Source organism: Cetorhinus maximus, chromosome 5 (genome assembly GCF_964194155.1).
Source record: "Cetorhinus maximus chromosome 5, sCetMax3.hap1.1, whole genome shotgun sequence".
Lineage (NCBI taxonomy): Eukaryota > Metazoa > Chordata > Chondrichthyes > Lamniformes > Cetorhinidae > Cetorhinus > Cetorhinus maximus.
The window spans coordinates 127,247,759-127,391,937 of NC_135883.1; the positions used below are offsets into that span (position 1 = coordinate 127,247,759).

Here is a 144,179-nt window from a genome sequence, read left to right on the forward strand (position 1 = left end):
GCTCGCTTGCGCTCTGTGATCAGGGTCACATCATAGAGAGTCAGCCATAAAACTTCACAAGCATCTTATCCTTTGACCGCCTCCAGTACCTGACCCCTTCAGGAGCACAGCGTCACTGGTCACAGATGCTGAAGGGATGGAGGCCAGCACCACCTTAAAGGTGCTGAGAGCACATAGAGAGAATGATGGAACTCTGTGACACCTGCCCACGACTTTCTGTCAGTAATGACAAGCACCATCGAGGTGCAGGCATCAGTAATGTATCCAGGGAGTGTGAGGCCGGACCATCACTTTGGTCTGAAGGCTGCACAAAGCACAGGGAAGAGGCCCTGGACTGAGTCAACTGCCTTTATCTTGTGCAGGAAGGTTTCACATCTGAGTGACAAGAACACTGCCCATCAGAACAAGGAGCCACAGGCAGGGAGACATTCTTGGGAGTTTATCTACAATAGTGAACAATATGTACAAGTGATTAACATCCATAGCCAGGCTGTGTAACAACATCTTCTTAACTTTCATAACCCTGCCGCTACGTCTTGGTGCTCCCCGGACATTCACAGCAGAGGTGGAGGCAGCCTGTTGACTGCTACATCCTGTCTGTGATGACCTTGGTGGGCATCCTCTGGAGGGCTGAGACCTGGAGGGCCCCAGTCTGCTCTCAGGGTCCTGCCAAGTGGCAGCGGCACCCTCCTTAGCCTTTGGAGCTGGAGCTGCTGAGGTCACAGGAAAAGGGAATTTGGATGGGCCGGACACTCCTGGAGTCACCTGGGTGGATGGCCCCGGGTTGTGCACCTGCTGATCCTCCTCCCTATGGGTGCTTGAGGGCCCCTGGCTGACCCCTTGAGGAGAAAGGGTAGCTGGAATGAGATCGGGCTGCCCTATACCCCTTTCGCGTACACAGTGTTGGAGGCCAACTATGGCATCAGCGATGGAGTTGAGCCCGCGCAGCAGTGCAGGAGCAACGTCCTGGATCAAGGTCTCCGTGGCGGCCGCCATCCTACCAGTGTTGACCTCAGTGCATTGGCATGCCGGCGCTATCACCTCAGAGTGAAGGTGGACGGGCTCCACCACCGTGCCTTGCAATTTGAGGAGTGCAGTGAACATCCCTTCCTGATGTTCCCGAGCTGCCTTTGCAGCTCCAGCAACTGTGACGTGACCGAGCCCAGAGGCTCGTCACCTGACTCGGACTCAGCAAATTTCTGGCCTCCAGCAGTCCTCTGCGTTCCGGGGATGTGGGAAGTCCCTGCCACCACCTGCTGTGGATCAGAAAGTACAATATTCTCACCAGATTGTGATCCTGAGGCTACTCTAAAGCTAGATCCCACTGAGTTGTGTGTCTCTGTGCTGGTGGAGGGTGTGACAGGTCTTCAGGGAGGGTTTGAGCAGATTCCTCTTTTGAGTTTCCCCCGGGGCTTGATTGGAGGCCCTGGGTCATGGACTCTGTCGGCAGTTTCCCAGATGTGCCTGTGGAAGCAAGGAGAGATAATTAGTGCGTGGCAGTGGCCTGTGAAACAGGACACATCACTCATAGCATGGTTGTCTGATGGATGCTGCACTGCTGGATCCTCACTTGCTAGAGCAGCACCAACCTCACCGTCAGCACAGGAATGGTCCAGATCCTCACCGGCCAGCTGGATGGCTCTGTTTTCAAAGTCCATGAGGACCTTGATTTCAGGCATTCCTCCAACAGTCTGTGACCTCTCCCTGTTGTGTGCCAGCATGTTCTGCATGAATAGAGATGGAGAAGGTGTAAGCAGCATGCCTTCCAGGCCAGATGAATTTAACATTACGTTTGGAAATAATGTAGTTCAATCTGAAACTAAAGTTTTAAATGTAAACAAAGAAACTACAAAGGCATGAGGGGCAAGTTGGCTGTGGTAGATTGGGAAATGACATTAAAAGGTATGAGGGTAGACAGGTAATGACTAGCATTTAAGGAATTAATACATGATTTACAACAAATATACATTCCTGTAAGGAACAAAAACCTAACAAGAAAAGAGATGAAACTGTGGCTAACGTAAAAGGTTAAAGATTGCATTAGATCAAAGGAAGGAGCTTACAAAGTGGCCAAAAAATTGGTAAGCCTGAGGATTGGAAATTTTTCAGAATTCAGCAAAGGAGGACCAAGAAACTGATGAAGAAAGAGAAATAGAATATGAGAGTAAACCGGCGAGAAACATAAAAACCGACTGTAAAAGCTTCCATAGGTATGTAAAAAGGAAAAGATTAACAAAGATAAATGTGGATCCATTACAGGCAGAGACAGGAGAATTTATAATGGGGAATAAGGACATGGCAGAGAAACTAAACAAGTACTTTGTGTCTGTTTTCACTGAGGAAGATACAGAAATTGTCCCAAAAACACTAGGTAATCAAGGGCATAAGTGAGCATGAGGAACTGAACGAGATTAATATTAATAAAAAACTAGAACTGGATAAATTAATGAGGTTGAAAGTTCAGATATCCCCTGGATCTGATGATCTACATCCCAGAGGGTTGGAAGATGTGGCTGTAGAGATATTGGATACATTGGCGGTCATCTTCCAAAATTCTATAGAGTCTAGAATTGTTCCTGCAGATTAGAAGGTGGCAAATGTAACCCCACTATTTAAGAAAGGAGGGAGAGAGAAAGCAGGGAACTACAGACCTGTTAGCCTGACATCAATAGTAGGGAAAATGCTAGAATCTATTGTCAGGGATGTGATAACTGAACACTTAGAAAATAATGGTAGGATTGGGCAGAGTCAACATGGATTTATGAAAAGGAAATCATGTTTGACAAACCTGTTGGAGTTCTTTGAGGATGTAACTACCAGAATAGATAAGGGGGAACCAGTGGAAGTGATGTATTTGGATTTTCAGAAGGCTTTTGATAAGGTCCCACACAGGAGGTTAGTAAGCAAAATTAAAACTCATGAGATTAGGGGTAATATACTGGCATGGTTTGAGAATTGGTGAGTGGACAGAAAACAGAGATTAGGAATAAACTAGTCATTCTCATGTTGGCAGACTGTGACTAATGGGGTACTGCAAGGATCTGTGCTTGGGCCCCACTATTCACAATCTATGTCAATGATTCGGATGTGGGGATCAGGGGATCAACTGTAATATTTTCAAGTTTGCTGATGACACAAAACTAGGTAGGAGTGTGAGTTGTGAGGAGGATGCAAAGAGGCTTCAAGGAAATTTAAACAGGCTTAGTGAGTGAGCAAGAACATCCAAACTGGGCAAGAATGTCAAAAGGGACCAGTGTCATTGTTCACAAGTCATTGAAAGCTAACATGAAGTTGAAATAAGCAGTTAGGAAGGCAAATGGTATGTTGGCCTTTATTGCAAGAGGATTGCAGCACAGGAATAGAGAGGCCTTGCTGCAATTGTATAGAGTCTTTGTGAGACCGCACCTAGAGTATTGTGTATAGCTTTGGTCCCCTTACTTAAGGAAGGATATATTTGTCATAGAGGGAATGCAGCGAAGGTTCACCAGACTGATTCCTGGGATGGCAGGATTGTCCTCTGAGGAGAGGTTGAGGAGACAGCACCTGTATCATCTAGAGTTCCAAAGAATGACAGGTGATCTCATTGAAGCATACAAAATTCTTACAGGGCTCAACAGGGTAGATGCAGGAAGGATGTTTCCCTTGGCTGGGGGGTTCTAGAATGAGGAGTTATAGTCTCAGAATAAGGGGTAAGCCATTTAGGACTGAGGTGAGGAGGAATTTCTTCACTCAGAGGGTGGTGAATCTTTGGAATTCTCTACCCCTGAGGGCGGTGGAGGCTCAGTCATCAACAATGTTCAAGACAGAGATTGACAGATTTTTAGATATTAAAGAGATCAAGGGATATGGGGATTGTGCGGGAATATGGCATTGAGGTAGATCAGCCATGATCTAGTTGAGTAGCAGAGCAGGCTCGAGGGGCCGAATGGCCTACTTCTGCTCCTATTTCCTATGTTTCTATGTTGTAGAGATCCTCAGTAACCGCCTGAAATGACCCTGTGTAGCAAACACAGAAGGTGGTGGTCACTCTCGTAGCCATTGAGAAGGCAGGACAGACAGATGTGCATTGCTGCTTCCTGTAAGAGCCATTGCCTATTACACCTTTGGTGAAGCGTACTCTTCGCTTGCAGAACTCCTCTGGGGGATCTTCAGATTACCTGCGCCACCTGCATATTCTTTGGGGGAGGCGAAGGATTAATATCTTCGGGGCTGCATCCTCTTTGCCTTTCCTCCATTCTATGCTGCTCCTCTCCTCCTCCTCCAGGATGGCAACAAAGAGTGGTACCATAGGTAAAGCGTGGGACAGCTGAAGGGAGGATAGAAAATTCTTCTGGTGAGCTCATCCTGTGAGAGGTAGAGTCAAAGCTAAGCCTTGGCAGGGGGGAAAAAAACATGCAACAGGAAAGGGTTAAAAACCATTTCCAAACTGCAGAAATCATTTTTACAAAATTTCCAAATTTGTCTAGCTCACAAACTCATCACTTTGCCTTGTTCAGGTGACCTTGGCAACTGCTGGGCTCATCTCAGTCTATCCAGAGTACAGAAGCACCCCTGAAACTCAGAGGTGTTACACCATGGTTACAGTCTAACATTTACAAATAAGGCCAATGGGGACTCAGCATGCAGTTGGCAGAATGGCTCAAAAAGGGATGTGGAAACCTCAGTGGACGAGTTTTAAATGCTCGGAAGCATTCTAAACAGTCCACCCGAATTTCATATTCTAAAGTCAAATCCCTGCACTGTTCTTGCACAATAAACATGCTGACGAGGTCGAGGAAATTCACCCCCTCGTGTAACTGTCTATCAATTGCGATGTCTTACGTTCACACTTCAGTTAATTTCAGCCTTGATTTTAATTTGAATCAAACGTGCTGGTTGCTCTGGAAAGCTTTTAAGCGGATTTGCTTAAACTTTCCACTCACCCACAGTAAAATGTACAGATGTGAGGTGAGGAAGGAAATGATTATCATATGATTCTGGAAAAACCTGTTTTGCAGGTAAGGCAAGTTTCTTAACCCAACAGCAGAGAGTAGATATTTAGAAGATGAAATTTGGGTGGACTGTTTAGAATGCTTCTGAGCATTTAAAACTCGGCCACTGAGGTTTCCACACCCCTTCTTTTTGAGATTCTGCCAACTGCATGCTGAGTCCCCACTGGCCTTATTTGTAAATGTTAGACTGTAACCATGGTGTACCTCTGAGGGCACCTCTGAGGGCACAGTCCAGATCCATAAACTGAGAATATGCTGCTGCAGCTGTCTATGTTACTTGAAGATATTATTGGTGAATTTACGCCATCAAGACTGAGTTAAGCGGGTTCTGCAGATGTGTGCCATTTGTGCTGAAGATTGTGTTTATGAAACAAAGTTGGTTTATGCTGGTTGTCTGGGAGTCGAACTAGATCCTAGAAGGAGAAAAGCTGAAATTCTTTGTGAGGAAGTCAAAGGTTTGAAGGGCTTTGTGACTAACTGTGATCACCAAAATCTGAGTGGATTACCAAAACAATTCATAAGACCTGTCTTTGTTGTGTCAGCCATTTAATGTACAATTTATAGTTCATAATCGACCACAATTTGTCTGTTAATTCATGTTTAACTTATGTTGATTCTGGATGCTAGAGTACAGATGTTAGAGTATGGATGCTTTGTTTGACTCTTGTATAGTAAAAATTCTTCTGTTTTAAACCATGGAATCTTGTGGTTTCATGGTTTTAGTAAATAAGTATGATTTTGGATTTGTTCTATTTTAAAAAGAAATAGTTACTAGTCTCTACTGAGATCATATCACTGTAAACGGAAAAGTCAAATTATTTTTGTGGGCTGCAAAGTAGGAGCCCTCCTGCTTCTCTAAGGGCCTACAAAATAAAATCTGAGCTGCTGCTCCCCTGGAACCCTCCACAATATCTTCTGCGACTTTCCTCACAGGCGGCCGACTGCCCTGGCCCCATCTTTGAGTTCTTTGAGGAAGTAATAAGCATTGTGGAAAAGGGGAACCTGTGAATTTGCCATACTTAGATTTCCAGAAGGCATTTGACAAGCTGCCACATCAAAGGTTACTACACAAAATAGCAGATTATGGTGTAGAGGGTAGCAGATTAACACGAAGCAGGGAGTACGCATAAATGGGTAATTTTTGAGTTGGCAAGATGTAACGAGTGGATTGCCGCAGGGATCAGTGCCAGGGGCCTCAACTATTTACAATCTATGTTAATGACTTGGATGATGGGAACAAATGTATAGTTGTTAAATTTGTTGATGACACAAAGATAGGTAGGAAAGTAAGTTGTGAAGAGGACATAAGGAGGCTGCAAAGGGATAAAGATAGGTTAAATGAGTGGGCAAAAATTTGGCAGATGGAGTATAATGTGGAAAAATGTGAATTTGGCCACTTTAGCAGGGAGAATAAAAAAGCAGCATATTTTTAAGGGGAGAGATTGCAAAATTCTGAACTATAGAGGGATCTGAGTGTCCTGGTATATAACCAGAATTTTGTGTTCCTCCCCCACCCTGGTGGGTTATTAGGTGGGGGTGTGGAGTGTGAACTTGAAGGGGCGGGATTACCTCTGGGTTCCCGCCCGCCCAGGCCTCGCAGCAATTTTATGCTGGAGCACCCAATTGAGGCCTTTAAGTAGACAATTAATGGCCACTTAAGGGCCGTTACATGCCTAGCCTCAATTTTTAGGCTGGCGGGTGGGCTGAAGCTCCATTGAGGAGCTTTAATTAAGAAAGTTAGATCTCGGGCAGAAAGGTGAGGGGAGTGGGATGGGCATCTCCATCAGAAGCCCCCTTCTGACAGGGGCCAGGATGGAGAGGATCCCCTTAAGGCCCGATGAAGCCTGGACTTCTCCCTACCAGCCTATGCCCTGAGACTCCAATCGGTCCCTCGCAACCCTCCCAGGCCTTCCCTACCCTCCCCAACCTGGGAACCTTTACATACGTGGGCCTCCGGTTCCCAGGATTTAATCTCAGGCAGCTCCGTGCAATTTCTTTACCAGCAGTGGTGTTACTGCAGGGGCTGGAGAGCGCTGGCTAATCAGATTGGCCAGCAGCTCTCCAAGACGGAACTTCCTTCTGAGTGAGAGGTGGAAGTCCCGAACAATACCAATAAACGCTTATTAGAGAGTAAATTTGCAGTGGGGCAGCTGGAGTCAGGTGTTCCACCGCCATCCTAAAAATTCAGCCCCATAAATCACAAAAAGTTACTATGCGGGTACAGCAAGTGATTAGGAAGGAAAATGGAATGTTGTTGTTTATTGCAAGAGAAATGGAATGTAAAAGTAGCGATGTTTTGCTACAGTTGTATAGGGTAATGGTGAGACCACATCTAGAGTACTGTTTACAATCTTAGTCTCCTTATTTAAGAAAGGCCATAATTATATTCAAAGCAGTTCAGAGTAGGTTCACTTGACTGATTCCTGGGACGAAAGGATTGTCTTATGAGGAAAGGTTGGACAGGTTGGGCCTGTATCAACTGGAGTTTAGAAGAATGAGAGGTGATCTTATTGAAACATGTAAGATCCTGAGGGGACTTGACAGGGTGGGTGCTGAAGGGTATTTCCCCTTGTGGGAGAGACTAGAACTAGGGGACACAGTTTAAAAATAAAGGGTCTCCCATGTAAGACAGAGATGAGGAGAATTTTTTTTTCACAGAGGGTCCTGAGTGTGTGGAACTCTCTTCCACAGTGAGTGTTGGAGGCAGGATCATTGAATATTTTTAAGTCTGAGCTGGATAGTTTCTTGATTGACAAGGGTGCAAGGGTGTCAAAGGGTATAGGGAGTAGGAAGGAAAGTGGAGTTGAGGCCACAATCAGATCAGTCATGATTTTATTGAATGGCAGAGCAGGCTCAAGGAGCCGAATGGCCTACTCCTGCTCCTAATTCATATGTTCGTATCTTTAGGCCTCAATCCAATTTGTGGCCTCGCAATTCACCTGCCAAACCTATATGAGACTTAGACCTTAAAATTGTGGAAATCACTTCAGTGTTGGTCGGTTGCAAGAAGTCAAAATCAATCCTTTTATGTGCAAATTAAAATCTAGGACTGAAATTACTAAAGATATCATTGTGGCCATAAATCAAACATATCAATAATGTTCACATTATACAAGAATCACTTGTGTCTTATCGGTTATATTTCTTCAATTTTGAAGGAAGCTTAGTGTCATGCATCACAGCCCAAATTACTTATGGGCACATTGAACTTGTTAAGGCAGACAGTGTTTTTTAAAAAGACATACAAGCAAAAGCTGGCTGAGAATGTAAAGTAACCACTTTCTGGAAAATTCCTATGTGGATTATACTTGGTTGACTAGCCCGGAGAGAACATGGAATGTCACACCTAAAAAGATGTCAGGGCCTACTTGAGATAGAGACACTTGAAAGGAAGAGATGAAGTGCAAAAGACTGAACTTTAATCTCCTGTGGTTGAGGAGACAACGGGCAGAATCTTCTGGTCGGTGAGCGGGGGCAGGCCCTGCACACCGACACGTAAAATGACGTGCGGTGACGTCGGGCGTGCCAACATTGCAGCCAACGTTGATGGCTGCAACGTTTCACCATCTACTCCTCATGGACAAGCCAAAGACTGATTTGTGTATCTTATTTTTGGACTCAACTTCTCATTTTTAAGCTGTGTGTATGCGTGTTGCATTTTTATTAGTTTTTCTTGGGTTTTTAATAACTAGTAAACTTACTCTTTCTTTGACTCAAGAAAGCCTGGTTAAATTTGGCTCCTTCTAGAGCATAAATACATTTGGACTGGGAAAAAGGGCATCCAAGAGGAAAGGGATCTCTTTTAAATTAACCTTGTTGCGACCAACCAAAGGTGTTGAATAAAAAAGGGGAGCCAGTTCATTCCTCCTCACCCAGGAGCATAACAAAATTGGGGTCTGTTTGGGAAGTTAACTTTAGCTGTTAGGTTTTTTTAAAAAATAGTAAACTTACCCTATCTACCTCTTACTTACACCTTTTTACAACCTGTATATGTTCCCCTTTTGAACTAAAACAACTCAATTCAAAACTACTCCTGTTATTGTTTTATATAAAACTCTGAAGTTCCTCTTGGTTCATTAACATATCAAAACCACTTCTTACTGTTAACTTTAGACTCTTGCATTCACTCTGGCTCTTACTCCAATTACCATATTTACACCCTCAACAGCCTATCTTCCAGTACATAAGAAATATGACAGGGTTATTAACAGAAGAAAAATATTACAATTTCTTGTTTTCCACAGCCCTTTGGGGTAGAGAATTCCAAAGACTCACCACCCTCTGTGTGAAGAAATTCCTCCTCATCTCAGTCCTAAATTGGTTACCTCTTCTTCAGAGATTATGTCCCCTGGGTTCTAGACCCCCAACCCATGGAAGACCCCAGCTAGGGGGAAATGCTTGGTACACTAAGCAGCCTGCCAGAGAGTTTGTCCACAATGTTACAAAGCATGGGGAGTCCAGCTACAGCTTCTCTCGAAGTTTTACCCTGAGGACGGGACCACACTGTCCAAAGTGAAACCGCGCTGTCAATTCCATCAGCACCACAGTGCAGCAGACCAGAATGGATCTTCGTGACAGCTTTAACAGCTTCCATGTTTGCCATGCAAATCCAGACAGCTGCCACCTTGGCTTTGGGGGCCACTTTTGAAAGGTTGTTGCATCACTCCTGTACCATGTCCTTGAACAGAACCAGAAGAATGCTGAAGTAACGCCAATGGGAGAGGCACATGCAGTTCTCTCTCGGAAGGACTGCGCGCCTGCTCCCCCATCAGTCACTCTTGCCCTTGCTGGTGCCATTCAGCCAGCTGGGCCAGACTGCCCACCTTTGCATCTGGACACAAATTATTGATAATGTTCGAATGTCAGCTGGGATGTGCGCAGCACGGCATTATCATCATTAAATAATGCATCACAGTATTCCCAGTGCAGCCAGAGTTCTGGCTTGAGTTGATCGGGATTTCTCTTCTCACCCTCTGGACCAAAAGCCACGATGAATACTCAACACGCGAATGCTCCCCTGAACTGGAATTATGCAGTGGTGTGAAAATAACACACAAGTGACTATGGGCTGAATCGTCCCAGATTTGCACAAAGTGCAGTAGTGGGCGGGGAAAAAGTCAATTTACCCGCTGGCTGCAATGACGGGTTTTTGCGCTGTATCATCCCAGTCCCACCTCATTAATTATGCAGCCACAGGAGACATGCTGTCTCGCAGGTGGGATGCCTCTGATTTGCCCACCCCTTGTTGCTCCCTCACGCAGGGCACCATATTTAAACTGCAGCCGCATGCACACCTCTCAACGCTTGCAGCCCAGGGCTGTTCCAGTGATGCCATGGCCCCAAAAACCAAGAAGAGTGCACCCCCCGATTCAGTGACACGGCCCTGGGATGCCTTCTGGATGCTATGGAGGCCACCATGACGTCCTCTATCCCCACTCTGACCACAGGAGGCCCATCAGTCTCACCACTCCAGCTTGGGAGGTGTGGCAGTGGTGGTCAGTGCCAACGCTGCACACAAGAGGTCGGCCATCCAGTGCAGAAAATGAAAGAATGATCTCATACGTGCCGTCAGGGTAAGGCAACCATTTCATCACTCTAAATTCACAGACTCAAGCCCATCACACATTCACTGGCATCTCACTCACTGCCAGATCAAGCGGCATCACCACTCATTCTCTCACCCACACCCTCACATTGCCATCTGGTCTCATCTCCTCCAGAGACTGCCTTCTCAGGCATCACCATCTTCAGGCCACTTGCGCAGATCAATATGTGCCCCCATAAACGCACTGGGATACTCTCCTTCCCCAGTATAGCCCTTGCCCTGCAGCCTCTTCCCTTGCCTGAGGCCACTTCTCCCCCTTCCCCAAGCAAGCCCTAGTCCTGCAGTCGTTGAAAAGCCACCCCTGCCTTACGGCTGGTCTGGTAGGTAGAGACCTGCCTGTGAGCCCCTCTAAAAGTGATGTGGTGCTGCCTGTGAAGCCTGGCGCTGATGACCGCGAGTGCTGTCTGAAGAAAGGTAGGCAAACAAACTTTGAAGTCCTGAGTGAAGTGCAGCTCGCTGGGTGCGCGTTGCTTCTGTACAGTTGTGAAACACGTCGACGTGCAATCACGCCTACGTGCCTGGATGATCCAGCGTGAGAGAAAGATTCCGGTGAGCAGGGCTTATAATAAGATGTTAAAGTATTGAAATTAGGTTCCCGACCTGCAGCAGCGGGAAACGCGGCCCACTATTGATGGGTGGAGCGGACGATCGCAAACTGGTTTCACGACGGCATGAAACTGATTTTTGGCCATCTTGCCATATTCTCTCCTCCCTCACTTGCCATGATGCCCAATGCCAACGGGCTGGCAAATTTTCGGCCTAATCACAGTCAGTCAGGTGATAAATGCCCTTCTAATGAGTAAAGCGCGTACGTCATTATTACCCACTATCTAGTTCAGACAAGAGCCAACCTAATCTATTAGTAAATTAGTTTAACCCTGCTCTTACTGTGCATAGGATCACATATTTCAACATCTAATTTAAAACCTCACTCAGTTATTGCAAAGACTTGGTTTAGAAAGTGGAATTCTTTGCATTCCAACATAGCTGCTGGTCTTCTGAGATTTGGGCGAGGCTGTTTCCTTCCAGCTTAATAGAGGGAGTGTTACATGCCATATCTGAGCACCCATTCTTGACTTCTAAATCCAAAAGTGAAAATTTTTCCATATCCCAACACTGAAAGTCATATTCAACTTGAAACGTTAACTCTGTTTTTCCCTCTCCACAGATGCTACCAGACCTGCTGAGTATTTCCACCATTATCTGTTTTTTTGTTACTGATTATCTGCAGCTTGACGATTTCCCACTCCTACCTCCACCCAAACATCTGACTGATTTAGGAGTAATACCACATAAGCATTTAGTATTGTACAGAGCAATACATGTTTATTTTAACAGTACACTACAGAACAAGGACTATGGCAATAATTTCATAATCATATGACAACACTGTGCAGTGTTATTGTAATGTGAAGACAATGGAAAGATCACATGTAATTCAAACTCTTGAATTTAACAGCTGTAACAAGGAACTATATAGAGACATCAGTAGGACACTTGAACACACAAACAAAAAATGATTTGAACTTTACTTAACATATGAATAATATGTTCCCAGTATCCTAATCTAAGCAGGATTGTGATTACTTTACCAGAGCTTCGGTGACAAAGGATGTGAAATAATGAAACATAATTTATAGCACCAAAATTTTTAGTTTCACCAAGATAAATTTCGCTTGAATAAATTAATCTTTTTCAGCTTTTTTCCTCGTTTTTTTCTTTTTGATTTAGAACACAGCCCTGAAACCAAAGGTTAAACTCTAAATTTAGTTTTAAAATAGTACGTGGATTTTCACAGGTTAGCTTATAAATTCCTGAGTGGACACATCCAAAGTTCTGTCCATTCACATGCCCATTCTGTCAATGCCAAGTTACACTCAAATTTCCTGCCAATCTCATTAGCATAAGCCCAAGCGTAAAAATGGGTAAAAGTAGGTATAAATCAACAGAAATCAGCATTAACAGTATAGCCTAAGGAAAGTTCTGTATATTCCTTCATTATGTATGAGAAACAAAGTTTATGTAGCCATCATCCATGTTCATGAGACACAGCACGTTTAAGAAACTGCAATCAGGCAGGCTTTTCAAATTCTAATTTGACTGATATTGGCGCCATAAAAATGCATTTGAAGGCAGAGAAAATACAGCGCAGGTCACAGTGAAGACTTTTGTTTTAAAAAAAAACACTCAAAAAGTTACAATAAAACACCAAAAAAATGATTTGATTCCTCCTGCACCCGAAAATCTGGTCATAATTTGAAGAGCACCTCTGAGCAGTAGCGATTGCAGGAAACTCGCGTATAAGGCTCTATAGACCTCAGAAAAGGTATACTAGCCTTGGAGAGGGCACAGTGTCGATTCATTAGAATGTACCAGAGTTTAAAGGGTTAAATTATTAGGGTAAGTTGCATGAGCTTGATTTGTATTCCCTCAAGAGTTTCCAAAGTGTCACAAAACACATTAGTTACATTTTAAAATTATTTTATTGGCATTAATGTTGTAATGGAGGAAATGTGCCAGTCAATTAGTGCACAGCGAGGTCCAACAAACTATACAATAAGAAACAGATAATCTGGCTTCATATGTAGTTTGAGGAATCTTTTATAGCTTCCTATTGTTAGACAGAACCTGGGTTTGATATCTCATTTGAAGGTTGGCACCTTTAACAGTGCAATGCTCCCTTGGTACCACACAGAAGTGTCAGTCTAGACGCGGAGGTGACACCTGGGATAACGACTTGCACTGGACTAAACACTAAAACTCAAATCAAACCCACGGGTTCTGAGATTCTGTGATTTGCGCAAACTCCATCCTGAACTGTGGTGACAGGGTCACTTAATTACTCGGGTTTGACGGGCCTAGCTTGTAAGGTCTTTACTTTTCTCCAGGATTGATCACTTTTATCCTAGGCAGCCTTGGGGTCTGAGTGGGGCTCTCAATGGAACCCATGCAAGCAATCAGCTAGACAGAGTTCCACTGGGTTGTACAATGGTGGATGGGTCAAGTTTCCAGGGTAGCCTAGGAACACCTCCACCTACACCACCCTGAGGTGAAGGGGTGATGGGTGACAAAAGTCCTCACCTCCTTTGTTCCCACTTTAATTTCCAGTGCTCTTTGCATGTGGCAGAATCCCAGTAGAAACAGATTTCACCCCAAATGACAAACTGCTGAGAGACAAAGCGCCTGCTCCCTGCCATTTGGTGTAGAATTTAATAGGAACCCGATTGTTTACAACAAGTGCTAATATTCACTTTAGTCGGATAATTAGTGTCTGTAACATGGACTGCAGCGGTTCAAGAAGGCAGCTCACCATCACCTTCTCAAGGGCAATTAGGGATGGGTAATAAATGCTGGCCTAGCCAGCGAATTCCATAAAATGAATTTTTAAAAATTGACTTTTCAGGCCATTGGATCAAGAATTAGTGTACTTGATCCACCAAAGGGTAACTGCTTCAGCAAGTGGGCAAAAACATCAAGCTGAGAGGGAACTGTAACAAATGATTCATCTGGATCAATTCAACAGATTCTAAAACCACTTAAAGCCTCTCTATTGCTGATCCACCTGACTTGCAACTCAGTACCAGCACTGCAGAATCTGGTTTCATTGTGACCTAGAGGTGCAGCCATTTCTTCAGCAGGAAAGCATTGTTACTTTCAATTTGTCACCTTTAAAAATAACTGGATAAATGCGAATCATTGTACACATGAATATATAATGTTTCAAAATATCTAAGTGAAGTATAATGTGAATGTGCACTAAAATGTATAAAAACTTCAAATAACGTGAAATGTTTATTCTTAAAAGGACCCACTGAGGTGAAAAAAGTTCTAAATACAAATTGAAGGTTGTAAACATTAACAGCACAGGTGATCAAATACTCTGTGGAATAACATCATTTCTGAAGCAAGATCCTGCACTTCAGAGTTATAAGAACAAGCTGCAAATTCTGGATATCAACCCTCACTTACTAGTTGCATTCCATAGGTGATTCATCCATGACTTTAGCAGTACATGAACCATCTTGTTCCATAGAGATTTTGTTCACCTGTGGTTGTTATTATCCTTATAATCTTGATTCGAATGCTGAAACAAATACTTATCTAGTACAACAGTCATGCAAGAGAACCCACTATGGAAAATCACCCCTCAGGTTTCTTCAATATTCAAGCATCCATGTTCGTGCACAGACAAGTATGTGATACATCAGCAAACACTCAAAGCACATATGGCAAAGGTATAATGTGCCTCACACCTTCCTAAGATGTGGTGGGCAGAACTGGATGCAATACTCTAGTTATGGTCTAAATAGAGCTTTCTAAAAGTTCAGCATACCTTTCCTCCTTATGTAAGGTCTTATATGTTTTTTTAATTATGGGGCACTTCACTAAAGTGCGCCACAGAGGTCCTGATCCACCATAGTTATAGCCATGGAGTGTGACTGCAGTCTTCCATGCCCACTGTGCCTTCAGGGATACAACTTTTCTAAGCATTCTTCACGCAGTTTCTGCACAATGTAAATTAAGGAGACCACCGCATAGAAGTTTGAACTAGCCTCAAGTTTGAAAGGAATGGGTAGGGGAGACAGTGATCAGCAGATGTTAAAAATTACACTCGATATAATTTAAAATTAATATTTAATGAGACATTAGTTAGATTACATACAAAGCATCATTCTTTGCAGTTGGTACTGGAATGCAAAAGCAGTTTTCACAAGGAAATAATGTGCCATCTATCCCATACTGAGATAAGAGTCAGTGGTGCATTGAGACACAATGCACACAATGGTCCCGAAATTGCCAAAGGAGTGCAATCTGTGTTCCACCATAACTTTGGTGAGAAACCTGTGGAACACCTATTTTCAGCCATTTACCCCACTACTCCAGGGAACCTGCTCATCTCCCGAGCTAACAGGCCTTAGGGTTTTGCAAATAAATTACACTAGTTTTCAGCTGCAGGATGCAATGAGATTTTCTTATTGTGGAACAAGTTACAACTCAAATTGGGGCATAAAAGCAATCTCCGTTCAAAACTTCAACTGCATCGCATTCTTGCAATGCAAGATAAATTATGATAGCTTGGCTACCAACAGGTATAGAAACACGTGGTAGTAAGTCTGGTTCGTGCTCAATGATGCCAAGAAAAGTGGGAGAGAAAGGCAGATTACAGATAACATTAATGAGGTGGAGTGGATTCCAAATAGGCTTCAAAATAGGTATGCAGGAATTATACATTCTTAATGAAAAAATTGTTTAGCAAATTTCTTTTGTGTATCAGGAGAGAAAATTATGCCTCATTTCATCAAATAATATTGAGTGCTAATGTGACAATGAAAGTTTGATAAGATCAAATATATTACATCATGGGTTCCTAAATTTAAAAAGTGCTTGTACAGTTATTGTTTCACTGGGGAAGGTGGTGGCGTAATGGTTTTGTCATTGGATTAGTAATCCAGATACCCAGTATAATGCTCTGGGGAAACTGGGTTCAAAATCCTGCCATGGCATTCAATAAAAATCTGGAATTAAAAGCCTAATGATGACCATGAAACCATTGTTATAAAAACCCCAGGAAATCTGCTGTCCTTACCTGGTCTGGCCAACATGTGACTCCAGACCCACTGAAATGGCCTCGCAAGCTACTCAGCTCACCACCACCTTCTCAAGGGCAATAAATGCCAGTGATGCCCACATCCTGTGAATGAATAAAACTCTGGCCAATTCTTTCCTGGGCCAGTGTGAAAAGGTTTAACAGCAAACAAGCTTAGCTGTACTTACTAAGCCATTACACTCTGCTAACAAATATAGGATTTGTTACATGTTGACAAGATAACTAATGGAAGGCATAGATTATTCACATTTTACAATGGGAAGTGTTTACCTTGAGTGCACTAGATGAACACATTTCGCATTTGACGCTCAAACAGGTATTATTGCCTATGTGCTCAGAATATGGGCATTGTGACAGAATAGAATAATTCTAGCCAATTCTTGATTTTGTTCATTGTAAACATAGTCATTGTGCTGTTATCAACTTATTTCTCCTAAACACATGACTAGAGTTGTCTTGAATGGTCCAAGCCATATGTTTCTGTGAAAATGTTTCAAGGAGAGTAGAGAGTTTACTAATGAGGTCTATTAAAAAAAATCACCAGGATTAAGTGCGCCCTATAAATTAAGCTCCCCACCAGCGAGAATTTTGAACATTCAGTTTTACGACTGTTTATAAGTGGCGTGCACCTGGTGAGCTTCACCGCTTCCATGACGTTGAGGTCAGTAGATGTTACTTTCGCCTTCTTGGGGATGTCGCATAACTTAATTCGAGTACCGTTAGTAAATGCTGCGCCAAGCGTGGGGGTTAGGGCGGAAGGGTGGAGTGAAAGCCGGTCAGGGAAGGCAAGCTTACAGGGGAAGGTTGGGGGGAAGAGTCTTAGAGGCCAGGGTCGGTGGGGTTAAAGGTGGGGTCCTGGAGGAGAACTCAGGCTATTGGAGGGAACAGTCACAGTCAGAGGTGTGGTTGGGATGCCGTAGGGTGACAGGCCCAGGATGAGAGTCTGGTAGAGGAAGGTCTCATCTGATGGGTCACAGAGAGGGACAAGACAGGTGGCTCGGGTAACTGGAAGGCGTGGGTGTGGGGACGGTAACGGGTGTCGGCTCTGAGGGGAGGAAAGACATGTAGATCGTGATAATGTCCAGAGTAACGGGGAGAGGTTCAAGGGTGACAGAGAGAGAAATGGTGATGTTAGATGGGTCTATGGTGATGGGTCTCAGGGAGAGGGTAGAAGGTGGTAGAAAGAAATTGAAAGGTGACATGCCAATTTTTCCAAACTGACCTTGACCACACAATTCGTCAGTCAGTGAGAACCCTCGAGGTGGGGGGAGGGTCTTATCGGGTGGGTGGAGTTCATAGTCAGCACAAGTGGCCGACTAAAGGGACTCCCTAATAGTTATGAGGCAACTGGATGTTCTCCTCTTTATGGTGATGCCACATTGCAGCAGGTTTGTTCCCGACTCATGGGTCTCATAACATCGAGACCCCAGCAAGCTATGGAGCTGCTGTTCATTCTGTGCCATTTGCCATCGGCTGCAGTCAGAGGCAGGGATGAAGGGAGGGAGGGAGGTGGATGCCTCCAAGCGGCATGGCTGGTGGAGGGCAGCCAACTCCAAGCCTCCATCCTCCCAGGTGAATGGTCATGCCTGACAAGAGATCATGCAGTTGGGTCTTTCTATTCTGCCAAGGCAACAGTCTCTCCACAGAGTTTCGAGGGTAGTGGAGACAAGCAGAAAAATGACTTCATGAGGTTTCTTGCTCATAGTTCTCATCACCCTAGTCAAAGAGCAATGTCTCCATATGCATTCATGTATGAACTGGAGAACAACCATCTCTGGTCCTCCAGGATGTCCTTAGCCTGGAAAGAGTGGGGTGGGGACGCCATGTCTAGACAGAAGCCAGGTGAAGGGCTTAGCACTTGCCTGTTGGTTCTGAGATGGGGGGAACCTGTAAAGGACATGCTCACTTAATGTATCACATCAATTCATTCACACATCCACTGAGGCGTCAATGATGCAGGCTGCAGGCAACTCTGCCTTGGTTGAGATGAGGAAAAGGAGAGCCTGTTTCTGGTTGGCACAGGGCCCTGAGGAGCAAGGCCCTGAGCAGCAAGAGGGTCAAGGGGCCAGTGAACATGGACCACTGCAACAGCAAGCATTGGCCCGAGCATGGGTGTATCGCCAACAGTGTTCTTATCTAGAAATGAGCAAAAGGCAAAGTAGGTGCCCTCTTATGTCCTGGCGTATGATTGCTCACATCTGCGGGCTCCTCACTGATGCATAATTAATTAACTGAAAAGTGGAAGATTGCATGTGTTCACCCGCCCTGCCGCCCAGCAGGAATCAGGCTGACTTTCTTACCCACCACCAGGCTTAGTCTCCAGAATGGAGAATTCCACCCTCAGTGTGCTTTCCTGCCCTTTATATCGATAATATTTGTGATTTCAGATCTTAACATACATGAATAGTGCAAGCAAAAAAAAAAACCTGTAACTAACAAGCTTATGGGTTTACCATGGCTTGTGAAAAATAATTGCATCTCCAGATGTACCACCCTTCCTGTCTGCAATAAACATCTGTGTACTGCGATCAACAACATTCTGGCCAGCACAATTAATTGTAAACGATATGAACCTTTAAAAAATAATAAGGACAAGGATTGAAAATGATTGGAAAATCAATATCTTAATTAAGAGAAAAGTTCCAAATAAGCCTTGTAATACCTTTGTACTAGTCATGTGCTTTTGTATCATGCCTTTGCAGCAGACATTAACTGACATCACTCCACAATATTCTCTGCATGTTTTCTAGTGTGGAAAAGGAAATAATACAGGCAAATTCTCAAAACCTTACTGCCTACAAATATAGTAGCCTGCTTGTGTTTTTTTAATACTACACCTTTTCAATCAGGTTATGACCGCCCAATCTTACCTACCTATCTGTTACTCCCTGCCCACAGGACACAAGTGTATACTTAGGAAATTTCCTCATATCATAGCATTGCACCACTGATATTAACCCAGGGAATGTCTCTTTAATTAGCGTAGCATTTCCAATGTCAGCAAAGGTGGCACACAGGCAAAACACCGCTCAAGTGAACTAAGATACAATAAGGCAAGATGGCAAGCAGCAAACAAGGACCGTCCCAGTGATCAAAAAACTTGATTATTCCAAGTCTAGTTGCTATGACCAATATTACTTTCCTTTCAATACATCCCAGCAAAAATGATCTATTGTGGTAAACCAGGATATAAAGCAATGTTTGGCGACATAACGAGAGGCTTTTTTTGTGCTGAATCTATGAAGTTTTTCAATAATGAACAGCCAAGCTTAGAGCCAGCTCCGCACGAGGCAAATGTTTGAGGTTACGGATGGGTCTTCACGGGTCTATGGTTCAGAGTCCTATGATAAAGAAAACAGAACAAAAGATTAAGAGCAGTTTTTTTTTCAACAAATTTCTTTACCTTTAAAAAGGTAATTACCTTTTCCACCCTCCTGGAATTCAATATCCCAATTATCACATGGCAAAGCCTTCCACAAGACATCGCTTGATAGTACAGTTTCATATATTTTCATCTTTTCTTTTTGAACAAAACTATATAATGCTGACAATTATCATCAGTTACTCGCAGCAGAGTCAGTAATTTGGCAAAGAAAAATTCCCCAGTTTGAATTTCATTTGCATTCCAGGTTCTGAAAAAACAATCTTTAAGAGCCTTGAGCAGGTCAAGTCATGGCATGCCCACGTACCAATGTTTTACAAGCAGGATGCTGCTGTGGACAGAGTCTTGCCTAAATTATAAGATTCGGCATGCAACTAATTTTAAATATTTTAATCAGGCCAGTGGCAAAGTCTGAATTTTCTCCTTCAAATTGGCGCTGTGAAAAAAATATAGTGCTTATGTTCCCAAAGCTTCTCTTCAACTACTGTAGTTGCAATTTCTACTGAATGGTTTTACTGAAACAATTTTATTAGTGCCTGGATCTCTACATATAATATTAAACAATACTACCGACCTGGTTTTAATTTGGAATGAGAGGTCAGCATGGGATGGCGAAGCCAACTATTCTTGACTCACCAACACGAGCTATTTTAACTCCTGGATTGCAAAGCCGTACTCCAGATGCTATTCCCTATCTAACCCAGCAGGAATGACATGAAGGCCAGCAGGTGGGAATGGAGTGAGTGCAGCTGTAGGCTGCAGCCAGTGACACATAGGAACAATGCTCAGCAGGTAGGTAAGTGAATCAGTGAGGGGGCAGGTGCCCAATGCAATTGCCTTTGGGGAAGGCCCAGGTTTTGCTGCGGGGCTCAGAGAAGCACTCATTCTCCTTCTGGCCCACAAGAAAACCTTAAAAGAAACTCATTTACAGTAGATTTAGCTTGGCCCTCTCTGGATCTGCAAGGCACCAGCTTTCCCTGGCAACGCCGACAACAGGAACCGAAAGTGCAGTTGTGCAATAAAATCTCATCAGGGGCTGAATGATATCATTGGGCCCCAACTTTTGTAATTCGATGATGTCTTCACTTGTCCGGAGTAAGGGCCTCTGATGCTGCCCCCAACCTGCACCTCACACCATTCTAACAGGTAGACATGGCATGGATATAGTGAAACCCATGTTGTGGATATTTGAATCCATATTTGTATACTCATATTCACTGGAGCACTGAACAAACTTGTGGAAGATCAGGAAACAAGCTCATTCTAGAAAAGCTAATTGTCTCTCATTTCCTACTTTCCTGTAACCACTATCTGAATGACCACTGACACTTCTAAACACATTGAAATGAGAGTTCACATAAGCCATTTACCTAATTCTCCTAATTCAGAAAAGATTTGGTAAAACTCAGGATATTTCAACTCGATATCAGCCTTTGCCAATTAGGTGGAGGAGCATATGAGTAAGAGGAGATCAGTAAAGGAAAGTGGAAAAAAAAATCTCTGGGGGCAGACATCAGTTTACGAGCGAGGTTCTGAATATCCCGACACTCAACCCCCTAACTGAAGGCTGCTGAATTTGAGGTAATGCTGCACGAGGTGATTCAGAGAAAGTCTCCCTCTGCCATTCACAGGTATTGCTCCGGGAGGCCAATGTTGTAAGTCACCCTTAAGGATTTGCAGGCAGGTTTCAAGCCAAAGCTGCCCATTATTGTCCCTGCAAAAGCCAGCCTCATGCTTCACAATAGCTCCAGCTGTTGACTCTGCATTTGCCTATCTATTGACCCCAGAGAAGACAGGCCCCATGGCCACTGACTAGACCTGGAAAAATGGATTAGTGGCATCTCAAGTGTAGCCAGCAAGGTAATACTGGCTTTCACTCACAGTCACGCATTTTGTAATGCAGCGCCACTAAAACAACCAAACACTAAAGTTGAGGTGCTTCTGAAATCCCAATACTACAGTTAGTCAGGCACTCAGATAGCTTAGTGATGTTTTTGGGTGTAATTGGTACAAGACTCCACCAGCACCCTTTCTGCCAAAGTGAAGTATGTTCAACTACATCTGTTGTGCAGCTACTAGCAAGTGAGCACATTGTGTCTCACGTGTAGCCTGATCTGCCTGCTGCCCTTGGTAGGTTGCCTTCTTCCAAATATGTTGGTATCAGGGTTGTTTGGGGGGGAGGGGGAGGGGTTGGTGGGGAAGCGTAGAACATTCTTTGAAACTGGTTGCAGCCAGTAGTGGAAAAAAATATAATTTACACTCAATGGACATTGAAGCCCTTATGAATTTAAGTCACAAACAGTGAAACACAAATGTGAAAAATGATTCAAGAGATGCAAAAATACACTCAATTTTATACTGCCGGGTCCTCTGAATTCCAACCCCAACATGACCAAACTAAAAATTTGTCAATGTTCCTTTAAAGCTGGAAGAAAGGATTAACAACCCAATTTTTGTACAGTATGTCCATTACAGAATCTTGACTAAAATCTGAGCCACAGTAGAATCCAAGGAACTATTGTGTACAAACTAGCTGCAACCTCACTTAGCTGAATAAAAAATCCCTTGTTTCTGTAAAATTTGGTGCTTTCTCATTGGTCACACACCAAGTAATTCACTTTCAGAACCTGTATCCAATAGAAGAACTTAGGTTGATAAATATAACCACTTAAAAGATAAATCTCCTTCATGATTAAAAAATGGAGGACCATCTTATAATTGCATACATGACATTCTCTCGGTTTTTGAATGATTGGTCTCCAAATCATAATGGTCGAAAGCTACAATTCGCAACTAGAAGTAACCATTTTTGGGGTGCTACAAGGGCCCCTGAAGCTCCTTTGGCAACTTACATCCATGGTGCGCACGCATACTTGAGGTGAAAGGTCCCAGGTAGCATTCTGGTGAGGGCATTAGTATCTGCGAAGTGAATGGCCACAAGAAGTATGCAGAGCAGGCAGATCATTACGTAATTCAGTGTGCAATTTGACCCGTGCTGCCATTTAGACACTCAGTACTCCAGCTGTGGCTCAGTTAGTAGCACACTTGCTTCTAAGTCAAAAGATTCCAGGTTCAAGTCCCACTACAGGGCTTGGGCAAAACAATCTAGGCTGACATTCTAACACAGTCCTGAGGGAGTACTGCACTGTCTGAATTACTGTATTTTGGATGAAACATTAAATGACATTATTTCAAAGAAAAGATTATTCGGAGATTGACTAGAGGTATTCAAAATTCTGAGGGGTTTGGACAGAGTAGATATGGAGAAACTGTTCTTGTTGGCAGAATGATTGAGAACTGGAGGTCACTGATTTAATGTTACAAATACTGGAAAGGAGGTGCAAAATGTTCATAATTAGTTCTGGGTAGGCAAGTTTCAAAGGGAGGTATTAGGAATGCCAGATTTTGTAGATGGTTATAATTTGAACAGTTCAATTAACTTCAAGATAGAATAGATTTGGGGGGGGGGGGGGGGGCAGGTGGGGGGGTGACTACATGATAGCTAAGTAGCATTTCTACCTGGATTCAAGGCCCATGTGATTCACGTTGCCCTGGAGATGGGCTTTGGGGCTGAGTTCTGAGAGAGCCATTTTAGTGTCAGTTTACAGGTTTCTTAAGGTGTCCCTGAACCTTACAGAGAGGTCAGTCCACAATAATCTGAGAGAGAGAGAGCAGAGATGGAGACAGCCAGTCTCTATTGTTCCTTGCGGAATGCGAGTGGGAGCTCATCCACGAATTGAAGGGACAAGCTCATGAGGAGTTACATGAGGCTAGAACATTCACCTTGCTTTGGCGAGAGAGAGGGATCTCCAGAGTAAACCTCACCATGGAAATCAGTTTGGGCATTAGAAATTACCTGGCTAGAAAAGGGGAAAAGGAAGGAAGCCTTTGGAAGCTGAGGATAGCTTTGGACTAGTTCCTAAAGAATGAAGTGTCCACTTAAGGGCAGAGAAAAGTATAATTATGGAGGGGGGATTTTCAGTCATTTTAAAAATGAAATGGGGAAGCCTTTCTCGAGTTTAGAGTATAAATTGCCTACTGAACTAGTGTTTAGTCAATGTTGCTTTTAGTTTGTTACAGCAAAAGCTTTAAAACTTGAAATCTTGTTGTGTGATCCTTTCAGTCAGTCACTGGAAGTTCAAATTTCTTTTGAAAAGTTATCAGTCTCTATGGGATCGTAATATAAAAGAAGCAATGGCGTGAGGAAAAACTTTTTATGCAGCGAGTGGTTAGGATCTTGAATGCACTGCCCAAGAGTGGAGGCAGATTCAATTGAAGCTTTCAAAAGAGAATTTGTTGATTATCTGATGAGAAAAAAATTACAACACCACAGGGTAAAGGCAGTGTGGGACCAGCTGAGTTGCTCTTGCAGACAGCTGGCATAGAGATGATGGGCTGAATGGCCTCCTTCTGTGCTGCAACTATTCTATCATTCCGTTCCATTATAAGAGCAGGGGAGTTACCCCCTATGTCCTGGTCAATATTAATCCCTCAATCAACAGATTATCTGGTCAGTATCGCAACGCTGTTTGTGGGAGTTTGCTGTGCACAAATTGGCAGCCGTGTTTCTAGCATTACAAGAATGATTACACTACAAAGAACTTCACTGGCTATAAAATGCTTTGAGACATCCGTTGGTTCTGAAAAGCTCTATAAGAATACATGTATTTCTTTTCTTCCTAACTTTCACTCTTAACCTTGCACAACTGAGTATGAGTTTAGCAGCAGAAAGGAGCCTCCATTAACACTACTTAAACAGTCAGGAAAGTCTCTTTTGCAAACTGTGCCATGTATGGGTGCAGAAAAGTGTAAAACAGTCCTGGAAAAGCACTGTCCCTCTGTTGTTTAATATATTCTTCCGCAGTTAAACGTGTAGCTGGGTCACGCTGAATCCCAGGTTAGATGCGCTTACTGCACAGTTCGCAGCACCTGCTAAAGCCACAGTGCCCTTCCCCTTTAAGAGATGCAGGCTAACTTTAAGCAGCGCAGGTTAGCTTTAAGTGATACGAGCAAGTTACAATTTTGAGGCTTCCTGCTGCTGCGTGCAGCCAACAAACAGCACTGTTAGTGAAGTTGATATGCTACCTGCATTACATTGAACAGGTACAACTAATCACCCATCATCGTTACATCCAGTTTTGAATGAGCTTTCCAGATACACGGTGAAGGACCCTTCACATCTGCGAAGACTGTACAGCATCGATAGCAATGCTGTGTTCATGTGCTTATTTGACATTGCTGGCCTATTCACCAATGTTCCACAATGTTCAAACTCTGCTAATACCGCTTCCCATTTGATTTGGGATGAAGGCACACCAAAATTGAAACCCTGAGCAAGCACAAACTCCTCATTTTCTGAGAGGACATGGTCAGAGAGATTTGTTACGTGTTTAGGTCATTAATTGTGTTGTCTAACTGATTCCAGTTCAATGCGTTTATGGTGCGGGCGAGTTTCAAACGGGTACTGTTTACCGTGAGGATGTTGTTCAGGACTTGCATATCGATGACAATGCCCTGTCCTCGTGCTCGTTTTACATTGCCAGCCTATTCACCAATGTTCCACTTAAGGAAACCTTAGATATTTGTGCTGCAGCACTATATCATGGCGATCTAGACCCACCACCACTGTGTGAATCAGTATTCATTGAACTTATGAACTCGGCAACTCACACAGTTGAGTTCAGTTTTATGCCAAATAGATGGTGTTGCCATGGGAACCCCTCTAGGCCCAGCTCTTGCAAACATCTTTGTTGGGTTCCATGAGAAACATGTCTGCGATGGAAAAGAAAAAGAAAGCGTACGATAGGCACAAAGAACTAAGCACTGCAGATAGCCTAGACGAATATAGGAAGTGCAGGGATGAAGTAAAAAAGGAAATAAGGAAATCAAAGAGAGAGCATGAAAAAAGATTAGCAAGTAAAGTTAAAGATAAGCCAAAGATGTTTTACCAATACATTAATGCTGAAAGGTTAGTTAAGGAAAAAGTGGGACCTATCAGAGATGAAGATGGAAACTTGTGTGTAGATGCAGAGACTGTGGGAAGGGTTTTGAATGAATATTTTGTCTCTGTGTTTACAAAAGGAGGATGTAGATATAGTAGTCCAGGAGGAACACTGTGAGATATTGGATGGGATAGTCGTAAAGAGAGAGGAAGTACTCGAAGGGTTGAAATCCTTGAAAGTTGATAAGTCACCAGGGCCAGGTGGATTGTTACCGAGGCTGCTGAAGGAAGTCAGGGAGGAGATAGCAGATGCTCTGAGGATGATTTTCCAATCTTCACTAGATACAGGGGAGGTACCGGAGGACTGGAGAAATGCAAACATAGTTCCATTGTTTAAAAAGGGATCAAAGGAAATGCCAAATAATTATAGGCCAGTTAGTCCTACATCGGTGGTGAGCAAATTAGTAGAATCAATCCTGAGAGATCGGATTAACTGTCATGTGGGAAGGCATGGACTAGTCAGGGATGGCCAGCATGGATTTGTTAAAGGAAGGTCTTGCCTCACAAATTTGATTGAATTCTTTGAGGAAGTGACAAGAAGGGTTGATGAAGGTAGTGCAGTGGATGTTATGTACATGGATTTTAGCAAGGCATTTGACAAGGTCCCACATGGCAGATTGGTCAGGAAAGTAAAAGCCCATGGGATTCAGGGTAATGTGGCAAACTGGATAAAAGGTTGGCTTTGTAACAGGAAACAAAGGGTAATGGTTGATGGATGCCCTTGTGAATGGAAAGCTGTCTCAAGTGGTGTTCCGCAGAGCTCGGTATTGGGACCCTTGCTGTTTGTGTTATATATTAACGATTTGGATGTGAACGTGGGGGTCACGATTGGGAAATTTGCAGATGACACAAAGATTGGCCGAGTAGTGGATAGTGTAGAGGATAGCCATAATCTCCAAAACGATATAGATGAGTTGGTGGAGTGGGCGGTAAAGTGGCAGATGGATTTTAACATAGAGAAGTGTGAGGTCATACATTTAGGGAGGTCAAACAGTTACAGGGATTACACAATAAATGGGAATATACTAAGAGGGGTAGATGAAGTGAGAGATCTTGGCGTACAAGTACACAGGTCCCAGAAGGCAACAGTTCAAGTAGACAAGGTTGTAAAGAAGGCATATGGAATGCTCTCCTTCATTGGCAGAGGTATAGAATATAAAAGTAAGGATATAATGTTGGAATTGTATAAAACACTGGTGAGGCCACAACTGGAGTATTGTGTGCAGTTCTGGTCACCACATTACAGGAAGGACGTAATAGCTCTGGAGAGAGTGCAGAGGGGGTTTACAAGAATGTTGCCAGGGTTAGAAAAGTGTAGCTACGAGGAGAGCTTGGATAGGTTGGGGTTATTTTCCTTAGAACAAAGAAGGCTGAGAGGTGACTTGATTGAGGTGTACAAAATTGAGGGGAATAGATAGAGTGGACAGGATAAAATTGCTTCCCTTGGTGGAGAATTCTAGAACCAGGGGACATAGATTCAAGATAAGTGGCAGAAGGTGTAGGGGGGACATGAGGAAGAACTTTTTTACGCAGAGAGTAGTAGGTGTCTGGAATTTGCTGCCCAAGTTGGTGGTAGAGGCAGAAACTCTAAACTCTTTTAAAAAGTACCTGGATCGGTACCTTAAGTGCTGTAAGTTGCAGAGCTATGGGCTGGGTGCAGGAAGGTGGGATTAGAAAGGGCACCTGGGTGTCCTCGGGCTAGCATGGACAAGATGGGCCGAATGGCCTCCTTCTGTGCTGTAGCTTTTCTATGGTTTTATGATCCCTGTACCCATTTTCAGTGTTTAGCCAATCTCGTATCCACTCATTTCTTATGCAATTTCATAAGCAGCCAGCAGGTGGTATGTTTGCCCAGCAGCAAAGGGCTGAACTGAATGCTTATTTAATACCAGATCAGCCATGATCTTATCGAATGACAGAGCAGGCTTATGGGGAGAATGGCCTATTACTGCTCTTAAGTCCTACGTTTGTAAGCCTATACCTGATGGGCTTTAAATATTGCCTAAGTGAGCCAAGAGCTGATGAACTCTTCCGAATATTTCCTTCTGTGCAAAATTACATTTGTTTTTAATCCAGACACAATAGCCCTGACTTTCTGAAGCCTTGCCAGCGGCCTGGGGTTTCTCTGGCAGTGTGCGTCATTTAATAATATCTAGCAAGCACCCTTGCTTACCACTTCAGCATGACATGATCCAATGGTTGAATTAGAGAGTCATTTGCACAGTTTTTGACCAAAAGTCAAACTAGGTTGGCTAGTCCGCCACATTGTTTTGCACTGTTATGAAATTCTGCCAGGTGCAAAAATATGTCATTAGCATGAGTAGTATCAGATTGGTAAATGGGCGCAGTTTCAACATCTTTCGAGAATATTCACTGAAGATAGCTGTGGTATTCTAACCCACAACAACACAACAGTGGTTTCCTTCAACATGCTCAGAAAATTCAGACAATGATGTGTAAAGATTTGGAAATCTCGGTGCAGTAATAGTGTTTCAGCAAATCAGTGGCCAGTGTAAGGGTTCAGCTTCAATCGTGGGACAGGAAATGACAGATTGCTGCCATCAAATACTGTTACCACCCACTGCCAGGTGAGGTTCCCCAAAGTTGCTGTTGCAGGCGAGACCCCTCAAGTTGTCATCATTTGGCTGGGACACCTCCAAATTGTTACGCCCCGGGTGAGGAGGGATGAACTGGCTCCCGGTCTTTATTCAGCTCCCCCACTTCTGCTGCTCACAACAAGATTTCATCTAAAAAGGATCCCTTGCGTAGACACCTTTTTCCCAGACCCAATTGTTTTGGTTTTGAAGGAGCCAATTTTATCAGACTTCCTTGAGTTAGAGCTAAGTGTAAGTTTATTAACTACTAAAGGCAAGAACGGATAAAACACATGCATATACGGTCATACAGGTTAAAAGTAAGAATTTAGCTTAAAGTAAATGAATATTATTTTTTATTCATTAATGGGATGTGGGCTCCACTGGCTGGGCCAGCATTTATTGCCCATCCCTAGTTGCCCTTGAGAAGGTGGTGGTGAGCTGTCTTCCTGAACCGCTGCAGTCTGTGTGGTGTAGGTACACCCACAATGCTGTTAGGAAGGGAGTTCCAGGATTTTGTCCCAGCGATAGTGAAGGAACGATGATATATTTCCAAGTCAGGCTGTTGAGTGGCTTAGGAGGGGAAGTTCAAGGTGGTGGTGTTCCCATCTATCTGCTGCCCTTGTCCTTCTAGATGGTACTGGCCGTGGGTTTGCAAGGGGCCGTGGTGCAGCAGTGCATCTCGCAGATGGTACACACTGCTGCAACTGTGCATCGGTGGTGGAGGGAGTGAATGTTTGTGGATGTGGTGCCAATCAAGCGGACTGCTTTGTCCTGGACCGTGTCAAGCTTCCTGAGTGTTGTGGGAACTGCACACATCGAGGCAAGTGGGGAGTATTCCATCACACTCCTGACCTGCGCCTTGTAGATATTGGACAGGCTTTGGGGAGTCAAGAGGTGAATTACTTGTCACAGGATTGCTAGCCTCTGACCTGCTCTTGTAGCCACAGTATTAATATAGCTAGTCCAGTTCAGTTTCTGGTCAATGGTAAGCCCCAGGATGTTGATAGTGGGGGAATTCAGTGATGGTAATGCCATTGAATGTCAAGGGGTGATGGTTAGACTCTTTCTTGTTGGAGATGGTCATTGCCTGGCACTTGTGTGGTGCGAATGTTACTTGCCACTTGTCAGCCCAAGCCTGGGTATTGTCCAGGTCTTGCTGCATTTGGACATGGACAGCTTCAGTATCTGAGGAGCTGCAAATGGTGCTGAACATTGTGCAATCATCAGCAAACATCCCCACTTCTAACCTTATGATGGAAGGAAGATCACTGATGAAGCAGCTGAGGATGGTTGGGTTGAGGACGAGGACACTGCCCTGAGGAACTCCTGCGATTATGTCCTGGAGCTGAGATGACTGACCTCCAACAACCACAACCATCTTCCTTTGTGCTAGGTATGACTCCAACAAGGGCAAAGTTTTCCCCTTGATTCCCATTGACTCCAGTTTTGCTAGGGCTCCTTGGTGCCACACTCAGTCAAATGCGGCCTTTATTTCAAGGGCAGTCACTCTTGTAAGTGAATATATATATATATATATATTTTAAAAAGTATACGGAATAGCCCTTGACTCATGGGGAGTAGGTGATTGAGCGTTGTGGCCATTGCGATTTGAGGTTCCAGTAGAATTGACTCCAGTAGAGGAATAGTCGATTTCGAGGTTCCAGTAGAGTTGCTTCCAGTAGATGAATAGTCAGTTTTGAGTTACCAGTAGTGGTGAATTTGGTAGAGAGGGAGAGGGATCTGGATGCCTGAAAACTGGTGATTTGCAGGGGTACCGTGTGTGGCTGTTACTTCTGAGTCAAACTTCCAGCACTTGCTCTCTCTCAGAACACCCACTAACAGTCAGACCCTAGGGCAGCTTTTCATCTCACTTTTAACCCCTCCTCTGTATATTCCAAGCGGGAAGTGAATTCACAAATGTGTCTGGACATTGCTCACAGGATTTCTTGATGAGATGATACTCATCCCCCATTATGTCCCATTGTCTCTACCAGAGGGAGCAATTAGTTTCTGGATGTCTTTAGAAGTACCATGTCTGACAACAGGCTGGGAATCCCTTCCCTCTTAGGGAGTCACCCTGCAGCATTCCAGCCTGTGGCTTGTGCATTTTTAAAAACCCAGATCTTATTATTAAAGTCCAACGCAATTTGGTGTTTTTTTCCTTACCATGCCAGTACCAACGTCTAGCTGTCTCTGGACAAGTAACTGAGGCATCACTGCAAAGTCCCTGCAGGTTACTCTTGGCACAAATGTAGGAATGTCTTAGTCTCCAACAAGATAAGGTAAGCTTAAATCAGAAGCAGGTTTCAACAACCCTCTATTCCTACTAGTAATGCACTAGAAAAGTAGCACATCACCACATTTTTCTTTTATTCATTTACAGGATATGGACATCGCTGGCTAGGGCAGCATTTATTGCCCATCCCTAGTTGCCCTTGAGAAGTTGGTGGTGAGCTGCCTTCTTGAACCGCTGCAGTCCCTGTGGTGTAGGTACACCCACTGTGCTGTTAGGGAGGGAGTTCCAGGATCTTAACCCAGCGACTATAAAGGAATTGCAATATATTTCCAAGTCAGGATGATGAGTGGCTTGGTGTTGGTGTTCTCATGTATCTGCTGCCCTTGTCCTTCTAGATGGTAGTGGTCGTGGGTTTGGAAGATGCTGTCTAAGGAGCCTTGGTGAGTTTCTGCAGTGCATCTTGTAGATGGTATACACTGCTGCCACTGTGCGTCGGTGGTAGAGGGAGTGAATGTTTGTGGGTGGGGTGCTAATCAAGTGGGCTGCTTTGCCCTGGATGGTGTCGAGCTTATTGAGTGTGGTTGGAGCTACACTCATCCAGCCAAGTGGAAAGTATTTCATTGCACTCCTGACTTGTGCCTTGTAGATGATGGGAAGGCTTTGTGGAGTCAGGAGGTGAGTTACTCGCTGCAGGATTCCTAGTATCTGACCTGCTCATGTAGCCACAATAGTTATATGGCTAGTCCAGTTTAGTTTCTGCTCAATAGTAACCCCCAGGATGTTAATAGAGGGGGATTCAGCAATGGTAGTGCCATTGAATGTCAAGGGGTAATGGTTAGATTCTCTCTTGTTGGAGATGGTCATTGCCTGGCACTTGTGTGGCGTGAATGTTACTTGCCACTTGCTAGCCTAAGCCCGGGTATTGTCCAGTCTTGCTGCATTTGGACATGGGCTGCTTCAATAACTGAGGGGTCATGAATGTTGTTGAACATTGTGCAATCACCAGCTAACATCCCCACTTCTGACCTTATGATGGAAGGAAGGTCATTGATGAAGCAACTGAAGATGACTGGATCCTGTTTTGCTAGGACTCCTTGATACCACATTTGGTCAAAATCAAGGAAAATAAGAATAGTGCAGGAAGGTGAAGTTGAGATGGAAGATCAACCATGATCTTATTGAATGACAGAGCAGGCTCAAAGGCCAGATGGCATACTCTTGCTCTTAGTCACATTATGTTCTGAATGACTTCCTTCTGTACTGTAAATTTCTTTGATTCTATGATCTGTTACATGAAGGTTACACATTATACAAAGGTCTTCATGAAAAATCAATGTTAAATCTCAGACTCTATATCCATAACTCTAGTGTCATTGTCAGACTAACAGAGAGACAGCCCTCACAGTAAGCAAGCAATGCCAATTCACATAATGGGTAACCTTTACCTTCAGAAGGTCCCCCTTTACCAACTCTAATGTTAACTAGAAAGTAGCAAGAATATTTGAACCAATTCACCTTGAACTGAAGTCCCAGCACTCTCTCTGCAACCTCTTCAGTGACATGAGCACATTGCACCAACAATGTGTTAATACTGCAATTCCTTGAGTGCCCAATCTGACAACTTAATTGTCCCAACACAAACACAGGAATTAATTTTGACTTTGGCCGAAAATGTAAAACAACCGATATTGAATCAGCCGCCAGATATATACATCTTCATTTCCATTGACGCTAAAATTCCACTTAGCGCATTCGTGTTCACATTTTAAATTCTCCATTCGGCAATTCTGTTACTGTTAGGGAATGGCAGGGGGGGATGTGATATACTACACTCTAAACATTTCTGGGCACTATTGTGCAATTGCCAGTTTTGACAAAAGGTCACTGATCTGAAAAGTCGATCCTATCTTCCTCTTTCCACAAAGACTTCTTGGTCTGGGGAATGTTACTCGCATTTTCTGCTTTTATTGCACAACTGTCACCTGTGAATTATGCTGACAGCAAGTTCTAGGCATATACATATTATACATGTGGGCTGAAAAATGATGGGTTTTAGCAACTGAAACTGTTCTATTAAAATAATTAGTTCCAATACACCCAATGCAAACAGGCACATCACTTTTAACATGCCTGACATTTCTACCCTGTAAGCAGAAAAATTCTGACAATTGGATTATGAGTTTATCTGGCACTGCAGAATTTGAAATTGCATCCTCTTAAAATCACAGTTATTACAAAAAGACAGTGGGGCCAAAAGTTCACCATTCTGCCCCACATCTGTAATTATGGTGGAGCAGGATACTCTGGTAACCTGCGTGGATATCGGCACAGTATCCAAGATCAGCACTGGGGGAAGTCACCAACTTTAAATAATTGTGGTGATACCCACAATATCTGGGTGCTAGTTAGGAGGTGTTGGCATAGTGCTATTGTTGCTGACTAGTATTCCAGAGACCCAGGGCAATGCTCTGGAAACCCAGGTTCAAATCCCATGATGGTAGATGGTGAAATTTGAATTCAAATTGGAATTTAAAAGTTTGATGGTGACCACAAAACCATTGCTGATTGTTGTAAAAACCCATCTGGTTCACTAATGCCCTTTAGGGAAGGAAATCTACTATCCTTACCTGGTCCAACCTACATGTGACTCCAGACCTACAACAATGTGTTGACTCTTAAGTGCCCTCTTAACAAGGGCAATTAGGGATGTGGCCTAGTCAGTGACACCCACACCCCATGAATGAATAAAAAAAAACAAACCAATATTGAGATATGGGTTGCCTCACGGACGCTTTGTGCTCCTTCAATGACATGATTTTTAAGTGATAGCACTCAAAGTAGAGACCATGTCAAAATCAGGTTGGTAATTTACCAATTCAGGCCATCATCCTCCTGTTGTTTTTCTCATATTAGTAACACTGCCTGAAGTTTGACATACTCAAGGTATTTAACTCTCAGGAAAACAAGGAAAAAAGTATTCCGTGCAACTGAGGGAGCCAAAAAGAACCGTGAGATTAGCTAAGAGATCTTTGGAAGAGAGGATGATTTGTAATTGTGGTAGTAATAGCAGAAGCTTTATCAGATATATCAGAAGTCTGAAGGACCCTGTAGGGCCACTAAAAGGAAACTGTTAGTAGATTTAATGGCAAGTTGCTAAATGGCTATTTTAATGTAATATGATGTTTTTTTTTTAATTCATTCATGGGATGTGGGCATCACTGGCCAGCACTTATTGCCCATCCCTAATCACCCTTGTTCAGAGGGCAGTTAAGAGTCAACCACATTGCTGTGGATCTGGAGTCACATGTAGGTAAGGACGACAGATTTTCTTCCTAAAGGAAATTAGTGGATCAGATGGCTTTTTACAATAATCAGCAATGGTTTCATGGCCATCATCAGGCTTTTTAATTCCAAGTTTTTTATTGAATTCAAATTTCATCATCTGCCATCATGGGATTGGAACCTGGGTCCCCAGAGAATTACCCTGGGTTTCTGGAATACTAGTCCTGTGACAATACCACTAGGCCACCACCTCCCCATGATCCAGATGAGGAGTGCTCTGTATTGAATAGCATCATTAATATGAAGAGATATAGAACATAAGAAATAGGAGCAGGAGTAGGTTTTTGGCCCCTCAAGCTGGCCCCATTCAATAAGATCATGGTCAATCTGCCCCAGGCCGCTTTCGCGTCAGCTCCTCATAGCCCTCAACTCCCCGTCATCTTAGATAGATTAGGAGAGCTTAAATTTAAAAGGGCTGCCAAGTTGAGAAAATATCCACCCAAGGATGATTAAAGAGGTAGGATAAGTGCTCTGTGAACCCCCTGACTGTATCTTCAATAGTTCAATAGAGTTAGGGATAGTTCTCTTAGATTAGAGGCTAGTTAATTCACTTCCTATTTTCAAAAAAATCAGAATCAGGTAATGACCAATCTGTCAGCCTGACATCATTGGCACAATGCTGGAAGGGATCAAAAGAGATCTTTTAAGATCCCTTAAGATCACTAGTAATGAAAAAGGATCATGAAAAATTCACAATATGGCTCTGAACAAATAGTTTGTGCCTAACATATTTGATAGACTTGTTTGATGAAGTCACTTAGGGTAGTGGATGAGGGAAATCTTATAGACAATTATTAACCTGGACTTTCAGAAAATCTTTGGTAAGATACCTCATGATAAAATGTTGTGGCCTCAGTACAATTTGAAACATTGGAGTAGGATTTTTCTCCACTCCCACAGTCAAAAAGTTTAGTTAAGGAATGTGGTTCAGCTTATTAATGTTGTCTTCACAGTCTTTATTAATCACCTGAGCTGTGGTGTTGAGAGTTTGGCAAGTTTATAGATGATACCAAAATCCATGCAAGAGTTAAGATGGTAGAGGAGTGCAGTCAAATCTAAAATGATTTAAATGCATTAGGAGAATAAGCCACACAATGAGAAATGGAGTTTAATTTAGATAAAAATAGTGTCATGCACGTTGATAGGGCTAACTCAGAATGCATGTATCATTTGCAGGTAACAATACTAGAAGAGGTTGAAAGAGGAAAAGATCATGCTGTTACTGTATACAGATCACTGAAATTTCATGACCAATGTACAGAAATCGTAACCAATGCGAAAGATATTGGGCTGTATTAATAGAACCGTTCAGTATCAAGGGACATCATTTTGACACTGCACAGGTCACTGGTCCGGCTGCATCTTGAGGACTGCACTGTTTTGGTTTCTCCACACGGTGGTGATACAGCAGCCCCAGAAAGGATAGGTTAAAGCTACGAGAATGATTCCTAAACAAAAACAAAAATACCTGGAAAAACTCAGCAGGTCTGACAGCATCTGCGGAGAGGAACACAGTTAACGTTTCGAGTCCATATGACTCTTCAACAGAACTAAGGAAAAATTGAAAAGACGTGAAATATAAGCTGGTTTAAGGGGGGGTGGAACAAGTAGAGCTGGATAGAGGGCCAGTGATAGGTGGAGATTGCCAAAAGATGTCATAGACAAAAGGTCAAAGAGGTGTTGAAGGTGGTAATATTATCTAAGAAATGTGCTAATGGGGACATTAAGGGTAGAAAGCAGGACGAGCAAGGTACAGATAGCCCTAGTGGGGGTGGGGTGGTGGGAAGGGATCGAAATAGGCTAAAAGACAAAGATAAAACAATGGATGGAAATACATTTAAAAATAATGGAAATAGGTGGGAAAAGAAAAATCTATATAAATTATTGGAAAAAAAGGGAATCGAAAAGGGGGTGGGGATGGAGGAGAGACGTCATGATCTAAAATTGTTGAACTCAATATTCAGTCCGGAAGGCTGTAAAGTGCCTAGTCGGAAGATGAGGTACTGTTCCTCCAGTTTGCGTTGAGCTTCACTGGAACAATGCAGTAGGCCAAGGACGGACATGTGGGCATGAGAGCAGGGTGGAGTGTTGAAATGGCAAGCGACAGGGAGGTCTGGGGCATGCTTGAGGACAGAGCAAAGGTGTTCCGCAAAGCGGTCACCCAGTCTGCGTTTGGTCTCTCCAATGTAGAGGAAACCGCATTGGGAGCAGCGAATACAGTAGACTAAATTGAGGGAAGTGCAAGTGAAATGCTGCTTCACTTGAAAGGAACGTTTGGGCCCTTGGACGGTGAGGAGAGGGGAAGTAAAGGGGCAGGCGTTGCAATTTCTGCGGTTGCATGGGAGGGTGCTGTGGGAGGGGGTTGAGGTGTAGGGGGTGATGGAGGAGTGGACCAGGGTGTCCCGGAGGGAACGATCCCTGCGGAATGCCGCCAGGGGTGGTGAAGGGAAAATGTGTTTGGTGGTGGCATCATGCTGGAGTTGGCGGAAATGGCGGAGGATGATCCTTTGAATGCGGAAGCTGGTGGGGTGATAAGTGAGGACAAGGGGGACCCTATCATGGTTCTGGGAGGGAGAGGAAGGTGATTCCTAACTTAGGCTCAAGAACCTTGGTCTATTTACTTTAAAGTAGCATATTGGTGATCTGATACAGGTCTGTAAAATAATTAAAGGGCTGGATAGCATCCCTATTGATAGACAGATCCATTTTGACTACCTGGGCAGACCCAGAGGACATGAATTTAAACTAAAGCTAGGTATAGAATCATGGGCCTGAATTTTTAGTCTGGCACAGGAGTGCGATCGGCGGGCCCGAAAGCAGACGTGCAATCCGCTGCTGCCCACATCCGGCTCCCGACCTCAATTTCATGCTGGATGGCCAATTAACTGCCAGCCAGTGTGAAACATGTGTGGTGACACACTCAGCGTTGGCAGCAGGGGTGGGAAGAGGGCAGGCGCCGGGACCAGTGAGGCTGAGTTTCTAGCGGGTTCCCGTATAGATATTCAGGAGCCTTCAGGAGCTGCATTGACATCCTGTGGGTTTCGCTGTATCAGGAAGGCATTGTGGTGTCACTGTCAGCTTTATGGCATCTGGATCTGCAGCCCATGCCAGGCAGGATGGAAATGCCTGTAACTAATCTGCCCCTTGGTTTCCAGAAGTGAAGAAGCAAATAAGAGAAGTAAAGGAGGTGTATGAAAAGAGACTGAAAGCTAACAAAAGGTAATCCTAAAGTCTTCTCTAGGCATATAAATAGGTGGCAGATAAAGTTCAACGCAGAGAAATGTGACGTGATTCATTTTGGTAGGAAGAACATGGAAACAATATATAAAATAAAGGGTATAACTCTAAAGGGGGTGCAGGAGCATTAACCCATTAATGCCCTTTATGGAAGGAAATCTGCCATCCTTACCTGGTCTGGCCTACATGTGACTCCAGACACACAACAATGCCATTAAGTCTTTACTGCTCTCAAGGACAATTAAGGAAGGGCAACAAATGCTGGCCTTGTCAGCAATGCTCACATCCCATGAACGAATTTAAAAATGCCCATTTGGCCCAACATCCGTGTGGTAAATCTATTGACTTAATCCCATTTCTCTGCTCTTTCCCAATACTGTAAATTCCCAGCATTTTCCTGCCAAGTATTTATCCAATGCCCTTTATAATATTATTATTCCATCTGATTCCTCCATTCTTTCAAACAGTACATTCCAGAATTTAACATTCACAGAATCGTTACAGCGCAGAAGGCCATTTGGCCCACTGTGTTTGCACTGACTCTCCGAATGAGCAACTCACCTAGTGCCATTCTCCCACCTTCTCCTTGTAACCCTGCACTTTCTTCCTTTACCAACTACTTTGAATCTGTGCCCTCTCATTCTCAATCCTTTCACGAGTGGGAACGGTTTCTCTCTATCTACTCTGTCCAGACCCCTCATGATCTTGAATACCTCTAGGAAATCTCCTCTCAACCTTCTTTTCTCGAAGGAAAACAGTCCTAACTTTCCAATCTATCTTCAGTTGTGAAGTTCTTCATCCTTGGAACCATTCTTGTGAATCTTTTCTGCACTCTCTCTAATGCCTTCAGATCCTTCCTGAAGTGCGGCGCTCAGAACTGGATGCAGTACTCCAGCTGAGGCCGAACTAGGGACTTATACAAATTTAACATAACCTCCTTGCTCTTGTACTCAATGCCCCTATTAATAATGCCCAAGATACTGTGTGTTTTATTAACTGCTTTCTCAACCTGTCCTGCCACCTTCAACGATTTATGTACATATGCAACCAGGTCCCTCTGCTCCTGCACACCCTTTAGAGTTATACCTTTTATTTTATACTGTCTCTCCATGTTCTTCCTACCAAAATTAATCATGTCACATTTCTCTGCATTGAACTTTATCTGACACCTATTTATATGCCTATAGAAGACATTAGGATTACCTTTTGTTAGCTGCCAGTCTCTTTTCATACACCCACTTTGCTTCTCTTATTTGCTTCTTCACTTTTCCTCTGAACCTTTTATAGTCAGCTTGGTTCTTAATTGTATTTTCTACCTGACACATCATAAGCACACTTTTTCTTCTTTATCTTAATTTCTATCTCCTTTGTCATCCAGGGAGCTCTTGATTTTGTTTGCCCTACTTTCCCTTTCAAGGGAATATACCTTGAATGTGCACAAATCATGTCTTCTTTGAAGGTAGTCCATTGATCAGCTACCATTTTCCTGCCAACCTTTGACTTTAATTGATTCGGCCCAGATGTATTCTTGCCCCATTGAAGTTGGCTTTTCGCCAGATAATTTTTCTTACTCAGGACTGTTCTTTGTCCTTTTCCATGGTTAGTCTAAAACATATGGTACAATAATCACTGTCCCTAAATGTTCTCCTACTGACACTTAATCCACTTGGTCCACCTCATTCCCAAGAACCAGGTCTAGCAGTGCCTCCTTCCTTGTTGGACTGGGAACATACTGCCAAGTAAAATTTTCCTCAACATACTCTAGGAACTCTTGCCCTGCTTTGCCATTTACACCACTACTATCCCAGTCTATATCTGGATAATTCAAGTCCCCCATTATAAGTACTCTATAATTTTTGCACCATCTCTGTAATTTCTTTACAAATTTCCTTCTCATTAGTCGGTGGCCTATGTTACATCGAGCAATGTAATTGTACTTTTTTTGTCTCTGAGTTCTAGCCAAATAGATTCTGTCCTTGATCCCTCTGGGACATCCTCTTGCTCCAGCACCATAATGTTTTCCTTTATCAATACCACCACCCCTCCCCCTTTTCTTCCTTTCCTATATTTCCTGAACACCTTATATCCAGGGACATTTAACGCCAGTCCTGCCCTTCTTTGAAACGGGTCTCTATTATAGCCTCTACATTATATTCCCACATGGCAATCTGCGTCCTGTAACTCACCAATCTCATTTACCACACTTTGTGTATTCACATACATGCCTAGTAACCCTGATTTAGACTATTATTTCTCCTTTATTCTGACCCCACATATTAACTTACTATTCCCTACCATCTTGCTATCTATCTCTCCAAGTATACTGTGCACCTTGGTAATTTTCTCTAATCTTATCTACTGGTTCTCATACCCCTGCTGAGTTAGTTTAAAGCCTCCCCAACAGCACTGGCAAATGTCCCGCAAGGAACTCTGTCCCAGCTCTGGTCAGATACAACCTGTTCGGCCTGTACAGGTCCCATTTCCCCCAGAGCTGATCCCAATGTCCCAAGAATATAAAGTCCTCCCTCCTGCACTATCTTTCCAGCCACATATTCATTTGTCTTATCCTCCTATTACTGTCCTCATTTGCATAAAGCACTGGGATAAACTGGAGATTACTACTTTTGAGGTACTGCTTGCTAATTTTCTACCTAGGTCCCTAAATTCAGACCGCGGAGCCACATCCCTCTTTTTACCTATGTCATTGGTATTGATGTGGATCATGTCTGCTGGCTGCTCACCCTCCCCTCTCTTGGTGCTTGGCAACCACTCAGTCACTTTGATCTTGATCTTGGCACCAGGGAGGCAACACACCATCCTGGGTTCACGTCTGCAGCCATAGAAACACCAATCTATTCCCTTAACAACTTGCTGTGTTAAAAAAAAGGCTCATGTCGCTTCTGGCAAAAAAAATAATCTCCTTACTTGTGTCTCCTCTGGTACCGATGCTTCTGCCACTTTAAACAGTTTGTCTTTCTTTAGTCTATCAAAACCATTCATGATTTTGAACACCTCTATCAAATCTCTCTTTAACCTTCTCTGCTGCAAGGACAACTCCAGTTTCTCCAGTCTCTTCACATTACTGAAGTCCCTCATCTCTGGTGCCACTCTTCGCAAGAAGGTAGCTCGCCACCACCTTCTTAAGGGCAATTAGGGATGGGCAATAAATGCTGGCCTAGACAGCAATGCCCACATCCCATGAACAAATAAAAAAAAATTCTAGTAAATTCTGCACCCATTCCCAAGGACTTGGCGTCCTTCCTAAAGTGTGGTGGACAGAATTGAACACCACACTTCGGCTCAGGCCCAACAAGTGTTTTATAAAAGTTTAGTCCAACTTCCTTGCCTTTGTGCTCTATTCCTCTACTAATAAAGGTAAGGATGCAACACGAGTATTTTTTTTAAATCCCAACTTGCCATGCCACCATTTGTTACATGCAACCCCAGGTGTCTTCTTTGCTGCACCCCCTTTAAAATTATATCATTTTGTTCATTTTACCTCTGCTCATTCTTCCTACTTAAATGCGACATTTCACACATCTCTATGTTAAATTTCATCTACCAGTCATTTCACCAGTTTGTCTATGGCCTCCCGAAGTCTGTTGCTATCTTCCCCAGTATTTACTACATTCAGCTTCATATCACCTGCAAATTTTGCAATTATGTTCGGTGTACTCAAGCCCAGGTTTTGAAAATATATCAAAACATCCTGTGGCCCTAATAAACGAGCCGTGTGGAATACCACTGTATACTTCCCTCCATTCTGAAAAGTAACTGTTCATCACTACTCTCTGCTTTCTGTTCTTTAGCCAATTTTGTATCCATGCTGCAACTGTCCCTTTAATCACTTGGGCTTTAACTTACTTTGTCAAATGCCTTTCAGATGTCCATATACCCAACAACTGCACTACCCTCACCAACCCTCTTCATTACTTTATCAAAATCTCGATCAAGTTAGTCAAGCACAGTTTGCCTTTAACAAATCTGGGCCTACTTTCATTTATTAGCCCTTGATTTTCCAAATGCCAATTAATTGTCTAGTAATGATGTTCTGGCCTGTATGCAGATTGGTACACTGCTATGATAACCTATGCTCACAACCCTACTTCACTTCATCAGTTGCTTGGATGTATAATAAATACTAACACCAAATAAAACACCAAACCCTCATTAAAAGGCAAGAATGAAAGCAAAGCAAACTGACTGTAAAACAAAAGATTGTATTTACCCGTGATGTTGATTTTGGTTTTAAACCAAAAAATGTGGAGACTGTGTTGTTTTCCTTGGATTCAAAGAAAGCATCATAATCCTGGAACCAAAAGAGAAAGGCATTAGTACAATAGTGTGGTATTTTTAAAGGCTAGAGCATATGGAGGTGAGAGGCGGAAAAGAAGGCAGGAATAGGCAGGTGGTGTAATTTTCACTGACTAAATTTATGCTTGTTGAAGATGCATTGCCTTCATGAAAAAGTGCTTACAAAATAGTTTTTAATTGAACAAAACACACTGAAACATTGTACCTCAAATTGATTTGGGATAATATGCTTGAGGACATACAGCTATATGATAAAACTAAATGCAAATATCATGTAACTAATTACTAGAAGGATTTCACACAATCAACTGGTTATATACTGTGGCCCTGAACAGGCAATGTAGATGCATTATTGGATTTCAACCTTAATATAATTTTAGGCCTTTAACAAGCCTTGTGCATAATTTATGCGCAGAGCACAGAGCCCTGGTATTGCTCTGAGCCTGCATTGTGCATACATAGCACATCAGACACATGGGCTGGAATTTTACTGGCAGGCTCTGGGTCCTGCTACTGGGACCAAATGCAGGCCCCTGAGCCCGTGCTGGCGAACGGCAGGCTCACAGTGGGGTTTTACCCAGTAGTGGCCAGTTAAGAAACTGCCACCTGGACTACTGTCCAATTAAGGATGGCGACCTGCCTCTCCTGTGCATCACCGCCGATAAGAGGTGGCTACTGCGGAGGCTGCAGGGAGGAGGAGGAGCGTGCCTCAATGTTGAGTTGCCCTTGAAGGGCTACTGAGAATTTTTTTTCCACTTGCCTGGGCAGGCCCCAGCAACTGGAGGCCACAGAGGTGGCCATTGCCACTAAGAGCTCCTGTCTGGGACATGGAGCCTCGGGGAAGGAAGGTTCCCCCCACCCAACCCCGGGAAATAGTTGATCTTGCAGATGACAGAAAGATGTTCCGATGCCAGTAAAATGGGTGTTATAGGCCAGTCAATTGGATTAATTGGCTGCCCACCTCCGGTCAGTGGGTGGCTGAGCTGTTGCTATTCCTGCCTTTTGAAATACCCAGTGGCAGCAGAAAGATGTTATAAGGTTGTATGTTGTCTCATGAAGAGGTCTAGAGGCTTGTATGATTGAACAATAACTGTTTATTAATAACATATAACTATATACATATAAACAGGATAGCACCTAGTCAGGATTGTATCTTCATGCCGACTTCTCCCAGACTCACTACTGCACTCTACTACTCCCATGTGACACTCTACATCATACTATGGGTGATACTGTTTCCCCAGTCCCACATTAACTCCTACAGTCCTGAACACCCTAACACTACAGCTTCCCATCTCTAGAGGGTTGGTAAAATCCCAGCCACGGCAGACTACAACTAACAACACAGGCAGCCAGTCGAAGCGCAATTGTTCCAATAAATTTTAGAACCTGAAAGTTACATATAATGAATCTGCAGTAGCCTGAAAAGTGAACGGGTTCATGAGGATCTTTGCCCAAACTTGTCCAATGGAATATCAGTGTGTGTTTGCTCAGAAAGTTGGGCACACAAGGAAATAATTAGGAATTATGATTCATTATTAAATCCTGGTCATCAGATTGAATGACTTATGAAATTAGAACTATTTAGTGCTTTATGAATAATCATTATTTTCATTTGTTATTTATAGACTTAAAAGCTGAATTATCACAAACTATACTCTCGAAAAAGGATTCTCCCCAATTTAAAAGTGAAAGCTTGATGTAACAATATTTATAATAAAGATGGTTACCAACTATTTACATTGAATTTAGAAGAACTAACACATACACACACACATACACAAGGCAGAATCTTGTTGAGGCATCGAGGGTCTTGCTGCTGGTTGGAGAGCTGGCGAGAGACCCGCACTGCCTCTTTTCGGGAAGGCCCGCCAAACCACAAGCCTATCAGGCAGCGGCGAGGCCACCAGGGGGCCCTTCCCTGGAACCAGGACCCAGGTGGCAGAAGTCTCGCCTACCGACAGCTGCTAGCCAATCAGAGGCTGGCAGCTCTTGTGCTCAGCAGTACCACTGGAGAGAAGGTGGCTGAGCCGAAGGATAGGCAGCGGGCACCTCCCCACCCTTCCCAAAGTTCAGTCCCCAGCTCACTGACTGCTTTTGCTCGAGGAAAGTCCCCCCTCTCCACACCAGCCCACCCCCACGTACTCCTCCTTCCCCAACAACCCCAGGAGGTGACAAGTTGGCCGCATGATTTTAATTGCGATAGCTTGATTTCCCATCCTGGCTCCTGTCTGCAATGGTCCCAAGGGAAGCTTCGCACTTGACAGAGTTCCTGTCAGCCATCTTGTTTCAAGTTACAGGTTTTAATAGTGTTTTAATGTGTATTTCTGACATTTTTGTCCACTACTTTGCAGTATTGTACTTCTGTGATAGGTTAGGAGTGTTTATATGCAAACTAAAGAGCCACACCTTATTTGCTAATTTATCAAAATTAATTGGAATTTTTACAAGCAAAACAGCATATAAAAAAAAAGGAGCTTTTACAATACAAACTTTCACAGGATAGAGCTCAGGAACAAGAAAACATCAGGGTAAGCTGTGGAAATCTGTGGAGGTTGGCAAGTTAGATTAAAACCTACCTGGCAATGAAAGATCAATGACAAAAGCCTCCACAGATTCTTGAGCAGCAGGGAACCAGTTACAGAGTTTTGCCATCTGCTTAAAAGACACCGGTGGCCAACTGCATTATAAGGACAGTAGCAGTCAAGGTCACCTCCTTCCTCAGCTTTTTCATCTTGGTCCCCCTGCAAGCCTACATAGGCAGTCTCTGCAGTATCAGCTAAATGTTCTGCTAGATGTGTTCAAACCCTGGACCGTAAAAGTACCACCATTGTCAAGTTCCTCACCATCACCATCTTCGGGGTTACCAATGATCAGAAACTTAACTGGATGAGCCAGAACAATACCACTGCTGCAAATGAGCCCGGCAGCTAACTCTCGAAGAGCTTGCTGACTGGCTTGTGGGTAAGGTGACCTTAAGTGCCAAGCAGCGCTCATGACTTTCGGTTTAGATATGAAAAACTATTCAAGTCTTGTGATGGCTCATTACTTTCCAACAGACTCAGCTTCGTGCCTTAATATTTTAGCATCATGGGCGGAATTGTCCGTGCCCACGAGCGTCAGGTGTGCTTGGCACTGAGCGCGGACAATGAGGCCAAAAATCGGTTTCACAATGTTGTGAAGCCAGTTTGCGATCATCCACTCAGCCTGTCAGCGTTTGCCGCCATTGGACGTCGGAACCGCATTGTAAGATATCTGCATTTTTAAAAAAATTATCAATACATGGGATGTGGGCTTTGCTGGCTGGGCCCAGCGTTTATTACCCATCCCTATTTGCCCTTGAGAAGGTGGTGGTGAGTTGCCTTCTTGAACCGCTGCAATCCATGTGGTATAGGTACACTCACAGTGCTATTAGAAAGGGAGTTCCAGGGTTTTGACAGTGAAGGAATGGTGATATATTTTCAAGTCAAGATGGTGAGTGACTTGGAGGGGAACTTCCAGGTGGTGGTGTTCCCATCTATCTGCTGCCCTTGTCCTTCTAGGTGTTAGTGGTTGTGGGTTTGGAAGGTGCTGTCGAAGGAGCATTGGTGAATTCTGCTGCTACAGTGTGTCGGTGGTGGAGGGAGTGAATGTTTGTGGATGTGGTGCCAATCAAGTAGGCTGCTTTGTCATGGATGGTGTCAAGCTTCTTGAGTGCTGGGCTGCCCTCATCCAGGCAAGTGGAGAGTATTCCATCACACTCCTGACTTGTGCCTTGTAGATGGTGGGCAGGCTTTGGGGAGTCAGGAGGTGAGTTACTTGTCACAAGATTCTTAGCCACTGATTTGCACTTGTAGCCACAGTATTTATATGGCTAGTCCAGTTCATTTTCTGCACAATAATAACTCCCAGGATGTTGATAGTGGAGGATTCAGTGATGGTAATGCCATTGAACATCAAGGGGCGATGATTAGATTCTCACCTGTTGGAGATGGTCATTGCCTGGCACTTGTGTGGCGTGAATGTTACTTGCCACTTAGCCCAAGCCTGGATATTGTCCAGGTCTGCTGCATTTGGACATGGACTGCTTCAGTATCTGAGCAGTCGTGAATGGTGCTGAACATCATGCAATCATCAACGAACATCCCACCTCTGACCTTATGATGGAAGGAAGGTCATTGATGAAGCAGCTGAAGATGGTTGGGCCGAGGACACTACCCTGAGGAACTCCTGCAGTGATGTCCTGGAGCTGAGATAACTGACCTCCAACAACCACAACCATCTTCCTTTGTGCTAGGTATGGCTCCAACCAGTGGAGAGTTTTCTTCCTGATTCCCATTGACTCCAGTTTTGCTAGGGCTCCTTGATGCCATACTTGGTCTAATGCGGACTTGATGTCAAGGGCAGTCACTCTCACCTCACCTCTGGAGTTCAGCTCTTTTGTCCATGTTTGAATCAAGGCTGTAATGAGGTCAGGAGCTGAGTGGCCCTGGCGGAACCCAAACTGGGCATCAGTGAGCAGGTTATTGCTAAGCAAGTGCCACTTGATAGCACTGTTGATGACCCCTTCCATTATTTTACTGATGATCAAGAGTAGACTAATGGGGCAATAATTAGCTGGGTTGGATTTGTCCTGCTTTGTGTGTGCAGGACATTCCTGGGCAATTTTCCACATAGCCGGGTAGATGCCAGTGTTTTAGCTGTACTGGAACAGCCTGGCTAGGGGTATGGCAAGTTTTGGAGCATAAGTCTTCAGTACTATTGCCGGAATATTGTCAGGGCCCATACCCTTTGCAGTATCCAGTGTCTTCAGCCATTTCTTCATATCAAGTGGAGTGAATCAAATTGGCTGAAGACTGGCATCTGTGATGCTGGGGACCTCCGGAGGAGGCCGAGATGGATCATCAACTCGGCACTTCTGGCTGAAGATTGTAGCAAATGCTTCAGCCTTATCTTTTCCACAGATGTGCCGAGCTCCTCCATCGTTGAGGATGCAGACATTTGTGGAGCCTCCTCCTCCAGTGAGTTGTTTAACTGTCCACCACCATTCACGACTGGATGTGGCAGGACTGCAGAGCTTAGATCTGATCCGTTAGTTGTGGGATTGCTTAGCTCTGTCTATCACTTGCTGCTAATGCAGTTTGGCACGCAAACAGTCCTGTATCATTACAAGGCTAGCCCACCAGACTCATCCCCCCCATGCTGGATAATCTGCCCACGCACACCAACGTGTTACACAACTGTGCATAAATGATAAGCACCTGGTGAGCTGCACTTCAGCTGGGACTTCGAGGTTTACCTACCTTGCTTTGGGCAGCACTTGTAGTTTTCAGCACCAGGCTTCACAGGCAGCACCACATCATTTTTGGGGGGAATCATGGGCAGGTCTCTACCTACCAGACCAGCCATAAGGCAGTGGTGGTTTGTACAGCTGCAGTGCTAGGGCTTGTTTGGGGAAGGGGGAGGAAGTGGCCTCAGGCAAGGGAAGAGGCTGCAGGGTGAGGGCTGTACTGGGGAAGGGGTGGTACCCCAGGGTGTGTGTGAGGGCACAAGTTGATCTGTGCAAGTGGCCTCAAGATGGTGAGGACTAAGGAGGCAATCTCCAGACGAGATGAGGCCAGATGGAGATGTGAGGGTCTGTGTGAAAGAGTGAGTGGTGATGTCCCTTGAGGTGGCAGTGAATGAGGTGCCAGTGAATGTGTGATGGGCTTGAGTGTGTGAGTTTAGAGTGATAAGGCGGTTGCCATATCCTGGCTGCACAGATGAGATCATTCAACCTCTATCTGAATTGGATAGCCGACCTCTTCTGTGCAGCATTGGCTCTGATCACCACTGCCATCGCCTACCAAGTCGGAGTGGTAATGTTGCTGCCCCTCCTGCAGCCAGAGCAGGGGTACAGGACACTATGGCGGACCTCCACAGCATCCAAATGCATCATTAAAACGGTGGGGGGGCGGGGGGCTGCAGTCTTCTTGCCTTTCAGGGCCTTGTCTTATTTGCAGCATCCTGGGATAGAAGCACTGAGAGTTGCGCCCGGCTTGAGGAAGTGGCGAGGTGACGGTGTAGAAACGGCGTGTTTCCCAGGGGTGCTTAATTAATGCGGCTGGTTTGGGACGATACGGCGTGAGAAGCCACCATTATGGCCCGCCAGTGAAATGTCATTTTAGCCGCCCACAACCACACTTAGTGCCTTCTGGACACCAGGGTCCAGATACTTACTGGGGTGGGATTTCCAAGCTGGAGTGTGGGGGAGGAGAGGACTTGTTTTGATCCCCTGAACTTTGTGCAGTTTTAATTCTATGGAATGCATGTTTTGTTTTTATTTTAAAAGCAGATTCTCCTCCCGGGACACCAGCCTGGTTGACAAGCTTGGCTCCCCGTCATGTGGGGGTGTTTCAGGAGAGGTCGCAGCTCAAGACAGGGCTGGAATTTTATGGCCTTGTCGCAGCGGAGACGGGACCATAAAATGCAGCAAGCCATTCTAAACTCAATTGACTCTGGCCGGAAAGTAAAATTCCACCTTCGGTAGATTTCTTTCTGTGCTTGGGATAAAGATCATTGTCAGGGGGAGAGTTGGGGGTTGGAGAGGGGGGGGTGCGGATCCGACTGCTGGGGAGGTTTACAGCTTTGCTTGGTGGACTGAAAGGAAGCGGGTTTGGTTGGTGTTTGAGATTTTTTAACATTTTAACTTCTCATCCTGACCCAAACCCACCCATTTTGGGAGTGTTAAAGTCCTGGAATTCCCTTCCTGTGGGGGAACTTCCACCATACAGACTGCAGTGGATCAAGAAGATGATCAGTACCTTCAAGGGGAGAGAAAAACAGTCTTGCATTTATATGGGACCTTTCACAACCTCAGGACATTTCAAAGCGCCTTACAACCAATGAAGCACTTTTGATGTATAGTCACTGTTGTAATGTAGGAAATATAACTGCCCATCTATTCACAACAAGCTCCACAAAACAGTAACGTGATAACAAACAGATCATTTGTTCAAGCGATGTCGATTGAGGAACATACTTTTGACCAGGACCACGGTTACCAAATTTTGGTATTCTTTCCCCATGTTGGGGTACACAGTCTGCATTCAAGGCCTCCCACCTCTGACAAATGGCCATTTTCACATGTGAATTTGCCTCTGAGTTTCCAATGGACAACTGTTCATGAACGTTGCACACTACTCCAGACTTTCCTATTCAGGCTATTGTTGCAATGGTGTGAAATTCCTCAATTTAAGACAGCTTTAGTTACTGCAGAAAGCATCCCACGCATCCCCCTATCTTTTATCACACGAGAGCTGTGTTAGAGTTTAGAAAACAGCATGTCAAGTGAAAGTCATTTTAGAGTTCAGTGTCAAATGCTTTGTTGCAATAGCTAGTAAAAAAAATGTCACACAATTATACACATTAGTTATGTGTGAACAGCAGCTGGGTTATAATGAATGGAGCTTTAATAACAGTTGCAATAAATATGTCAAGGATTAATGAGAAGTTCTGTGTATATATTACACACACAGCCACATGTGCATGCAGCTTTTTCATTGGGACAAACGCTTTAACCTGGATTAAAATGAAACTTTCTGTAGATCGCTGATATTGACAGCTAGTGTTTTTCAGATGAACTCTGGAGTTTGCACCAAAAGAAATGGGGAAGGATTTTCCCCTGGGAGCAGGAAACAGTGGTCGGTGCAGACCTGGCAGTAAAAACAGGTCTCGATTTTCACAAGGGCAGTCAATTAATGGCCAGAGGGCGTGCATCATGCCAAGTTGCAATACTGATCTCAATCAATTTGGTAGATTTTGATCTGACAGGAGAGCTGCCAAATTGCTGTCAAAAACCAAACTGGTTCAGTAATGTCTTTTCTCTAGCCCACATTATGTAGGTGCCCTCTGAAGTGTCCCAGTGATCAGAAAAACCACCTCCTACCATCTCTGGGCAACTAAGAATGGGGAATGAATGTGGTCTTGATGGTACTGTCCACACACGGAGAGCAATTTTTTGTTAAATGCAGGGGATGTATGCAAAAGACGGAATTACAGTGACTATTTCACAAATATTTTTTTCAAGAATGCGAAATGATTATATAATTGACACTGATACATTGTGAGTTCTGTAACATATTAACAACATTCCAAGGGTGAGCTGAGGCAAGAGTGACTGCCCTTGGCATCATTTGACTGTGGTATGATCCTAGCTGATGTTACTACTGGACAAGTCAGATTCCTGGATGGAACCTGGCTTGATAAGTATTATAACTTTTATTTTATGTTTAGAAATGTGCAGGACAGCAACTGAACAGAGTCACAGGAGTCTGCCATGAGCTTTTAACAAAAGAATAGAAGATTTATTAAACAAGAAAAAGATGAACCATATTACACTATTCCTTCATCCACAACCATACCTTTACAGATATATACAGATTCAAAAGGATAACACAAGTTACAAGATCTATCTTATACTCTAATGTTCACAGTAAGTACACAGTCTATGTAAACCAATAGGGGACCTGTGGTCATACACACCACACTCCAAGATCAAGTGACAGATGTCACCCAAAGCAGATGCTATGGATCTTTCATCAACTCCCCAGATGCTCGTCACACTGTAAGCCAACGGGTCTCATGGAAACTCTGGGACCCGCTTGCCGACGCGTAAAATGACACGCGGTGATGTCGGGCTGAACTCCCGATGTCACCACACCCCATTTAAATTTTCAGGAAGGCGGGAGCGCAGCAAAATCAGCTGCGCGCCCACCAAACTGTCAATGGCCAATTGAGGCCATTGACAGGGTCAATTAAGTAATTAAAGGACCTGCCCGTCCAGCCTTAAGGTTGGTGGGCAGGCCATGAGCCCTGGCAGGAACGAGAAAAAACATGAAACCTCATCCACGGGCAGGATGAGGTTTCATGTAGGCTTTAAAAAATTTAAATAAAGGTTTTGTGAAAATTATGGACATGTCCCAACTCATGTGACAATGTCACATGAGGGGACAGAAGGGAATTTTATTTTTATATTTTTGTCTTTTTCACATTCAGAGCCGGTCTCTCTGAGGCAGCACTTAGCCTCAGGGAAATGAGTGCGCTCTTTCATGCACATGCGCTAAAGAGCGCACTCTCGATTTTGGGATTCCCCCCCCCCGCCCGCACAGGGAGCGCATAGTGCTTCTGTGCGGACGTCACGCTGGGCGGGCCTTAATTGGCTCGCCCATGTAAAATGGCAGTGCACCTCCGATCAGGGGCACCGATCAGAAGCACGCCCGTACCCGCCCGCCCATCAACCTCCCCCCCAACGGGAGGAAAATTCAGCCCTCTGTCTTTCACATGATGATTTCCAATCTTCACTCTCGAAGAACTCACCTTGGAATCTTCTCCAAAATGACAGCTTCTCTCAGAAGTCTTCAACAAGGATCCACTTCCAGGGTTTCAATCTCTCCTTCCAATGTTCCTCTCTCTTGGATTGCCACGTGCATTCAAGCTTCACCTTCTACACAAACTCTCAGGTCCTCAGCTGTGCCAACAGAACACCACTGCTTCACAGGTTCATTGTAAGGAGTCACCAACCTTTGACTGTCTCCTCAGATCTTCTGGCTGCTCACAAGCCCACCTTGTTCCAATTCTGCTCCCTGCAGCTCTGTCTTTTAACTTGAAGCCTTTTCCTCTGCTCCTCACTCTTAGCTTCACTTAACAGGGCATTTCTCAGATCCTGTTCTTTTCCTTTAACAAGAAGTTCTTCTTGGCCCACCACCATCAGTCCTTCCATCCCCCCCAACCCCTTTCTGTCCCACTCCCTGGTTTTGGGATCTTGCTTCTTTGTCCTGAGATCTTTCTGTCTTCATCCAAGGGCGTCCACAAACCAACTGAACTAAAACTGCTTTCTGTTTCTCCCTGTCTCTCTGCGGGTCTCTCTCCCTGAAACTCTGTTGCTAGGCAACAGCATAGTTTTTTTTAACTACCTTGTGTTTGTTTTAACACCATTTGGTAACACAGCTCTTCACTTCAAGAGTCATAAAACCTCATTAAAAATGCAGGTATACAAACAGGGCCTCAGACTTGCCAGCTCCATCTCACAGAGAAAAACTATAAATGAAACCAGACCCAGGATTCACCTTGCTCAACACACAAATAAAAAATATAAATTAAACTTAAAGCTATATCTTGTTCCTAACTTCCACAAATACAAATGTAAATTACTTAAAACTATCGTTAGTTCCTAACTACTGAGATAAAAACAAAAAGCTAAAAGCTACTGCGGATGCTGGAAATCCAAAACAAAAACAGAATTACCTGGAAAAACTCAGCAGGTCTGGCAGCATCGGCGGAGAAGAAATCAGTTAACGTTTCGAGCCTTCATGGCCCTTCGGCAGAACTGAAGCATAGTTAGGAGAAAGGAGAAATATAAACTGGTTTAAGGTGGGGGGGGCGGGGGGGGGGGAAGAGAGAAGTTGAGGGTGTGGTGATTGTGGAGATAAGCAAGCCGTGATAGGAGCAGATAATAAAAAGATGTCACAGACAAAAGGATCAAAGAGGTGTTAAATATCACCACCTTCAACACCTCTTTGATCCTTTTGTCTGTGACATCTTTTGATTATCTGCTCCTATCACGGCTTGCTTATCTCCACAATCACCACACCCTCAACTTCTCTCTTCCCCCCCCACCCCCCCCAACCTTAAACCAGTTTATATTTCTCCTTTCTCCTAACTATGCTTCAGTTCTGCCGAAGGGCCATGAAGGCTCGAAACGTTAACTGATTTCTTCTCCGCCAATGCTGCCAGACCTGCTGAGTTTTTCCAGGTAATTCTGTTTTTGTCCTAACTACTGAGTGTGGCATCAAATTGAAGTCAATAGAAATCAGGAGGGAACTCTGACTTGTTGAGCCACACCTAGCACAAGGTAAGATGGCTGTGGCTGTTGAGGCCAATCATATTTGCCCCAGGGCATCGCTACAGGAGTTCCTTAAGGGCAGTATCCAAGGGCCAACTACATTTATCTGCTTATCAATCACTTTGCGTTCATCATTAGGCCAGAAGTAGGGACCTTCTCTGATGATTGCATAATGTTTAGTACCATTTTCAACCCCTAAGATACCGAAACAGTCCATGCACGCATGCAGCAAGACCTGAACAATATTCAGGCTTAGGCTGATAAGTGGTAAGTAATATTTGCACCACACGAGTTCCAGACAACGGATATCTCCAACAAGAATTTAACTATCACCCTTTGGCGTTCAATGGGATTACCATCGTCGAATCCCCCATCATCGGCATCCTCAGGGTTACCATTGACAAGAAACTTGACTGGAGCAGTCATATAAAAACTGTGGCTTCAAGAGCAAGGCAGAGGCTGGGAATTCTGCGGCGAGTAACTAACCTCCTGACTCCCCAAAGCCTGTCCACCATCTGCAAGGCACAAGTCAGGAATGTGATGGAATACTCCCCACTTGCCTGAATGAGTGCTGCTCCAACAACACTCAAGGTGATCAACACCATCCAGAACAAAGCAGCCACCTGATCGGCACCTCATCAACCACCTTATGTATTCACTCCATTCTGGCTGGAGCGGAGTCAGGATCTGCCTCCTTGCCCTACCCATAGTGGAGGTCATGGTGGGTGGAACCTGCCTTTGGACTGAAGATGATGATGGAACTCTCTCAAACACCAATCAGAGCAACTAATTGGTCACTGCTCCACTGCAGGTAGTTTTCTATGTTCTAAAGGAAATGGATGGAAACTCACGTGCAATGTTGTTGCATTTCCAATATCCACCGGCAGATGCACAAAGTTGGAAAGTTACCCCAGCTATGTCAACTTCTTGTGGATCTGAATTAATTCAGAGCGATAGATTTACGGCCAGATTTATAGAGAGATTTAAGCTCAGCCATTGAAATGATTCCAGATTTACTGTGGACGAAAAGAAATGACATGCAAGCAGCCAATCACTCCTACCTTAATTTTGTGTTGTGTGGCCACTGCTACAGGATTTGTCAGGTCATTTTAGTGGTGGTTTAGGGTTCCTTAAAAATATAATTGAAGTCACATTGAAAACAGAGCCCCTATACTGACCTAGAGAAGCCAAATGTTTCTTGGCCAACAGTTCCTCTCCAAATGTTTTTTTGCAATTTCAGCAGAATCACAGTGCATGTTAGTTTACTCATAACCTTAAAAGGGAAAGCATATATGACTGGATTGTTTTATAATCTTAAAATATAATAAACTAGGGACATCCAAGAGTTCATCAATGTATCTTAGTCATCCCTGGAGATCATGTTTCTATGCTTCAAAACTGCTGGTTAGACATAGCCTGGGAGCAGATCTTGATATGCTGTGACACCATGAACTGGGAGTACTGCCTAATCTCTCCTTTCTGGCTCGTCAGCCAATTCCGATGTCCTTTCCTGAGACGCCTTGGGATTTTTAAAAAAACACATTTAAAGCATGGTATAAATGGAAATTGTTGCCCATAGCAATCTCTCTCATTTATGGCATCACTTCAGAGACAGCTCTGCACAAAATGTCTACTCTCAACCCTCTGGCAGTTTTAAAGCACCACAGAGAGCACAATAGAGGGAAAGTGACAAAACAACAATTGCCGCAATTCCAATAAAACTCCTGTGACATTGCTCACAGACAAAATGAAAATAATAGAATTTGCCTCCCTCTTCCTTAACTGTCCTGCTATTTCCAACTCACTTCAATCTTTCCAGCTCCCTCTTCTAATTCCATCTATGTTGTTCCTACGCCACTGTTGGAGCTTTCCTTGATTATGCTGTTGTTTCGTGGTTCCATTGGGCATGCAGTTGCGCCAAAGAGAATGGTAGGGTCTACACAGAGTTTGATCATTTTTAAACCAATGTTACGGGGTGACTTTCTCTAAATACAACTTGTTTGTCCAATGTGGAAAATCCAGAGAACAGCAGGAATGCTGTTTTCCTGAGATTTGTGTGTTCTTTTGCCGCTGAATTTACGATGGACAAGTGGGAAAATCCTTATAGAAATTCAACCTCCTTTGGTCTTTTCAACATGGGTACTGCACGGAGGCTAAAACTAATGAAAGTTGTTAAATTAAGTTGGGCTCAGTTATGGGCTGGGAATCGTGCCTGCCCAATCTCCTGTTTGAATTCTACTCAGGCAATGCTTTACCAATGGTCAGTACCCCATCAAGCATTGTGACTTGTTAGTGCCCATAATTCACAATAGCCTCAACGATAAAAGACTTGCGTAAAAGAATTGCATAAAACATGGTGCTTACGAGATGATTTTTGTAAGGGTTCCAAGATGGTAAAACAGCAGGAAAATACTGTACATGTCATGAAAAGGCTGCATGAAATAAAGTAGTTCAAATTTTCAAAATAAAAATCAGACAAGAATGAACGCTGCCGCTTGTAGGCCTGTTTCTCTTGGCAAGAGGGAGCAGCAATTTTGCTGAAATAGCTGCAATCCAGCCTGGTGCTCTTTAGCAATTACATTATGTTGTACCACTGTCCAGAAAATAATCCTGATGATATATGGCCTTTAAATCATCCAAAACGAAATTAAATGTCAACAATAGAAGGTCTGCCTCATGTGACTGGCAGAAAGCGAGGCGAGGGGTTGTTTCACTTAATCAGAATCATCATCAATCCTGAGTTGATTGTAAATGGTCCTTGAATTCCGGAGTAAATAATTATAATTTACATCCAACAGCATCTGATCAGAAAATAACTATTATGTCCTTCAGCCAATGAACAGAAATTCACAAACCAAAACCAAACAGCCACTAGGAGCAGAAATAGAATACTTACCAAAATAAAATCGATGACTCAGCTGCAACACAACCACGACACAGCTTAACTTTAACTCAACTATGAATCATGTATGAATATATTGCCGATCCTTCACTATCGCTGGATCAAAATCCTGGAACTCCCTCCCTAACAGCACTGTGGGTGTACCCACACCACATAGACTGCAGTGGTTCAAGCAGGCAGCTCACCACCACCTTCTCAAGGGCAATTAGGGATGGGCAATATAAATGTTGGCCGAGCCCACGTCCCATGAACAAAAAAATAAATAAATCTTAAAATGAAAACCAAAACCAATGGACATCAAGGAAAGTGGGGACTTGTTTGTTTTCTTTTCAGGTAATTGCTTAACTTTAATAACAAATCCAAAGCAGTTAATAAAAATATTCAAGAAGGATATTAACCTAAAAGGTGTGTAAAAACAGGACAGGCAGGAATAGAGAGTGAATACACTGAGCCAATCAGAATTTCTACCTGCTGTTTTAGAGCAGTTGCATACAACTGCCCCAAATTTCCATGAGCTTTCTCATAGCTCTCACCACCGGATCAGGCGAGAAATCCGTGGGATTCAGACACACCAAGTTCCCACCTTCACTGCCAGTTTCTGCGGGGCCCTGTTTGGGACAGGTCATCTGCTCGCCCCAAACGAGGGTCACCCATGTCAGGAGAGGTGTGCCCAGGTGAAGGTCGCCAAGTTAGGAAGAAATTTCCATCCCTGACTCTGGGCTAGGATACTCTAGGGATAGGAGTGGTGAGTGGCTAAGCAGGGCTCTGTCTCCCATCCAACATAGATTATCCTCTGATTTTAGAAAATCCGACAAGGTCAATGGTGGACGTTCCCAATAATAATTATTATAATTAAAATCCAGGTCACTTCATGAGGTCCCCAAGCAAAATCCCAATTAGTAGACCAACCATTGCACCTTTGAAGCTAAATGCTGTCCGTTATTCCACCATATTACAGAGATTACTCATTTAATAGCCCAGAGATGTGTCAATCTGTTACTAGCAGCTGCTCAGAGGAAGTTTTTTTTTAAAAAAAGAAATTGAATTGGTTTCCAAATCAAAAACTTGTATGCGGTAACAAATGTTTCTCCTATCAGAAAATTGGGATACATCTTTGAAGCTCTAGATATTTTTGATGATCAGCAGCAATATTGGCCTATCATAAAATATCGCAACCAGGTTGTACCATGATCTGGGGGGTACGTCACTGTGACAATGTGTGCAGAAAACAGGTGAAAGAAACAGAAATATTCTATCCATCAACTTGGAGGTCAATCACTTTGCTGATTAGCTGAGTGATCTATCACCTAGGGCAAAAGGAAGGAGACATCTCCCAGTTACTCTGTCAATCTCTGTGACATTGCTTTGGTTATAATACATGGGCTGTTCTGAAATGATACTGTTCTGGTTCACAGCTAGGAATCTGTTATAGGCTTTGCAAGAGAATTTCACAATATATGAGATAGGAAAAGTAGCTAAGATGTAAAGTCAGAAACGGCTTCCCTTTCTTTGAACAGCGCGTTCAATTTTCAGAATGGTTAAAACAATACAAGGAAACTGATTTGCTTGTTACCAAAGTTGCAAATTTAATCTATTGACAAAATGATGAGTGATAACAAATGCCAGGAAAAAAAATGATTTTTGGCAATACACTTCACAACTTGCCAAGATCCCAAGTGTGCTAATGTGCTGTTATTTAGAAGCAAGTAGCTGCAAAGAATTCTTAAAGAAGAAGTCCCGCTACCCATTTAGTGATGATGAAACTGGTTTACACTGTGGCACAACACCCTTGATATTTGGAAGAGTGGTGAACAAAGGTTCCATCATGCCAATTAATTTTCAATTTTAGACTCTCCATTATGGGAGAGCACCAAGTATTGTAAAGAGGATAAAATTAAAAAGACAGTCAACCTCGGCTATTTTCACTGCTCAGAGCAACGTGGCAAAAACCTGAGATCACAACTGTGCACGAACCAGAGTAACAACAGTAAGTTGAATAGTTAGGTCAAGTGGACAGACAATTAATCGGCACCTCAGGTAGTCAGCTGGTCAAAGACATCATCCAGCGTTCTAATAAGCTATTCCGACCACAGGATCCCACATTTGATTTGCAGTTAAGTTAGTTTATTTTTTCACTCATAAGATGTGAATATCATAGGCAAGGGCAGCACTTATTGCCCATCCTTAAATGCCCTTGAGAAGGTGGTGGTGAGCTGCCTTCTTGAACTGCTGCATTTCATGTGGTGTAGGTAAACCCAAAGTGGGAGGGAGTTCCGGGATTTTGACCGAGTAGTGATGAAGGAATGGAGATGTAGTTTCAAGTCAGGATGGTTTGTGGCTTGGAGGGGAACTGGAGAGTATTGGTGTTCCCGTGCATCTGCTGTCCTTGTCCTTCTAGGTGGTAGAGGTCTTGGGTTTGGAAGATATTGTCGAAGGAGCCTTGGTGAGTTGCTGCAGTGCAGTTTGCAGATGGTGCACAATGCCCGCGCCAGTGCTGCAGGAACTGAACGTTTCAGTTGGTGGATGGGGTGATGATAAAGCAGGTTGCTTTGTCCTGGATGATGTCTAGCTTCTTAAGAGTTGCTGGAGCTGCACTCATCCAGGAAGTGGAGAGTATTCCATCACACTGACTTATGCATTATAGATGGTGGACAGACTTGAGAGTCAGGTGGTGAGTTACTCTCCACAGAATTCCCAGCCTTTAACCTGCTCTTGTGGCCACAGTTTTTAAATGGCTAGTCCAGTTCAGTTTCTGGTCAAATGGTAACCACAGGTTGTTGATAGTGGGGATTCAGTAATGGTAATGCCATTGAATGTCAAGGGACAATGGTTAGATTCTGTATTGGGCAGAATTTTGCAGCCTGCTAGTGCAGGTTTACACACGGGTTGGTCCTGTAAAATTCTTTGAGTGTGTTTTCTATTGCCTACCCACCCCTGCCCCCAACTGGCCACTATTTAACAGGCAGCAGGCAAGGCCTCAGGTGGCCCAGCCACCCTCGCGGGAATTGTGGCCCTTCAGTGGCCAGGGCCTCTTCCCGCCCTCCACAATTTTATGGCAACGGGTGGGAAGCCAGCAGGCAAGCCTACTTGGGCATCAGGTGGAAAAGGGATGAAAGTGCCTCTTTCACAGGCCTCATTTTCCAATTGAAGGCCGACCTTCAAGGTCTGCCATTCAGGTGTCCCTTCACCCCCATGGTCTGTGCACCCCACCCAGCTGAGAATCCCCCGAACTCACTTGTCATCTGGCTCTTGGCTCTTCTTCATCAGAGATTGAATACAGTCCCAGCAGTGGCCACCACTCCCTGTGGTGCTGCTGGGACAAGAGATCTGCTGGCTAATCTGTTTGTCTGGCAACTCTCGGAGGCAGGACTTCCTTCCCAGATGGGACAGAAGTCTGGTCCCTAGCCAATTAATGCTCCTCCACGGAGCGGGGACAAGTTTCACGGCAACTTTTTCAGTGGTGGGTCAGGAAACCCAATCACCTGTGAAATCCTGGCCCTTGTTGGAAATGGCCTTTGCTTGGCACGTGTGAGATGCTTCTTGCTATTTATCAGCCCAAGCCTGAATGTTGTCTAGGTCTTGCTACAGACTGTTACAGTATCTGAGGAGTTAGTTGAGCACAGTTGAGACAGGAATTGGCATCAGTGCCCCTAGTTCAGGAAAGAAAAACAAGTCAGAACTCCAGAAACATTTGCTGGATTGTGGTGATGTGCAAATGTCAACCGAAAACATAAATTGGGTATGGACATATCGATCACTCATCAGGTTCAGGAGGATGTGACCGTTCCAACAATTGGTGGCACTTCCATGGATGAAGGGGAAACAAATGTGCAGGTCAGAGAATACTCAAATTATACTCGAGACTTAATATTACAATTTTACTTTCCAGATTTGCAGCCTCAAAGTGAAGATGCACCCACCCCACCTCGATTCGCTGCTCATTATAAATAGACAAAATCCTGTCAGGTACTCCCAACATCCAAAGGCTCCACTGTAGAAGCTCAAATTTGCAGAATTAGCTTTGAGGCTAACCTCAAAAAGGGCAGATAACATGCTACACTCATTTTAGCTGGAGCAAACTGGTTGACTATTAAACGTCCCCTAGAATTGTCTGGCAAGCCACTCAGTTGTATCAATCCATGACAGAAAATTTGATAAGGAATCAAACTGGATAGACCACTTGGCATTGACCTAAGCACCGGAAATGACAGTGGTAAACTCAGCCTTGTCGACCCTGCAAAGTCCTCCTTACTAACACCTGGGGGCTTGTGCTAAAATTGGGAGAACTGTCTCACAGACTAGTCACGCAACAGCATGACATAGTCATCCTCATGGAAACATACCTTACAGATCATGTCCTAGACACCACTATCACCATCCCTGGCTATGTTCTGACCCACCAGCAGGTCAGATCCAGCAGAGGTGGTAGCACAGTGGTATACAGTCAGGAGGGAGTTGCCCTGGGAGGCCTCAACATCAACTCCGAAACCTATGAAGTCTCATGACATCAGTTCAAAGATAGGCAAAGAAACCTGCTGCTGATTACCACGTACCGCCCCCCCACTCAGTTGATTAATCAATACTCCTCCATGTTGAACACCATTTGGAGGAAGCGCTGAACATGGCAAAGGTGCAGAATGTACCCTGGGCGGGGGAATTCAATGTCCATCATCAAGTCTGACTTGGTAGCACCACTATAGACTGAGCTGGCCGAGTCCTAATGGACATAGCGGCTAGATTGGGGAACCAACAAGAGGGAAAAACCACACTTGACCTCATCATCACCAACCTGCCTGCTGCAGATACATTTGTCCATGGCAGTATCGGTCGGAGTGATCACTGAACAGTCCTTGTGGAGACGAAGGCACGTCTTCATTTTGACGATACTCTCCATTGTGTTCTGTAGTACTACCACTGTGCTAAATGAGATAGATTTCAAACAGATCTAGCAACTCAAGACTGGGCAATACGAGGCACTGTGGGCCACCCACAGCAGCAGAATTGTACTCAAACACAATCTGTAACCTCATGGCCCGGCATAGCCCCACTCTACCATTATCATCAAGCCAGTGGATCAAGCCTGGTTTAAAGAAGTGTGCAGGACGGTATGCCAGGAGGGGCACTAGGTATACCTGAAAATTAGGTGTCAACCTGGTGAAGCTACAACACAGGACTACTTGCATGCCAAACAGCATAAGCAATAAGCTGTTATGACCGGTCCCTGGGCAAGGTCCCCCAATTTGTTATGATCCCGAACGAGATATCCCAAATTGTTAACTTCCCGAATGGGACCCCAATTGTGCTCCTAGGGAGGAGGGATGAATGGCTCCCCTTCTTTATTGAACCCCCTTGGTTGGTCGCAACAAGGTTAATTTAAAAGGGATCCCTTCCCCCTGTGGATACCTTTTCCCAGTCCAAATGTATTTATGTTTTAGAAGGAGCCAATTTAACCAGGCTTTCTTGAGTCAAAGAAAAAGTAAGTTTATTAGTTGCTAGAAACCCAAGAAAAAGAATCTTAAAAATGCAACATACATAAACACAGATCAGAAATGAGAAGTTGAGTCAAAAAATAAAAGTTAAATCAGTACAACTCAGTCTTCAGCTCGTCCTTGAGGTGTAGATGATGAAATATTGCGGCCCATTAAGTTGGGCGATTCCAGTAGAACTGATTTGGGCAGTTGAGCAGTTGGTTTGGAGGCACTTGGTTCTGTTGCCCTATTTCCTTTGTTGATTGTGGCTTTGCTGATTTGCCTCCAGCAACAAAGAGGACAGAGCCTTTGCCTGCAAGCTGCAAAGGGATGCCTAGTCAAACTTCTTCTGCTGTGACTCTCACTAACACAAACTAGCACACCAGAACAAGAACACACAGGTCAGGTCTGCAGCTGGCTTTTTAATCCCTTTCCTTGTGTATTCCTGGAAGGGAAAAAAAAACAAAACGTGTCTTTTGCCCAGAGTCTGTTTTCTTGCAACTCAGATCATTTCTATAATCTGAGGTGTAAAACTACAGGAGATGGTTTCTGCTGAGATTTGGTAATCAGTCTCCATTGTCTCTGCAACCACAGGAGATTACAGTTCAGCCTTTTGCATTTCATCTCTTCCAAGTGTCTCTGTTTGAAGTAGGCTGTAAAAATTTTTTAAGTGCAACATTTCATTTTCCCTCTGGACTAGCCTGTCAAGTACAATCTACATAGGAATTTTCCAGAAAGTGGTCACTTTACATTCTCAGCCATATTTTGCTCAGTGTTGCTGCTTGAATGTCTTTTTCTTAAAAACACATTTCTTCCTTAAAAAGTTCAATACGCTGTGAGTAACTTGGGGCTGTAATCCACTGTTGTGAAAAAGTGACAAACAGAGCTAAGCAATTCCATAACCAACAGATCAGATCTAAGCTCTGCAGTCCTGCCACATCCAGTTGTGAATGGTGATGGACAATTAAACAACTCACCGGAGGAGGAGGCTCCACAAATATCCCCATCCTCAATATTAGAGGAGCCCAGCACATCAGTTCAAAAGGTAACGCTGAAGCATTTGCAACAATCTTCAGCCAAAAGTGCTGAATGGACGATCCATCTGGGCCTCCTCCGGAGGTCCCCAGCATCACAGATGCCAGTCATCAGCCAATTCGATTCACTCCACGTGATATCAAGAAACGGCTGAAGGCACTGGATACTGTGAAGGCTAAGAGCCCTGACAATATTCCGGCAAAAGTACTGAAGACGTGTTCCAGAACTTGCTGCGCCCTTAGCCAAGCTGTTCCAGTACAGCTACAACACTGGAATCTACCTGCCATGTGGAAAATATGTCCTGTACACAAAAAGCACGACAAATCCAACCCGGCTAATTACTGCCCCATCAGTCTGCTCTTGATCATCAGTAAAATGTTAGAAGGGGTCATCAACAGTGCTATCAAGCGGCACTTACTTAGCAATAACCTGCTCACTGATGCTCAGTTTGGGTTCCGTCAAGGCCACTCAGCTCCTGACCTCATTATAGCCTTGGTTCAAACATGGACGAAAGAGCTGAACTCCAGAGGTAAGGCGAGAGTAGCTGCCCTTGACATCAAGGAAGCCTTTGACCGAGTGTAGCATCAAGGAGCCCTAGCAAAACTGGAGTCAATGGGAATCAGGGGGAAAACTCTCCACTGGTTGGAGTCATACCTAGCACAAAGGAAGGTGTTGTGGTTGGAGGCCAGTCATCTCAGCTCCAGGACATCACTGCAGGAGTTCCTCAAGGTCGTGTCCTGGGCCCAACTATCTTCAGCTGCTTCATCAATGACCTCCCTTCCATAAGGTCAGAAGTGGGGATGTTCGCTGAGGATAGCGCAATGTTCAGCACCATTCACGACTCCTCAGATACTAAAGCAGTCCATGTCCAAATGTAGCAAGACTTGGAAAATATCCATGGGCTGACAAGTGGCAAGTAACATTCGCGCCACACAAATGGCAGGCAATGACCATCTCCAACGAGAGAATCCAACCATCGCCCCTTGATGTTCAATTGCATTACCATCACTGAATCCCCCACTATCAACATCCTGGGATTACCATTGACCAGAAACTGAACTGGACTAGCCATGTAAATACTGCACCTACAAGAGCAGGTCAGAGGCTAGGAATCTTGTGATGAGTAACTCACCTCCTGGCTCCCCAAAGCCTGTCCACCTTCTACAAGGCACAAGTCAGGAGTGTGATGGAATACTCTCCACTTGCCTGGATGAGTGCAGCTTCCACAACACTCAAGAAGCTTGACACTGTCCCGGACAAAACAGCCTGCTTTGTTGGCACCACATCCACAAACATTCACTCGCTCCACCACTGACGCACAGTAGCTGCAGTGTGTACCATCTACAAGATGCACTGCAGGAATTCACCAAGGCCCCTTCGACAGTGCCTTCTAACCCACAACCACTACCATCTAGAAGGACAAGGGCAGCTGATAGATGGGAACACCACCACCTGGAAGTTCTCCTCCAAGTCACTCACCATCCTGACTTGGAAATATATCACTGCTCCTTCACTGTCACTGGGTCAAAACCCTGGAACTCCGTCCCTAACAGCACTGTAGGTGTGCCTACACCACAGGGCCTGCAGCAGCTCATGAAGGCAGCTCACCACCACCTTCTCAATTGCAATTAGGGATGGACAATAAATGCTGGCCTAGCCAGTGATGCCCACAATCCATGAATGAATTTTAAAAATTGATGAATAAATAGAGTATTCATTTAAATTTTAACTAAATCTAAAACAAACTCTTACTGAGAAGCAAATCTGATTGGATGTGTCATCTGCACCATATGTGTAAATGTGCTCAAATGTAACATTTCTAAGTCTAACATCAGTTCCGCGTGCCTTCCATAATTTGCTACTTTGTATAGAATTGTGTGAAATATTTGGAAGATCAGCAGAGATACATGCTCCAGGGCTGAGCCTTTAAGACAGCGGAACATTATTTTCTTTTAACATGCAACTTCTTAAAATTTAGTTTGACACACATTCTTCGGAGCAGTCCTTAGGAATAAGACAGTTGTAGATCCTCATCTTGGGGCGTTTCAAATTAATTTTATATTTGGGAACTTATGGTATTCATTCAAGTAAATGTTGTTGCTCTTAGGGAGCTAAACTCTGAAGAGTCAGCATCAATATTAGACAATAATCATGTACAGCGTGGACCTCCTTCCATTCTAACACAACAATCAAAATAAGGCATTATCAAAAAAGTCTATTTCTGCTTCTGATGTCTTAGGAAACAAGTGTGGGAATTAGCAAAGTATCCACCTCAAGGCAAAGATCAATTTTAAATTACTTCACTTTTGTGCAACTACAATCATAAATTTACCACAGCTGTAACAAAGCACTTGACCAATTTCCCATGATACCAGCATAATATCATGTTATTCATAAACAAAATAGTATAACCATTTATCCAGGGCTAAATAATTTTATTTCCTAAAAAAATTAAAACCATAAGGGTACTGACTAAAATGATTTTCTGCAAAAGATGCTCAATTAATAGGCACAATTTAAAGGGTAAGTTTATCAGGGCATATTCATCTTCTTAGCATCTTCACGTAGAAGTTTTTACACTAGGAACACACATCAAATTTCAGGCATTGTTGCTCAGTTTTTTCATCTACAAATTGGAAAGAATGGACAATCATGGATGGCACATTGCAAATTTCCAACAGATACTCATGGCTTACAAAGTTCAATGCCCTGACAATGAAAATTAAGGCCAGTAGGTTGAATTATTTCTGTGGGTGTTAATATTGTTCAATTATACTTTGGGACCAATAAACTTTCAAAACCACTTCAAAGTTGACAGCATTTAGAGTTTCAGCAGGAATATGCCAGGCTAACAGTCTGCAGATGCAGAAGAGAAGAAAACAAGGATGCATACTTGAAGTGGAAGTGTTTGCTGGACTATGGGGAAATAGCAGTGGAGTGGGACTAATTGGATAGTTCTTTCAAAGAGTCAGCGCAGGCAAGATGGGCCAAATGGCTTCTTCCTGTGCTTTGCGCTTCTGTGTTAGAAGAAATAAATTAGCATAAATGAGTTAAAAAAATCCCACCATTAATTTCTGCAGAGATTTTCCCTATCGACCGCCACAAATTCAGCTATAAATTCGCAGCAACCCTGAAGAAACAGCAAAACCAAGAATAAGAACAGGAACTGAAGGAAAAGAGGGAAAAATGACAAGAAAGCAAGACAAATTTGACACCCCGGCCCTTGCCAACAAGTTTTTGGCTAAATACCAAATCTGCAACTTTGAAAACCACAATTATGTAACATTGTCTAAAAGACTATAGATGGTAGGGGCAAAGATGTCTACTTACTCCACAGTATGCATCATTGTTGAATATCTGAGGCGGAAGTGGGTTTCCTTTGGCAGGCTGTTTCTCCTGTGGGATGTTATGATACATCCACCTTCTCTGATCTTCCAACATTGTTATGTCAATCTCTTCAAATTCAATCCTGTTGGACTCTAAGAAACCCACCACCTCTTGTTGTCGTTTCTTGATCTGCAATGAAATCAGAACTCAGTCAAGAGAATTCAATTGACCCCTTTCTATATTTTTCATACATTGAAGAAGTAGTTGTTTTTGTTTTTATTCTTTGTTTGAAGTTTGTTCATCTGACAGTCCAGAACTGCAATAATGAGCTAGGTCAACAGGAAGACTTATATCAATTTCACAAACACTTGAGTTAATTTGTCTTCAATTATAAAATGTTGCCAATAACTCACCTGCACCAGGATGGAGAGTTGATTTACTACAATGAACCATCCCCCTTTGTGGGATGGAAGAGGGGAGGAAAAGAAAGCGTGAATTGCAATTTAAAAATGTAAACGTTAAACCACTCTTGTTTTGCTGCAGCCTTATGAAGTTTTTTCATCTGCAGCCCAAACAAGATTGACTAAAACTGAATTGATTTGGTCCGATTAGACTCACTCAGCTGGAACATTCAAGTTGCTTCTTCAAATCTCAAACTATAACTTCAGTGGAAGATCAGAGGAATCCCTGTAGAAATAGGTTTTCCAACAATCTTCCAGCAAAGTTATAATGAGAAACCAAGAAAAGCCCATGGAAATTCCACCCAGTTGTGTTCAGATGCCATATTCCCTTGTCTCAAATGTGTTGCCTGCATTAAAACTAAGGGGGAAAATATGCATCTTAAGAAAAATACATCACTACCTTGAATGAAGTTTTCTTTATCATTGTTGCTGTGGCCACCAACATCTACCTTTTTAAACATATTGTTCTCTATTAGAGTGGGCTGAAGGATGGAAGGAGTAATGAATTCCTTCTAACTTCTGCTCTTGAGATTGATTTGCAGTTTTGGTATCAGCATTAAGGAAGATAACTTTAACTGTTCTTCAATTGTTCTTCTGAAAAGAAAGCCCCTCCCTCCCCATCTCAAAAACAAACTTCAGCCACATACTATCGACTGCAATATTTTTTTAAAAACCAATACTGTACCAATCTTGCACTCCCAAAACAAACTACTATATGAAACCAATAAGCAGCAGGAAGCAAAAAAAAGTTCTGCAGCTCTTGAAAAGCAGGTATTGAATTTCAACAGCTCAGCAAAGTGTTTTGTTACAATTCGGGCTTTCAACATGCGCCCAATGGAAAAGCAAAGAAAGGCATGATTTTAATGAATCAAAATACGACAAGTCTTCACAAAGTATCCAGTAATAGCAGATCTCTGCAAGATTGATGTTTTACTGCCCAAAACAATAGTATGTAATATCACCAGATACTTGACCTCTCCAAATGACAGTGAACACCACAGTATCACAGAATCACAGTGCAGAAGAGGCCCTTCAGCCCATCGAGTCTGCACCAACACGTGAGAAACACCTGACCTACCTACCTAATCCCATTTACCAGCACTTGGCCCATAGCCTTGAATGTTATGACGTGCCAAGTGCTCATCCAGGTACTTTTTAAAGGATGTGAGGCAACCCGCCTCCTCCACCCTCCCAGGCAGTGCATTCCAGACTGTCACCACCCTCTGGGTAAAAATGTTTTTCCTCACATCCCCCCCTAAACCTCCTGCCCCTCACCTTGAACTTATGTCCCCTTGTGACTAACCCTTCAACTAAGGGGAACAGCTGCTCCCTATCCACCCTGTCCATGCCCCTCATAATCTTGTACACCTCGATCAGGTCGCCCCTCAGTCTTCTCTGCTCCAATGAAAACAACCCAAGTCTATCCAACCTCCCTTCATAACTTAAATGTTTCATCCCAGGCAACATCCTGGTGAATCTCCTCTGCATCCCCTCCAGTGCAATCACATCCTTCCTATAATATGGCGACCAGAACTACACACAGTACTCCAGCTGTGGCCTCACCAAGGTTCTATACAACTCCAACATGACCTCCCTACTTTTGTAATCTATGCTTCGATTGATAAAGGCAAGTGTCCCTTATGCCTTTTTCACCACCCCACTAACATGCCCCTCTGCCTTCAGAGATCTATGGACACACGCCAAGGTCCCTTTGTTCCTCAGAACTTCCTAGTGCCATGCCGTTCATTGAATACTCCACAGTGATGGACTAACAGTACTAATTTGCTTAAGAAAACAGGATTTACATAAATTTCAGTGCTTCACATATTACAGCTTCGGTTCCAAAACAACGAATGCTTGAAAATCTCTTACACAACTTTCTACCATGGACTCAAGATCCAAAGTTAACGATGAGAAACAAATCGCATGGGGTATTTTCTCGCTACCATGACTCAGATGAATGTTACCTAAATGAAGAATTTATTACACACTGCTTTTATGAGATGAAATAAAATCAGAACAAAACAGCAGCATATCTAATGTCCTTTAGTCCAGGACTACGTGCTGAGGGACGCACTAAAGCTTGGGGCAGCTGCCGCAAAGGCGCAATGGGGAAGGGTCGCTGTCTAAGACCTTTCTGCCACAGTGCACCGAGGGACTGGGAACTGTTTAAATCCCCTCGGGCTGTACAGCTCAAAATGAATGTCTGCAAATGATTGTAATATTGTTTGTACTGATGCACCTGGTGATACATGTTGTAAAAGTTTGAACCTGATTGTACCTTTGTAATGGTGTTTTTGAAATGGTTTGGAATGTGGTTGAAGATATTTTATGAATAAAGTATATTTTTGCCAAAAAAAAAAAGTCCTTTAGGGAAGGAAATATGCCATCCTTACCTGATCTAGCCTACATGTGACTCCAGACCCACAGCAATGTGGTTGACTCTTAAATGCCCTCTGAACGAGTACAGTTAGGGATTGGCAATAAATGCTGGCCTAGCCAGCGTCGCCCACATCCCATGAACAAATTTTTTTAAATCATGTAAATGAACAATGGTATATAGACCCTATGATGGTCAAGAAAAACTAATGCCAACAGTAGTGTGGACTTTCTAATCAGTTATAATTGATAAATAGAACTAACAGATGGAAATGTAGATAGAGATCAGTTACATGGGATCTATGTCCATCTAATACCCGCTTATTTTCCTCGTTGAGTTCTCAAGTGGCACCAACCAGTTTTCTAATTATGATATCTAAAAAAGGCCTTGATTATCTAATTTTGGACATCCAGTAGTTTTACCATGTTTACAAACCTGTGCATATAAAATAACCATTCAGGTTTACGAGTGGTTGTGTTGTATGCAAAAATGATTTTAATGGGGCTTATCAGACCTCATTACTGTGTTTTATGGAACTCTTCAGCTTTTTTTAAAAAATGGATTTTCATTCCTTTTTACCCCTGCCAGCTTTGCATTATTTAAGGGCAGGGATTCATGCCACATGTTTTGGCACTTTTAAAAAAAAACTATCCACGATATTGGTACAATAGGTTGCCACATGGGGATCCTCTCATGCTCATGTTTCAATGCAAGGAGGAGAGACAACAAAGGGGTGCCAGCCATGTTAGTCTGCACTAGAGAGACTCCGCCCTTCTCTCAACACCCCTTAAATCTGAATTCACAGCAGGAGCTTTTCAAAGACATCTAACCATCAGTGATACACTGACAGAGCTAGGCTAGTTACCATGAGCACACCCGCAGCTAACATCTACCATACAGCATGACAATGGTCAACTGCCCTCAAGCTTTCTCCCTCCTTCCTGACATGCTGCAAACCCGTTATTTAGGATATTTATGTCTTGAAATGGCAGATAGGCCCACTGTCATGCACCACCCTCTCAGTTTGTCTAAAGGAGGATTTGGGCTCAATTGTGAGTTACATCCTGCTTTAAAGAGTGAGTTTCCTACCTTCATATTTACTGTACCAGCCACTGGGTTTTTCCAGTCATTTTTCTTATAGAAAGAAGGAATTTGCATTTAAACAGCGCCGTTCATGACCTCAGGACGTCCATCCTAAAGGACTTTACCGCCAATGAAGTACTTTAGAAATGGAGGGCTGGATTTTACGTGCCCCCACCAGGCGTGTTTTCAGCGAGTTGGAGGTGGGAGGAGGATGTAAAATAGGGTGGGTGCCAACCCCATCACCTTCCCATCCACCCCCGAGTTCACCCCCGTAATATTGTGTGGGGGGGGGTGGGCTGGTGCCAAAATTCTTCCTACCTGCTTGCCTTATAAAACACACCACTCCACTACCCCATCACCATCCCCGCACCCCCTAACTCCCCAAACTGCTTAGACCCAAGACCCCGGACTTAGCTGGCCTTCTTCTTGGGACTGCCTATTAACACGTTCTTGGCGCTGCTGGATTGGTTGGCAGCTCCCGATGGTGGGACTTCCTCCCCAGTGAGGGGCGGAAGTCCCATGGACTACCTATTTATTCCGCCAAAGCGCATTATGGCTATAGGGTGGGATGGCATCCAGCAAGTTGGCTCCACACTGACTCTGCTTCTGGCAGGGGCAGGGGGTGTGAGCTGTTCACCCCCCCATAATATGCTGCCCATAGTCACTGTTGTAATATAGGAATCCTTTGCAAATGCTAAAATATACAAGACGACACAAGAAATCTTTGCCCAGGCTACAAACATTTTTGTCCTGTTATAAAGCAACGTACCATCAATTTTAGTGGAAAATCTACTCCAATGTTCGCCTGTCCTTTCAATAATTCCTTATGGATGGTGGAATATTGGTAACGTCACTATTAACAATTCAGAAGCCCAGGCTAATGCTCTGGAGACATGGGTTCAATCCCATATGGCAGCTGGTGGAATTTCAATTCAATTAATAAATCTGGAATATAAAGCTAACCTCAATAACGATGACCATGAAACCCCACTGTTGATTGTCATAAAAACCCATTTGGTTCACTACTGCCCTTCAGTGAAATAAATCTGTTGTCCTTATGCAGTCTGGCCTACAATTGACTCCAAAAGGATAGCTATATGGCTGACTCTTCACTGTCATCAGAAATAGCCTAGCAAGCCACTCAATTCAAGGGCAATTAGGGATAGGAAACAAATGATGACCTTGCCAGCGATGCCCACATCCCATGAAAAAAGAATTACGCTTTAATTTCATTATTTTATTAAAACATATATTGCCAGCAACACACACCCACATCATTTACATTGTTTACTGAAAACATACAGGATATCTATCTTTCCTTAAAAAAAACACACTTGTTTAAATGTCAGTGCATAGTACAGGCTTTATAATAAATCCTTTAGCTATTCTCTCAATGCAGCTGTGAAGCCAAATTCTTTCACACCTTTTCTATCAGTGCAGTGAAGCAGCTCCCACTAAACATCATGGAATGGAATAAAAGCTAAATGCTTGTTAGATTTAAAAAGTAAGCAATATTTTTTATCTTTATTTACATCTGCCTTCATTCTGCAGTGATCTTAAATGAAACAACATAATGACCTTGGCTCCTCCTGACATTTTGTTCTGAATAATACATGAAGGCTTTCAACTTAAATCCCTACATCAAAGCTATTGATATACAAAATGAATGACAAACATTATAAGCTTACACTAGAAAGAGGAAATACAGAATAGAAATCAATACAATACTTTGAAATGACAATCAATATGCAATAAAACAAAGTGCAATTCCTGCAGTTGTACAGTAGCATAATGGTTATGTTACTCAACTCAGAGCTAGGAGTTCAAATCCTATCATGTCTATGTGTGTTCTAGACCCACAGCAACTTGATTGCCTTTTAACTGCTCTCTGAAATAGCCTAGCTAACCACTCAGTAGGATTTAAGAAAGCAGCTCACCACCACCTTCTCAAAGGCAATTGGGAATCCATAATAAATGCTGGCCTTGGCAGCCATGCCCACATCCCATGAATAAATAAAATTGAACTGAATGACAGGTAGTGTTGTAGCTGAAAATGTACTATGGCTACTCCTGAGGGAAAAAAGTCATCTTCAGGCTGGCAGGGTAGCTTCTGAGGATTTATGGTTATGTGACACAGCTGTTGTGCAAATTACTCATTTTTATTGTTCAATACATAAATGATTGATACAGGTAATAAAACAATTAAATCTAGACACAGCTGTCTGGCATTAAATCAACTATTTACAATCTATATTAATGATTTGGACGAAGGGACCAACTATATTGTGGCCAAATTTGCAGAAGATACAGTGGTAGATAGGAAAGCAAATTGTGAGGAGGATACAAAGAGAGTCTGCAAAGGGAAATAAATAGATTAAGCGAATGGACAAAAATTTGGCAGATGGAGTATAATGTGGGAAAATATGAGGTTGTCCACTTTGGCAGGAAGAACAGAAAAGCAGGATATTTTTTAAATGGAGACAGGCTACAGAATGCTGTAGTACAAAGGGATCTGGATGTCCTTGTACATGAATCACAAAACTTTACAGCAAGTAATTAGGAAGGCAAATAGAATGTTGGCCTTTATCACAATGGAGATGGAGTATAAAAGTAAGGAAGTCTTGCTACAACTGTACCAGAAACCGCACCTGGAGCACTGTGTCAAGTTTTGGTCTCCTTACTTAAGCAAGGATATACTTGCATTAGAAGCTGTTCAGAGAAGGTTCACTAAGTTGATTCCTGGGATGAAGGAGTTGTCTTATGGGGAAAGGTTGAGCAGCTTGGGCCTATAATCATTAGAGTTCAGAAGAATGAAAGGTGATCTCATTGAAACATAAAAGATTCTGGGGGGTTTGACAGGGTAGTGCTAAGGGCATGTTTCCCCTCGTGGGATAATCTAGAAATAGGGAGCACAGTTTAAAGGTAAGGGGTCTCTCATTTAAGATGGAGGCGAGGAGGAACTTCTTCTCTCAAAGGGTCATTAGTCTTTGGAATTCTCTCCCACAAAGAGTGAAGGCTGTGTCATTGAATATATTCAATGCTGAGTTAGACAGATTTTTGATTAACAAGGGGATCAAGGGTTATGGGGGACAGGCAAGAAAGTGCTGTTAAGGCCGCAATCAGATCAGCCATGGTCTTATTGAACGATGGAGCAGGCTTAATGGGCCGAATGGCCTATACCTGCTCCTAATTCTTATGATTTTATGATCTTACAAATTAACAGCCAAACCTACTAAGGGTATCAGCAGAAAGACTTACATTTGCAGAGCACTTTTTACGATCTCAAGATATCCAAAAGTGCTTCACAGGCAATGAAGTACACTTGAAGTATAGTCACCGCTGTAATACTGATAAACATGGCATTCAATTACCATACAACAAGATTCTATAAATAACAATGAAATTAATGACTAATTCAATTCTTTTAGTGATGTTGTTGAGTGATAAATGTTGGCCAGGACACTAGCTTATCTTTGATGAGTGCCGTAGTACCTTATGTTCACCGGAAAGGACAGACAGATTAATGGCCCAGAGATAGAGATCTCAATGGCATGGTTTTCCCCTTTCCCCATGGCAGTTTAATCTTGCACCAAGTCGCTGAGATGCTTTGACATGCAGCAGCAATAACGTCAGCAAGCTGGGTAAGCAGCCAATCACTGTGGACGTGTTCGCACACATACCAGCCAGGGCTTTGAATCACCTAACACCCTTCACTTTTAATTTAATTTTTCAGGTAGCAAAATAATGATTATGATTGGATTAGGAGAGATGCCAAAATAAGAATAAACTTAAAAAAATATTTTTTTTTACATGTTGGATTTATAATGTGGAAAAATTTGACATTCCACAAATATAAAATTAGCTTTTCAGGGCGTGTGAGGGTGTATAGCAGTAATTATGCCATTATAAGTATGCACAAAAAATCCAGTTACACCTTATTCAGCAAGGTGGAACATCTTCCAAGTGTTTTCACAACAAGGCTAACAGTCTAGGAGTGGATTTTTCCATCAATTCAATTGACTTCCAATTGATTGCAGACTGTGGGGGGTGGGGGAAGGAGGTGGCAAAACAGCGCACTCTCTGGCAAAGTGAAAAAGCACTAACAACAACTTCTGGATATACACATCATTTTGCGCATGTGAGGACTCCAGAAGTTGCTCTCAGTTTCACGGCAGTAGCGCTGAAGCTTCGCAGTCATTGCCATCACAAAATCTGGCCCATAATCTCAAAACAGACAGCACTCTTCCAGGACTATACTCCATTGCGGAGGTGGGCATTTCAACAACCCCCCCACCCGCTGCAATTTTTATGCATCTGGGCCTGTTCCACAAAGTAGACATTTTTAAAAATTAATTCACGGGAATTAATTGCCCATCCCTAGTTGCCCTTGAGAAGGTGGTGGTGAGCTGCCTTCTTGAACCACTGCAGTCCATGTGGTGTAGGTACACCCACAGTGCTGTTAGGAAGGGAGTTCCAGGACTTTGACCCAGTGACAGAGAAGGAACGGCGATCTATTTACAAGTCAGGACGGTGAGTGACTTGGAAGGGAACATCCAGGTTCCCATCTATCTGCTGCCCTTGTCCTTCTAGATGGTAGTGGTCGTGGGTTTGGAAGTTGCTGTCAAAGGAGCCTTGGTGAATTCCTGCAGTGCATCTCGTAGATGGTACACACTGCTGCTACTGTGCATCGGTGGTGGAAGGAGTGAATGTTTGTGGATGTGGTGCCAATAAAGTGGGCTGCTTTGTCCTGGATGGTGTCAAGCTTCTTGAGTGTTGTGGCAGCTGCACTCATCCAGGCAAGTGGGGAGTATTCCATCACACTCCTGACTTGTGCCTTGTAGATGGTGGACAGGCTTTGGGGAGTCAAGAGGTGGGTTACTCATCGCACTATTCCTAACCTCTGACCTGCTTTTGTAGCCACAGTATTTATATGGCTAGTCCAGTTCAGTGTGTGGTCAATGGTAAACCCCAGGATGTTGATAGTGGGGGATTCAGTGATGGTAATGCCATTGAGCATCAAGGGGCGATGGTTGGGTTCTTTCTTGTTGGAGATGGTCATTGCCTGACACTTGTGTGGTGCAAATGTTACTTGCCACTTGTCAGCCCAAGCCCAAGGTCTTGATGCATTTGGACACAGACTGCTTCGATATTTGAGGAGTTGCGAATGGTGCTGAACATTGTGCAATCATCAGTGAATATCCCCACTTCTGACCTTATGATAGAAGGAAGGTCATTGATGACACAGCTGAAGATGGTTGGGCCGAGGACACTACCCTGAGGAACTCCTGCAGCGATGTCCCGGAGCCAAGATGACTGACCTCCAACAACCACAACCATATTCCTTTGGGCTAGGTATGACTCCGACCAGCAGAGAATTTTCCCCTTGATTCCCATTGACTCCAGTTTTGCTAGGACTCCTTGATGCCACACTCGGTCAAATGCTGCCTTGATGTGAAGGGCAGTCATTCTCACCACAGGAGTTCAGTTCTTTTGTCCATGTTTGAACCAAGGCTGTAATGAGGTCACAGCTTCTCAGAGGAGTCGTGAACCACAGGGAGCTCTAGTCCCAAGTGGGGAACAAAATAAAACAATCACTCAACATTCCTTTTGCAATACATTTCCCCTCTTACCTTCTTATAAAGCTGTCAATCGATCACAACCATTCATTGTATTAATGTCAGACGCTTTTATCCACTTCAGACTGCTTCTGTGAATGCAGTACGAAGCACTTGGAACAGAATGATTTTCCAAATGGCCTCATTATGAATGCTTGGCTGAGCTCCAAGAATGGATAACCCACAGCTCTCAGCAGGGGTCAGTTTACACAACTGCGGAAGGGAACAATAGCATTGTTTGAATGACATATTTATTATCTTGTAATAACCAGGACCTGAATTTCACGCTCCTCCACCAGTGGGTTTTTAGGTGGGGGGAGCATGAAATAGCACGAATGTGCTTCCTGCTAGGTTCCAGCCCACATGAACCTCTCAGCGACTTTACACTGGGGTGGGTGAGGCTGCAGACCATGCCCCAATTGACCACTTAAGGGCCACTTCCCACCCAACCCCGCCATCCTAGATGTCTTGGCCCAGATCTTCTTTGAAGAGTTTTTTCAATGCATGTGTGTTTTTCCTTAAGCACAAGATTCAGAGGTATGAATTGGATAAAGGCTTTTGTCAATGATGCTACGAATGGTTGTCACTGATTGACAGTTACTTTGAAGTTGTTAGCAGAATAGTTTTTCCGGAGTAGGTTCTCAAAGCCTTCTTACTTATTGTGTCAATTTCATGAGCATTGCAAAGACTTGCCAGTCTTGACACTGCCTCATTGGTTCTATACCTAGTGGACTGGGAGAGTGGATATGGAGGATACATGAGAGATGAGGGGACCATGAAGGAGGCATGAGAGAAATGTGGGCAAATGGAGAGGCATGGGAATAATGGGGGCATGGGAGATATGAGGGGGCATGGAGGAGGCTTGATGGGGGGGGGGGGGGGGGGTGGGAGAGATGGTGTTGAGGGCCTGAGATTCGTAACTATAACTGAGCTGTAGTCCCAGTAAATGGAGGTGGGCCTTCCAGCCTAGTGGCCTCACTATCCGCTCAATGCATTGCCAGCTTGGGCCTCTCTCTGGAAGCAGCAGGCCCAACACCATCCCACTTCAGCCTCCTCAAAGAAAATATGGCGGGTGAAGGCTTCCGTAACGGAGGCGGGTTTGAGGAGTTGGGAACTTCCCGGCTCCCTACACCTGTCACCTTCACAAAAATCCAGCCTTCAAGTCCTGAAATAGGGTTTGAAACCCCAACCTTCTGAGTCAGAAGAGAGAATGCAATCACTAATCTAAGGCTTACACCCAAGAAGAAACACAAAATTTCTTACCTGGGAATAGTAATGAGAAAACAGGGCAGACGAACATAAAATTAGCTCTAAAATGGGTTAAATATTTTGCTACAAAGACTGATATTACAACCCTGGGGAGCGAGGTTGGAGGATAACATTTGACTTACAGTGTAGTAGATTTAAGGCTTCTCTTCCCCCAACCCTCCAGCCTAGTCTGGAACATGAAATATGAGGAAAGCACGCACCAAGACATACACGTACGGTCCGCGTCCGCCCGCACCTGCACTGCCTGCCCAACAGGCAGGAAATTCTACACTGTGAGCTGGTGCCAGAGGCCTACGGGCAGAAATCTAGAAATATGAGGAAGAGAATGTGCCAGACCCGTGTAGGATTTGCCAGAGAAAGGGAAATGGCGCACCATAGGTGGTGTAGTCAATGAAGTGGAACAGAACTTTGATAACCTTAAGGAGATGATGATGGTGGAGGAATTCAAAAACAGTGTCTCTTTGGGGTTAAGGTCTCACCTGGGAGACCACAATTAAAGTGCGTAAGATAAGGGAAGCCTCGGTAATTGCATGTGATTTTAAATTAACTCATAAGATAATTAGTAACAGGCTCCACAGTGGAACCTTCCAGAAAAACTGGAATAAGAGGAAGGGCAATAATGAGAAGAGGTCAGGCCCTGCTGATAAAGGGGGACAAGGTAAAGATCAAGGCCCTTCTTGAGTTAGTAGAAGTGAAGATTTGGAGGACAGGATTTTTGAGGAGGTGACCAGGTGTGTAGGTGAGGGTAGTGCAGTTGATGTAGTTTATATGGATTTCAGCAAAGCCTTTGACAAGGTCCCACATGGGGGACTTATGAAGAAGGCAAATGCACATGGGATACAGGATAATTTGAGAAGGTGGATTCAAAATTGGCTTAGTTGTAGGAGACAGAGGGTGATGACAGAAGGATGCTTTGGTGACTGAAAGCCAGTGTCCAGTGGCCTACCACAGGGACCTGTGCTTGGTCCCCTATCATTTGTCATTTATATAAACGGCATAGATGACTATGTGAGGAGTAGGATTAGTAAGTTTGCGGATGACACAAAGATTGGCCGGGTGGTTAACAGTGAGGTTGAGTGTCTTGGGCTACAGGAAGATATAGACAGGATGGTCAAATGGGCAGAGAAGTGGCAGATGGAATTTAACCCTGAAAAGTGTGAGGTGATACACTTTGGAAGGAGTAATTTGACAAGGAAGTATTCAATGAATGGCATGACACTAGGAAGTTCTGAGGAACAAAGGGACCTTGGCATGTGTGTCCATAGATCTCTGAAGGCGGAGGGGCATGTTAGTGGGGTGGTGAAAAATGCAAATGGGACACTTGCCTTTATCAATCGAGGCATAGATTACAAAAGTAGGGAGGTCATGTTGGAATTGTATAGAACCTTGGTGAGGCCACAGCTGGAGTAGTGTGTGCAGGAAGGAAGTGATTGCACTGGAGGGGATGCAGAGGAGATTCACCAGGATGTTGCCTGGGATGAAACATTTAAGTTATGAAGAGAGGTTGGATAGACTTGGGTTGTTTTCATTGGAGCAGAGAAGACTGAGGGGCGACCTGATCGAGGTGTACAAGATTATGAGGGGCATGGACAGGGTGGATAGGGAGCAGCTGTTCCCCTTAGTTGAAGGGTCAGTCACAAGGGGACATAAGTTCAAGGTGAGGGGCAGGAGGTTTAGGGGGGGGATGTGAGGAAAAACATTTTTACCCAGAGGGTGGTGACAGTCTGGAATGCACTGCCTGGGAGGGTGGTGGAGGCGGGTTGCCTCACATCCTTTAAAAAGTACCTGGATGAGCACTTGGCATGTCATAACATTTAAGGCTATGGGCCAAGTGCTGGTAAATGGGATTAGGTAGATAGGTCAGGTGTTTCTCACATGTTGGTGCAGACTCGATGGGCTGAAAGGCCTCTTCTGCATTGTGATTCTGTGTGACTGGTTTAGTTCAAGGGGATTGACGTGCTACTTTCATCACAAGAAAGGGCACGTGAAGGCTGAATGCTGGAAGATAAAAACTAAGCCTGTCAAGTTTGTCCAGTCAACGTGTGACCTCCCCAGGTGGTAATGTCCCGACTGGTAAACAGGGAGTCTCCCCTAGATTCACGGAGAGGATGAATCAGGTGATGGAAAGCTATAGAAACAGGGTTAATGTTGAGTCCGTGTGACTTCTTCAGAGCTGAAGAAAGGTAGAAATATGATGGATTTTATACTGTTGAAGGTGCCGGGGGGGGGGCAGAGGTGGTTGCGGTGCAATTATTATCTCCAGAGATACAGTTTCAGCACAGTTACTAATATTGGCAGGTAATGTGAAGCTCACTCCAAAAACGTTCACTGAATAATAAGACATTGATTTGGGAGATTGGTGGAAATTGTATACCCGTTCCTTTATAAAAGGTTAATTTAAAATGTAGTTTAGTTACTGGCCATGTTACTGTGGGCGGCGTTTCTATTTTACCCATAAGGAGATATTAGGGCAGATGAGCAACATTTTGATCAAAGATTTAAGGAGCATCTTAAAAAGGAGAGAGAGGCAGAGAGGTTAAGGGAGGAAATTCCAGAGCTTAGGACCTGGGCAGCTGAAATCTCAGGGGGTTTTAGGGCTAGCGGAGATTTTAGAGATAGGAAGGGGCAAGACCATGGAGGAGTTTGAAAACAAGGATAAGACTTTTAGTGTAGCTGAGCAGAGGAGTGATGAGTGAATGGGACTTGTTGCAAGTTAAGGCACAAGCAACTTCAAGTTTATGGAGGGTGGAAGTTTGGGAGGCCGACTAGGAGAATGTTGGAAGAGCCAAGTCTAGGAGCAACAAAGGCATGACGAGGATATCGGTCAGAGTGACCAACTGTCCCTTATTTTACAGAGTTGTCCCGCATTTGAGGCCACTGTCCAATGCCCTGGGTTGCATGCATCTGGGATGCTGTTTTGCCCATAATTCAGACATTTAAATTTCACCCATCTGCCAAATATTTGCCCATTCACTTAACCCACCTTTATCCCTTTGTAGACTCTTTGTCTTCCTCACAACTTGCTTTCCTACCTATCTTTGTATCATCAGCAAATTTGGCTACAGTATACTCGGTCCCTTCATCCGAGTATTCCTTATAGACTATAAATAGTTGATGCCCCAGCACTGATCCGTGTAGCACTAATTACAGTTTGCCAGCCTGAAAATGGCACATTTATCCCGACAGGAGAGGTGTTGGTGGAGGGTTATGTCATCTGCAACCTTTGGCACGGTTGACAAGTCGAGAAGAACGGGGAGGGATAATCTACCCTGGTCAGCCACATTGGATGTTGTTATTTCTGATTTTGATGTCAGCATCTCAGTGATGTGGCAAGGGTAGAAACCTGATTATGGGATTCAAACTTGGAGTTGCAGGAAAGACGGGCATAGATCCGTGAGGCAGATTCAAGGACTTGAGAGAAAAAGGCAATTTGGGGATGGGGGATTGTTTGCAAGGACAGGGGGTTATGGGTGGGTTTTTGGAGTGATAACCGCATATGTGAAGGGGAAGACCGTACCCGAGAAGAAACCATTCACAATAGCAGTTAACATGGGGCCACCAGAAGAGAAGTTGTACAATCAGCAGTTTGGTAGGAATATGGCCGAAGGGAGCATGAGGTGGATCTTATGCACAAGAAAGGCTTGGAAAGGGGGCAAGAGGGAAGATAGGAGAGAAACTAGAAATGGATGTGAATTCGAGGCTAGGGCAGGGAAGGAACCTTATTAGGAAGTTCAGCCTGTGGACTAGGGGAAGCAAGGGAATCAGCAGAGGCAGCTGAAAGGGATGGTGCCAATTTTATTAACAAAATCCCCAGGTCCCTGGTACTTGTTGTTGACCAAGCTCAATATTGCAGTCAATCTATTGTTGCCCCAGCTGATCAACTAGCTCAGCGCAATTAAGAGATTCACACCGAGATATACCTAGTCTGTATGTCTTGGATACTCACAGGATAAACAGGAAGCCCAGTAAATTAGGTTCAAAATTACCCAGCCAATGAATGAGTGCACAAACACACAAATTGTTATGTTATTCAATTGTGAAATCCCATGTTAAAAGTATCAAAGTGGTATGAGGCATATTTATAACCTGATCACACTCTTGTAATGCAATGAGCTTGTTTAATTTGCATTACAGTTATATCTGGAACTGTATGCCAGAAGCTAAAACAAATTATCCTTACAGAATTTAATTATGTGGTCACATCAGCAACCATTAATCAGGCTTCTGGCTGTTTATATGTAAGGGTAATTCAAATCTTTTATACCAATTTCCATTGTAATTTATAACATATTTGGTGGAAGGCCTATGGATCAGTAAAATTATTTCTTTCCAAAATTTGCTTTTAAAAATCCTCCGAATTCCCTGTTATTTTCCAACCTGAAGTTAGATCTAGTGATGTGGAGGCATCAGATCTGCAGCACTAGCTTTTGCATTATGTATAGTGCTGACTGGAAATTCTGATTAAAAAGCTTTTTTTTATTCCTTTATGGCATGTGAACTTTGCTAGCAAGAGCGGTATTTTCTGCCTGCCCCTAATTGCTCTTGAGAAGGTAGTGGTGAGCTGCCTTCATGAACTTCTGCAGTCATCTGGTGCAAGTATACCTACTGTGGCAGCTCTTTTTTGGGAGACTCTCAGATGATCCCTCTTAACTTTAGCTTGAGAAAGACAGATCCTAAAGATGCTAAATAGGTCTAAAGGTCTGATCTCTCTGTCCCCAAAAGGAAAGGAGACTGCTAAGAGAATAACCATCCTTCAGATAACCTATTTAACAAGTTTCAGCCTGATTACAATATTCTGGATGTTTTGAGGCTTTAGAAATCTCTTCTCAGTAATTAATTTTCACACCAAAAAGAGTCTAGTCAGGTTCATGAGTTAGCGATATAGAACTAAGTTTAGAATTTATATTGTCTCACAACGTAGAAATTTATTAAAGAATCAAACCCTGCAACTCAGTTTGGAGAGAGTAAATCGCAACTTTACAAGTTTTAGGAAAAGAGACAAAATATAACTTTATTTCTAATAGAGAATCCAGTTTTTAAATTCAAGTACTGTTACAGTAAAATATTTACGTAGGATAGTCATCAATTATTAAAGTAACATTTCCCTTAATTCCCCAAGTGAAGGCTAATGAGTTAGCAAGATGACTCTGTTCCAATTAAGAGGAGAATTATTGTCACCGACCTCATAGTTATACCTTTACCATGCAACATGCTGGAGTGAATTCAGCAAATCTAAAATTCCAATGTGTGCTTCCAACATTTATAATGTTTCTTGAGGTTGCATAATTAATTTATGAATGGTGGCGGTATCCCAATTGTAATTAAGTTCAGCCCCTTTATGTCCCAAATAAGGTAGTATCACTGTAACTTTCTGAGAGATCTGTCCTCTTTGATTCCTAAGAAGGGTATATAACTTCATTTCTATGTAAGGTCTGCCCCTCATCAATTCTAAGGAAGCCAGGTTGCGAGGGCTTACGATGGTCAATTTTTTCATTACTCATCTTATGGTGTTTCAAGATTATTATAAAATTTTGGGTTGGGCTAGCTTCATAAAAAATTCAGTTCATTGTGGTTGAAGGCTATCAGCATAAAATCATCTTATGAATATTACACTGTGGAAGCTTTACTGTATTTCAGCATTTTAAAAAAACACATTAATTTTTTAAGCTTTCATAGGAAAATAACTCTTTTAACCTTATAACCGCTTATTATGGCTGAATTCCTTTACATGATTCCTTCACACTGCAGTACTGTAAGGAAGGGCGTTCCAGGATTTTGACAATGACAATGTAGGAACAGCAATATAGTTCCAAGTCACGGTGATGTGTTACTTGAAGGGAAACTTGCAGGTGGTGTTCCCATGCATCTGCTGCTCTTGTCCTTTTAGTTAGTTGAGATGGTGAGTTGTGTGTGGTACATACGGCTGCCACTGGTGGTGGAGGGAGTGAATATTTAAGGTGTTGGATGGGGTGCCGATGAAATGGACAGCTGTGTCCTGGATGGCACCAAGCTTAGGGCCAGGATTTTAGGGCCCCGTTGTGGCGTGTCTCCCCCTGGTGGATGTGGTGAGCCATTTAAATCTCTATTCAGTTCGGCTGGACAATAATATCCAACTAGGCGGGAGGGGCCATAAAATCCTGGTCTAAATGTCCTTGGAGTTGTATCCAGGCAAGTGCAGTATATTCCATCACACTCCTGATTTGTGTCTTGTAGACGGTGGGACAGGCTTTAGGGAATCATGAGTGGAGTTACTCACTGCAGAATTTCCAGGGTCTTGATCTGCTCTTGTAGCCACAATTTCCATTTCAACTCAATTAATAAATCAGCACTCACCCTCACCATTCTGTCTTCATGCTGCAGCCAGAACTATAGGTGGTCATCCAGCTTAAATGTTCCTTTTTAATTAATCCTGTTGCTTGCTTACTTGGCTTTTCTCACTATTTCAAATAATAACAGATTTTTCATCAAATCTATCAAGATTTTTTTGGGGAGGGTAAACAGGTGTTTTTAAAACCTAATTCAGTATAAGAAATAGAACTTAAAATATCTAAACCATGCGATTTTTAAAAAAACAATAAAAAGTGAATTTGATAGTGAAAATTCTTGATAGACTTGAAGGAAATGAGCTTATGTCCTTCATGAAATTCAACAATGAAAACTTTTAAAAATGTAATATTTCAAAAACGATCAAATGATGAAACGATGCTGCTGCAAGGCAAAGCTATTAAATATTTCCCAAAGGAGGATGAAGCTTTCAGCTGGTTTCACTGCCCAGCTGAAAATCTAATCAGCGCAATGGAAATTAAGTCAATAGGTCTGATATGACCTGATCCAGTATTGATGGGTGCTCATTATTGTTAGTAAATGACACTGCGTTTGTCATGTTATTTCTCAAAAATGCATGTCAGAGATAATAGGTTGCAGCGTTGCTTGGAGAATTAATATTTAAATACGTATTCCAGAGTTTAGTCTCACCCCTTGCCAAAAATGAAATGTTGTACAGTGAGACAACAAAAAGAGAGGAATTGTGGCTGGGAATGCTATTTAAAAATAAACGCCACTGACCTGTGAAGAAATATCCATATAAGATACCAACCCAATATGGCCTTCATCCCATTGGCTCAGTGGGTGGATGCTCTGACACAGATGCAGCATAAGACCTGGCTGATTTTAAAATCCAGGCTTCATATAATCCTTGGTGCAGAAAATTATGCTTGGTGTGCGGGCACCACCCGACACGCCCCAGCGTGAAATAAAGCACGTTGATGTCGGCCGAGCGTGCTAACGTCAACGCGCACTCTCATGATAGTTAGGTTGGTGGGCGTGCGCCGGAGCCGGAAGCGCACCCGCTGCCAATTTAAAGCCCTATGAAGGCCACTAAGTAAACAATTGTCCTGAATTTTTCACTGCCCGTTCAACCTAACGGTTGACGGGCAGGCAAAAAGGCCAAGCGGTCTTTGCATTTTTTAGGAAACCTCATCCACGGGTGGGATGAGGTTTCCTAAAGCAAATGAAAATAAAATAAAAATGTAACACTTGAATTAAAGACATGTCCCTGCTCATGAGACAGAGCAACATGAGCGGACATGTTTTATGACATTTTTATTTTAGTTTTTGAAAACAGCGCTTCATCACCCCGAGGCAGCTCCGTGCCTCAGGGAGATTGGAGCGCTCTTTCGCGCGCATGCATGAAGTTCGCGCTAGGCCCACTCGCCCTCCTCCCTCCACCCGCACAGGCAACGCTGAGCACTGCCTCTTCCGTTCCAAGCTGAGCGGGCCTTAATTGGCTTCCTGCCCACCCCTGCCAAGCACACCCACCAAGGGGAAAATTCTGCCCTTGCTGACCGAGTTCCCAGCTGTTCTGGGAAATGTAAACAGTAGGTAAATGGAGGGATTAGCTGCTGGGCCACTCAGCAGAGGGATTCCTCAATCCAGGGGGAAGGTGGGGAGCAAAAGTGCATCGGGGAAGGCTTCAGCTTTCCCCGCCAGGTTCAGAGGAGTACTTCTGCACTTCAAATTTCCCAATGTACCTTTCCTTCCCTAATCTGCCATCTTGCTGGGTTGGCCTGCTGGGAGACTTACTGCTGCTTCTCACTCAGTCAGCCCAGTTAAAATTCAAATCATGCTCGCGTTACACAATTGGGACCTGACATACGTTTGTTTTTTAAAAAAGTACACCCTTGGCTTTGGCGCTATGTGCTGTCAGACCGGCTGCATGGTTGACCTCAATGTTCCAGGACAGGGATTGGAGGGAAGTCAGCCACAATTCCTTCTCTTAATTAGTATTCCATGATTCTTGCTGGGAAATGAAGACGAGCTTGACCTACATATCCCTTTCTTTCTCTCTTCATCACCTCACTGCTGGATGACCCACAAGTAATGTGAAGAAAATAAGATTGACACAACAAACACATTTCCTGCACTGTTGCTCATCCCAAGATTAAGGACGTACTGTTTTATAATATTAGTGGGGAGGCAATAGCATAGTGGTATTGTTGCTGGACTAATAATCCAGAGACCCAGGATAATGCTCTGGAGACCGGGTTCGAAACATACCGTGGCAGATGGTGAAATTTAAATTCAATAAAACCATCATCAATCATCGTAAAAACCCATCTGGTTTACTAATACCCTTTAGGGAAGTGGATCTGCCGTCCTTACTTGGTCTGGCCTACATGTGACATCAGATCCACAACAATGTGGTTGACCTCTGAAACGGCCTAGCAAGCCGCTCAATTGTATCAATCCGCTACAAAGTCTTAAAAGGAATGGAAACAGATCAACCTAGGCACCGAAAACAACAATGGCAAATTTAGCCCTGTCGACCCTGAAAAGTCCTCCTTAGGAACATCTGGGGGCTAGTGCCAAAATTGGGAGAGTTGTCTCACAGGACTAGTCAAGTCCAACATAGTCATACTCAGGGAATAATACCTTACAGACAATGTCCCAGGCACCACCATCACCATCCCTATGTGCATCCTGTCCCACTGGCAGGACAGACCCAGCAGTGGTGGAAGCACAGTGGTAGGAGGGAGGGAGTTGCCCTGGGAGACCTCAACATCGACTCCGGACCTCATGAAATCTAATAGCATCAGGTCAAACATGGGCAAGGAAACCTCTGTATTGCCCCCACCCCCTTAGCTGATGGGTCAGTACGTGTTGAACACCACTTGGAGGAAGCATGAGGGTGTCAAGGGTGCAGAATGTACTCTGGGTGGGGGACTTCAATGTCCATCACCAAGAGTGGCTCGGTAGCACCACGACTGACCGAGCCCTAAAGGACACAACTGCTAGATTGGGTCTGCGGCAGGTGGTGAGGGAAGCAACAAGAGGGAAAAATTTACTTGACCTCATCCTCACCAATCTGCCTGTCATAGGCGCATCTTACATGATAGCATCGGTAGGAGTGACCACCCCACAGACCTTGTGGAAACGAAGTTCCATCTTCACATTGAGAAAACCCTCCATCATGTTGTGAGGCACTACCACTGTGCTAAATGGGATAGATTTCAAACAGATCTAGCAACGCAAGACTGGGCATCCATGAGGCGCTGTGGGCCATCAGCAGCAGCAGAATTGTACTCAACCACATGGCCAGGCACATCCCCCACTCTACCTTTACCACCAAGACAAGCAATCACCCTGGTTCAATGAAGAGCGCAGGAGCAGTACCAGACATACCCAAAAACGAGGTGTCAACCTGGTGAAGCTACAACTATGTGCGTGCCAAACAGCATAAGCAGCAAGTAATACAGAGCCAAGCGATTCCACAACCAACAGATCAGATCTAAGCTCTGCAGTCCTGCCACATCCAGTCGTGAATGGTGATGGACAATTGAACAACTCACTGGAGGAGGAGACTCCACAAATATCCCCATCCTTAATGATGGGGGAGCCCAGCACATAAATGCAAAAGACAAGGCTGAAGCATTTGCTGCAATCTTCAGCCAGAAGTGCCGAGTTGATGATCCATCTCGGCCTCCTCTGGAGGTCCCCAGCATCACAGATGCCAGTCTTCAGCCAATTCGATTCATTCTACTTGATATCAAGAAATGGCTGAAGGCACTGGATACTGCAAAGGCTATGGGCCCTGACAATATTCCAGTAATAGTACTGAAGACTTCTGCTCCAGAACTTTCCATGCCCCTAGCCAAGCTGTTCCAGTATAGCTACAACTGACATCCACCCAGCCATGTGGAAAATTGCCCAAAAATGACCTGTACAAAAAAAAGCAGGGAAAATCCAACATGGACAATTACTGCCCCATCAGTCTACTCTCCATCGTCAGTAAAGTGATGGAAGGGGTCATCAACAGTGCTATCAAGCAGCACTTGCTTAGCAATAACCTGCTCACTGACACTCAGTTTGGGTTCCGCAAGGGTCACTCAGCTCCTGACCTCATTGCAGCCTTGGTTCAAACATGAACAAAAGAGCTGAACTCCGGGGGTGAGGTGAGAGTGACTGCCCTTGACACCAAGGCAGCATTTAACTGAATGTGGCATCAAGGAGCCCTAGCAAAACTGGAATCAATTGGAATTGGGGAAAACTCTCCACTGGTTGGAGTCATACCTAGCACAAAGGGAGATGGCTGTGGTTGTTGGACAGTCATCTCAGCTCCAGGACGTCAGTGCAGGAGTTCCCCAGGGTAGTGTCCTCGGCCCAACCATCTTCAGCTGCTTCATCAATGACCTTCCTTCCAGCATAAGGTCAGAAGTGGGGATGTTCGCTGATGATTGCACAATGTTCAGCACCATTCACAACCCCTCAGATACTGAAGCAGTCCATGTCCAAATGCAGCAAGACCTGGACAATATCCAGGCTTGAGCTGACAAGTGACAAGTAACATTCGCACCACACAAATGCCAGGCAATGACAATCTCCAACAAGAGAGAATCTAACCAGCGTCCCTTGACATTCAATGGCATTATCATAATTGAATTCCCACTGTCAACATCCTGGGGGGTTATCATTCAGAAACTGAACTGGACTAGCCATATAAATACTGTGGCTACAAGAGCAGAGGCTAGGGATCTTGCGATGAGTAACTCACCTCCTGACTCCCCAAAGCCTGTCCAACATCTACACGGCACAAGTCAGGAGTGTGATGAAATGCTCTCCACTTGCCTGAATGGGTGCAGCTGCCACAACACTCAAGAAGCTTGACACTGTCCAGGACAAAGCAGCCCACGTGATTGGCACCCTATCCACTTCAACACTTCCTCTACCACCGATGCACAGTAGCTGCAGTGTGCACCATCTACAACATGCACTGCAGAGGCTCCTTAGACAGCACCTTCCAAACCCCAAACCAATACCATCTAGAAGGACAAGGGCAGCAGATACATGGGAACACCACCACCTGCAAGTTCCCCTCCAAGTCACTCACCATCCGGACTTGGAAATATATCGCCATTCCTTCACTGTCACTGAGTCAAAATCATGGAACTCTCTTCCTAACAGCACAGTAGGTGTACCAACACCACATGGACTGCAGCATTTCAAGAAGGCAGCTCTCCACCACCTTCTCAAGGGCAACTAGGGATGGGAAATAAATGCTGGCCCAGCCAGAAATGCCAACATCCCACGAATGAATAAAAAAAAAATAGGGGTATTATCATCCATGAAGTGCAATGGGCAATTTTAACAGGAAGTGAGCGTGGAAAATAAATTGTAAATAAGGCTGCTTCCTCTAAACAGGAGAATTGATGTGTTTAGAAACAGGATACTGGCCTCTCTTATTCTTGTTACCTTTTTAAAAAAAACCATGAGCAGCACTGAAGCTCAACCTGGAGTAGGGCAACCACCATAGCAACAGAAGGTCCAAGAGAGTCAGACTGAGGTGGGAAGAGTTGAGACAGGAAGAGTTGAGGCAGGGTAGCATTAGACAAGGGAACAGTTGGAGCAGAAAAAGCCTGCCTGGGAAGAGTCAGCATGTGGGCAGGAAAAACTGGGACTGGGAAGAGCCTACACCTTGACATTCAAGTGCTCACATACAGCAAGCGTTTACATCAATTATGTCCGCAATTTCAATTTTAAATGTTGATGTTAAGAAGCTTTGCTCAAAATTATGCCATTGGAAGTTGGACTACAAGGTCATGCCATATAAAGAGCTTAAAATCCAGATTTACCAAATTAAATGGTCAGAGTACATTATTGGCTCAAGCTTCAATGGAGAGCAACAATTGCTTATTGAATAAACAAAATAAAATGTATTCTATTAAATTTTACTAAACACATCCAAGTTATAATATGTTTAGTTTATTTAGACATTTGTTTCAGTTTACTAGAACTAGCCAACTGGAATGCAACTGACTTTTCTAGTTTTGTCAATTACAATGTAACTCAGAACATTCAGCCTTTAAGACAGAAAGTAAATGTTTTAAAAATGAGAAAAGTGTTCCTAACTTTATAATATTCAGAGACCATAGTAGCTATTTTCCTACTATTCCACTATCAACCCAGACTCCTCAATCGCCATCCCTGGGTATGTCCTGTCCCACCAGCAGGAGAGACTGACCAGAGGTGGTAACACAGTGGTATGCAGGTTGGATGGAATGGTCCTGGGAGTCCTCAGCATTGACACTGAGGTTCCATGACATCAGGTCATATGTAGTGAAGGAAAATTCTTGCTGATTACTTCCTACTGCCCTCTCAGCTGACGAATTAGTACTCCTTCATGTTAAACATCACTTGGAAACAATAGCAAGGGCACAGAATGTACTCAGGGTGCAGGACTTTAATGGCCATCAACAAGAGTGGCTTGGTAGCCCACTACTGACTGAGCTGGTTGAATCCTAAAGGACATGTCCACCATACTTGCTGCAGTTGGTGAGAACACCAACAGGAGGGAAAAATCTACTTGACCTCATTCTCACCAATCTGCAGGTGCATCTGTCCATGGACAGTCCTGACAGGAGTGACCACCACACAGTCTTTGTCGTGGCAAAGTCCCATCTTCATACTGAGGCCACCCATCAGCGTGTTGTGTTGCACGGCCACCGTGCTAAATGGGAGAGACTCAGGTCAGGTCTAGCAGTTCAAAACTTGACATCCACGAGGAAGTGTGGGCCGTCAACAGTAGCACAAGTAAAGAAAGGACAGATTTACATTTATAACATGCCTTTCACAACTACAGGATGTCTCAAAGCACTTTACAGCCAATAAAGTACTTTTGAAGTATAGTTCCTGTACTAATGTAGGAAATATGGCATCAATTTTCACACAGCAAGCTCCCACAAACAGCAACATGATAATGATCAGATACCGTTTCCATAATTGAGGGAAAATATTGGCCTGGACACCAGAGATAACCCCCATATTCCTCTTTGAAACGGTATCATGGAATCTTTTATATCCTCCTCAGGAGGCAAACAGGGCCTGGGTTTAATGTCTCATCTGCAAGATGGTACGTACAACACTGTAGCATTCCCTAAGTACTGCACTCGAGTGTCAGCCTAGGTTTTTGTGCTCAAGTCCGGGAGTCCCTCACTCTACTATTACCATCAAGTCAGGGAACCAAACCTGGTTATGTGGAATCAGCCTTAAAAGGGCTATCAAAAAACTATTCGGCAAATGCCTTCAGTTAGCAAACTGAAGCACCACCTGATCTTTTTCCTTCTGAGGTCAGAGCCCTGAGGCAAGGTTCAACACTGCCGCCTGAGCCGAGACCCACTAGCTTTGCAGCAGATTGAGGAATCTTCCTTCCTGCTTTGTACAACTTAGATACACACTGGATAAAATCACCTGCACTGGTCATTTTGCAGTACAATGGCTGGAATGTTTGAAGTGGATGGAAACAATTTCAGAGAGTCAACAGCCAGGGGATACAATGTTGTTAAAAATGTCACAACGATCTTCAATAATATTTTTTTCACAACGCTGCTTAATCACAATTGCTTGGTGATATTCATGATGTGGATCAGAGCATCCGTACTGCCAATAAAAAATACTGTCTACTCCAAAGTATATCTATAACAGTTGTCATTCTTTATGAGTTTTAACATGCATGTAATTTTACATTTAATTTTCTGGCTGAACTATTGCTCTGTTTAAAGATGAAAGATCAAAGTGTGGGGGAGGCAATAAGAGGTAATGGAAGATACTCTCATTTATGCAGCAATATTTCTTCTATCTACACCATTAATCAAAAGGGCATCCAAATGAAATTATGACAGTTTTGCCAGCACAAACCCAACATAACAGGAGTCAGCAGACCATTGAGTGGTTAAACCAACAATGATGACTTCAATCATGAAACTGAGCACAAATCACAAAAAAGTGAAAATTGAAAGTTAGGTTTGAGTTCAATTAATTTTCCATCAGTCTATATTTTGCACTGAAGTTTATTCCTGACCTCTGTGCATATTGCAGAAACAATGTGAAATAATCAAGTGCCAACTGATTCATATTTTCCTAATTACAAGACTGAACTGCAGCCAGAGTAGGAATAAAAAGATAAATATATCTTCAACTTTATTTTCATTTTATTAATGATTCATAATCTCCAAGTATTGTGAATTACTTTCTTTGCAGTCTGCTCTCCTTACTTTCCTGCAGACTGTGGCCAAGAAATTCAGGTGCAGCTGATATTGGCCTTCATTTCCATCAAGCCAGTGAGCTGCAGATAGCAACAAAGAGCTCAGTGAAGCATAATTTGAGATCAGGCAACACTCTCAGGTAAGCGAATGGGGTAGGTTGGTGCAAGGCAGGTAGGTAGCAATAGCAATCAAAGGAGAGGAATGGGTCCTTTTAAGGACTGTCTGTTAGGCCGCATATTTTCTGGAGACCACTGGCTGCCTCAAGACAAACCTGTCTTGTAGTGCGAGCCTCAAGTAGGCTCCTGTATCCACATATGCCCCATATTTGGGCATGTCAGACCAATTTACCAATATGCTGGGAAATATACCTCTGGCTCGTAATGAGCAAACACCTCCTCCATGCCATTTAGCCCACAGAAAACAGGCACTGTTTGACTGAAATTCCAAGCCAGTGACTTTTACTGGAGCTGTCAGCATTCCAATACCATGGCCAAGGGATCATTCTTCATGTGTGAGATACACAGCAAGTAGTAATATCTACTCAACCACAGACTCATCAGCATACACACAAGCAAACTTAAGCAGTGATTAGCAAAAACACTGAAATGATGGTTCCCCTTCCCTGTCCAAGAATCTGAGACCACCCGTAGCTTCCCTAATATGCCAAACATTCAGTACAGACAAGAGAATAACACTCTGCTCTCTCTCTTCTGTATGATGCATCCAATAAAGATTTTCTTTGGCCTGAATTTTGCGCTCCCCCGCCAGCGGGATTGTAAGTGGGGGTGAAAGGGATGAGGCGAGCGTGAAATAGCACAGATGAGCTTCCTGCTGGGTTCCCGCTTGCCCCAACCTCAACAATTTTATACTGGGTCAGGCGTGCCTTCGGGTGGGCCGGCCCAATTGAGGCCCTTAAGTGGCCAATTATTGAACACTTAAGGGTCGTTTTCTGCCCAGCTTCAATTTTTAGGCTGGTGGGAGTAGTTCCCAGGTAGGGCGGAAGCCTGAAAATAATCAGATATAGGACTAAAGTGGGAAGGAGGGGGGGGTGGGAGGGCACCTCTAACAGAAGCTCCCTTAACTTTGGGCACCGCCCGCTTAAGGTCCAGCAACCACTGAGCCTGCCTCTTCGCCCAGCCTCTCCCCTGACACCCAATCCCCCGCTGTCCACCTCCCCTACCGTCCCCGCCCTGAGACCCCCAAAACTTACCTTTTCCTGGAATCCCAGTCCTGTCCACTGCAGCTGCTGGTGCTGCAGGGACTAGAGAGCTGCTGGCCAATCCAAGGTGGGACTTCATTCCGAGCAAGGGGCAGAAGTTCCACCTGCAACCAATTAATGCTCACCGGAGCCTGAATTGGCTGCAGGGCAGTCAGTGTCATCCCCACTGACTCTTCAGATGGTGGGACAGGAAATCCTGCCGTCCTAAAAATCCCAGCCATTGTATTTTTGATGCATTAAACCATAAAGCTACTAAAACGATTAATGTACTTTGGAGCTAGAGTGATTATTAATGCTCAAGTACTAATTCTACCTTTTAAACCAGAATTGAATCAATTAAAAATCTTTAAAAGATTTTATGTGGTACTGGATGACCAGGAGCCAATGTAGGTTCGTGAGAGTAAGAATGGGAATAAAAGCAAAATACTGCTTTTGCGGTTGCTGGAAATCTGAAATAAAGAATCATCTGTGGAAAGAGAAATAGAGTTAACATTGAGGCCATATGACTCTTCTTCAGAGCTCTGATGATGCCAGACCTGCTGAGTTTTTCCAGCATTTTATCTGTGGGAATTGAATTATGGGCAAGCAGGATTTAATGCAGAATGGAATGCAGGAAGCAGAGTTTTGCAATATTAAATTGAAAATCCTCCCAGAAGGAAAAGTCAGTTCAATATTGTCAAACCCCAGTTAAAAAAAAAAAATCAGTATTACTGGCAGCAGTTATACTGGAGTTCCATTTTAAGGTATACAAGACCATTCAGAGAAATTTTACTGGTACCCTTCATTTCCAAGTTTTATTGGCTTTTCCTAAGGCTCTCAGCTGGAAGATTCCATCAACCAATTCAAATTTCTCAACCTCTGAGGTTTCATCCCATCACTCAAAGTTCTCAATACCATCTTATGGGAACTGGGGAATCATCTGAGTTCAGTGTGCGCACACTAATGCTGATCGCCTCTTTTCTGGATTGGGACACTTCTGTTGGGCTGAAGAATTTTGGCTTGGACTCTACTGAAAATTAGATAATCAAGAAACATTGCCACACCAAGTCATGACTTTAAGAATCTTTCATTATTTCAAAGAGGAGCAGAGGAGGTCTCTCTGGTGCACTGGTAATACTTGGCCCTCATCTAGATAGTAAAAAAAAATCTCACGGCACTATTTGATGAGCATTGGCTTGAAGAACTGTGGAGCATCCTGCGATCTAAAAATTCTATATACGTACAATTGCCTACTTTTCTTCTTAACAAGACTGTAATTCACAATTTACACTACTTTAAGACTAGGGTATTATCAATTTTCTATAATGGGCCAGCATTTATTGCCCTTGTTTAGAGGGCATTTAACAGTCAACCACATTGCTGTGGATCTGGAGTCACATGGAGGCCAGGTCAGATGAGGATGGCAGATCTCTTTCCCTAAAGGGAATTAGTGAACCAGATGGGTTTTTATGATAACCATCAATGGTTTCATGGTTACGATCAGACTTTTATTGAATTCAAATCCCACTATCTGCCGGGTCCCCAGAGCATGACCCTGGGTCTCTGGATTACTATACCACTCTGACACCACCTCCCCCATTCCATTTTAGGTGTGCAAATGTGAAATGCATCGATGTATATAGGGAAGTTCAGTTACAATGGGACATCATCAGCCTGAAATGTTAACGGTGTTTCTCCCTCCCCAGATGCTGTCTGACCTGAATGTTTCCAGTGTTTTCTGCTGATATACATAATAGTTGAACTGTTTTGTGGTAGCTTAGCTAGGAGAGATTATCCGTCCACAGCAATAATGGAATAACGGCTGTAGAAAGAGTCTTAAAGCCATGACTCAGTGTAGCAATGTTTCTTGATTATCTAATTTTCAGTAGAGTCCAAGCCAAAATTGTTCAGCCCTACTGAAGTGTCCAACTGCAAAAAAGAGGCAAATCAGCAGTAGTGTCCACACACAGAACTCAGATGATTCCCAGTTCCCATAAGAGGGTATTGAGAACTTTGAGAGTGATGGGATGAAACCTTAAGAGGCTGAGAAGTTTGAATTGGTTGATGTTAATATGTCAACTGTCGTCATTAACTGAAAAACCCACACTCCTAAAGTTCCACTCCACAATGTGGCCAATGCTCAGAAATAGCACTTGCATGGTGAAAAACAAAGACTGGAGCTAAAAAGTGACACTTTAATGTGTTAAAAGTTTATTTTGACATGCATGTTAATTTTTACACATTTCGCACCCAAGGACTTGTAGTGCAGTAAGGCTTCAATTCATCACGATAGTCAACATATTAGCATTTGATACATCAAGATTCCACTAAATCACAGCACTCTTTCCAAATGCAACTCAAGCTCAGGATGACAAAAGTATAAGGAGATAAAACATTCTGCAGAACATTGATTGATCAAGTAAACGTGGCATAAAAAATTCACATGCTCCACCATTACACTTTACTTAATTCCCACAGTGCAGCTGGAAGAAAAATTCATATGCTCACCATGACACGTTACCAAACACTGCACTATTGCATAAACACAAAAAACTGCGGATGCTGGAAATCCAAAACAAAAACAGAATTACCTGGAAAAACTCAGTAGGTCTGGCAGCATCGGCGGAGAAGAAAAGAGTTGACGTTTTGAGTCCTCAGAACCCTTCAAGAACTCTTTTCTTCTCCGCCGATGTTGCCAGACCTGCTGAGTTTTTCCAGGTAATTCTGTTTTTGGACTGCACTATTGCATTCCTGATACCACTGCCATATTTTAAAAAATGAAACAACTGAAATTATTTCATTACTAAAATTCATTTTTTGCACATATCAAGATGCCCTAACTAATCTTTGTAAGATAATGCACTCAATCTTTGCCTATGGGTGAAAGCTGGGCCATATAAAATACTATTTGGAAAGCTCCCTCTAAATTTTAATTCTCTCAATCATTTAGTTTCACATTTAATGGAGCTACAGAGGAGTTAAGAGCTTCATAAATCTCCAAAAATGCTGTCTGATCTGCTGAGTATTTCCAACATCTGATGTTTATATTTCAGATTTCCAGTACCTAGAGTATTTTTCATGTATGTCCATAAGATGTAGGAGCAGAAGTAGGCCATTCAGCCCATCGAGTATGCTCCACCAGTCAATAAGATCATGGTTGATCTAATAATCCTCAACTCCACTTTCCTGCCTTTTCCCCATAATCCTCGATTCCCTTACTGATTAAAAATCTGTCTATCTCAGCCTTGAATATACTTAACGATCCAGCCTCTGCAGTAAAGAATTCCACAGATTCACTGCCCTCAGAGATAGAATATAATGTGGGAAAATGTGAGGTTATGCACTTTGGCAGGAAGAATAGAGGAGTTGAAAATTATTTAAATGGAGAAAGGCTGCAGCACAGAGGGATTTGGGAGTCCTTGTGCATGAATCCCAAAAAGCAAACATACAAGTTCAACAGGTAATAGGGAAGGCAAATGGAATGTTGGCTTTATTTCAAAGGGAATGGGATATAAAAATAGGGAAGTCTTACTAAAACTATACTAGTTAGATCACACCTAGAATACTGTGAATAATTTTGGTTCCCTCAGAGAAGAAATTTCTCCTCATCTCTGTTTTAAATGCCCCCCACCCCCAACCTTACTCTGAGATTATGCCCTCTGGTCCTAGACTCTCCCAAAAGGGGAAACAACCTCTCAACATCTACCCTGTCAAGCCCCTTAGGAATCTTATATGTTTCAATAAGGTCGCCTCTCACTCTTTTAAACTCCAATGAGTACAGGTCCAACCTACTTAACCCCTCCTCAAGAAAATCTCTCCATCCCCAGGATCAACCTAGTGAACCTTCTCTGGACTGCCTCCAATCTTTCTTTAGATAAGGGAACCAAAATTATTCACAGTATTCTAGGTGTGGTCTAACTAGTGTCTAACGAGTATAGTTTAAGTAAGACTTCCCTATTTTTATACTCCATTCCCTTTGAAATAAAGCCAACATTCCATTTGCCTTCCCTATTACCTGTTGAACTTGTATGTTAGCTTTTTGGGATTCATGCACAAGGACTCCCAAATCCCTCTGTGCTGCAGCCTTTCTCCATTTAAATAATTTTCAGCTCCTCTATTCTTCCTGCCAAAGTGCATAACCTCACATTTTCCCACATTATATTCTATCTGCCAAGTTTTTGCCCACTCACTTAACCTGTCTATATCCCTCTGTAGACGCCTTGTGTCATTCTCACCACTTGCCTTCCCACCTATTTTTGAGTCATCCGCAAACTTGGCAATAGTACATTCATTTTCCTCATCTAAGTTCTTAATATGTACTGTAAATAATTGAGGCCCCAACACTGATCCCTGCGGCACTCCGCTCGTTACAGGTTGCCATCCCGAAAATGCCCCCCTTATCCTAACTCTGTCTTCTATTAGTTAGCCAATCCTCTATCTCTGCTAATATACTACCCCCAACACCATGGGCTCTTGTCTTATTAAGTAGCCTTATTTGCGGTACCTTATTGAAGGCCTTTTGGAAATCTAAATATATTACAGCCTTTATCTATCCTGCTTGTTACTTCCTCAAAGAATTCTAATAAATTTGTTAGGCATGATTTCTCCTTCATGAAACCATGCTGACTCTGCTTGATTAGATTATGATTTCTAAATGCTCTGCTATTACATCCTTTATAATAGGCTCCAACATTTTCCCAATGACAGGTGTTAAGCTAACTGGCCTATAGTTACCTGTTTTTTGTCTCCCTGCCTTTTTGAATAAGGGTGTTACATTGGCCGTTCTCCAATCCTCTGGGACTTTTCCAGAACCTAAGGATTCTTAGAAGATTACTACCAGTGCATCCACTATCTCTGTAGCTACTTCCTTTAATATCGTAGGATGCAACCCATCAGGTCTAGGGGACCTATCGGCCTTTAGCCCCATTAGCTTCCCTCGTACTTTTTCTCTAGTGATAGTTATTGTATTTATTTCCTCCACCCCCCACCCCACCCCGCCTTTTGCCCCTTGATTATTTAGTATTTTTGGAATGCTACTAGTATCTTCTACTGTGAAGACTGAAGCAAGGCATTTATTCAACTCCTTTGCCATTTCCTGGTTCCCCATTATTATTTCCCTAGCCTCATTCTCTATGGGACCTAAGTTCACTTTGGCCTCTCTCTTCCTTTTTATATATTTAAACAAGCTCTTACTGTCCGTTTTTAGATTACTTGCTAGTTTACCCTCAAAAGTTTATTTTCTCCCTCTAGCTTTTTTTGGTCGTTTTTTTTGGTTTTTAAAACTTTCCCTATCCTCTAGTTTGCCACTAATCTTTGCCACATTGTATGTTTTTCTTTCAATTTGTTACTGTCTTTAACTTCCTTGATTAACCATGGTTGGTTTATCCCCTTCCTTGAATCCTTCTTCCTAAATGGGATATATCTTTGTTGAAAGCCATGAACTATTTTCTTAAACATCTGCCATTGTTCATCAACTGTCTTTCTGCTAAGCTGAGTCTACTCCAGCCAACTCTGCCCTCATTACATTATTATTACCCTTATTTAAGTTTAGCCCAGTTGTTTCCAACCCAAGTTCCTCACTCTCAAACTGAATACTAAATTCTACCATATTATGGTCACTGTTTCCTAGGGGATCCTTTGCTCTGAGATCATTTATTAAACCTGCCTCATTACAGATTACCAGATCCAAAATAGCCTGATCCCTGGTTGCATCCACAACATATTGTTCCAAGAAACTGGCCTGAATACACTCTATGAATTATTGCTCATGGCTCCCTCTGCCAATTTGATTTTCCCAATCTACATGAAGATTAAAGTCACCCATGATTAACATACTGTCTTTTTTACACGCACTCATTATCTCCTGATTTATTCTCTGTCCTACAGTATAGCTACTGTCAGGGGGCCTATAGACTACTTCCACTAGTGTCTTCTTCCCCTTGTTATTTCTTACCTCCGCCCATAAGGATTCCACATCTTCCAATCCAAGATCATTCCTTGCTATCATTCTTATTCCATCTGGTACTAACAAAGCTGCCCCACCACCCTTTCCTTCATGCCTGTCCTTTCAAAAAGTCACATACCCCTGAGTATTTAATTCTCAGCTTTGATCTCCTTGTAACCATGTCTCTGTAATGGCTATAAGATCATACCCATTAACCTCTATTAGTGTCATTAATTCATTTATTTTGTTCCGAATACTACGTGCATTTAAGTAAAGGGCCATTAATTTTGCCTTTATACCATTTTTTCCCCATTTGACCTCATTTGCTGCTGTTTTTTTATGTTTGCATACGCTGTCCCTCCCATCATATTGTGGGTATGATTACCTAATTAGCTGCCCTGAAAGGCTGCCATATCTTTTTGCTTTGTAAGCCTATGTATCTCCTTTCCAGAACCCTCTCCCCACCTTTATTTAGCTTAAAGCCCTCTATAGCCCTAGTTATTTGGTTCGCCAAGACACTAGTCCCAGCACAGATTAAATGAAGCCCGTCCCACTGGAATAGCTCCCTTCTACCCCAGTACTGCTGCCAGTGCCCCATGAACTGAAACCCATTCCTCCCACACCAATCTCTGAGCCACGTATTTAACTCCTTGACTTTATTTACCCTGTGTCAGTTTGCCTGTGGCTCAGGTAGCAATCCCGAGATTATTACCTTGGAGGGTCTGCTTTTTAATTTAGCTCCTAACTGTTCAAATTCTTTCAGCAGAACCTCCTTTCTAGTCCTATCAATGTTGTTGGTACCAGCATGGACAGTGACAGCTGGATCCCTCCCCTCCCACTCCAAGTTCCTCTCTAGCTGTAGGAGATGTCCTTAACCCTGGCATCGGGCAGGCAACACAGCCTTTGGCACTCACGTTCACGACTGCAGAAAACAGTATCAATCTCCCTAATTATACTGTCCCCTACTACTACTACTATGCTCCCATCTCCTCCCCCAACTTGAATGGGTCCCTGTACCACAGTGCTGTGGTCAGTTCGCTCATCCTTCCTGCAGTTCCCAACCTCATCCACACAGCTTGCAAGAACCTTGTAACTGCTGAACAGTTACAGGGACCGAGTCTCCTCGAACGCTACTCCCTGGGTCCCCACACCTGCTGTCACACCCTCCTGTCCCTGATCACAGGCCAAATTTGAATTACCTAATTTGAGAGGTGTGACCACCTCCTGGAGCAAAGTGTCCAGGTAGCTTCCCTCCCCCCCTCCACCCCGATGTGGCGCAATGTTTGCACTTCGGACTCCAGCTCTTCAACTCGGATCCAAAGTTCCCCGAGCTGCAAACACTTGTACAGATGTGTTCGTTCTGGATCACTTGGTGTCCAGCAGCTTCCACATGCTGCAGCAGCAACACATCACCCATCCTGCCATCACTATCGTATTTTATTTAATTTATTAGTTAATTACTCTAGTATCCCTGGTCTTTACACTTTATTATAATTATTTTATACACACCAGTATTGATCTTATACATAAGCTATCTTCAAGAAATAGAGAAAAAAAGACTGGAGATCTAAACACAAACTAAAGACCTTACTTTTACTTTAAAGATTAGAAACACTCACCTATCAGCTGCTCTCCGTGCTCTTTTCCCTCTTATGTTCTTTAGTGGGCTCATACTCCTCTTGCACTCTCTCACTGTTAAAGGCCCCACTCCTCTCTCACTTGCTCCCTGTAAATGATCACGCTGCTTCTCTCACACCCTCTGCTTGTAAATGACCACACTGTTTCTCTCTCACTCTCTCCCAGTAAATGACCATGCTGTTTCTCTCACTTTGTTTGAAAAAAAAAATCACAGCTGATCGCAAAAAAAGGTGCCTTTTCATACAAGTCACATGCACAAATTTTATTCAAGTCTACACGGTCTAGGAGAGGGTGCAGAAAAGATTTATTGGAATGGTACCATGGAAAAGGGACTTCAGTTATGTGGAGAGATTAAATAAACAGGGATTGTTATCCTCAGCACATAAGGCTTCATGTGAGATTTAGTAGAGGTGTTCAAAATTAGGAGGGGTTTTAATAGAGTAGATAGGGCAAAACAAAAGGAGCAAAAACTAAAATGTAACAAGAAATTATACATTCTAACTGCCTTCTGCAATATAATATATGCTTTTTGCATTTGTTATAGGACAATACTTTTAAAGTACATTACCAGTAAAATACAAAAAGTTAATGAATCTATTGTGTTACTGTATTGAAGGCAAGTTTTCTTTACTGTGGAGTAATAAAAGCTAGTTGACAAGGTAGAATGCATAGGTCCACATGTACAAATAATAGTAATTATGATAAACAAAAAAAGTGCATATACATCTATTAATCTGAATGCTAAAGAGCTGTTACACTAATTTGTTAAACTTCTCCTTAGGATTCCCCCCCCCACCTTCTATTCCTGAGCTCACATCTTTCTCTAGTTTCTCTCCTATCTCACCTCATGCCTTCTCTGGGGGAGATGGTGGTGTAGTGGTAATGTCACTAGACTAGCAATCCAGAGGCCCAGGCTAATGCTCCGGGGACATGGGTTCAAATCCCACCCCATTAATTAATATGGGATTGAAAGATAATCTCAGTGATGGTGACCATGACAACTATCATAGATTGTTGTAAAAACCCAACTGGTTCACTTATGCCCTTTAGGGAAAGAAATCTGCCATCCTTAACTGGTCTGCTAACATGCGACTCCAGACTTGCAGCAGTGTGGTTAACTCTTAATGCCCTCTGAAATGGCCGAGCAAGCCACTCAGTTCAAGGGCAATTAGGGATGGGCAACAACTGCTGGCCTTGTTAGCAACACTGATCCCATAAAAGAATAAAGGAAGTGCATTATGCCCACGGGACACACGTCCTTTCCCCTGAACCAATTTCCTACCAAACTGCTGACCATCCAACTTCCCTTCCTGGGCCCCATGATACAGATATCCCTCTCCTCAGGTACAGTCTCCTTCAAATATCACCCCTCTTACGATAAAACCTACCCTTGACCTTTTAGTCCTCGTAAATGACTGCCCCATCTCCAGCCTCCCTTTTCTCGCCAAAGCCCTGGAACATGATGTAACGATTTTTTCTGCCAATCCATGTTTGAACCACTCCAATCAGGTTTATGACCCTGGCACAGCACTAAAATGGCACTCAAAGTTACGAATGACATATTGTGTGACTTCAGCCATGGTAAACTATCATTCCTTATCCTTCTCCAACAGTCTGAAGCCATTGACACAGTTGGCCACTCTATCCTTCTTCATTGCCTCTCCTCCTGATTATTTTTATCTGGTTTTAGCCAGAGAATCAACTGAAATGACTCTCATGAGTTTCTCTTGCACAGTTAGCCCTGGAGACTCCCCAGGGTCAACCCTTGGAGCCCTATTTCCCATCTATATGCTGTTGCTTGGTGACATCATCCAAAAAACTCATCAGGTTGTGCATGAATGCTGATGACACCCACATCTACTGCACCACCGCCTCTCAAGCTCTCCACCGACATGCTGCATGTCCAATAACCAGTCCTGGATGAGCAACCTCTTGACTTAACTATTTTAACACTCTCCTGGCCAGCCTCCTGTCTTCCACCCTCTATATGCATGACATCCAAAACTCTGCTGCTTGTGTGCCTACTCACACCAAGTCTTGTTCATTCACTGTGCTCGCTGACTTACTTTGGCTCCTGGTCTGGCAACACAACAATATTAAAATTCGCACGCTTGCTTTCAAATCCCTCCATGGCTTTGTCACTCCCTATCCCTGTAACCTTTTCCAGCCTGATAGCCATCTAAGGTCTCAGTGCTCCTCCAACTCTTGCTTCTTCTTGGTCCCTAGTTTTAATCACTCCACTATTGGTGTCCGTGCCTTCAGCTGCCCAGGCCCTTTGCTCCGAAATTCCCTCCCTAAACCTCTTCACTTCTCTTTTCTCATTTAAGACACTCCTTAACCAATCTTTTGGTCATTTGTCCCAATGTCTCCTTACGTAGCTCAGTGTGAAATCTTGTTCAATAACACTCCTGTGAAGCACCTACATTAAAAGTATTCTATAAATGCAAACTGTTGCTGTGGTAATTTCTTAAACTACGATTTCAGTTCCAGGTTGGTTTTATAGCTGCCATGGGAGGAACTGTGCTTCATGGCAAAAAATAAACATGTTTGAAATGAAAGAATGGTGTTCCAGGTAATAATTTCATATTAGGTTCATGCTGTTTAATCAAAGGACTGCTATAGCAACAAAAAGTTGGCATGAAGTCATAGTATAACTACAGAAAAAGTCATACCCACCACTTACCCAGCAATGACAAATTATAGATTGGATATACCATCTTATTACTAGTTTTTCTATGTTTTGTACATGCACACCTAAATTTTGTGTTTCAGTGGATGACTTGGCTGGGTAATTAAACATTTATCTTCCTTGTAGCAAGTGACATCATACACATCTGCCTTTTTTTTTAACAAACTCAAGTTGAACCAACATCTGAAAACCATTATTCTTCTGAGTTAGCAGTGATCATCATGTATTTTGAGTAAGACTGCCAAAGCAGTTACAATGAGCATCAAAGCATGGGGCAGTGTGGTGCTGCTGACCTGTGGTCACGAAAACACAAGCCAAGCCAAAGATTGTTTAAATTTAGATTACTTAAAAACCAAAAAATAAGATTCCGTCCCTTGATTAAAACCTGTGTCAAAGGTGAAAGATCAGTGTTCTGGGTCATTAACTTGCTAACTCTCCTTACCTTGGTTCCTAATTCACCCTCACTGAAACTGTAACCTTCCTCCATATTCTCATCTCCAAGCTCAACTTCTCCAGTTCACGTTTTACTGCCCTCCCGAGCTCCACTTTACATAAATACTGCCTCATACCTCCTTATCCTCACCAATCACCTCTGGCTCCATAGCAATACACACATATTGTTCGTTTTGAACCTAGTACGAAAGCAAGGATTCTCCTAATTTTAATAAAAATTTATTCTTACAAATGTTACGTCCACCATGCAGACAAATGGTGAATTCATTTGAATGAAAAATAAATTATCCAGGAGATGAACTGGCAATGGCTTCATTCACTTAGAAAAATAAACTTGCATTTATATAACACTTCTCATAACCAGGACGTATCAAAGACCTTTGCAACCAATGAAATACTTTTAAGCGTAGTCACTGTTGTAATGTAGGCACAACATGGCAGCCAATTTGCACACAACAAACTCCCACAAACAGCAATGTGATAATGACCAGATAAACTGTCTTTTTTGTGATTTATGGATAAATAATTGGCCAGGACACGAAGGATAATCTCCTGCTTTTCTACAAAATAGTGCCATGAGATTTTCACTGGAGCAGGCAGATGATGCCTCGGTTTAATGTCTCTGAAAGACGGCATCTCCAACAGTGCTGCACTCACTGGAGTATCAGCTTTGATTTTTGTGCTAAACCCTGCGAGTGGGACTTCAGCCCAGAATCTTGTGACTCAGGCGAGAGTGCCACCTTCCCTGAATAAAGTTAAATACTGCATTAATAAGCTACACATATGAAAATCCTAAAAACACATTGAACAAATCATCTCGTAGTTATGAATTAGAATTTTGCATCCGCCTATCTTGATTCACGTGAACTCATGAAGGATTGGTTCAGTAGCATTCTGCGTCGGAGGACCAAAATATAGTGGTGCAGAGTGGAGAGAAGCAGATTAGTCCCCAACTCCTATGGGAGGTATCAGAGTCTATGCGCCCTCGGTTGCGGTAACAAGCAAGAAAGAAAGAATTAACTGTGCAGTTCCCATTTTTTCCCTCCTCGCAGTTAGCTGAGGATAGCATTAAAAGGGGTGAGAACAGGAACAGTGCATGTTATATCAACACGCCATACACCTTAAAAGAAGCGCAATAATTCAGCTCAGTAGAAACTCTTCAATCTGCTCGGGACACAGCTACAAATGGAATAGAGTCAGTCACTTTAGATTATGACACCGATGACAACGCGTTTTCAAAGTTTTGTCACGTATGAAAAACAAATCAGAACTCCACTGCACCTGTGACAGCAGTAAAAAAGGATTCATTCTAAATCCACAAATCTATATTGGTTATTATAAGAAATAGGTCAAATATGTCATGTTACATATTGCACCATATATATTGCACATACAGCTGAACGTTAGCATTACAAAATAACATGAAAACGTTATTTTTGGCTAAAGTTTGAGCCCCAGTTCCATTAAAATATATTGCGTCTGTAGATCTCTATAAAAGGAAGGTTATTGAATTTATTCTGGTTGCTGAAGCAAGTCCAGCTGTAGCCAAATACGACCGTAACCTCCCGCAGCAATAACCTGCTGATGCTGCTGCTGCTGCTTTCCTACTTACCGCAACAGAGGCAGAAGAGGAGGCGATGAACACACGAATAACCATCTTCTCAAACGCAAGGAGAGAAAATCTGCGGATTAGGCGAACAAAAATCTGCTTGGAACCTAACCGACAGACTGTGCTATCCAGCTGCTGCCTACGAATGCATGACACAGAGATGGTAGGCAGTAAATAAATAAATGCACGTTTCCCAATCTCATTCCCAATCGCACCGTGTTTGGGATTTGCAAGCGCTTTGCCCATTCACTGCTGTTGCGATCAAGCTCGGCCCCGCGCGGGGCGCTGGGTAATGTAGTCTTTCCCCCGCGCCTTACACCGAGGGAGGTGGGAGCGGTGGACTACATCTCCCAGCGAGCAGCGCGGCGCATGCCACACACGTCGGGCCATCGCCTGTAGTACCCACACTCTCCAGGAGGGTTGACGCTGCACCTGACATTGGTTGAAGGGGTCAATCGCCCTAAAGGAGATTAGCTCCATTCATTAATTCCTTCCGAAGATACACGGTCAAGGGCCACCTGCTGGCAAAAACACTGCATTTCAGCAGCCGTTCCCTGCTTCCAAACTGGAAGTTTGTAAAGCCCCCAATACCAAAGCAAAAGATTGCGGTGTTGGAAATCTGGAGGTTCTGACAAAAGTTCATAGCCCTCAAATGTTAACTCTTGTTTCCCGCTGCACAGATGCAGTCAGACTTGCTGAGTAATCCCAGCATTTTTCCGATTTTATTTGTAAAGCCCTACTCCGGTGAACCATTGGAGAGCATCTTGCCCCCTGATTTGTTAATTTCGTTTATTTGGTATGACTCGAAAAAGTTACATAGAAAAGGAAGGGCGGTTCAGGAAATACGAATTACAGAATCACATTTGGGTTGTTTCATCCACTAGGATCTTTGGGATTCGTAGCTCGGCCTGACAGTACTGATCCAGTCAGTACTGCTAATGATATTGTCATCTAGACCAAATTGTGGTAGTTTGCTCATGTCCCAAAAACGGGATAAATCTAACGTAACCAACTGTCAGCAAGAAAGACCCAAACCTCCCTGTCGCTTGCCATTTTAACACTCCACCCTGTTCTCTTGCCCACATGTCTGTCCTTGGCTTGCTGCATTGTTCCAGTGAAGCCCAACGCAAACTGGAGGAACAGCACCTCATCTTCCAACTAGGCACTTTACAGCCTTCTGGGCTGAATATTGAATTCAACAACTTTAGATCTTAAACTCCCCCTCCCCCCATCCCCACCCCGTTTCTTCCCCCCCACTTTTTTTTCAATAATTTATATAGATTCTTCTTTCCCCACCTATTTCCATTATTTTTAAATCTAAACTAAAACCTTGTTAGTCTTTCCACCCCACCCCTACTAGAGCTGTACTTTGAATATCCTGTCTTCCATTCTTAATTAGCACTTTTCTCAGACAAATGTCACCACCTTCGACACCTCTTTGACCCTTTTGTCTGTGACATCTTTTGATTATCTGCTCATCTCCACAATCACCACACCCTCAATGTGTCTCTCCCACCCCCTCCCCCCCACCCACCTTAAACCAATTTATATTTCTCCCTTCTTCTAACTATGCTTCAGTTCTGCCGAAGGGCCATGAAGGCTCGAAACGTTAACTGATTTCTTCTCCGCCGATGCTGCCAGACCTGCTGAGTTTTTCCAGGTAATTCTGTTTTTGTTTTACGTTAGATTTATCCTGTTTTGGGGACAACCGCATTCAAGAAGAGTCCAAATGGAGCAATTTGCTTGATTAGTGCCAGGGGACTGGACTCAATATTCATCTCTTTAAAGGATGCATAAAACCAACCTACCAAAGTTATTTTAACAGCACCTCCCAGCCCCATGCCCAGAAAAGAAGGAGCAGGGTAAACAGACAAGAAGTGGAGCTGTTACTAAATATTGACTCTCAGGAGTAATTTGGAGTGGGATAGCACCCCCACCTAGTGTTTGGAGGCTTGCAATCGTTTTCTTTTTAATTAAAGAAGCATGGCATTTAAGTGTTCTAATGTGACCAATGCTGTGAAATGTGAATATATTATAAATGTTAGCATAGAAAACGCTACTCAAATATTGTGCCACTTGTGTACAGGACGTGCATGATATATTTAAACTTTTTAATTATGATCTATTGATACCTAGAAATCTATAGTTGCAGGTAGCCACAGTAGATATGTCACTCTCTGAATGGTAAGCTTTCAGGCAGACCCAGTTCCTGGAACATTCAGAAATGGTCCACACCAATCAATATGTTGGTTTGCTGTTAGAAGTTTGCACCTCAGCAAATAATATATTTGTTCCAGCTTAGATGTTTTCTTGTTTTAAAAATGTTGTAATAGTTTAATAAAGATAGAACAGTAGCAACAATCGTGACTCCATCAAAAAATCACATTATTGTGTTTTTTCTCTACATATGTCTATTTTTATCAAAAAAATACTTATACTAATCTAGGTGGAGGATATTCATGTTGGTAAATAAAACTTATTTGTTTCAGGGCATCCAGTAGCAGCATCAAGCACCACTGGGTCAAATATAGTATAAAGTGAAACTTCCCATTCTCTGCATCAATACAAACTTCAAGGAAGCAACCTGAAGTAGTGCTAACTTTTTCATTTCCCACATTCATGTGATCTTATAAAGTGAGACAAAAATACATTTTTATGTATCACTCCTTCTATGTGGAAGACATCTTAGGTTATCAGTGTAGTTTTGCTTTGGGTGGGATTATTGGCAGAATCTGCTGTTAACCCATACAAAACTCAAAAGTCATTTCTCATAGTGGGACCATTGAGCAGAAGTGGGATTTTCATCACATTGATTTGGGCTGGATCCTAGATGAACACTGGTTTGGTCCAGCACAGACATAAAATTTTATTAAAGAAAGAAAAAACTTGCATTTATCTTGCACTTTTCATGGCCTCAAAGGATGGCTCAAAGTGCTTCACAACCGATGAAGTACTTTTTGAAATGCAGTAGTGTTGTATAGGAAATGCAGCAGACAATTTGCACACAGTAAAATCACAAACAACGATGAGGTGATGACCAGATAATGCTTTAGTGATATTGGATGAGGGATACATTTTGGCCAGGACACTAGAGAGAACTTTCCTGCTCTTTGAATAGTGCCATGGAATTTTTGACACCCACCTGAGATAGCAAGCGGGACTTTGGTTTAACATCTCATCTGGCAGTGCAACACTCCACCGGTATTGCATTGAAGTGCCAGGCTAGATTGTGTGTTCAACCTTCTGGAACGGGCTTGAAACCACGTCCTTTTGAATCAAGGCATGTGCGTTACGCAGTCTGTACCTCCTGAATCTCTCTTAGAACAGTTATAAACAGCTGTATCTGGCTTGATTCTCGAAGTCTGGTATGAGAATTGTGGCAGGAGAATTGTGTTTGAGTGGCGGGGGTCTGTTTCAGAATCTTTAATTATTTGAAGTAGTAGCAACACAGATTATAGTTCAGATAAAGGGAACACAAAAGCCATTGATAAAAGATTTATTCTAAGATCATAGAATCATAGAATGATACAGAAAGGAAGGATACCAGAGAGAACTTGTTGCTTGAAATAAAAAAAAAGACAGTGTAGACACAAGGCACAGAGCTTCATGTTGACAATGGGGGTCTCACCCGCTGGCTTTCCAGCCAGCGAGGGCCTTCGCCACAATCAAGGAATCCAGGGGCGTATGTGCTGCCTTCCAAGACCTCCCAGCCAATCAGAAGGCAGCAGCTCTTCATTGTTTGGCAGCACCACGGGGGAAGTGGTGAGTGTTGCCAGTGATGCACCCACCTGAACCGAGGATCACCAAGGGAACTAGGCTTCAGATCAGTGGTGGCAGGAGGGACCAAAGGACTTAGGAGCAGAAGTAGGCCATTCAGCCCATCGTGTCTGCTTTGCCATTCAATGAGATCATGGCTGATCTGATAATCCTCAACTCCACTTTCCTGCCTTTTCCCCTTAATCCTTGATTCCTTTACTGATTAAAAATCTGTCTATCTCAGCCTTGAATATACTTAACGACCCAGACTCTACAGCCCTTTGTGGTAAAGAATTCCATAGAAACGCTCTTCTGAGAGAAGAAATTTCTCCTCATCTCTGTCTTAAATGGGCCACTCCTCACCCCCCAAACTTGCTCTGAGATTATGCCCCCCGTTCCTAGACTTTCCACAAGGGGAAACAACCTCTCAGCATACACCCTGTCAAGCCCCCTAATAATCCTATATGTTTCAATAAGGTTGCCTCTCACTCTTCTAAACAAAATGAGTACAGGTCCCAACCTACTCAACCTCTCCTCATAAGAAAACCCCTCCATCCCCGGATCAACCTAGTGAACCTTCTCTGGACTGCCTCCAATGCCATTGTATCTTTCCTTAGATAAGGGGACCAAAACTGTTCATAGTATTCTAGGTGTGGTCTAACTAGTGTCTTGTATAGTTTTAGCAAGGCTTCACTACTTTTATACTCCATTCCCTTTGAAATAAAGGCCAACATTTCATTTGCCTTATCTAATACCTGCTGAACTTGCACGCTAGCTTTTTGGGATTCATGCATGAGGACCCCCAAATCCCTCTGTGCTGCAGCTCTCTTCAGTCTTTCTCCATTTAAGTAATATTCAGCTCCTCTATTCTTCCTGTCAAAGTGCATAACCTCACATTTTCCCACATTATATTCCATCTGCCACATTTTTGCCCACTCACTTAACCTGTCTATATCCCTCTGTAGACTCTTTGTGTCATCCTCACCACTTTTTGTGTCATCAGCAAACTTGGTGATAGTACATTCCCTTCCCTCATCCATGTCATTAATATATATTGTAAATAATTGTGGCCCCAGCACTGATCCCTGCGGCACTCCACTAGTTACAGGTTGGCATCCCGAAAATGCACCCCGCACCCCACCGCCCCTCCCCCACTACATATCCCAACTTTCTGTCTTCTATTAGTTAGTCAGTCCTCTATCCATGCTAATATGGTACCCCCAAAATCAAGGGCTCTTATCTTATTAAGTAGCCTTATGAGCAGTACCTTATGGAACATGTTTTGGAAATCCAAATATATTACATCTACTGGTTCCCCTCTGTCTAATTGGAAAACTAATGGGGCTAAAGGCTGATAAGTCACCTGGACCTGATGGGTTGCATCCTAGGATATTAAAGGAAATAGCTGCAGAAATAATGGATGCACAGGTAGTGATCTTTCAAGAATCCTTAGATTCTGGAAAAGCCGCAGAGGGCTGGAAAACTGCCAATGTAACACCCTTGTTCAAAAAGCTTGTTACCTCCTCAAAGACTTCTAATAAATTTGTCAGGCATGATTCCCCCTTCATGAAGCCATGCTGACTCTGCTTGATTATATTATGCATTTCTAAATGCTCTGCTATTACATCCTTTATAAAATACTCTAAATTTTCCCAATGACAAATGTTAAGCTAACTGGCCTATAGTTACCTGTTTTTTGTCTCTCTCCCTTTTTGAATAAGGGTGTTACATTGGCAGTTTTCCAATCCTCTGGGACTTTTCCAGAATCTAATGGTTCTTGGAAGATTACTACCTGTGCATCCACTATCTCCACAGCTATTTCGTTTCATATCCAAGGATGCAACCCATCAGATCCAGGTGACTTATTGGCCTTTAGCCCCATTAATTTCCCTAGCGCTTTTTCTCTAGTTGTTGTATTTATTTCCTCCCCCCATTTTGCCCCATGATTATTTAGTGTTTTTGGTATGCTATTCGTGTCCTCTACCATGAAGACTGATGCAAAGTATTTATTCAACTCCTCTGCCATTTCCCATTCCCCATTATTATTTCCCCAGCGCCATTCTCTGAGGGACCTATATTGACTTTGGCCTCTCGCTTCGGTTTTATATATTTAAAGAAGCTCTTACAGTCTGATTTTAGATTACTTGCTAGTTTACCCTCAAAGTTTATTTTCTCCCTCTTTATTATTTTTTTGGTATCTTTTGTTGGTTTTTAAAACTTTCCCAATCCTCTGGCTTACCACTAATCTTTGTCATATTGTATGTTTTTTTCTTTCACCTTGATGCTATCCTTAACTTCCTTGGTTAACCATGGTTGGTTTATTCCCTTCCTTGAATCCTTCTTCATCACTGGGATATATCTTTGTTGTGAGTCATGAACTATTTTCTTAAACGTCTGCCATTGTTCATCAACCTTCTTTTCTGCTAAACTCCTTTCCCAGTCCACTCCAGTCAACTCTGCCCTCATTCCTTTGTAATTACCCTTATTTAAATTTAGCCCAGTTGTTTCTGAACTAAGTTTCTCACTCTCAAACTGAATACTAAATTCCACCATGTTATGGTCACCATTTCCTAGGGGATCTTTTACTCTGAGATCATTTATTAAATCTGCCTCATTACACATTACCATATCCAAAATAGCCTGATCCCTGTTTGGATCCACAACATATTGTTCTAAGAAACAGTCCCGAATACACCCTATGAGTCTTGCTCATGGCTACCTCTGCCAATTTGATTTTCCCAATCTATATTAAGATTAAAGTCACCCATGATTAATGTACTGCCTTTTTACATGCCCTCATTAACTCCTGATTTATTCTCTGTCCTACAGTATAGCTACTGTTAGGGGGCCTATAGACTACTCCCATCAGTGTCTTCTTCCCCTTGTTATTCCTTACCTCCACCCATATGGATTCTACATCTTCCGATCCAAGATCATTTCTTGCTGTCGTATTTATTCCATCTCGTACTAGCAAAGCTACCCCACTACCCTTTCCTTCCTGCCTGCCCTTTTGAAAAGTCACGTACCCCTGAATATTTAGTTCCCAGCTGTGATCTCCTTCTAACCATGCCTCTGTAATGGTTATATGGTCATGCCCATTAACCTCCATTTGTGTCTTTCATTCATTTATTTTGATCCAAATACGACGTGCATTTAAGTAATGAGCCATTAATTTTGCCTTTTTACCATTGTCATGCCACCTTCAAAGATTTGTGAATGTATGCCCCCATCTTTTTCTTTTCCTGCATTCCCTTTAAATAACATTGTAGCATCTAGTTATATTACCTCTCTTCATTTGTCTTTCCAAAATGTATCCTTTGCACTTCTCTTCAAATACCATCAAAGATTTACTAATTTTATATTATTATGCTGAGTGCAACATTTAGTTCCAAAATGCAGTGAAAACTCCAACTCAAGCTCCATCTGTATCAAATCCAATTTAGAAATGTTCATCTTTAGTTGCCTGTAGGTATTGCTGTGATAAGCCATTTTCATGTTAAATAATAGGTTGAAAAACTGGAGCTAGCACTAATCTGATAGTTGAGGCTTCATGCAGTTTTGTACTCTAGTCTCTGGATGGCTCTTTATCAGCATTTAAGCTCAAACAACAATTCTCAGAAGCTTTATTGCAAGTTAAAATATTGTTGGCCTGGATCTTGTGGTAGTAACGACTGCAAAACTGTCAGCACTCACATTCATTACTCCTATGAAGCTGACAGCAACTTCTGGAGTATGCACATACACAGTTGAATATGGAAATCCAGAAGTAACTGTCAATTATTCTATGGACAGGATTTTCCCGTCAGCGAGCGGGGGGCGGGGCCCGCTTGCCGATGCTTAAAATAATGCACGATGACATCGGGCTGAACTCCCGACGTCACCGCGCCCCATTCAAATTTTCAGGTAGGCGGGGGCTCAGCAAAATTAGCTGTGCGCCCGCCGACCTGTCAATGGCCAATTAAGACCATTGACAGAGTCATTTAAGTAATTAATGGACCTGCCCGTCCAACCTTAAGGTTGGCGGGCAGGCCGGGAGACCTGGCCGGTATTAGAAAAAGCACGAAGCCTCATCCACGGGCGGGATGAGGTTTCATGTAAGTTTTTAAAAATGTAATTAAAGTTTTTTTTTTAATTATGGACATGTCCCAGAGTCACATGAGGGGCCAGGGATTTTTTTTTCTATTTTTAATATTTTTTACTGTAGAGCCAATCTCCATGAGGCAGCGCTTAGCCTCAGGGAGATGTGTGCGCTCTTTCATGCGCATGCGCGAAAGAGCGCACTCTTGGGTTTAGGGATCTCCACCCCCCCACCCACCACCCGCACAGGGAGCGCACAGCACTTCTGCACGGATGTGATGCTGGGCGGGCCTTAATTGGCCCGCCCATGTAAAATGGTGGCGTGCCCCCAATAGGGGGTGCCAATTGGAAGCACACCTCCGCGCGTCTGTACTTCAACTTCCCTCCCAATGGGGGGAAGATCCTGCCCTATGCTTCTGTGCAGGGTATGTGTTGAAATACCTGCAGACTACATATAATTAGAAATCACTGATCTGATGAGAAGACTCCTTTTTATGTTGTAATATGGCTGTTAAAAACCCTGAGATGTTATGCTTTGTTAATTAGGTGGAACTGGGTTTTGTCATGATAATGAAGGAAAAACCGATTACGTCCAGAAATATTGGACTTTAAAAATAAGACCCGAGTTTTTAAAAATGCACACAAGCCTCTGGCTGGAATTCTGCAGGGTGACTCCATAAGAGATAATGGAACCCCAACCCACTGTTGTCAGACATGGTACTTCTAAAAGACATCCAGAAACTGAGTGCTCTCTCAAGTAGAGACAATGGGACATAATGGGAGATAAGCACTATCTCATCAAGAAATCCTGTGAGCAGTACCCAGACAAATTTGTGAATTCGCTTCCCACTTGGAATATACAAAGGAGGGGTTAAAATTAAGATGAAAAGCTGCTCCAGGGTCTGTCTGTTGGTGAGTGTTCTGAGAGAGAGCAAGTGCTGGAAGTTTGACTCAGAAGTAACAGCCACACACAGTACGCCTGCAAATCACCATTTTGCAGGTATCCAGATCTCTTTCCCTCTCTACCAAATTCAACACTACTGGAACCTCGAAACCCACTATTCATCTACTGGAGTCGATTCTACTGGAATCTAGGATCACAATGGCCGCAACATTCAATCACCCACTCCCCACGAGTCAAGAATTGTTCCGTATACCCTTTTATATTCACTTACTTCAAGCTAAATTCTTAGTTTTAACTTGTATGACCATACATGCATGTGTTTTATCCTTTCTTACCTTTCGTAGTTAATAAACTTACTCTTACCTTTAACTTAAGAAAGTCTGATCAACTTGGCTCCTTCAAAACCGGAACGATTGGGTCTCGGAAAAGGTATCCGCGGAAGGGATCCTTTTTAGATTAAATCTTGTTGCGACCAACAGAGTGGGGGGAGCTGAATAAAGACAGAGAGCCAGTTCAGCCCTCCTCATCCATGGCATAACAATTTGGGGGTGTCCAACCAGAAGGTGACAAATTGAGGGGTCTTGCCTGGATCAACAACTTTGGGGAACCTCACCTGGGAGTGGGTCGTAACAGTTTTAATGGTGCACTAAATCATAACTCCTGCTCAAGAAAGGAGGGAGCGAGAGGGATCAACAAGCCCGTTAACCTGACATCATTCGTCAGGAAAATGCTGGAATCCATTATTAAGGAAGTGGTAACACATCATTTAGAAAATCATAATAGGAATAGGCAGAGTCAACATGGTTTTATGAAACAAAAAGCATGTTTGACAAATCTATTAGTTTTTTGAAGCTGCAACAAGTGGAGTAGATAAAGGGAAACTGTGGTAATCTGAGGTGCAATACACCTTTAAGAGAATGTGAGCAGATTGACCACGTGATTGCATTACCCAATTGCTGTGTGGCGCGGGCTACAATGTTAATCAATTAATCAGTAGTTTAGAATAGGATCTGATTGGAGAAGCACACATGTGTTAGTGCTATGTTACTTGTGGTTAATAAACAACATGTGCTACCGTGTTCGCTGAGCAAAGCGACCCGATAGAAGGAACATAACAACTAGCGACGAGGCAAAACACAACCAGTCGACAACACCAAGGAAAGCTGCGAAAATTCCACTGAAATGAATCAGCCGTGCCTTGCAGGCCAATCGTAAGTACAGCCCTCACCATAGTCGTCGAAGTTATCTCCCTCCAGTATGCCACAGTTTGGCCGAATCGAACCATTTGATCAGTCACATTATATTGTTCTTCTTTTTGGCCAATAACATATCGGGGGAGGAGGAGAGGCGGGCGATCCTCTTATCGACATGTGGCAGTGAAACATACGGCCTAATTCGTAGTCTAATGGCACCCGACACCCCAGATTCCAAGAATTTTGATGAGTTGGTAAAGCTTGTGAAAAGCCACTTTCATCTGAAATCTTCAGTAACAAGTCAGCGTTTTAAATTTAATTCGAAGTGTCGCACCCCTAGAGAGGCAGCCGCTTGCTATGTAGCAGCCTTGAAACAACTGACAGAGCACTGTGAGTTCGGGACGTCGGTTAAGGACATGTTAAGAGACCGATTAGTATGTGGGATTAACGAAGATGCCATTCAAAAAAGGCTGTTGTCAGAAACGAATTTAGACTTCAGCAAGGCGCTGGAGTTGGCGCTCGGAATGGAAAATGCAGTCAGGGGTTCAGAAGCAATCAAGGCAGCACAAAATGGCGCCATCCATCGTGTCGGGAGGGAAGCACCGGATAGAAATGGCGTGGAAATGCTGGGCTCAGCGGAAAGGCAGGAAACAACTACCATTAACAGACCAGCAAAAAGCAATGGTTTAACAGAAAAAACCCACATTAGTAATGGCAGAAATGGAACCAGACAGCCTGCAAATGAATGACAATTTAAAGGAATTGAATGTTTCTACTGCCATTGTAATGGGTACATTATGCGATAATGCAAAGACAGATTGAGACAAAATTTTAAACAACAAGGTAGAAATCGTGAAATCCACATAATAAAGGAACCAGAAGAAACAGAATCAGATATTTACTCACTACAAAACTTAAAAATGGATAAAACAGAGCCAATCTATGTGACAGTGGAACTCAATGGACAACCCATCCATATGGAGGTGGATACAGGGGCATCCACGACAGTTATAGGGGAACATACGTTCAAATATCTGATTGGAGGAGGCCACTCATTAAATCTGGAAAATTCTGATGCTAAATTAAGGACATATACTGGTTAAGACATACAAGTAAGAGGTATATTGCAAGGTTCCAGTACAGTATGGAAGCCAATCTGTTAATTTACCCCTGATAATGGTAGCATGGGAAGGGTCCAAGTCTACTTGGTTAGAACTGGCTTAAAGAAATAAGTTGGAGTGGACTGAGATTTTTCAACTCAGAATGAAATATCTGCAGGAATTATTACAGAAATATGCCTCTGTGTTCAGGGCAGAGCTCAGGAAGATTCAGGGACTGCAAACTAAAATCCATGTGGATCCTGGGGCAACCCCCAGATACTTGAAGGTGAGGCCAGTCCCCTATGCATTACGAGGGAAAGTTGATGTTGAATTAGACAGGCTGAAAATGTTATGATTCTTACAACCTGTACAATTTTCCAAATGGGCAGAGCCCATAGTTCCAGTACTAAAGCCTGGCCAGAGCGTACGAATATGCGGGGACTACAAGTTGACCATTAACAAAGTGGCCAGACTTGACAGGCATCCTATACCAAAAATTAATGAAATGTACTACAAGCTGGCAGGGGAAACTGCATATACGAAACTCGACATGAACCACGCTTACCAGCAAGTTGAGCTAGAAGAAGCCTCTTGGGATTTTATGACTATCAACACACATAGGGGATGATACAAGTATACCAGGTTACCCTTCGGAGTCTCATTGGCTTGTGCCATTTTCCAACAGACCATGGAAAATTTACTTCAGGGTCTACCCCATGTGGTGGTTTATCTCAATGATGCCCTAGTAACAGAACCAACTAATAAAGAACACCTGGCTAACCTGGAAGAGGTATTGAAGCATTTCTCATAAGCCGGAGTATGTTTGAAAAGGGAAAAATGTATCTTCCAAGCAAAAGAAGTGGTTTACTTGGTACATAAGGTCAACTTGTAAGGCCTTCACCCAGTGGAAAACAAGGTGAGAGCTATTCATGAGGTGCCAGCACCGACAAACACCGTAGAACTCAAGTCCTTCGTGCGAATGGTTAATTACTATGGCTGTTTCCTCCCAAATTTGTCAACAGTATTGGCTCCATTATACGGGTTACCCAAGAAAAACCACAGGTGGACTTGGTTGGCAAGCTCCACAACAATAGGCTTTTACGACAGTAAAGCAGTTGCTACATTCATCGACCCTGTTGGTACATTTCGACCCAAAGAAAGAATTAATTTCAACCTGTGATGCGTCCCCTTACGGAGCATGGGCTGTACTCTCCCACCGGATGGTTCCAAACGGCCCATTGGTTACATCTCAAGAACACTCAGTGTGGCAGAATGAAGGTACTCGCAAATAGAGAAAGAAGGCTTATCCATTGTATTTGGGATTAAGAAGTTCCACCAATACATCTATGGTCACCACTTCTCCATTGTATCCAATCACAAGCCACTACTCGGCTTGTGCGGGCAAGATAAGGCAATACCCCCAATTGCCTCGGCATGCATCCAAAGGTTGGCAACTCTAAAAGACAGAAATGTGAACGTCCCCATTCCTCAAGAAATTGTCTTGTTATTAACCTTTCTGGATTCGTCACCAGTGCATGCCAAACAAATAAGAGAGTGGACAGACCACGATCTAGTTTTGTCTCACGTCAGGGAACAAGCTTTGCAGGGATGGTCTAACGAGTCAAACTCGGATGAAATGAAGCCTTATTTTAATAGGAGGTACAAGCTCACCTGCCAGGATGGCATCTTGCTGTGGGGAGCGAGACTCATTGTGCCTCTGAAAGGAAGACAACCATTATTGACCAAATTGCACAGTGCTCACCCCGGCATCTCTAGAATGAAAATGTTGGCATGCAGCTACTTATGGTGGCCCGGGATTGACACAGAAATCGAAAATTTGGTCAAGAGCCACATGCAGTGCCAATGGGTACAGAAATTGTCTCCTTCTGCATCCCTGGGAATGGCTAGGAAGGCCATGGGTCCGCCTCCACATTGACTACGTGGGGCCTTTTTTGGGCACAATGTTCCTCTTGATTATAGATGCTCACTGGATGGATGTATACGAGGTGAGATCACCACATCTGTTGCCACCATAGACAGGCTGTGTCAGAGTTTTGCAATACACAAGTTACCAGAGGTAATAGTGTCTGATAATGGAACGGCATTCACCAGTGGGGAAATCCAAAAATATACAATCCTCAATGGAATGACACGTGTTAAGACCTCACCATACCACCCTGCATCCAATGGTTTGGCGAGAGAGCAGTCCAGACCTTCAAGTCCGGAATGAAAAAACTGGATAGAGACTCTATTGCGACTAAATTATCATGTTTCCTACTCAGCTATAGGACTACCCCACACAGGACCGCCGATATTGCCCCTACAGAATTATTAATGAAGAGATGTCTCAGGACACGTTTGAGTGACATAAGGCTTAGGGGGGAGGGTAGAGAGAAATCAGGAGGCCCTGAAAAATGGACACGGTTACCACAGTCATGAAAGAAACTTCACTGTTGGAGACAGGTTTTGCAAAGAACTTTGGAAATGGGCCCAAATGGCCATCAGATGAAGTTAGTGCTCTGACAGGACCCCTGTCCTATCACACATCGGTCAAAGGTCGGATAATTAGGAGACACGTAGATCACCTCAGGAAAAGAGAAACAGTCTACAAGAAAGGATGCGCAAAGCATTCTCGTTGGAGTCTACACCACATGTGGAAGGAACTTCCCTTGGTTTGGAAGTACCTGTAGGATCCATTGAGCCCGAGAGAGTCGAAGAGACAAACTTATAGGTTCCTATTGGAGAGTCTAGTGGACAGATGACTCTAGAGAGGGAGGCATTGGATAAACCATCTGAAGTTGTAGAACTATGACGTTCAAACGGTTTGAAGAAGCCGCCAGAGAGACTGAACTTGTAAGCAGTTTATTTATGTAAATTTTTGATATATTGTAAAGATTGTATATTGTATTTTCGAGTAAAGGGGGAGGGATGTGGTAATCTGAGGTGCAGTACACATTTTAAGAGAATGTGAGAAGATTGACGACGTGATTGTATTACCCAATTGCTGTGTAGCGCGAGCTACAATGTTAATCAGTAGTTTAGAATAGGGTCTGGTTGGAGAAGCACACATGCATTAGTGCTTTGTGACTTGTGTTTATAAACAGCACATGCTTCATCTTACATTGGTCTCTACGTCTGCAGTATTTTGTTTACCAAGTCACACACCAGTAGATAGGCGTGCAACCATGTTCGCTGAGCAAAGCGACCTGATAGAAGGAACATAACAGAAACCATATTTAGATTTTCAAAAAACATTCAATAAGGAGTCACATGAAAGGTTGCTTCATAAGATAAGGGCTTTTGGGGTTGTGGGTTATATAATTGCATGGATAGGAGATTGGTTGAAGGACAGAGAACAGGTAGTATGAATAAATGGATCATTTTCAAGTTGGCAGTTTGTTACTAGTGGAATGTTGCAAGGATCAGTGCTGGGGCCTCAGCTATTTACAATCTATATTAATGATTTAGATGAAGGGACCAAGTGTAATGTATCCAAGTGTGCGGATGATACAAAGCTAGGTGGAAATGTAAGCTGTGAGAACCCAAAGGGATACAGATAAATTAAATGAATGGGAAAGAAGGTAGTAAATGGAGTATATTGAAAGAATATGTGAGATTAGAAAAACTGAATACTTTTTAAATGGTGAGAAACTATTAAATATTGATTCAGAGTGATTTGAGTGTCCTGGTACGCTATATGCAGAATGTTAGCATGCAGGTACAGCAAACAGCTCAGAAGGCCTTTATTGCAAGAGAAAGGAAGTCTTGTGGCAATTGTACAGGACTTTGGTGAGACTACATCTGGAGTACAATTTTAGTATCTGTACCTCAGGAAGGACATACTTGCCTTAGAGGGGGGTGCAACAAAGATTCACTGGAGTGATTCCTGGGATGCAAGGGTTGTCCCATGAGAAGAGATAGAATAGAGTTGTCCTGTATACACTTTGGAGTTTTGAAGAATGGGAAATGATCTCATTGAAACATGTAAGATTCTGAGTGGGCTTAATGGTAAATCCTGAAAGGCTGTTTCCCTAGCTGGAGAGTCTAGAACTAAGGGACAAAGTCTGGGCCATTTAGAACTGAGATGAGGAGAATGTTTTTCACTCAGAGGTTTGTGAATCATTGGAATTCTCTACCTCAGATTATCAGTTGTTGAGTACATTCAAGACAGATGAATAAATGTTTCGACTGTTTTTTCCATTGATAAAAATTCCCAAGTTTTTAAATGTATATTTTTTTAAAAATTTGTTTGTGATATTTAGGTTTCTGATGTTTATCCCAGCCACCACAAAATTTATATAAAAAAAGAATAATCAGTGCATTTAACTTCCTTATTTGCTATCTGTGAGCATACTTCAACGTTATTGACTGGAGAGATTATAGATTCATTTTATAACCCGACTCATGCATCTAATGCACCATTATGTAGGATTTTTATGTCCCACAACCTTGACTTATCTCCTGGTACAGTGATCTTTGACCTATAAGTCAGTACCTGTTAAAGCTGTGGCCATGTTTTTTTTAAACCCTGATTCAACAGCAGAATGGATTCTGAAACAAATAAAAATGTTAATTTCTGCTTTAAAGAAATTAATGCTGAAATTTGAATCCAACCTGACAAACATGATGGATGGTGTTAAAAGTATTCTTTTTTTCCTCACCATGCTGTTGCCAATACTAGCTACTGAAGTTTTGCCAAGCCTTTTGAAGCCACTAGGTTTTTTTGCCGTAAAATAATGAATAGGGTTTAGTATAAATTTTTTGAGTACTGAAGGTTATTTGCAACTTGGAAAAGGCAGGTATTGTTTAAAAATTACAAAGAACTGCTAACATGGTGGCGCTTTGAATATCAATCTCAATATGTAGTTCTTAAATAATTATCCTTTTTTGTAATATTATTTCCCTTTAATTGTCTACTATGCACCATCATTTGCCTGATAGTAGGTCGGGGTGGCCTTGCTCCTAGCTCTGTTTAGTGATAGTGATAGATATCATTAGCTATCAAGCTAGAGATAGCTTGCACACGAACAAGAGAGAGAGCACATCCTGAGTGGGGCACAGTCAGAGTGGGTATTCGGAATTTGGTGCAAAGCAGGAATTCAGTGCATAGGGGACAAGGTGCTCTTTGCATTTTTTCCTTGCTATCCAACTTCTTAAATCTTCAGAGAGTGCTGCAGCAGGAGAGGCTCCAAGGGAAAGGAATCACTGGTAATTAGTGGGTAAGGTATTTACCACTTTAATCGCTATTAGTTTAAGGTCTTTTTGTGGTTTACAGTTTGTATATTCTACAGTAACAAGGATCAGGAAAGAAGGGCCATAGAGTAATTGACTTAAAAAACTTAATTTAAAGGGATAAGTCATGGCTGGAGTGCTCAAAGTGGTGGTGTGCTCCTCGTGCTCCATGTGGGAAGCCGGGGACATTTCCAGTGCCCGGGACCAGCATGTGTGCAGGAAGTGTGTCCAGCTGCAGCTCCTGGAAGCTCGGGTTTCAGAGCTGGAACGGCGGCTGGGGACACTGTGGAGTATCCGCGAGTCTGAGAGCATTGTGGATAGCATGTTTAGAGAGGTGGTCACACTGCAGATGAAGGGACTTGAGGAAGGAAGGGAATGGGTGACTACCAGGCAGTCCAAGAGAAACAGGCAAGTAGTTCAGGAGTCCCCTGGGGTCCCGCTCGCAAATCGGTATTCCATTTTGGAGGCTGGTTCTTCCAGGGAGTGCGGACAGAGCCAAGCTTCTGGCACCACAAGCAGCCTGTCTGTACAGGAGGGGATGAAGGGAGGAAGAGCAATAGTAATAGGGGATTCTATAGTCAGGGGAACAGATAGGCACCACTGTGGCCATCAACGTGACTCCAGGATGGTATGTTGCCTCCCTGGTGCCAGGGTCTGTGATGTCACTGAATGGCTGCAGGGCATCCTGAAGGGGGAGGGTGATAAGGCAGAGGTCATGGTACATGTTGGTACCAATGACATAGGTAGAAAGAGGGATGAGGTCTTGCATCAAGAATTCAGGGAGTTAGGCAGTAGACTAAAAAGCAAGACCTCTCGGGTTGTAATCTCTGGATTACTCCCAGTGCCATGTGCTAGCGAGCTCAGAAATAGGAGAATAGCGCAGATGAATATGTGGCTTAAGAGTTGGTGCAGGAGGCAGGATTTTAGATTCCTGCATCACTGGGACCATTTCTGGGGAAGGTGGGACCTGTACAAGTGGGACGGTCTACATCTGAACCAGAGCGGGACCAACATCCTTGCGGGCGGGTTTGCTAGTGCTGTTGGGAGGAGTTTAAACTAATTCAGCAGGGGGAGGGGGACACAGAAAGTTAGCAGAATAGGGACACATCATAATACAGTAAAACAATCAAGTCAGAGGGAGTACAGCTGCAATAAGCTTCAAGGGAGTAAAGCAAGGCTGGATGGCCTCTACTTTAATGCCAGGAGTATTACAGGTAAAACGGATGAGTTAAGGGTGAGGATTGACACGTGGAATTGTGATATAGTAGCCATCACTGAGACGTGGTTGAGGGAAGGGCAGGATTGGCAGCTCAACATTTCGGGATATAGAATCTTCAGGTGAGACGGTGAGGGGGTAAAAGAGAAGGAGGCATTGCATTATTAATTAAGGAGTCAGTTACTGCAGTAAGGAGAGATGATATCTTGGAGGGAGCATCGAATGAAGCTTTGTGGGTAGAGCTTAGGAATAAAAAAGGGGCAACCACATTATTAGGTGTTTATTGTAGACCCCCAGATAGTCAGCGGGAAATTGAGGAGCAAATATGTGCACAATTTGTGGAGGTGTGTAAAAACAATAACAATAGAGTAATTATATTAGATGATTTCAACTTTCCCAACATTAATTGGGATAGACATAGTGTTAAGGGCTTAGATGGAGTGGATTTCTTAGAATGTGTACAGGAGAACATTTTACGTCAATATGTAGAGGGTTCAACAAGGGATGGTGCATTGCTGGACCTAATTCTGGGGAATGAAGCCAGGCAGGTGGCTGAGGTGGTGGTGGGTGAGCATTTTAGCGATAGCGACCACAACATGGTACAGTTTAAAACTTACAGTTTACAGTTTAAGTTTTTTATGGACAAAGAAATCAACAAGTTGTAAAAAAATGTTATGGATTGGGGGACAGTGGATTTTAGTAAAATAAGGCAGGATCTGGCCAAGGTAGACTGGGAACAGTTACTTGTGGGGAAATCTACAGACGAACAGTGGGGGGTGTTGAAAACGGAAATGGGGAGGGTACAGACTCAACATGTTCCCTCTAGGGTGATAGGAAGGAGTAACAAGCCATAGAACCATGGATGACCACAGATATTCAGGTTATGATGAGAAGGAAAAGAGAGGCTTTTAGCAGGTACAAGGGAAGCAAATCAGCAGAGGCATTAGTGGAGTACAGAAAGTGCAGGGTGGAGCTTAAGAAAGCAATTAGGAGAGCAAAGAGAGGATATGAGAAAGCTCTGGCTGGTAAAAGTAGGGAAAATCACAAGATATTCTATAAGCATATCAATGGGAAGAGGAAAACCAGGGAAAGAGTAGGGCCCATAAGGGACCAAGGGGGGCAATCTATGGGTGGAGCCAGAGGACATTGCTAGAGTGTAGAATGAATACTTCACGTCCGTCTTCACCCAAGAGAATAAGGATGAAGGTATCGAACTCGGGGAGAGAGACTACGAGGTTCTTAAGCAAATTGATATCGGGAGTGACAAGGTATTGGAGGTGTTGGCAGGCTTAAAAGTGGACAAATCTCTAGGTCCGGATGATTTGTGTCCCAGACTGCTGAGGGAGGCAAGGGAGGAGATTGAAGGGGCTCTGACCCAAATTTTTAATTCTTCTCTGGCCACGGGGGAGGTGCAAGAGGACTGGAGAACAGCTAATGTGGTTCCATTATTTAAGAAGCGTTGTAAAGATAAGCCAGGGAACTATAGGCCAGTGAGTCTCACCTCAGTAGTAGGGAAACTATTGGAGAAAGTTCTGAAGGAGAGTATCTATCTACACTTGGAGGGGCAAGGTTTGATCAGGGATAGTCAGCTGGCTTTGTCAGAGGGAGGTCATGCCTAACAAATTTGATTGAATTTTTTGAGGAGGTGACAATGTACATAGATGAGGGTAGTGTAGTTGATGTAGTTTATATGGATTTCAGCAAAGCCTTTGACAAGGTCCCACATGGGAGACTTATAAAGAAGGCAAATGCACATGGGATACAGGGTAATTTGTCAAGGTGGATTCAAAATTGGCTTAGTTGTAGGAGGCAGAGGGTGATGACAGAAAGATGCTTTTGTTACTGGAGGCCAGTGTCCAGTGGCCTACCACAGGGATCAGTGCTGGGTCCCCTATTATTTGTCATCTATGTAAACGACATAGCTATGTGGGGGATAGGATTAGTAAGTTTGCGGATTACACAAAGATTGGTCGGGTGGTTAACAGTGAGGTTGAGTGTCTTGGGCTACAGGAAGATATAGACGGGATGGTCAAATGGGCAGATGAGTGGCAGATGGAATTTAACCCTGAAAAGTGTGAGGTGATACACTTTGGAAGGAGTAATTTGTCAAGGAAGTATTCAATGAACGGCATGGCACTAGGAAATTCTGAGGAACAAAGGGACCTTGGCATGTGTGTCCATAGATCTCTGAAGGTGGAGGGGCACGTTAGTGGGGTGGTGAAAAAGGCATATGGGACACTTACCTTTCTCAATCAAGGCATATATTACAAAAGTAAGGAGATCGTGTTGCAGTTGTATAGAACCTTGGTGAGACCACAGCTGGAGTACTGTGTGCAGTTCTGATCGCCACATTATAGGACGGATGTGATTGCACTGGAGGGGGTGCAGAGGAGATTCACCAGGATGTTGCCTAGGATGAAACATTTAAGTTATGAAGAGAGGATGGATAGATTTGGGTTGTTTTCGTTGGAGCAGAGAAGACTGAGGGGCGACCTGATCGAGGTGTTCAAGATTATGAGGGGTATGGACAGGGTGGATAGGGAGCAGCTGTTCCCCTTAGTTGAAGGGTCAGTCACGAGGGGGCATAAGTTCAAGGTGAGGGGCAGGAGATTTAGTGGGGATGTGAGGAAAAACTTTTTTCCCCAGAGGGTGGTGTGGGTCTGGAATGCACATCCTGGGAGGGTGGTGGAGGCAGGTTGCTTCACATCCTTTAAAAAGTACCTGGATGAGCACTTGGCACGTCATAGCATTCAAGTCTATGGGCCAAGTACTGGTAAATGGGATTAGGTATGTAGGTCAGGTGTTTCTCATGTGTCGGTGCAGACCCGATGGGCCGAAGGGCCTCTTCTGCATCGTGATTCTGTGTGATATAAGCCGCAACCAATAGTTATACCAGAGTGAGTTTTCATGGTCATTCTTCCTTAATTCCTCATGGATACCTGAGTTATGGCCGGCATCCATTGGCTACCAGTCTCCTGGACTACCCAAAATCAGAGGCTTACCAAGTGGGGGAACCATAGGATGAAACATGTGTTGTATCAATGTAAGGTTTAGAACATTGCCAATATATTGTGTTATCAAGCTGACGTGCTATGGTAGTCTTATAAGTGACATAAATTTTGCTGTTGCTTAGTTTTTTCAGAAGACTCAGGATGGGATACAGTTCCATGGATGCCCTCTGATACCTCACCCAAGGGGTGACTGTTCTCATATGCCTATCAAGTGTTGGCAGCTTACTTGACTGAAGTGGCAGCTTATCCTCACATTAAATGCATTGTGTGCTCACATACACATAATAATTATCATGCCAGCTTCCAAAGGCTATTTTTAAAAATTCACCAAAAAACGTTGTTCTCTTTTTTGTGATGTTGCAGAAATTAGTCACTGAACTAATAAGAATTGTTTGTGGCAACTGTTAGCTATTGGGATTTCTATCCTTTTATATAGTTACAATCAAATAAGGAGTGCTCCCCTCTATTTCCACTCCTCGTTTGATCACAACAGGGTTTTTTAAAAGGATATGGTTTCCAATTCTGTAAGTCCTTAACTGGTTATCTGCTGTGACTGTAAATACACCCACAGGTAGGTTTTCTTGTACATTTTTAAAGAAAAGAGGATAGTATTTATTGTACTTAACACCTGATCTAAATAAAAATAATGAAATTTCCCATACACACACAGATTCAAGGATTCACATGCACACACATGTAAATTACAAAGTGGGAGGACAGATTAAGTAGTTTAAAAGTCAGTGGTATACAAATGTTGTAGGTTGATATCTTGGATGGTTTTGGACTGGGTTTGATGGTCTTTCTAGATTCTGTGTTGAGACAATTTAAAGATGATGACGGATGATTTATGTCTTTACTTCTCGGGCCAGCAGCTGCTGGGTTGATTCTTTTTGGTGGTCAAACAACAGGCAAGGCTCGATCTTGCAGGATGGATGGAGAGAGAGACTACCCACTCAGGATCCTGTTTCTTTAGCATCTCTTCTTCTGTTCTGCCTGGCCTGGAGAAAAGCAGTTACTTAAAATACACAAGTGTGTTAGTTGGCTCATCACATGTTCTCCCCTCACAAACTAACCAGTTGCCCAAATATGGTCATAGCAAGTTGATTCCAGGTCCATGGCTGGAAGAGTTCTTTTCTCAGCCAGAGTCCATCGTCCAAAATGACTGTGACTAATGGCTTGTTCCACACCCAATTGAATGCACAGGTGATTGTTTGGATGTTTTGTGAATGGTTCAGATGGGCCATCCACATTCCTCTAAGGTGCTTGTCTCTGATGGGTTCCTCTAAACAGTCTGGCTCTAGTATGATGGCTTTGTAATTTGCAGGGTGCGGCTTTGTTAATGTCTAGCCATCTTAGAAGCTGCTGTTTTAAGTCACTGAAATGATGTTGTTCAGTCTTTTAAAACTCACACAGTGGTTTCAGCCCAATAGATACATAAAAGTTATTTTCAATATAAAGGATGGCTTTATAATAACATGAAATTCCAGAGTTAGCCAAAGTTCCCAGGTTTGTTGACAAATCTTTTTATAAAAACTGGTCAGCAAAATAATCAGCTATATATTATGGACCAGAGTACAGATTTGACACAATTATGTATTCATATCAGCTAGATGACAAATCCAAATTAATGTAACTTAAGGGAAATATCACCAATGTAAAGATCTGAATCAAGTTCTTCAGTTTTATTTATGTCTTAAGGTCATCTAAAATTATGAAAAACTCAACACTCAGAAAATGCCACATTATGAGATTAAGAAAATTTCCTTGGCTGTGTTTTGAAGCACCCTCTAGTGGAAAATGATCACATTGTTTTTGTGGTTTGGATATTGGTAAAACTATATCAAAAAGAGGAAACTTACACTACATACAGATCATAAATGCAACATCTATTGTTACAGAAAATATTGTCACCTGATGCTTAGAAATCATTTGTTTATTATTGTAATCTGTATTGTTCTGTGGTTATGTGATAGAATTTAAAGAAAGGATGATAATTTTAAATTTGAGGCATTAGGGGACCAGACACCAGTGCAGATCAGGAAGAACAGATGTTTTTGTTTGGGATAGGATGCAGACAGCAAAGATTTGGGCATGCTGAAGTTTGTGGAGAATGGGAGGGCAGCCAAGAAAGGATTAATTGTTACACTGGACATTACTAACAAGTAAATGAGCATTTCAGCAGTAACTGATCTGAGGTAAGGATAGAAGCAGACAATGTCATGAAGGTGAAAGGGGACATTTTTATGAAGGAGATCATGGGACTGGAGGCTCATCTTGGGGTCAAATAGATTGGTAACAATCCAATCTAGTCAGAGGCAATGGCCAGGACAGATAATTGAGTCAGCAGGGAGACTACCAATTGGCATAGAAAGGCAGTGCATCACAAGGATGGATATGTTGGTGACTGATGGCTGGAGTGTGGGGGCAAGTCATGTGATGAAACCTCCAGGAATACATTTAATCACAGTTGGCAACTCCAGGAAAGGCATAGCTGGGTGTTGCCAGCCTGCATATAGAAACAGGGTCCATGACTTCAGAAGATATCACCTGATGGGGTTAGATAGGAATCTTCCAGATTGTTTCCCCTTTTTGGCCCTGGGTTTCTTTTTCTGATTGTTTTGCCTCTCCCAGGAAATTGTGTGGCTTAATTGAATAGTCACATAGCATGATTGTGGCCAGAGCTTGCTTTATGGACTCGCTGGTCATTTCTCCTCAGTACCTAGACATAGAAATCAGCAGATTTGGCAAAAGTGTCCTCATTGACGTCAATTTGCCAACCTCTGCTCCAGGTGCAGTTCTGCCGAAAGGTCATCCACCTGAAGCATCTGTTCCTCTTCCCCTACAAATAAAAAAAAATACAATTATAGGAAGATACCAGAGGTTGGCCCAGTCTCCTCAAGCTTAACACAAAAAGTCCCCTTTTCGCAGAGGGTCACAACTCATTGGAAATAATTTCGCGTTCCCTTAACAGACTTTGCCTGACCTGCTGAGAGGTTTGCAGCCTTTCTGTGTTTGTTGTTACAACTGCGATGGTGCTGCAGTATAGGCTGGCAGCCTGCATGAGGTTACCCTGGCAGCCGCTGTAAATATTGCCCAGGAGGCGCGTGCCAGAGAGTGAGCGCGCGCGCGCGGAGGGGAGCGGGGGAGGGGGAAGGATCTCCAAAAGCATCGGCGGAGAGGGCGCCCGCGCGGGGGAGGGTTTTCAATAACAACGGCGGAGAGCGCGCCCGCGCGGCGGGTGGGGGGAGGGTCTCTAATAGCAACGGCGGAGAGCGAGAGCGCCCGCGCGGTGGGGGGGAGGGTCACCAATAGCAACGGCGGAGAGCGAGCGCGAGCGCGCCCGTGCGGGGTCGGGGTGGGTCTCCAATAGCAACGGCGGAGAGCGAGCGAGAGCGAGAGCGAGCGCGCCCGCGCGGTGGGGGGGGAGGGTCTCCAATAGCAACGGCGGAGAGCGCACCCGCGCAGGGGAGGGTTTCCAATGGCAACAGCGGCCCAGGGACCGGGACAGAGCGACGCGCAAGGAGAGAGCGGCTCTGAACGGAGGATTGGGAACCCGTCCCGGCCCGGCAGTGACCTTGGCCGCTCTGGAGGCAGCGGGCGGGTCGAGGTAAGAGGTTTGTTTTAGTGGGTTGAGGCCGGTTCCAGTTTGTGTGACTCCCCGCCCGGGGTCGCTTCTTTCCGGGCCCAGCTGAAGGGCCTGAGCGTCCACTCCCCACACCCCGGCCGAGCCACTGCGGCTGAAAAGCAGCATGACCTCCGGCTGGGGGATTGCATGGGAGCGGCCCATGAGTAGGAGTTTGGGCTACTTGCCTTGTACTCGGATTCGGGTGCTCACATGAGTTTATTTTCTAGTTTTTGTTATTATTGATTCCGCGCCCCTGGGTCTCTTCTGGCTTCTCACCGATTGCCCCGACATCAATAATAGTGATTTTATTTCTTGTTAAAATAGACCCTCAAATCTGCGCTTGATTATCTCAGTTCTGAAACTTTAGATTAGTTAGTGTAAATGGTAGGTTGTTAAAGTTTATCGGTTTTTATTGTTTAACTCCTGGAGGTTATCAAGTTGGAGAAATGATTCTTAGAACAGGTTGAATTTATAGGTTTGCGAGAATAGATGTTCTGTGTCCAGCGTCTGCACATTGTGGACCCTGTGGAACTGTTTCATACCATTGGTACCCTAGTTTCACAGCCATACAGCAAGGCGCTGAGAACACAGGCCTTATAAACCGTTCGCTTGGTCCTCAGGCTCCACTCGGTGTTATTCTTTGCACATTTTGTTAATCAGCCAAAGATGGTAGCTGCTTTCCCCGCGTGTGCTTCAAGTTCTGCATCAAGGGACAGATTTTCTGTCAACATGGACCCAAGGTGGCAGAATTTGCTAACCACTTCCAGTGGGTTTAGTTGGATCAGGGGCGGAGGTGCAACACCTGGTCCCATGACCATGGATTTTTGTTTGATGCTTATAGCCAGGGAGAACAAGTCACAGGCATGGGAGAGACAGTTTCTATGTGGGCAGTCATTGCCGTAGCGGAGTTCACTGATCAGGATGGAATGTGTTTTTGTCTTCGCTTTCAGTCTTGATAGATTGTAGAGCTTGCCACCTGACCTAGTGTGCATATAGACTCCTATCTGCAGGGAAGGCAAGAGTCAGTAGCATGGAGAAGGACCACAAAATCTTTACAGTGCAGAAGGAGGCCATTCAGCCCATTGACTGCACTGGCTCTCTGAAAGAGCATTCCACCTCGTCCCACTCGCCTGCCTTATCCCTGTAACCTTGCACATTACTTCTTTTCAGATGACAATCCAATTCCCTTTTGAATACCTCAATCGAACCTGTTTCTGCCATCCTTTCAGGAAGTTCGCTCCAGGCTTCAACCACCCTCTGGGTGAAAAACTGTTTCCTCACATCAGATTTACTCCTTTTGCCAATTATTTTGAATTTATGTTCTCTAGTTCTTGATGCTCTCTTGAGTGGGAACGTTTTGTCACTATTTACCTTGACCATACACCTCAGGGCCTTGAATACCTCGATCAAGTCTCCTCTCAGCCGCCTTTTCTCCAAGGAAAACAGTTCCAACCACTCCAATCTATCCTCACATCTACAGTTCTTTATCCCTGGAATCATTCTTGTGAATCTCCTCTGTACTCTCTCCAATGCCTTCACGTCCTTCCTCAAGTATGGCTCCCAGAACTGGACGCAGTACTCCAGATGAGGCCTAACTAATATCTTATACAAGTTCAACATGACCTCCTTACTCTTGTACTCAGTGCCCCTATTAATAAAGCTTAAGATACTATATGCTTTATTAACTGTTCTCTCAACATGTCCTGTCACCTTCAATGACTTATGTATATATACACCGAGATCCCCCTGTTCCTGCTCCTCCTTTAGAGTCTCTCCCTTTATGTTGTGCTGTCTCACCCCCATATACTTCCTGCCAAAATGGATCACCTCATTTCTCTGCAGTGAACTTCATCTGCCATTGTCTGCCCAATCCACCAACATGTCTATGTCCTTTTGAAGTTCAAGACTATCCTCAGCACATTTGGCAACATTTCCAATCTTTATATCATCTGCAAATTTTGAAATCATGCCCTTCACACCACAGGATGTGGCACTGACCACTGGGGAACTCCACTACCAACCCTCTTCCAATCTGAAAAACAACCATTTATCACTACTCTCTGCTTCCTGTCACTCAGCCAATTTCTTACCCAAGTGCCTACTTTCCCTTTTATTCCATGACCTTGGGATTCCCTTTTATGTTAGCTGCCAGCCTATTTTCATGCTCTCTTCATGCTTTTCTTATTAGTTTCTTCACTTCCCCTCTAGTCCTTCTATATTCAGCCTGATTTTCCATTGTATTTTCTACCTGATATCTGTCGTACGCGTACTTCTCCCTTTTCATCTTCACCTCTATCTCTTTCATCAACCATTTATTACTTGTTCTACCTTTTCCCTTAAAGGGAATATCCCTTAACATGCCTGCAATACCTTTTCTTTGAAGGTGGCTCATCGTTCAACCACCGTTCCTTTTGACAACATTTGATTCCAACTCACTCAACTCAGATGCATTCTCATCCCATTGAAGTTCGCTTTCCCCCATTTAATTACCCCTGCTCTGGATTGTGCCCTGTCCTTTTCCATGACCAACCTAAACCTTATGATACAATGATCACTGTCCCCTAGAGTCTCTCACTGATATCTGATCCACCTGGGACAACTCATTCCCCAGAACTAGGTCCAAAAGTGCATGTCCTCTCGTTGGACCAGCAACATACTGCTGCAGAAAATTATCTTGAACACATTCCAGGAACCTTCACCCTTCTTGTCCCTTTATTCTATTCCTATCCCAGTCTATATTTGGATAAATGAAGTCCCTCATTTTCATTACTCTATAATTCTTGCACCTCTCTGTAATTTATTTGCAAAATTGTTTCTCCACATCCCTTCCACTAGTGGTGGTCTATATACTACACCAATCAATGTTATTGCACCTTTTTCATTCCTTACCTCTAACCAGAGAGATTCTATCCTTGACCCCTCTGAAACATCCTCTCTCTCTCTCCAGTACTGTAATGTCATCTTTAATCAATATTGCCGCTACCCCCACCACCAACTTTTCTTTCTTTCCTGTCTGTCCTAAGTACCTTGTACCTAGGAATATTTAACACCCTATCCTGCCCTTCGTTGAGCCAGGTCTCTGTTATAACAATAATATCATAATTCCATTTGTCAACTTGTGCCTGCAGTTCACCAACCTTATTAACCACACTCCGTGCATGCACATTAGCCCTGATTTAGGTTTTTTTTTACTTTCCCCCTTATTCTGACCCCATCTAATGACTTACTATTGCCTACACTAATTCTATCTAACTCTGCAAGAATTCTGTCTACCTGGATACTACTCTCTGATGTACCCTCGTTATCAGGTGATACTTCTCTACTTCCCATGCCAGTTTTTTTCCTCTCCGAATTTCCCCTCAGGTTCCCATCCCCCTGCCAATCTAGTTTAAACCCTCCCCAACAGCACTAGCAAGCTACCCTGCAAGGACATTAGTTCCAGCCCTGTTAAGGTGTAACCCATCCTTCTTGTATAGGTCCCACCTGTCCCAGAACTGGTCCCAATGCCTCAGAAATCCAAAGCTCTCCCTCCTACTTCACTTCTCCAACCGTGTGTTGAACTGTTCAATTTTCCTATTCTTATGCATGTGGCACTGGGAGTAATCCCGAGATTACTGCTCTTGAGGTCCTACTTTTTAATTGCCTTCCTAGCTCCCTAAAATCTGCTTAAAGGACTTTGTCCCTTTTCCTACCTATGTCATTGGTCCCAATGTGGACCACAACCTCTGGCTGCTCACCCTCCCCCAAAAGAATGTCCTGCAGCCTCTCTGTGACATCCTTGACTCTGGCACCTGGGAGGCAACATACCATCCTGGAGTCACGTCTACGGCCCCAGAAACACCTGTCTGCTCCCCTAACTATTGAGTCGCCTACTACTGTAGCACTTACACTCTTCCTCCTCCCCTCCTGTGCAGCTGGGCCTCATGTGGTGCCACAAGCATGGCTCTTGCTACAGTCCTCTGAGGAGCCATCTCGCTCACCAGTATCCAAAATAGAAAAGCGGTTCGAGAACGAATTAGCCTCGGGATTCCTATACTACCTGCCTGTTTCTCTTAGATAAAAATAAAATATTGCAGATGCTGGAAATATGAAATAAAAACAGAAAATGCTGGAAAGCTCAGCATGTTTGACAGCATCTGCGGAGAGAGAAACAGAGTTAACGTTTCGAGTCCACATGACTTCTTCAGAGTTGAAGCTCTTAGACACTCTGATGGTCACCCATTCCCTCTCTGCCTGTGTACTACTTAGCTGAAGTGTGAGCACCTCTCTAAATGTGCTATCCACGTAATCCCCAGCCTTGCGGATGCACCACGGTGACTGCAGCCACCACTTGAGCTCCGCAACTCGGAGATCAAGTTTCTGCAGCTGGTGACACCTGCTTCAAGTGGAGTCATCCAGGGCACTTTGTGCCTGCATGACTCCCCGCATCCTGCAGGATGCACATTCCACATGGCCGAGCTGCACTGACATACTTTAAATTTTATATAAAGTGTTTACTACAGCATTTTTTACCAGTTTATTTAAAATATTTTCTTAATTAATTTAGAATAATTCCTATGTATACTATAAATTACTGTGCTTAATAAATGCTCGTACCACCCACAAATACAACTAAATGTTATCAGTTTCTTAATTACGTAGGTACGTCTTTTCGGACTCATGCTGTTTTCAATCTCCTGACTGTCTCTCCACTGGCGCTGCTTTCACACTCTCGGCTGCCTCTTCTCTCATGCTATTTTCACACCCCAGATCGCCTCTCCACTCACGCTGTTTTAAATCTCCCAACTGCCTCTCCGCTCGCACCGTTTTCCCTCTCCCGGCTGCCTCTCCGCTGGCGTCATTTTCAACCTCCCGACTGCCTGTCCACTCGCGCCACTTTCAACCTCCCGACTGCCTCTCCTCTTGCGCCAAACAAAATGTGGGCTAAGAGGGCCCTTTTTCGCTCCATTCTTCGCTCTGAAACTGTCAGAAGTGAAACCAACAAACTGTACAGTACATTGAGTGCAGGTCCAACAACACCATCAGGACAAAGCAACCTGCTTGATTGGCATCCCATCCACTACCTTAAACATTCACTCCCTCATCGCTGACACACAGTGGCAGCAGTGTATACCATCTACAAGATGCACTGCAGCAACTCACAAAGGCTCCTTCGATAGCAACTTCCAAACCTGCAACCTCTTCCACCTAGAAATACAAGGGCATCAGATGCCTGGGTGACACCACTGCCTGCATGTGCCCCTCCAAGTCACACACCATATTGCTGTTCCTTCGCTGTCGCTAGATCAAAATTCTGGAACTCCCTTCTTCACATCGCTGTGAGTGTATCTACACCACATGGACTGGAGTGGATCAAGAAGGCGGCTCACCAGAACCTTCTCAAGCAATTAGAGATGGGCAATAAATGCTGGCCTAGTCAGTGACACCCACATCCTGTGAAAGATTTTGTTTCAAAAGTGCTGCTTGGAGCAGATGAGACAGAGGAGCTCTGGTGGACAGCTAATTTTTCCCAAAATCTTGTAGAGTCCTTCTCTGCTGACTGTGTCGAATGCCTTAGTGTGATCTATGAAAATAAGGTAAAGAGGTATACCCTGTTCCCTACTCTTTTCTTGTAGCTGCTGTATGGAGAAGATCATTCCCACAGTAGATTTGCTGACACGGAAACCGCACTGAGCCTCCTGGTGCACTTGGTCTGCAAATAAATGGCATCTTTTAAATACGACCCTAGCAAATGTCTTTCCTGTGATGCTAAGGTGTGAAGATGCCCCTGTAGTTGCTACAGTCTTCTCTGTTACCTTTGTTTTTATATAGTGTGACGATATTTGCCTCGCACATCTCCTGTGGAATCTCATCACACATCTCCTACTTTCCAGCAGAGAAGGGGAAGGCCATAAAATTGTGGTAATAGATGGAACTTTCCATGCTTCTGCAGTGTGGTTGGAATTTCATCCTTGCTGGGGTGTCTTTCTGTATTCTAACAGTCTATGGGCCTTCTTGAGCTCAGGCAATGAGGGTTCCTTATCTAACTCATCCATGGCAGGAAATTGCTGGAGAGCATCAAGCGCAGACTAGGAGATGTCCTTCTCACAGAGTAGTGTTCGGCCCAGCGGGACATCTAATTACTTCTGTTGGTGAGTACATCATCTGCCAGCTTCATGTGAAACATAGACGACTTACAGCTATCGAGAAAAGAAGCTCAACAATTTCCAGCTTCACTGTCAGCCGCGCATTCTGTGTACATCCAGGCAGGTCAAAATCACAAATGTGGCAGTTCTCTCAAAGGTAGAGCTCCCACGTTTGTTAACATGCATCAAACAGAGGAGGCTTCGTTGGCTCGGGCACATCCGCAGGACGGAAGACAGTCGCATACCCAAAGAGTTTCGGTATGGTGAGGTCGCAGGGGCCAGACGACCAGTTGGATGCCCAAAGCTCTGCTTGAAGAATGCTTGCAAGTGTGACATAAAGGCCCTAAGTATCGATTATCACTAGCTGACAAGAGAGGAAAATGGCAACATCTCTGGGCTGGTGTGTGCCACCATGATGACCAGTGACTACAGCGCTTGGTAACAGGTGCCAATGCCAAAAATGCAAAGACACTTGGTAGCTTCGTGTGTGGCAGAACCTGCCTCTCAAGAATTGGTCTCTTCAGCCATCAGCATATGAAGACGTTCCATCTGAAGTGGATTTGTTCACTGCATGCCCATCATCTTTCGTAGATGAAAGGATGCCGATGCTGAAGTTAGCTAGCATTGTCATTCTATTTATTTAATTACTTTAAAACTCTTACAGTTTCTTTGGATAGTTAATCCAAAAACTGGTAGATCACTTGCATTTCCCAATGTTGCTCTTCCACCAGTTACAAACAAATGCAGAAGAGGAATTGTCCAGAAACATTTCAGCTCTGCCTGCTTCTTTGTGATGGCACATGCAAACTTCAGGAACTCTGTGCTGTAGTTCACTGAGCATTCCTTTTGTGAAGTGTGCTGCCTGTGGCCATTAAAATAATCACTATTTTGAGCAAGTGCATTCCAGCTGTAGGTGACAGCTGACCTTAAAATAATTCTGGTGTTGCTGTTTTGTGGATTCTTCGCAGGTTATGCTAGAAAGGATTTCAAAATATACAAGGCCAATGTTCAGATTGTAACTGAAAATAAGTTATAAATTTTCAAGTCACAATGTACACTTATATAGCACCTTTTACCTGGGAACATCTCTCGATGTGCTTCATTGTATTTTAATTTGATAAAAATGATCGTTAGGTCCAAAATGATGATATGGGGTGACTAAGAGAGGTATGTTTTAAGGAGGATCTTAAAGGAGCGAAAGAAGTGAAGAAGTAGAGGGATTTGGAGAGAGGATTCCAGAGCGTGGGGTTGAGATGGATAAAGGCACCATACTCAGGTGGCGGAAATGGGATTGCATAAGAGACCAGAAGAACAGGCAAGTGGCGGTGGCTTGTAGTATTGAGGAAGGGTAAGGCCATGAAGGAATTTGCATACAAGGATGAGAATTTTAAATTGAAGGCATTGGAAGACTGGGCACCAGTGTAGGTCAACAAAAACAGGAATGATGGTGAGCAGGACTTGACGCAGGATAGGACAGGCAGCTCAGAATTAGATGAACTGAAGTTTGCAGTGTTGTATTAACTAAGTCTTAAAGTGATTCTAGAACAGTTTTGGCAGAGCTGGGAAATGTGAGGTAGATGGAAGGGGTAGTCTTTGTGACGGAGAGAATATAGGATCAGAAGTTCAGGTTGGTTGTATAGAATGCCGAGGTTATAAACTGTCTGGTTCAACTTGAGGATGGTGGCGGTGATTGTGTTAGAATTGGCGGTCAAGGAATGTTTTCTGGTACATTCCAAAGGCAATGGCTTCGGTCTACCAAGTGTTTAACTAGATGAAATTGTAGTTTATTGAAAACTGAATGCAGAGTGATACAGAGCACAATAAAACCTTTCAAAGGGAATCAGACAGGCATTTGGTGAGGAATAATGGTAGTTAACTCTACAAGCTGTGAACTTAGGGACTACCTGGATGAACCACAAGATATTTTTTCAGTCCTTTATATTCCTATGTGCAACATGTGTCAAATTTCACGATAACCATCTGGGTCGCCTTCAGGTATCTGGGGCACGATGTGAGCAAAATCCAGTTGCCATGTTTATTTTATCTTCATCTGTGAGGTTGAAAATGAATCCCCCATTTATCCTCCTTGGAACTTCTGATAGACATACTGTTTTACTGTGAGCAATTTTTAGCCTCTGTTTTTAAAGTGAGCTGCATTTACATTTCTTCATGCTCATGCTCCCTCATTATTGACAGAGAAGACTATCACTGTTGAAATGAAGAAGTGTTTTGGAATCATCAAGTCCAATCCTTTACAGATTATTTCTATTTACCCAATAACTGATAGTGGCCCAACAAATTATTTGAGAGAGTCGGATTAAAAATTCATCCTGATCACCAATATTAAGCCAAACCAAAGACTATCCATCAAACTCCACCATTCAAACCTGAGTACCAAATGGCATTGCCCTTATCCCTTGGTCCACTAGCAAAGGATCTATCATACCCTTTGAGGGGGAGGTGATGGCATCGTAGTATTGTCACTGGACAAGTAATTCAGAGACCTCGGATAATGCTCTAGGGTCCCGGGTTTGAATCCCACCACTGCAGATGGTGAAATTTGAATTCTATAAAAATCTGGAAACCTGGTGATGACCACGAAACCATTGCCGATTGTCGTAAAATCCCATCTGGCTCACTAATGCCCTTTAAGGAAGGAAATCTGCTGTCCTTACCTGGTCTGGCCTACATGTGACTCCAGACCCACAGCAATGTGGTTGAATCTTAAGTGCCCTCTAAACAAGGGCAGTTAGGGATGGGCAATAAATGCTGGCCTAGCCAGCGACTCCCACATCCCATGAATGAATATAAAAAAAAAAATCCTTTGGCACATTGGGACCACTTCCTGCTATATTTAATCCTAAACCACCAATACTGTCACCAACTAAATATTCATTCAGCTTCATTTTGAGTAGAAACATTAACGGTTTTTATTTTAATCTGTTCAGATGTCCTGAACCTGAGGGACAAGAAAACCAGAGAGTTTTTCTTATCTTACTTGAGGCTTGTTTATTTGAATTTTTGTCTTTCAGTTGAGCAATTGGATAAGTCATCCCCATAGTCTATTCATCTCACTTTTAAAAAGACAAGGATTATGTCACTCTTCAATTGTTTTTCCAGTGAAAATAAGTTTAGCTTTGCTAGCCTCTTGCATTGGAACATAGGACTTAGGAGCAGGAGTGGGCCATTTGGCCTTTTGAGCCTGCTCCACCATAAGATCATGGCTGATCTGTTTGTGGTCTCCACTCCAATCTCCTGTTTGCCCCCCCATAACTCTTGACTCCCATGTCTATCCAAGATCTGTCTAACTGTGCCTTGGATAAGTTCAATGACCCAGACTCCACACCTCTCTGGAGAAGAGAATTCCACATACTAACAGCCCCCTGAAGGAAAAAAAAGTCTCATCTCAGTCTTAAAAGGGAGACCTCTTTTTGTGTTGTACGAGCTGCAGCAGATTTATCATGTTCGGTTTTTGCCACAATTTTAACTTTTAGGAAAAAAAGACTACAGGATGCACTCCATAACATCCTCTGACAAAGGTGGCAATTTCTTAATCTGGGGCCCACCAGATAAAGTTACTCTTCTTGGTGGATGTTGTTGTTCCTCTGATGAAGGAAGATCCTGTTTAACCTGTACAAAAGAAATATGAAGCAATTGACAAAGCACTTTGTACCTCTTGGTTTGTTATACTGCTTGTCTGACACCCAGTAATGGATGAGCAGAAGTTTCCTCCAGTCAAGCATTGTCTTTAGACCCTGCCACAAGCTTATTTCCTAATCAATAACTCCATTCTTCTCCCTGACCATTATCTCAGGCTGAAAAAGACTCGTGACCTCAGCCTGCTCTTTTACCTTGAGCTGAACTTCTGGCCCATCTTTAAACTGCCCACTTCCATCTGTGTAAAATCACTCCGCCTCAGACCTTTGATTGCTAAAAGCCAAATCCATGCCTTTTATGGCCAGCCTTCCAACTCTACCATCCACTGCTCTGTTGCTCGTACCTTAACTCAGGCTAAATCCTGTCAACCTCTTGTCCCTGTGCTCAGTGACCTACATTGGCTTCTGGAGCAGCAGCAACATGTCAATTTTAAAATCTCATCCTTGTGTTTGATTCATTTCATGGCTTTGTCCCTCCCTAACTCTTTCACCATTGCAATCATCACAGATCTCGATACTGTTCTGGTCTCTTGCACATCTCCAGTTCCCGTTGGCACACCATTGGTGGTTGTGACTTCAGCCTGGAATCTTAAGTTCTGGAATTCCCTCCCTAAACTTTTCTACATTTCCACCTTACCTCCTTTTAAAACCTACCTCTGCGGAAGCTTTTGGTCACCTTCCTGATATCATGTTACTTGGCACTGTGTCAAATTGTGTTTCATAGTGCTCTTGTGAAGTATCTTGCGAGGTTCTGCCACCTTAAAGGCTCTACGTAAATGCAAGTTGTTGTTGAAATACAGACATTTAAAAATAGAATAACAGTTTCTTGGGACACTTTGGGAACTTTTTTATTCATTTGTGGGCTGTGAGCAACACTGGCTAGACCAGCATCAATTGCCCATCCCTAATTGTCTTTGAGAAGGTGGTGGTGAGCTGCCTTCTTAAACCACTGCTGTCCCTCTGGTGTAGGTACACCCACAGAGCTGTTAGGGAGGGAGTTCCAGAAATTTAACCCAGCGACAGTGAAGGAATGATGATATATTTCCAAGTCAGGATGGTGAGTGGCTTGGAGGGGAACTTCCAGGTAGTGGTGTTCCCACCACCTGGAAATTCTCATCCAAGCCACTCACCATCCTGACTTGGAAATATATCACTGCTTTCTCTCTCATATCCCACTTTGCTCTATTCTCTGGCTTGAAAAGGAACCAAAATAAGCATCAAAACTGCTATGTCCATATGCCTATGCCTGTGACCAGCGTCATAGGAGATAATCCAGGCTCTTGGAGAAAATAAATCATACTAGTGGATGAGCGGCTTGGAGGGGAGCTTCCAGGTGGTTGTCTTCCCATGCATCTGCTGCCCTTGTCCTTCTAGATGGTGGTGGTCGTGGGTTTAGAAGGTGCTGTCTAAGAAGCCTTGGTGAGTTGTTGCAGTGCATCTTGTGGATGGTACACAATGCTGCCATTGTGTGTCGGTGGTGGAGGGAGTGAATGTTTATGGATGGGTGCCAATCAAGTGGGCTGCTTTGTCCTGGATGTGTTGAGCTTCTTGAGTGTTGTTGGAGCTGCACTCATCCAGGCCTGTGGGGGGTAATCCATCACACTACTGAATTGTGCCTTGTAGATGGTGGTCAGGCTTTGGAGAGTCAGGAGGTGAGTTACTCACCGCAGGATTCCTAGCTTCTGAGCTGCTCTCGTAGCCAGAGTATCTCTATGGCTATTCCAGTTCAGTTTCTGGTCAATAGTAACCCCTGGGATGTTGATAGTGGGGGATTCAGTGATGGTAATGCCATTGGAAGTCAAGGGGCAATGGTTAGATTCTCTCTTGGTGGGGATGGTCATTGCCTGGCCCTTGTGTGGCACGAATGTTACTTGCCACTTGTCAGCCCAAGCCTGGATATTGTCCAGGTCTTGTTGCATTTGGACATGGACTGCTTCAGTATCTGAGGAGTCCTGAATGGTGCTGAACATTGTGCAATCATCAGTGAACAACCCCACTTCTGATCTTATAATGGAAGGAAGGGAAGGAAGGTCATCGATGAAGCAGCTGAAGATGGTTTGGCTCAGGACACGACCCTGAGGAATTCTTGCATTGATGTCCTAGAGCTGAGGTGATTGACCTCCACCAATCACAACCATCTTCCTTTGTGCTAGGTATGACTTCAACCAGTGGAGAGTTTTCCTCCTGATACCCATTGACTCAAGTTTTGCTTGGACTCCTTGATGCCACACCCGGTCAAATGCTGCCTTGAGGTCAAGGACAGTCACTCTCACCTCATTTCTGGCGTTCAGCATTTTTGTCCGTGTTTAAACCAAGACTGAAATGAGGTCAGGAACTGAGTGATCCTGGCGGAACCTAAACTGAGCATCAGTGAGTAGGTTATTTCTAAGCAAGTGCTGCTTGATAGTACTGCAGATGACCCTTTCCATCACTTTGCTGATGATTGAGAGTAGACTGATGGGATGGTAATTGGCTAGGTTGGATTTGTCCTACTTTTTGTGGATGGAATATACCTGGGCAATTTTCCACCTTGTTGGGTAGATGCCTGTGTTGTAGCTGTACTGGAACAACTTGGCTGGGGGCATGGCAAGTTCTGGAACGCAGATGTTCAGCACTATAGCTGGAATATTGTCAGGGCCCATAGCTATTGCAGTATCCAATCCTTCAGCTATTTTTGACGTCACGTGGAGTGACTCGAATTGGCTGAATACTGGCATCTGTGATACAAACATAGAAAATAGGAGCAGAAGTAGGCCATTTGGCCCCTTGAGCCTGCTCCGCCTTTCAGTAAGATCATGGTTAATCTGTTTGTATTTCGACTTTCACATTACCATCTACCCTTGATAACCTTTGATTCCCTTGCCTAACAAGGATCTTACCTCTGCCTTAAAAATGTTTGGTGACCTCTCTTCCACTACCTGAGGAAGAGAGTTCCGAAGTTGCACAACCCTCAGAGAAAAAAATTCCCCTCACCTCTGTCCTATAAGGGTGACCCCTAATTTTAAAACCAGTGCCCCCTAGTTCTGGACTCACCCACAAGAGGAACCAGCCTTCCCCCTTCCACCTTGTCAAGACCATTCAGGATCTTATATACTTCAATCAAGTCATCCTTCACTTTTCTAAACTCCAGTGAAAACAAACCCAGCATGTCCAACCTATCCTCTTAAGACATCCCACTCATTCCAGGTATCAATCTAGTAAACAACTTCTGAACTGCCTCCAACACATTTACATCCTTAAATAAGGAGAACAAAACTGCACACAGTATTTGAGATGAGGTCTCATCAATACCCTGTACAACTGACATCCTTACTTTTATGTTCAATTCCTCTTGTAATGAAGGATAGTATTCCATTAGCCTTCTTAATTACATGCTGCATCTGCATAGTAACTTTTTGTGACTCATGCACAGGGATGCTGGGGACCTCTGTAGGAGGTCGAGATGGATCATCCACTGTGTACTTCTGGCTGAAGATTGTTGCAAATGCTTCAGCCTTATCTTTTGCACTGATGTGCCGGGCTCCTCCATCATTGAGGATGGGGACATTTATGGAGCCTCCTCCTCCAGTGAGTCATTTAATTGTCCACCACCAGTCACAACTGGATGTGGCAGGACTGCAAAGCCTAGATCTGATCCGTTGGTTGTGGGATCACTTAGCTCTGTCTGTTGCATGCTGCTTATGCTGTTTGGCATGCAAGTAGTCTTATATTGTAGCTTCGCCAGGTATGACTGCTGCTGCACCTGGCATGCCTTCCTGAACTCTTTATTGAACCAGGGTTGGTCCCCTGGAGTGGGGGATATGCCGGGCCACGAGGTTACAGATTGTGGTTGAGAACAATTTTGCTGCTGCTGATGATGGCCCACAGTGCGTCATGGATGCCCAGTCTTGAGTTTCAAATCCTATCCCATTTAGCATGGTGGTGGTGCCACACAACACGATGGAGGATATCCTCAATGTGAGGACAGGACTTTGTCTCCACAAGGACTGTGCAATGCTCATTCCTACCGATACTGTCATGGACAGATGCACCTGTGGCAGGCAGGTTGGTGAGGATGAGGTTGAGTACGCTTTTCCTTCTTGTCGGTTCCATCACCACCTGCTCCAGACCGAGTCTAGCAGCTAGGTCCTTTAGGATTCGACCAGCTTGGGCAGTAGTGGTGCGTCTGAGCCACTCTCGGTGACGGACATTGAAGTCCGCCAGCCAAAGTACATTCTGCACCCTTGCCACCCTCAGTGCTTCCTCCAAGTGGTGTTCAACATGGAGGACTACTGATTCATCAGCTAAGGGGTGTGTGGTATGTAGTAATCAACAGGAGGTTTCCTTGCCCATGTTTGACCTGATGCCATAAGACTTCATGGGGTCCAGAGTTGATGTTGAGGACTCTCAGGGCAACTCCCTCCCGACTGTATACCACTGTGCCACCACCTCTGCTGGATCTATCCTGCCGGTGGGTCAGGACATACCCAGGGATGGTGACCGTGGTGTCTGGAATATTATCTGTCATGTATGAGTCGGTGAGTATGACTATGTCAGGCTGTTGCTTGACTAGCCTGTCAGATAGCTCTCCCCAGATGTTAGTAAGGACTTTGCAGGGCTGATAAGGCTGAGTTTTCCGTTGTTGTTTCCAGTGCCTAAGTCAATGCTGAGTGGTCCATCCAGTTACATTCCTTATAGACTTCGTAGCTGTTTGATACAACTGAACGGCTTGCTAGCCCATTTCGGAGGGCATTAACAGTCAACCACATTACTGTGGGCCTGGAGTCACATGTAGGCCAGTCCAGGTAAGGATGGCAGATTTCCTTCGCTTAATGACATTATTGAACCAGAAGGGTTTTTACAATCAACAATGGTTTCATGGTCATCATTAGACTTTTAATTCCAGATTTTTATTGAATTCAAATTCCTAGTCCAGTGACAATATCACTACGCCACCACCTCCCCATACTTAACTGCTGTACAATAAATATTTAGCTCCACATTCAGTGAGCTTCTTTCTATATTCTAGTTATTTTAAAGAAAGGCCTCAGTCAGTCTCAGTTTTTTTTATTCCACTCACTAACAGTGATTTGACAGAGATTCAAAGTCATAAAAGCTTTACAATAGTGCTACACTTAACTAGTTCAGTGTTTGTATTAATAGCATAACGCAGATGCAGGAAAATTGTTATTTGCAAGGCTGGCAACTCAAGTGCTTTTCTGTCTCTTGTAGATAATCTGGCTGTATGACAAAAATATTTTGAGTTAGCTAGAAAATTGATATTTTATGATTCAACGTGTTGTACCGTATTTGATCAATAAATGTGCTTTTGGTCATGCTTTCAAAGTTTGAATTATAACCTGTTTCTCTGAAATTTACACACTCTGTGATTTTATCATTCTTCTTCAGGTACTTTGATATTGGCTGTCAGCAACCCTTGACTTTATCAACAGTATTTTTCAGCATCAAACCCTTGAGAGCTTTCCTTTTGTATGTTTCGTATGTTTGATCCTTACCATACAGATTAAAATTTTCACTTACTGCTGATGAGTGTCCTAAATGAAAAGATTATATACATTAAAGTGGCTATAATGTTTCTACCATCTTATTCAGGCCGTCCGTTGAATAACTGTTGTGTAAAATGGAATAATCACACAGGTAAATTAGGGAACATTGAGTGTGTTGTTTTTCGTTTTTGTGTGGGCGTATATAGCTGGTGGGGGGTGCTGGTGGGGGAGTGAGGTGGTGTTGGCTTATGTCCTCCTTGGTTCGTAAGGCTGTTTGCAATAGTAAAGAGCCAATTAAGGAATTCCATTTCCCAGCACAGTATTGCCTTACTTTGATAAACACTTACAGGATTGCATTTAACTTGCTGAAAAATGGTTTATCTTTATTTTCAAGCCCAAAAGTTGTGGATCAGAGCTGTCTTGGACCAATATGGAATCCCAAAATGGATACTTTGATGAAGACATTACAGTAGATTCAGAAACTGAAAGGATTCTGCACTCAGGTAGAGCTAGTACACAAAGAAAGCTTGTGACAAATGGTAATAACTCATGCATTGACAAAGAAAAGAAAATCAAACCGCCTCAAAGCAGTGAGAGTGCAATGAGAGATCAAGAGAAGACTAAAAAGAACATGGATTATGATAAAAATAGTGACTCCTATTATTCAGATGATTGTGATGATTCGTCATATACATCTGATCAGTATTGCTCAGAAATCTCCAAATCCAGAACACCTAGTCCAAGGAAAAAGGGACAGGCAAAACAGAAGTTTGGCAATCCTTGTCATAATCAAGGTAAGCTTGTTAATTTTATTTTTAACCATAGTTAAAATCGTTTTTGGGTAGAGCGTTAAGATAAATTACTAATGATACAGTTTAAAAAAATTAATTTAGGAGAAAATGATTCGGCCTGAAGAAGCTCCTTAACTGGTTTAAGGATGCCACTGAGTAATAGTGGAATTCCTTACATTTTTGAACTTAAGTCTGAAAAGTTTGATTTGAACGATACTAAGACAA

At 43.5% G+C, this 144,179-nt stretch overlaps 2 protein-coding genes across 4 annotated transcripts in view; one reads left to right on the forward strand and one right to left on the reverse strand.

The window, feature by feature from the left end:
* Positions 1-15,214: 15,214 nt before the first annotated feature.
* On the reverse strand, positions 15,215-104,109 carry sh3bgrl2 (SH3 domain binding glutamate-rich protein like 2). Of its 3 annotated transcripts, none has more exons than XM_078542469.1 (5): positions 103,786-103,921; positions 82,048-82,151; positions 64,910-65,095; positions 41,228-41,308; positions 15,215-19,545 (listed from the first exon to the last, which is right to left on the reverse strand). In XM_078542469.1, the coding sequence occupies exons 2-5, from the start codon at positions 82,054-82,056 to the stop codon at positions 19,531-19,533; spliced, it is 291 nt and encodes a 96-aa protein (XP_078398595.1). In that variant the 5' UTR covers positions 82,057-82,151; positions 103,786-103,921; the 3' UTR covers positions 15,215-19,530. The 3 variants fall into 3 exon arrangements, with proteins under 3 accessions (XP_078398595.1, XP_078398596.1, XP_078398594.1); XM_078542470.1 differs by lacking the exon at positions 103,786-103,921 and adding an exon at positions 83,891-84,054 and having other exon boundaries at positions 82,048-82,147; XM_078542468.1 differs by lacking the exon at positions 82,048-82,151 and having other exon boundaries at positions 103,786-104,109.
* Positions 104,110-127,395: 23,286 nt separating this feature from the next.
* The window catches only part of lca5 (lebercilin LCA5), a 121,526-nt gene continuing 104,742 nt past the window's right edge, over positions 127,396-144,179 (forward strand). The window contains exons 1-2 of the mRNA XM_078542471.1: positions 127,396-127,878; positions 143,558-143,957. Coding sequence (XP_078398597.1) covers positions 127,750-127,878; positions 143,558-143,957 — 529 coding nt within the window. The 5' untranslated portion in view covers positions 127,396-127,749. The remainder of the gene's footprint in view (positions 127,879-143,557; positions 143,958-144,179) is intronic.

Excerpts from the sequence above, each read along its gene's own strand:
- sh3bgrl2 (XM_078542468.1), bottom strand. The coding sequence starts at position 104,028 with ATGGGCAAAGCGCTTGCAAATCCCAAACACGGTGCGATTGGGAATGAG. Across the intron at positions 65,096-103,785 it reads CCTCTTCTGCCTCTGTTGCG|ATCAAGAAACGACAACAAGA; the intron begins GTAAGTAGGAAA and ends ATTTCATTGCAG. Across the intron at positions 41,309-64,909 it reads ACAATGATGCATACTGTGGA|GATTATGATGCTTTCTTTGA; the intron begins GTAAGTAGACAT and ends TTTTGGTTCCAG.